At 44.3% G+C, this 144179-nt stretch overlaps 1 protein-coding gene and 1 long non-coding RNA gene across 4 annotated transcripts; both read left to right on the forward strand.

The window, feature by feature from the left end:
* The first annotated feature begins 17475 nt into the window (after positions 1-17475).
* On the forward strand, positions 17476-88690 carry LOC119465731 (uncharacterized). Its single transcript, XR_007464068.1, has 9 exons — positions 17476-17565; positions 19712-19800; positions 28443-28546; positions 35635-35728; positions 39948-40110; positions 72418-72533; positions 76488-76576; positions 83679-83763; positions 88565-88690. It is a non-coding gene; the product is annotated as an uncharacterized LOC119465731 (long non-coding RNA).
* A 9026-nt stretch (positions 88691-97716) lies between these two features.
* LOC125940895 (uncharacterized) lies at positions 97717-113772 on the forward strand. Of its 3 annotated transcripts, XM_049657550.1 has the most exons (10): positions 97717-98157; positions 98753-98843; positions 99806-99896; positions 101402-101493; positions 102459-102549; positions 103164-103255; positions 104220-104310; positions 108489-108594; positions 110759-110853; positions 113623-113772. In XM_049657550.1, the coding sequence occupies exons 1-9, from the start codon at positions 97948-97950 to the stop codon at positions 110774-110776; spliced, it is 882 nt and encodes a 293-aa protein (XP_049513507.1). In that variant the 5' UTR covers positions 97717-97947; the 3' UTR covers positions 110777-110853; positions 113623-113772. The 3 variants fall into 3 exon arrangements, 2 of the variants coding, with proteins under 2 accessions (XP_049513507.1, XP_049513508.1); XM_049657551.1 differs by lacking the exon at positions 103164-103255; XR_007464067.1 differs by lacking the exons at positions 98753-98843; positions 103164-103255 and having other exon boundaries at positions 97717-98109; positions 99849-99896.
* The last annotated feature ends 30407 nt before the right edge of the window (positions 113773-144179 follow it).

Genomic DNA, 144179 nt, shown 5'->3' on the forward strand with positions numbered 1-144179 from the left:
GCAAATAATTTCAAATTTTGAAGCCAATCTGTAACGTGGATACATAACTCTGATTGCGTAGCCTGTCCAAATTACTATGGACCCATTTTGTCTCTAATAATGAAAAACTCTGGGACTTGATATGTTCTGTGCACCTCTTGAGTACTGTTAGCACAAGGTGCAGAGGAGTTTTCACCAGGGATGCCTTCATGCTGTGGCGCCGCGAATGTGGTGGCGTGTGACGGCTGGCCCAGGCGCTGCAGGTGCAACCAGCAGCTGCATTGGTTGATTATGTTCCATAGTTCCTTTTGTTTTGCATTTCCGGAATCCCTTGTGGAATCAAAAGTCTGGACAAACATGAACTTTTGGGTGCACAAACAGTTGCTGAAACATTGCCGAATCTGGTGAGGCCCAGTTCCATCGGTTTTCATTGTGGCCTCACCAGCTGAAACGGCGTAAAGCCTGGATATGTGCGGTTCGTAGGCAGCAGCACTATGTACATTTCCGACGCTGCTGTGCTTTTGTCAAGTTGTTCTAACATAAATAAATGAGCCGTTCATTCACAGCAGCTTCGTGTTCCAAGTAATTTAGGCGTCCTTGCCTTCACAGCTGTGACAGCTCCGGAGCTTGAGCACCAAATGAGAGCATGCAAGTATATAGCTGTGAGAGGGTTCAAAATTGAGCTTGTTGGTACATTGAAACTTTTGAACTGCATTGTGCCCAAGTGTTGCCTTTCTTGTCCTGTCATGTAGGACTCTTCCAAAAGTGAATCATTATTTTGCCTTCTTCTAAGAGGCTCCGTCATTTTCTTTTGGATTATATTTTATTTCCTCGCACTCCCCAGCTGGGGCTGTGGCTGGTACACGACTTTTGGTGATTTGCATCGACAGCGAACGCCAACGCAGAAGCCTGTTTACACTGGCTGTCAATGCTGCCGGCTGTACTTGTGCACCAGTCACGACTGACGGTTCTTGTCGTGCCGAGCTGCATAAAAGAGACCATGACTGAAGATTGGGTTGGTTGCTACGACAATAAAGTCGACGAATAATCGCAAGAAAAGGAAGAATATGAACACAAAACACACCGACACATGTGCAATCAGCGAGCAGAAAGAAAAAAAATAAGACGTATGTCTCTTTTAGCAGAAATTTTTGTGCTGTTTGGGTTTGAATAAGACGTACGTCTCTTTTGTCAGGGATTTTTCTGCTGCATGGGTTCGGATGCGAGATCGTTCGATCAAATCCCGGCTGCGGCGGCTGCATTTCGATGGAGGCGAAATCCAAAAACGCCCGTGTGCTTGCGTTGTAGTGCATGTTAAAGAACGTAGTGCATGTTAAAGAAAGTGTGGTCAAAATTAATCCGGAGCCGTCCACTACGGCGTGCCTCATAATCAGAACTAGTTTTGGCACGTAAAACCCCAGAAAGAAGAAGATGGGTTCGGATGTCGGTTCTGATCTTCGTTGGGATTACCAGGCTAACGTGCACAACAAAATTACATAAATTGCTGGAATTCCACATCTTAGCTTGTCGCGGTGAACTTAGTTTGAGGGGTGCATTTGCATCGCAATTTGCACTAGTTTTCTGCTACCTGACACCATGGACAGGACCTGCCTTGTTTGTACTAGTGGCGACCTTTTTTTAGAGCGGATGCGTGAAATTGCTTTTTTGTCATTTCCTCAGACCTGGGAAAGCGCAGTGCGAAATCACTGGAAATACCATGTATATCTTCCCCCATCGTCTGCACCACATTCCATTATTGCTCTTCCTGCTGCCATTGGCGTTACGGTTCGACAGTGTGCTGCTGGGGCCCTTCGGCGGCCGCCTGGTGCTATGCCTATTCACAAGGCAACAGCAATGACGGGACTGTTGTATAGGGCACTTCACTATTTAAAAGTAGTCTGCCACCAGAGTTCCTATGAATGCGCACGATGTTTGCCTAAATGGACAAATACTATTTAGTTTCTTGTCATAGTTCATATTCTCCGTTTTAGAGTTAGATTCAAATGGTTCTTAATTTATTGAAGGTTGATAGTCTGTTAGAGTTAGTGTTCAAGTTCTGATTTAGGTATTTTGTTCAGTAATAAATATGTGGTCAGCAATGGGAGGAGACTGTTGTTGATTGGAGGGTGTCATCTGAGTGCAGTGCGTTTTTGATGTGACCTTGCAGGAGAAGCTGTCACAGGATGACTACAACTTGTCCTGCATCATGATACTTCCCCCTTACCAGCATAAAGGTTTCGGAAGACTGCTGATCGACTTTAGTGAGTATTGGCTTATTCTGTTTAGAGGTTATCTATTGTTACTTTATCCCTCAATTTATTAAGGTATGAGGACAAGTGGTAGCAAAAAAGTTTAGGAGAAAAAATGAATACAGATTACTAGTTTCTATTAAACAGCAGACATTTTGAGGCACACGACAGTCTCGTAATCTGTGTAAAAATTTTTAAATTTATTTCTTTATAAAAAAGCTGGCAGATCCCACGCCCTGTGGGAATCGATGTTATGCGAAGCAGTGTGCGGGGAGCCTACCAAGTTAACGACCACGAGAGCACCAAGACTTTGGCGACTGTTTAATAACCTACATGACACGCATATCATGACATTCATGTCATGACACCCGAGGAGTCCCTTTAGCTAGGCCGAAGAGACCTTAAGGCGAAAGCCTTAGTCATGCTGATGATTATGACTTCGACTGTTAATATTTAGCCTTTTCCTTTACTGCCGAACCCATTCCATTGGTTTTTGAGTGTTAATGTTTTTCGCCGAGTCATTGCTATTTTTGCTAAGTCATGCTCATGACTGATTTTTTCCTCATCCTTTAGTATTTCCTCGACTTCGTGCCCACGTCTGAACTCGTTCAAATGGTTTTCGAGTGCAAATTTTTTTCACTGAGTCATTGTCATTTTTTCTCAGTCATGGTCATGACTATGACATCTAAAATCATCCTTTAGTGTTTCCTTCACTTAGTACCCACGTCTGAACCCATTTCAGTGGCTTTTGAGTGTTAATGTTTCTTCGCTGAGTCATTGTCATTTTCGCTGAGTCATGCTGTTGACTATGACTTCTACCAGCACCCTTTCGTGTTTCATTCACTTAGTACCCACGTCCGAAACCATTTCAGCGTTTTTTGAGTGTTAATCTTTTTCGCAGCGTCATTGTCATGACCTGCATGAGACGCGTGTCATGACACGCATGTCATGTCAGTGCAGTTACCATAGTTTATTGAGGTATAGGAGTTCTCTCAGTTTGTAAAGAGAAAGAGTAATTTTAGTCAAGAAGAAACCGGCCAACCTAGACGCAGTAAGTTTAAAAGCAAACCAATTCAGGCTGGTGCTCACAAACAAATATACAGCTTTAGAACAGGAACCTAAAGACAACATAGAGCTAATGAATGAAACCGTAACTAGGTTGATCTCAGAAGCAGCAATTGAAGTGGGAGGTAAGGCACCAATGCAACCAGTTGGTAAGCTCTCCCAAGTAACAAAGAACCTAATGAAGAAACGGCAAAACATGGAAATGTAAACTCGAGAGGTCAGATAGAATTCGCTGAAATGTCGAAACTGATCAATAAAAAGAAAGTAAGGAATATCCGAAATAGTAACCTGGAAAAGATCGAGGAAGCTGTAAAATATGAACGCAGCATGAAATCAGTGAGAAGAAAACTTGGCATAAGACAAGGCAAGATGTATGCACGAAAAGATAAGCAGGGTACATAATATCATTAGCAATTTCGATGACATAGTAAAAGCAGCGGGAGAATTTTATACTGACCTGTACAGTGACCAGAGCAGACAAGATATATTCAATCGAAGTTGTGATGAACAGGATTTAGAGGCTTCTTCTATAACTAGCGATGACGTTAGAAGGGTCTTTCAATACATGGCCAGGGGAATATCTGCTGGAGAATATTGAATACCAGTGCATTTATTCAAAGATGGAGGAGTTATCATGCTTGAAAAGCTTGCAGCGCTTTATACGAAATGCCTCACAACTTCATGTGTACCATAAGCTAGAAGAACGTCAACAATATACTTATTAATAAGAAGGCAGACGTTAAAGAAATAAATAATTATCGACTCATTAGCTTGCTTTCAGTATTGTATAAAATATTCACCAAGATAATTTCCAGTAGAAGCAGGGTAACAATTGACTGCAGTCAACCACGAGAACAGGCTGCCTTCGGGAAGGGATATTCTACGATGGATAATATCCATGTCATCATTCAGGTAATCGAAAAATCTGCGGAGTGTACAATCAACCTCTCTATATGGCTTTCATAAATTACGAAAAGGCACTTGATTCAGTAGAGATACTAGCAGTCATAAAGGCATTGCGTAATCAAGAAGTACAGGAGGCTTACTTGAATATATTGGCGAATATCTACAAGGATTTCACAGCTACCGCGGTTTTCCAAAAGAAAAGTAGAAATTTACCTATCAAGAAAGGGGCCATGCAAGGAGACACAATTTCTCCAATGCTATTCACGGCATGCTTAGCAGAAGTATTCAAGCCTTGGAAGTATTCAAGGACTTGGAAGGCTTAGGAGTGAGGACCAATGGCGAATTTGTTAACAACCTTTTCTTTGCAGACATTGTCCTATTCGGCAACAATGGGGGCGAATTACAACAAATGATTGAGGACCTTAACGATAAAGGTGTAAGAGTAGGGTTGAAGATTATTGTGCAGAAGACAAAGATAATGTCGAATAGTCTGGCTAGGGAACAAGAATTCAGGATTGCCAGTCAGCCTCTAGAATCTGTAAAGGAGTACGTTTATCTAGGTCAATTACTGACAGGGGACCCTGATCATGAGAAGGAAACTTACAGAAGAATAAAATTGGATTGGAGTGCATACGGCAGGCATTACGAAATCCTGACTGGAAGCTTACCACTGTCGTTGAAAAGAAAAGTGTACAATCATTACATTTTACCGGTGCTAAGATATGGGGCAGAAACTTGGAGGTTAACAAAGAAGTTAGAGAACAAGTTAAGGACAGCACAAAGAGCGATGGAGCGAAGAATTTTAGGCCTAACGTTAGGAGACAGCAAGAGAGCGGTGTGGATCAGAGAACAAACAGGGGTAGCCGATATTCTAATTGACATTAAGCGGAAGAAATGGAGCTGGGCAGGCCATGTAATGTGTGTATGGATAACCGGTTGACCATTATAGTTACAGAATGGAGACCAAGAGAAGGGAAGCGCCGTCAATGACAGCATGAAACTAGGTGGGTTGGTGAAGTTAGGAAATTTGAAGGTGAAAGTTTGAATCAGCTAGCCCACGACAGAGGTAATTGGAGATCGCAGGGCGAGGCCTTCGTCCTGCAGTGGACATAAATATAGGCTGATGGTGATTTTTCACAAGCTAATATTTTTCTCTGAAGGATTATGCTAAATTTTTATCAATAATGTATCCATTCTCTGTTGCCATTACTCATCACTACGACATTCAGTTATCAGCGTTTTGCACATTCTCTTTATATTACGGTCGTGCATGCATTGTATATATTTTCTGTTAAGATAAAAGAAGATAAAGCAACAGATGCGAAGATGACGATGAAAATGTTCACAGGAAAATGAGAGGTTAGTTAGGGGAAGGGTGGTCGGATACTTATTCTGGGCGGATACTTATTCCGGGATTTTGTTGGATAAGGCCGCCGCCCTGGCTCTTTTCACGAGGGCTTGCAGGCCCTCGAGGGTTGAGCTGGAAAGGGCGGCCGCCCATCCTTCGCACATTCGCTGTTGTGTGGCGTCTAAGGCACTACTAGCCTGGGAGGCCTTTACTGGATTGTTAAATGATATAGTTTGTAAACTCTGCAAAAGACATTCTTCTGTTTTATCTAATCCCTTGGCAGGACCGGTATATTTTCGTCGCGATAAGATCAAGTGCTGTTTATGTAGAAGAAGAGAAAAGGTGGGGAGAGAAGAGGAAGTGACAATAAACCAGGATGGCTACCTTGTCATACTGACTCGAAGCAGTCGATTTAGCAGAGAACTGTGGTCCCTCTGATACAGCACTGCCCCTGTGCCATAGTGCGATGCATCTGTGGTAATTTCGAACGGCAGGCTGAAGTGAGGCACAGTTAGTACTGGGTCAGACGAGATGCGGCGCACTAGTTCTTTCACGGCGAAATTCGCCCGGCAGGAATAGACGCTGCGGTACGACGCCGATGGTTCGCTGGCATCGCATACATGGAGCGAAAAAGAGGCGGAAGCCGCCGCGCGCTCGCCACGTATCTGTCAGTGTTGCCAGACTCCATGAATACGTTTTTGGAAAACAAAATAAATAGTAAATAGGCTGTTCTTTGTATTATTTGTTGTTAATGGCTAAAAAACTTGGAAAATGTTTCAAAGAGGTGCTTACGAACAATTTCCACACATTCCAGTGAGCTGTAAGGATTTTAGCGGGCTGTCTTTGCATCGTCTGGCTACGTTGAGCGGTGGCACGGCGGGAAACGTTGCAGAAGGTCTATACAGAAGGTATTGTGGTTATCCAACAGCAACAAGTTCATTTTTTGTGTAAACTATGGTGATACATGTTTACCTCAGTTTCAATGCCTGTTTGAAAGCCTCCTTCAACAACAAGCGTTTAGTACTGCAGCCGGAGAGGTTAGAATTACCAAAATGTGGCCTAAATGGACCTGTCAGCGGCCCTCGTTCTCGCTCCCGCAGGCATGCCGTGCGCCATCTTGGCTCGCACAGGTGCTGACAGACGACTAGGCATGGTCGGCTTCTAACTATATAGACCTTTTCACAAACCAATGTTTGAGTAGCGCCATTGCCCGACACGGGCGACGTCTAGCGTCAGAACATGTTATGCCGCCATTTTGGACAGTGAGCCTTGCGAGAGCAGGCCGGCCGCACTTCGGTTGTGTGATCATCGCCGAGCATTATTTCGATTGTTTTCTTCCGCTTCACTTGTGTTGTGCCGCTTGACTTGTTACATGTTTCACGTGCTTGCGTGAGCGCTCAGTGTGGTGTGCCATGGCAACAGCAAGCCCAGCCAGCAGATGTGGTGTTTCGTCGTCGGTAACGGCGGCAGCCGCGTCTGCTTCGTCAAGACCTGTCGTGCTAATCAGCGGTATATTTCATTGTTATTGCTGGGCACATGTGACCGTATCGTCGATTGAATCTGATCACCATTACGTTTCGCGGTTGAGGATTTCCTCATTTAGCGAAATCTGGCACGTACGTAGCTGTCGGGTAATGCTTAGAACCAGTCGCCGGCAGCCGGACGACGCGTGTCAGTGGTTGGTAGATATGCGGTGGCTACTCCATACGGTGGTTACTCCATACGCTTCCGACGCCACTGAACAGCTCAATCATGTAAAATTTATTGGATCTGGTGTAGTGAAGGGTGCTTATAACTTAATGACAAAGCATAAGCATGGCGATCGAGCAGCGCGGTATCTGCAGTGATACGACGCGCGAGAGTGTTCACTGATCAGATGCCAGCGCAACTGATGCAGCCCAGGTGCTAGCTTTTATTTCTAGTATTTATTTATTTATTTTATTTATACATACTGTCAATACCAATAGGGATTATAACAGGACTTGTTATAAAGATGTATTTGTTTACCTATCTTTTGCGTTTGTTTACCTGGAATGGCTTTTCTTTCGAATGTCTGAATTTGAAACAAGCTTCGCTCACGGTGAACCTTAACGTAGATCGTGCGCGAAGTTTGTATTGAAGATATGGCGTACCGCAAGAATTGTTCGTGTGTGCTATCTCTGAAGCGAAATAAGCCAATAATATTGCAGCGTTAGGGCCATCTCTGCTCTTTCTCTTGTTTCCCTTACACCGTCTCACTGTGCTATGTCCCTAATAAAGTAATGTCGAGTCTTAACAATTGTCGAATAAATACATATGCATATGACTGGAAACCACTACTGACCGTCAGTGAAAAGCGCTAAGTGGTCAGAGAAGCGGTGACTGCACGCACGTAAGTATGTCACTTGATCGACTGTGCGAATAATTTATTTTTTTAGTTACTGTTGTTCCTGCAAGCATGATGCTATTGTACGCGTGCCCATGCGAATACCTTTTACGTTCTTATTTGCGCGGGCTCATTTAGCGCGTTTCTACGCCACGCACAGTTAGCGTATTACGGTTCCCGAACTCTAGCGCTGGAGCTAGGCCGCGCTGATGAGGTTGACACGTTAGATTTTGCACTATCTTGCTGCCCAATCACATAGACAACGCTCAAAGATGGGTGAGCTCGATGCAGCACAACACTGTTGAAGTTAATTACCTTTACAGGCAGGGCCGCGCAAGGTGCGTGTGAACGCAGAGACAATGTTTTGGATGGACACAGGGTCTGCATATATTTTCCATAGGACACGATTTTTCCAGATAGTTGCGAAGTGAATTTACCGACTAGTTCTCTCGCAGAGTGCTTCAATTCGTCTCATACCGGTGTCACACGGCCACTTTTGATAGTGATCGAGACCAATCTGGATCGGAATATTTGACCGCGATTGGCTCCCTTCCGCAGATTGAGCAAAGAAGCCAATCGCGACCAAGAAATACGACCCAGATCGGGCTCGATCACGATCAAAACTGCGCCGTGTGTCCCCCGTATTAGGCACTGGAATGAAGTGTTTGTAAGAATAACAAATGTAGCCTCTGCCACTACATACGAGAAAATATTGCATCGAAGAGCTGACAATTCTCGCAACCTATTGGGAAATGTGCCGAAAAGGGTTGAGCAAAATGCGTTAATTTACTGATATGTGTATTGGTTCACATTAGACTGAAATGCCAAGTCCTCAGGTGATGCAGGAAACCGGCGAAGTGTGAACATACCACATCGGCAGTGGTCTCGCGGAGTGCTGTGTTGTGGACACACTTACGTCCCCAAAATCGTTATTTTCCGCTGGTTGTTTGTGCACCCATAAACTGCACAGGGCTGGCCTGTAGCCTTTTAATGAGTATATATGCCATTATTTACGAGCGTAAGTCATTCGTGACAAAAATAAACGGAAACATCGAAGGAAAGCTACCACTCTGCAATGCAAGCGCAAGGCAAGCTCACAGTTCAGACCGAACAGGCAACACTGACACATACTCTCCATGCCAAACCATTGGAAGCGCCCTCGTGAAAACGTCCATAATCTGCCGTCTTGCCGTCCCTCTTTTCCCTCAAGGCACATTGAGCAGAAGGGGCGTTCGGCGGCTCCCAACGAGCGGCCGGAAGTCGGACGGAGATCGATCGTCGCGATGCCTGGTGAGCGCGCGAGGCGCTCTCGCCACTTCCGGCGGCGATTTTCGCCGGGCGTCATTTTCGCGATCGGACCGGGTCGTCGGCGGGTGGCAAATTTTTCGACGCCGAGCGTCGAGCGTCCGCCGCCAGGCGAACTTCGTCGTTTTAACACTGGTTTTCCGCTCCATGTATCCCGGCCTTGAGACCTACGCCAGGTGTTCGGCGTTTTCCTGGTCAGACCTCGAATACACAATGATGTAATCGATGTAAACATCTGGAAAAATTCCAATATATGGCTTTCAAACATTGTTCATCATCTTCTAAAACCATGCGGGTGAGTTCTTCCAGCCAAAAGGTAGTCGGTTATATTCGTGTGTGTCGAATGGCGTCACGCAAGCAGAAAACTTTTACAGCGAAGCTGTTAAGGGCTCACCTTTCGATCGTCGCGTCCGGCAACAGAAAAAAAAAAAAAAACTCATTGGCCGCATGCTGTATGTGCGAGGAAAGCGAGCGAGGGCGAGGGACGCGCGTTTTCACGGGGAGCGAATGCAAGGCGGAGACCAAACGCGACTTCCCGGTGGAAGGGGAGTGGTGGGCGAGGAGGGCATCGAGGCACCTAGACTGCACGTGGGCGTGCCCGCTAACCACCCACCATCCTGAAGTTCCGCTTCCTCCGATTTTTCGAGGCCAAAAAACTGTTCGCAACCGTTCACGCGGATGCCAGAGTGGCAAACGGCAAGGGTCCCAGGCTACTTCCCGTGGGTGGCCTTACCAGGAGGGAACGCGCATCGTTGCTTCGACTGCGCACGGGCTGTGTCTGGACGGCGGCGCGGCTGCGCGCCAAGGGACGCTCCAGCTCACCGGCCTGCGAACGTTGCGGCGACCCCGAGACACTCGACCACCTTCTCTGTGCTTGCCCAGCTCTGGCACAGGACCGCTCAAGGGTCATAACTGCCTACAGGCAACAGGGTCTACCTGCTGCGACAACCAGCGACCTCCTGTTCCCATCGCCTCCCCACCTCCGAGCTCTCCATAGCCTCTTGGAGTTTGTGGAGTCGAACGGGATCACCGCCCATTGCTAAGCGCTCGCCCCTAGCAGGCCACCGCCTTCATCACCGGCCTCCTCATGATCGGATGAAACTACCGCTCCTTCTCTTCCCTTCCTCAAATCTTTATCTCACACTTCCCCTTCCCCTGACGCTGCGCCGTGCTCCCTATTGCGCAGCAGAAATAGGCGTAATTTTCCTTAATAAACCACTATTACTACTCTCCCACTGCGGCGCATGCGCGCAGCCCTGGCATCCTCTGCTGCCGACTCTTTGGGCTCTCGCCCGCCTCTTCCCTAACAGTGTCGACACCGGCGTTTAGCCGTTCGTCGCGTAGCCAGCGTTTTGACAGCGGTTGTGTGCGGTCACACAAACAACGCGCCCAACTGTTGCCGATGGCGGCGGCGTTTTGCCCGCGTTCGCACCGACCGCGAGCGGCGTTGGTGACGTGCTTATGAAGAACATGCCAACCTTTGCCGTACACCCTATGGCGGTTTACCGTAGCGACCATAAGGCCATGGTCCCTGTGGTCACTAAATAAATGAAAACCACCGAGCCATATATATTTCTCATTCTTTAATAGTTCGAATAACCAATTTCACCACGACATCTTAATAGTCATAATTGGAAATACATAGTTCGCCCCATAGTACAGCTTCGCTGGTCTTCCATCTCCACCCCAGTGGATGGTCTGACAGTTTTTAGTCTCGTCTGTTAGTGGCACTTGCCAGAAGCCTTTGCATAGGTCCAAGCGAGAAAAAATTCTTACAGCCCCCGATTTCATAGATTATTTTGTCAATTGAATAAGTGGCATTGGAAATAGAAATAAGTCAGTCTGTTTGATGACGGGCTGTTCTCCAAGCTGTGCGCTCAGCTGGCCTCACGCTAAAGCCAGAAAAATGTCGTTTTGGCTTTAACGAACTCAAATTCCTGGGCCACGTCGGCAGTAGCGAAGGTGTCCGGCCTGACCCAGACAAAATAGACGCGGGGACAATGCTCCCCCAACCATCTGACCGGAAGGAAATGAGACGCTTCTTGGACCTGTGCGCCTATTATTGATGGTCTAGAAATGCCCCCAGTTCTCTCGCACTTTGACCGGGACGTTCGACAGCACTTCATACCGACGCGAGCAATGTAAGTCTGGGTGCCGTGCTGGTGCTGTGGGAAGACGCTTCCGAAAAAGTGATTGCCTACGCGAGCAGAACTCTTTCGCGCCCAGAAGAAAACTATTCCACTACGGAGAAGGAATGTCTTGCCGTAGTGTGGGCTGTAAATAAATTTCGTACGTATTCGTACGGTCGCTCATTTACCGTCGTCAGTGACCACCACTCTCTGTTGGCTGACTAATTTAAAAGGCCCCTGCGGTCGATTGGCGCGCTGGAGCCTCAGGCTCCAGGAGTTTGACATGACGGTCGTATTCCGGTCAGGGAGAAAGCATACCGACGCTGACTGCCTCCCTCGGTCACCAGTACAGCGTTCTCTCACCGAGGATCAGGACACGGACGCTGCATTCTTGGGAGTCGTCGATACGTGTACCATTTCCCAGCAGCAAAGCGACAACCCAGAACTGCTACCGCCGATTGATTTCTTCGAAGCCGAGGCTGTTTCGACTGTTTGGACGAAGTCTGGCGTCATTTTGTTTGAAGGACAATGTTCTCTATAATTAGAACTTTTCTTCGATGGGAAGCAGCTTGTCATGAGTAAGAGGCACACGGCCCGAGCGAAGAAAAAGAGGAAGATGCGGACGAAGCGTTCCGAACGGCACGAGACCTCGAGGCGCGTGACCCGAGGCGCGTGACCCGAGGCGTAATCGAGGTTGAAGAGACGCTGAGCGGTGATTATCGACGTGGTTCTGGGCCAGGAAGGTCGCATCGTCAGCAACGCTCTCAGTCCGTGATGCTGGCAGTCCAGGGTGTGGCCGTCGACCTCGGCGAAGTTCGAGAGAAGCTCCTTGAACTGGCTGCAGCCTCGCACGGCAGGGCCGGGCACTCCAGAGAGAATCCCCCTTCATCGGCAGACCAGCGCGTTCGAGAGTCCCCGGGGCGCCACGTCGGCACTCGCAGAAGTTGCGGCGTACCCCGGTGTTAGGCCTAACCAGGTGGGCCCAGATGCCACGTCACCGAAGAAGTTCGGAACATTGACATCTGAGTGACCGACGTCAAGGCAGCAACGGTTACGGAGTTGGCAAGAGCACCGACAATAAAGATGATCCGACAAAATTCCGGCCGGGAATCTACGTGCAGCGATGCACTCGGTAAGAACGACCCTTGCTCGTAGCGTCGCAGCTGTAGGCTAAGGTTGTCTGACTTTCTTAGATGATGTAGGAGGAATTAAGGGCATGTTTAGCAGATATTATGTCGCATATTGATTAGTATTTATTCCTTCCGTGTGTTTTAGTGTGATTGAGCTTTATTTTAAGTTTTGGGGTTTGCGCGTAATTAAAAATCTGCTTGCTGTGTTGCGATGCGTCTCCCAACCTCATCCTTCTTAACAACCGCACGCCCCTGAGAACAGTGACAAAAAAATCACCGCATATCCACGGGGTGAATGATGAGTGGGCGAAGCTCCGGAGGGAATCATCGGTAAACCGTGAATCTTCCGTGTAATTCGCCCAGTCTCGCCGCACTAAATCGAAAGATTGACTTCCACCAACGACATGCGCCATATGTGACGTCATTCCTATTTTATAACAGCGCCCTTCATTATAATTGCACCATCTCCCGCTTAAGGGGACGCTAACACAAACGCGTTAGATACGAGCAGTACTCTCTAGTAAGGGGGAGAGGCCACAGCGTCTTACGAAGCCGTTTACACATGTCGGAACGCGCACCGTGTTTGCCGACGCCATCACATGACTGCTGAGAGAGTATAACCCCCGTATTCATAAACGCTCCTCGACTTGAAGTTGACTTGCCACCGCCTTCAACGCGTTTCGAACGCGCTGCCCAAGGCGGTGGCAAGTCAAGTTACGCGGGTAAGGCGGAGAGGCCACAGCGTCTTACACCAGCTTCTTACACGGGCCGTAACGCGCTAGCACAAACGCGTTAGAAACGCGCAGTCTTTCGTTAATGTTGGGTATTTATTTTCATCGTGGTGCGTGTGTCCGTGTGCGCTTCGTGGTGTAGTGGTTAGAGCCGCGCGTTCGGAAGCGAGGGGTCCCTGGTTCGATTCCGCGCTACGTACACAACTTTCGGAATTTTTTTTTCATAAAAGTAGACTTGGCTACCTACTACTACTAGATACTACAGAGGAGGGACAGACCCACACCCTAAGGAGCTTCGCCCCTAAAACAAACGACACACCTGCTTGCTCGTAGTGCCTGCTTCACTTCGCGATAAAATTCTCACAGCGTGGCATGATGAGGCCACCTCAGGTCATCTTGGTTCCACACGAACATTGTCCCAAGTGCGGCGCAAGTATTATTGGCCGAAGCTGGCAGCCGATGTTAAACATCATGTACGCACTTGCCCTGACTGCCAAAGACGCAAAGCGCCACCCGACAAGCCAGCGGGTCTCCTACGCCATCGTAGGAGTCTCTACGGTGGCGTAACTCTACGTTCGTAACTCTACGAACCGTACAGTTATCCGGAGCGCCATTCGCCAAAATTGGCATGGATTTTCTAGGAACAGTTTCCAACTTCAACTACCGGGAACCGCTGGATTATTGTCGGCGACTGACTACCTTACCCGTTGTGCGGAGACAAAAGCTAGCCAGCAGGGAACATCAGCTAAAGTGGCTCTATTTTTTGTCGAAAACGTCGTGCTTAGGCATGGTGCCCCAGTGATCGTAATACTGATAAAGGAACCGCGTTCACAGGCCGAACATTTAGAAGCAGTTCTCAAACTTTGTGGCACAGCCCAACGGAAAACGACAGCCTATCATCACCAGACGAATGGACTAACGGAGCGTTTGAACAGGACATTCGCAGACATCCTCGGCATGTACGTCGGCGTGGACCATAATAACTTAGTAATTTTGCCTTATGTAGCCTTCGCATATAACACCGGCCAACAGGAAACGACTCGTATGACACCATTTAGCTTGGTACACGGTCGCGAAGCCACGACAACTTTGGATGCAATGCTGCCCCACGAATGCGACGACATCCATGCAGATGTTGAATAATTTGCTCAACGTGCAGAAGAAGCCAGACAGCTTGCACGTGTACACATCCGTCATCAGCAAGACCAGGACGCAATGTGGTACAATCGTCAGCACGAATTCGTCGCCTACACACCTGGCGAGAGAGGGGTTTGGATACCCATTCGGCGTAGGGGACTTACTAAAAATCTACTATGGCGATATTTTGGTCCATACACATTTATCCGACGACTGAACGACGTCAATTACGAGGTTCTGCCCGATAGTGAAACTTGTTCGTGGTGCCACAAGCACGCACCCAAAGTGGTGCATGTGGTGCGCATGAAGCTGTACTTTTCTGTTTCTCACGTTTTAGTGTCTCGTACATGCAGACGCTTAAGTTGCGCATCGGGACGATGCTTCATTTGGGAGGGAGGCTAACGCCACGTATGGACGACGACGTAACAAGACGTATCGGTGCTTGTGAAAAATATAGAGAGCAAGAAAAAGTAGCAATGACTAGCGCGCGGTATTAAAAGCCGTCCGTTCTAGCTACTGCCCCTGCTGAGAAGTGCGTTTCGTTTAAACCGTCCCTCGAGTTTCCGACGTCGCGACAATATAGAGAAATGGACAGCGGCTGAGTATAGATTCTACATCATCTGTGACGTAAATAAAGTGTGCAACTGCTATGCACACAAAATTGATTCTAGGGCAATTGTCATAGGCACAGAACAAGCCCGGAAAGGATGAAGAAAGATAAGACAGCTTGAGAAAGCCATCTGAAATACGGTCGCAGCTTGTTAACATTGCAGACAGTTGCGAAAAATACGCTTTAGGAAGCGATTGGGCAATAGTGGAATTTTTTATGCAAGGAAGACATCATCCAACATTTGCCGTTTGTTAGGCTTATGGTTTGTTATTTTATTTGCTTTTCAGTGATAACAAAATGGAAGCAACTATGCCCGAGTGGTACCCGGTATACTAAGTCGTCCTCACCTGTGTTGGCCTGTTAGAATAGTCAGCATTATGGATATATTTCTTAGTGACAACGTTGTTCTGTATCCTACTTTGCATCCAGGTTGCCTCCCCCCAACATCCAGGTGGAATTCATTGAACTTCGGCAACTACCTGGCACGCTCATGGGATTTGTTCTTGCCGTAGACGTGCCCATCAGTATGCGGGTAAGTGGCCTTTTTCTTCTTGCGCTTACCTTCCGCATAGTTCTATCAATGGACATAGTTACATTAGAAACCTTGATGTTTAATGTGTTCTGAAGCGATCATTGAGCACGCATTCCAAAGTACTCATTACCCGTTCAAGTACCAGCTCAAATACCTAGACAAGATTATTGCGACATCTTGCTTTCTGAGTACATTTGAGAATCGGGCTTGGGTAACACATCTTCTAAATAAGTGCGCACGCCTGTACCAACGATCATTGTGTATACGCTGTTATACAATTTTATATTTTTAAAGATTATGACCTTTAAGTATCAACAGGGGATTAAGGCGTGCTCATGATGTCACAGCTTCATGAAGCACTGAGAGCACAGTTTTCGATGGTCACCCGCCGGGGTGGCTCAGTCGGTCAAGGCGTTGCGCTGCTGAGCACGCGATCGCGGGATCGAATCCCGGCCGCGGCGGCCACCTTTCGATCGAGGCGAATGCAAAAGAGCCCGTGAGCTTGCGCTGTAGTGCACGTTAAAGAACCCCAGGTGGTCAAAATTATTCCGGAGCCCTCCACTACGGCGTGCCTCATAATCAGAACAGATCTTGTTCAGGACTCATGCTGAGAGCAGCCCAGATGTCTATATCGGTACGGAATATTCGAACCCAAACGAGAAAAAAAAAAATTACAGGTTGTTTTTCGCCTCCGAGGTGGGCTTGCGCTCACACCTACAGTTGTGATCAAAATTGAAAATATCTTTGAGGCCTACAGAAACCTAAGCCTGTCCTTAATTTGATGAAGTAAAAGAACGTGCGGCACAGAGCATTTGCTACAAAAGTGCGCCTAAACCTAAGAGGCTCAATGAGACACTTTTTGAGTGGTTCGAATGGCCTCCCAGAATATGTGTGAAGTCTTGCACCAAAACTAGCTCCACTATTATATCATGGATTCCCACCTGGACCTCATGCGGTTTTAGATGAAACCTAAAAGCAGGACCTAATGCAATTTTTTAGAAATTGTTCCACAACAACCGTATCAACGATAGTGTACTGTAAAACAACAACCTACCATGCTTTTGAACAAACTTGACTGAGTGTTCTGGCTCCTGTGTTTGCTTGTGCTAAAATTACATGGGGGATTTTAATGTTTATGTTAAGGGGCCATGGTACATTCAGGAAAATGACGTCGAGGCACGCAACACCACGTCCGGATCAGACCCCAAATTGAGAAATGTGCTAGTTTACATTCTTTCTGTTGGCGTTTCAATATTTCGTAATTGTATACACGATACGTGGCCACAGAATGGGCATTAGGCAGGCTCTATATGCACTCCAGGCCTAAGCTCCTTTTCTCGACATCGCGAGGCATCACATCGCGGTCGTGGTGGCCTCAATGTCGATGAGGGCGCAATGCGAAAAGCCCCGTGTGCCGTGCATTGGGTGCACGTTAAAGAACGACAGGTGGTCAAAAGTAATTCAGAGTGGACCACTACTCCGTTATACGCCTCATAATTATAGATATATAGGTCGTGGCGCGTAAAACCTCAGAATTCATTTTTTTTTCATTTCGAGATGGAGGCTTGAGAATATTACCACTGTACAGAGACTGAAAAAAATGCGTCACTGATAAAATTGTTTATGTAGCGAAGGGGGCGGGGGCAGCCGTGGCAGCTATCTTGTGTATAATACCATTGAATAAATGGGATACCATTGAAGAAATAATATATCAACGACCAGTTTAAAATAACAGACTGTTTCTTTGTCAGCCTCGTACCAAACTGAACTGAAATGAAAGATTAAACGTTTTTAAATCGAAGAGTCGCTTCGGGGGACAACGTAGGGGAAGGATTCCCAAGTATTCTTCCCACTATGGTCCAATAACGAGCACTGAAATGATGGTACACATCTTTTTTTAATCTCTCCATCAAATTTATGTACGTTATGGTGTCAATAAATAAGCAGCACTGTGGTGATTGGTTCCTATATATTTATTTTTATCCCAGTATGCAAAGCAGCGGGGATTCTGCATTCGTGTGCTGTGTGACGTCGAGCTCAACCGCTTCTCCACAGGAGCATTCGCCACATAAACTGCAGGTATGGACAAGCTCATCGTTCGTAGGCTCTACATCAGTGTGGCACATTGTTTGTAGCGGTCACAAATGCACTCACTAAAATGCTCCAGAGACGCATATTAAAATGCACCTCCTAAAACGTCAGACCGAGTACTCCAGGCTGCAAAATTGTACAAATTCATCGAGATCCCATGCTGGCGTGTCTTATGCAGCAGGGGATCCCTCGTTATCATAATCCCACGTTCTGCACCTTGAAAGAAGCGTCCTCACCGCAGAGGTCTAGGCTTATTATCAGCTGTAAAACACGTCAGGAAATAAACCTGCAAAAGGCAATTGTATTCAGACTCCCCAAGCATCCTGAAAATTTTAAAAGCACCACAGAAGCACAAAGACCCTGTAATCAATTATCTTTATTATCTGCTATATGTGATTTGTACATTTACCCAGATGCTATAATATGTTGGTGCCTGGGCACAGAAGCATCCAAGGCAACGTGGTTGCTGAATAAATTTCAAATCCCTTCGCAACTAAAGCTAGCATTATTTCATTGCAGTTCCTGCCATGAACATGAAGCCATTCTTACGAGAAAAATTAGAAACAATCGGCAATAAATCTGGGACAGTCAAATGTCATATTAGCTACATATAATTAAGCCGCCTTAGCAAATTGGCCTCTAATGAAGAAAAGACGGCGAATTGAGGTCATTTTCTGTCGACTTAGAATTGGCTGCATGTATGACCTCCTATCTGTGGCAAATGTGGCCACACACTGCCGCGTCCTGCACGTCTTGTCGGAGTGTCGTTAAGCAAATACTGACAGAGAAAAAGGATTTTCCGTCAGCCTACTGACAGCAAATCTCACTACATCCGACAATACTTCTTGGTAACGAACCGACTTTTTTTTACAGTAAGACCGTTTTGGGCTTTTTACACGATGTTGACACTTTGCAAGTCGTAAAGCAAAAGGATTCAAAACACATCCTCTCCCTGTTGGCTGCTGCTACGATATTACGTTTTTTATTGCATGTGCCTCCAAGGCCATGCGTTCAAGCGTCCAGTTACTGACACCCATACCTTGTGGCATATCATCCTCCCGTTGCATATCATTGATGTCCTTTGCACATCTCACACCTCACGAGTCATAATCATGGCGTTATTACATAGTTAGCTTATGCACATTACAGCGAATGTGTTTTGGCCTTTACACAGCCATGCTACATCTACCCTTCGAAATTGGGTTCATGCACCATTGTCAGTTCGTCACCATAGCCATGGTGACTCTGTTTGGCTGTCTTTGCACGATTAACATCAATAATCATCACCAGTGCTTTACGAATGGGGTGGCTGCTTCCGAGCTTCCCGAAATGTTGTGATCGGTTTCTGTGGTTTATAGTCCAGAAGTAATACACTCGGTACATGAGAGAGGGCGGCTAGATTTAGGACGCAGATGCGTGCAGAATATGGTCTGTCCTCGAAAAGCCTTGCAAGCTAAATTTGCTTATTGTTTAACCAACGGTGTGTTAAGGTGAATACTTTCAGTAAGTTGGGAGCCCAGCAAGCATTCGCATTCTTTTTCATCTACCAGCCCCTCAAAGAAATCCGGTCTGGAGGTTTCCAAGTAAGCGCAAATGAAAAATGAGAAGGGCTTAATTTAGGTCGGATTTCACGTGAGCACTATTTATGCGTGATTTGCGAATTTGTATCTCGTAAAAATATAAATTACCGGAGGGGGGCTGCAATAGCATGTAAGTGTTATCTGCCTTTTGTGAACCTGGCAACAGTTTTCAAATAGTGCGCCACTTGTTCAGGAAAAATCTTCATGTCTTAAACGAAGAGATGAAGAGGGAACTATGGGTAGTACATTGCGCTGTTGCTGCAGTGTCCTGTATTTTCACGCAATCTCTGATTTAGAAACACACCTCAAGGCTGTTTTCAGCTGTCTTGAGATCAATTGAGTGTCAAATTTCTCGAAAGTGGATGACAAGAATAACAGTAAACTAGTTCTTTACAGTTACACACGCATCGTACTTCTTATCCAGATTGAATATTTGTTGTATTCACTTCCGAGTGAATTTGAAAAAAAAAAGTTGAAGGTAATGTGCAATGTATTGTACAAAGTGTCTTAGGAGGATATAGCTCTCCTAATGTTGCTGAACAATTGTTTTCAAGGACCAAGCCCGACATCCACTGGAAAGTACAGCACCAGTACTGCACAGCTGGAAACTACTCGACGACCACGAAAGCCCCAGACATACTTGGTGAGAATTGGGAACATGACGCATCGTAAAGTACTATGCAGCGTTAAATAGTACCAGGAATTAGATTGTGGTTAGTGTAGCATACGTACGAATAGACGGCACGATAATGCGCAATACACAAAGAGGCACATGCACTGGCGAGCACAGGCACAGCGGATAGTGCTCCGTTTGTATGTCTGTGTTCCTTTTTTTACGAAAAGGCAGAAAGCAGCTATGCTAAAGAAGGGTTACCAACTTAGGACTCAGATTTTTCCATACGAGAGGACTTCAGTCAAAGGATGAGGGACTCGCGAAAGAACTTTGGCACAGCACAAAGGAAACCGATAAGAACAAGAATTACTCACTGAGGTACAATGAGCTCTACATAAGTGACCGCACGTACACATGGGACGAGAACAAAGAACGGGCAGATCCCACGCCCTGTGGGAATCGTGTTATGCAAAGCAGTGTGTAGGGAGGCTACCAAGTTAGCGAAATGACCATGAGAGCACCAAGACGAAGGTGGCTCTTTCATGACCTACATGGCACGCATGTCAAGACATTAATGCCACGAGTCCTCATGAGTCCCTTTAGACATACTAAGAGACCTTAAGGCGAAAGCCTTAGTCATGGTCATGACTAAGCATGACTATGACTTCGACCATCAACCTTTAGCCTTTTCCTTCACTTAGTACCACATCATAACCCATTCTATTGGTTTTTGAGTGTTAATCTTATTTTCGCTGAGTCATCATAACCCATTATATTGGTTTTTGAGTGTTAATCTTTTTTTCGCTGAGTCATTGCCATTTTTACTGAGTCATGCTCATGTCTATCCCTTTTAGCACCATCTTTTAGTGTTTCGTCAGTACCCATTTTAGTTGCTTTTGAACGTTAATCTTCTTTCTCTGAGTTATCGTTTTTGCTCAGTCATGGTCATGACTACGACTTCTACCATCATCCTTTAGTGATTCCTTCACTTAGTACCCACATCCGAACCCAATTCAGTGGTTTCTGAGTGGTAATCTTTTTCGCTGGGTCATTGTCATGACCTACATGACACGCATGTCATGACATTTATGTCATCACCAATCACTTAGTTCGTCAGATACTCCTGTCATACTATGCCAATTTGGGTACCTACAAGGTTAACAAAACGATCATGAGAGCGCCAAGACGAAGGCGGCTGTTTCATGACCTAAATGACACACATGTCATGACATTCATGCCATGACATATCATTTACGTTCGCAATATACTCTTGTCATAGTATGTCAATTTTGATACATGCCAAGTTAACGAAACGACCATGAGAGCACAAAGACCTAGGCGGCTAGATAGATAGATAGATAGATAGATAGATAGATAGATACTGCCAAAGTAGCAAATGCTTGCCATGAAATGCGTCGCATTTAAAACGAGCCAGTAGAAGGAAAAAAAAAACGCAGGCAGAATTCTTCCCGTTACTCGAAGTCAAATGCAAGCCTAGAAATAGCGTTTGAATTTACAGGCCTGAAGTAATTTTAACACAGCTGAACAGCTATCAGGCCAACCCTTAACCTCGATTGTACAGCCAACATAACTCGTTGAGTTGATGCGAAAAAAGCAGCTATGTTCCTTCATCTAACAAAGAGAATAAATGATGCTGTTGACGAAAGTTTTTAGTTTGACTGCAATAATCTTCGCTGGAACTACGTACCGTGAGATATCAAATGTTTTTCTTTCCCTCCTGGTTACTGCAGCTATGCTCTCAGCCATGACGGTGGGCGTTGAGGTGGCTTTCTGCTTCTTGTAAAGGAAAACATTGTTTGTGACCATGTAACAGAATTTTCTGTCATGAACGCTGATTTTGAGGTGCTGACATTGCGCAGTAATAAAATTGTATTTTATGTTATATACAGGCTCCCTAGCAGGGGAGTTCAGCCCATTTATTTCTATTGTTGACTGGGTTTTGGCTTGCGCTTGTATTCCACAATAAGCTGTACATATATGGGATGAGAACAAAAATGAGGAAGTATAGAAGTAAAAAAAAAAAACACAGGAAGAAGCCTTCCCGTTACTTACTTCTGGCAATCAGCAAAAAGTACTTCGCTCGTCTGATTTCAGCCTAATGGCGCATGCATTGTAAAAACAACTGTGATCAAAATTATCAAAAGAAGGATCGTGTTTGCCTAATGTAGTCATCACTGCAATAGTTAAGATTTAAAAGCTTACTCGCGATCCCGTCCCTTGGGAAGGTTGTTGTCCAGCGAAGCTGTTGAAAACCACCACCACAACTGCTGACGGGGGTATGCAATGTTTAATGCTTTAGTGTAATGTTAGTAATGCTAATTTAGAGTAAGGGTAGTAATGGTTATTTTGGCACCGCGCCGCTGCTGGTCGTATTGCCGTTTCTTTTCCCTTTGCTGCTCTACTCATTCACGCTGCTCCTAGGGAGTCCTAAATTTGCGTTGTCGATCCACAGCGGTGCTGCAACAACAATGAATTATGTTACAAGGGTGGTTCTTTTATGCGTGAAACGCTAGTGACGTCAACAGAAATCTTCAGCGGGAAACGCATGCGAGGGAGCTCTACGCGCTTCGCATTTGCTATCACGAGCGCGTTATCATCAATTATGAGTTTCAAACAAATGCTGTGCAGCATGCTGCATGCGTGATGCCAATGCACTTTTCACTTCAATCGTTGAAGCTTTCATTTTTAAACGGCGAAGGATTTTTTTTCTACTTCGACGGCGCCGCGAAAAATCCCGACCAACCAGAGGCTAAGAGCTTCGCAGTAATAACAGCCCATGTTTGTGGTACTGGTATTAGCAATCAACTCGGGTATTTACGTTTGTAGGGAATACTTGTTTTGAAACGCACAAAAATCACAGCCTAAATTTATTCAGGTAGTAAGGCCACAACGCCTTCACGTATTTCGATGCGCCATTGAAATATCGGGTGTACTAATAATAATAACGATGCTTACACGTCTTTTATGGCAGTTTTCAAAAACGATGCTGCGACGTCCACTTCCCGCTAAGAAAGCTTAGTGCAAATTCAAAGGCATGGAAGCCATGTGTCAATTGTGATTTACTATTAATGATAAAGCAGAAACACGCATATTGTGTGAAATTTGTAAGAATCAGGCAGGCCGCATTACATGGGGAATTTAAAACCTATCGTAACAAGCGCACGTCAATGCTCACCGAAGCATAGGATGATCACATGATTAACCCATTCCCGGGGAAAAACGTGCGACGATCTGACGCAACCTGGTGAAACTTAAACGCACTCCTGTACTCAAAACACCCGTCCCTGAGTTTTAAATTGCATCGAATATGGCGGCAGATAGCTTTCCGAGGCCTGTGAAACCGACACTAGATTTATTTATTTATTTATTTATTTATTTATTTATTTATTTATTTATTTATTTATTTATTTATTTATTTATTTATTTATTTATTTATTTATTTATCATACTTCCAAAGCCCCAGGGCACAACAGGAAGGAGTGGAAAATAACAAACATGTTAACAAAAGGCTTCATGAATGGCAGTCTTGAAGCTGGCGGTGTCTGTGAAGGCGGTGATGGAAGCGGGAAGGTGGTTCCGTTCTTTTCTAGTCTTCGAAACGAAAAATTCGCTGTAGGTATTAGTCCGACAGGATGGCACACCAACTTTCAGTTATGGTCTGAACGCGATGACACGTAGACGGGTGCGGGAAAAAGATCGTCTTTTAGAATCGGATTGTAATGATAGATTTTGTGGAACAATGAAAGCATCTACGGCGCAGAGTTCAGGTAGGGCAAGTGTTGCTTTCATTGATGATACGCTCGCATGCCGAGAATAATTTGATAGAATAAAACGAGCTGCGCGATTCCTGACGGATTCAATAGTTGCTGAAAGTGCACTGTTTTGGAGTCCCAGACAGAGCATGCGTAATCTAATTTAGGGCGGACAAGCGTTTGATATATATGTAGTTTTATTCACGAAGGTGATCGGGAAAAATTACTGCGTAAGTAACCCAGCATGCGGTTTGAGTTTTTAGTAACATACTCTACATGTATGCGCCAAAAAAAGATCGCAACTGGTGTGGATGCCGAGGTACTTGTAAGAGGTCACAGGATCTAGTAGGATACCGTCAAGAAAATACGCGCTGCCAGTAGTGTGGCCCCGTCTTGTTATTCGCATGCTTTTGCACTTCGTGATGTTTAGACCCATCATCCATTTATTTCACCATGAGGGCAAATGGGTGAGATCTTGGTGTTTTTGTTGATCAGATGTTTGGGCTAGTTTAACCATTTCTGTTAAGTTATGTTGTTAAGTTTGTTTATAGAGGATGCAGTCGTCGGCTAAAAGCTTTATTAACGAAAACGGGATACAGTCAGCGAGATCGTTAATGTAAATGAGAAAGAGCAAGGGTCCCTACGCAGATCCTTGTGGAACGCTGGATTAGACAGAAGAAAGCGTAGAACAGTTGTTAGCAATGACAAACTGGGTGCGGTCAGAAAAAAACGTCTTTAATTCAGTGGAATACCTTGATGTCTATGCTAAGTTTGCTTAATTTAAGAAATAAGTCGTGCGCCAGCCCATCAAAAGCTTTAGCGAAATCCAAGAATATACAATGAGCCGGTGTCATTGTGTATTAAAAGGTCATTAGTAAACGATAATAGCTGCGTTTCACAGGAAAACATTTTCCTGAAATCATGCGGGCAGTTAGTGAAGAAAGAGATGTCTTCTAGAAATTCGATTAAATGAGAATAAATAACGTGCGCAAGAAGCTTGCAAGTGATATGGACCTAATTATCAGGAAGATGTACATTACTTAACTTATGGACAGGGACCACGTTCCCCACCTTCCGATCACCGGGAATTGGGGAGCACTTGGCATAAATATTGGACAGGAAAACAGACGATCGCACTTCCGTCATTTTCAGTATTGTTGACGTAATTAAATCACAGCCACACGATAATGAAACCTTAAGATTAATAATGAGTATAGCAATGCCCACCGAATCAATGATTATGGGATCTATAGGAATAAAGTTTGGTCGCGAAAAGATGGGAAAGAAACAGGCGCGGCTTTACAGAAAAAAGAAACAAACGCATCGTTCACCCCTGAGCAGCATTGGGGAGGATGATCTCCGGTCTTGGCCCATATACTCAATTTAATATTTCTTACAGGCATTTTTCCCACAGAAATGCAGGTTGCCCGAGTAGTACCGATTTTTATACAAAGTCACAGAAACGTTCCAAGCAACTACCGCCGTATCTTCATTCTTCCCATTTTCTCTAAAGGCACAGGAAAGATCATATATTCGAGAATCGCGTCAATATTGAACAAACAAGCTTCTTAGCGACTTTCAACAGGCTTACAGAGAACACCTATCGACCGAGTCGCCGCACTTAACATAAAACAAAATTTTAATTAAAGCCTTCAACCAGAAAGAAATTCGCAAAAATATTGGACAGGAAAACTGACGAGTGAACTTCCGTCATTTTCAGTATTGTTGACGTAATTAAATCACAGCCACACGATAATGAAACCTTAAGATTAATAATGAGTTTAGCAATGCCCACAGAATCAATGATTATGGGATCTATAGGTGTTCATACTAATTTTTCAAATGCATTCAGTCTTTTCTTATCACTCTATTCTTCTCTCGAGATTGCAAAAGTATGGCGTCAGCAGCATTGCTCGTGATTTATAAAGTTCCTACCTATCGCATACGACGCAGTTATTCGACACAGGCTCCGGTATATTTTTTCCGTTACTACTAAAAGCCGGTGTTCCACAATTAGGCATGCTAGGGCCGCACTTGTTCAAGATTTTAATGTTAGTGATATTGAACAAGCCTTAAATCAAGCATATGTAATAGCGTATGCTGACAATACACTTCTCGTGGCTGAATCATCTGAACTAAGCCCAGAAAGAAGAATCAACGAAATGCTTGTAAATATAGAAACATGGACACAAGTGAATTACTTCAAAGTAAACTCTAAAAAAAAAAAAAAACCGTAGCATCACCTTAAACGTGAAGCATAGGCTGCGATAGCAAATTATTAGACAGCTTTACGAAGTAAAGAAAGCAGTTTTATCTCCTGCATAAACTTGTGTATACATTCGGTTAGCAACTAAATTAACCAAGCATGGTGTCGCGCGCACGCAGGCAGAAACATGCACACAGCTCAGTCGATGATCGCGGACTTCAGACTTGCGGTATCATAGAGATCAAACTTAAGATGTGCTGGTACTGCCGTTTCTCTGCCTGGCCTCTGAGAAAGCAGTATCAAATTTACCAGAAATAAAGGTATATTCCTACTCCTAGAGCAAATAACGGCAAGCATTCGCTATTTTACACGCTACCTAATTTGTTAAACGACGTGTAGTATTTGTTTGCATTGGCTACCTCTTTATTACCGTGGCATTTTTCACAAGATCTCTTTGAACGATTACACTAAATTTCTGTCAATATTGTTTTCACTCTCCGTTGACCTTTCCATTGAGTATTTTGTGCATTCATTTTTTTGCTGCTGCTGCTGCTGCTCTATATTACTTTTTATGAATAATTTGTATTATGTATTTCTTGTTAATATTAAGAAAGAAAAAGCAGCAGATGGGAAGACATTCCTAAGGGTCTTTTTTTCTGCTGAATATTTTTCTGCTGAATTGTTTCCTCAACTAACATTGCCAGATATTGTCAAGACTGGGGAATGAAAATAAACGTAGCCATAACTTCATCCATGGATATATCTAAAAAAAAAGGTTCCCTTAAAATTTGCGTATCATCTAATAGGATTACATGTAACCGAAGCCAATGCGGTTAAATACGTGAGTTTCACCTTTACAAACACATTAAAATGCGATGTTCACGTTAAACAGACGTGCACAAAATCATATAGACAGCTGGTATACCTTCGCAGGAAACTTGCACTGGCACCGTCCAAAGTTAGGCTAGCAAGTTATAAGGCCGTTCTAAGGCCAATCCTTGAATACGGCAGTATTATCTGAAATCCGCACCAAATCTACCTTCTTAATCAACTGGAAGGAATTCAAAATAAAGCTCTTCGGTTTGTGCATTTGCATAATTCACGTGACGTCAGCATAACCGCACAACACAACAGGGCAAACATTCATACTTTGGCGATTCATCAACGCGTTGCTGCCGTAACGTTTCTTTACTTTCTTTACCATGACAGCATTATTAAAAGCAAACACGAGTACCTCAAACCGGCATACCAGCTCTCAGCCAAAACAAGCCACGACAATAGTATCAGGCCATTCATCTCCTGCTGTAATACCTTCATGTATTCTTCATTTCCATCAGTCACAGAATCGTGGAATAAACTGCTACGCGACATTGTGTCCTCAGAATCTGTCAACGCATTTTCTGTCAATATTGAAAAATTTTTTCATCAAGTTGCGTCATTGTCGAATAAAAAAAGGGGCTGCTCAGGGAGCGTATTTCTCATGTGTATGCTGATCGCAGTAATCTTTAGTGTATGCTTTTACTGTGTATGCCGCTTGCAGTTATTATTCTGAATTCAGTGTCTAATGTGTACACTTTCCTGTTAGTCTACTGTTTAGGATTTTCTTTTTTTATTTTTTATTTCCGGTTCATTTCTTTATGGGTCTGTTAGCAATCTGTACTTTTTGTATTTTCGTTCCCATTCCTGTAAGAGCATGTCAAGGCTTACAATAATAATAATAATAATAATAATAATAATAATAATAATAATAATAATAATAATAATAATAATAATAATAATAATAATAATAATAATAATAATAATAATAATAATAATAATTTAGCACGTTCATCCTCAATAGTTCTGTATTCTGTCTTTCACTGCAATTTTAAGCAATGAAGTGTACGATGCTTAGCGTATTTTTCTTCTCGCTATTAAGTACACTGATATATGTAAAAATAATTGTTGTTTCCGGCACTGCCGTGTGCCAGCATGTAAAAAAGTCTGGACCTTTTGTTAGTCAATTCTGGATTTTAGTCCGTACCTCCCCCATGTAAAACGCAACTTGATTGGATTGATTGATGGATTTTCGGGTGAGTATGATGGCCAATATCTCCAAACTGGTGCCATTCTGGAATTTATTTCCAAATGAATACGCCTTGCAAGCTAACCGGTTACCATTCGCAAAATACAATATGTGGTGTAAAGTAACTCATTAGGATGTTAATTAGTGATACTTTGTTCATTATTTTAATATATATTTCGAGTTGTCGTGCAAGTAGTGTCCGCCTGTCTGAATAATCCAACTCAACTACTAGAATTATGCTATTTGCAATAGTCAGTTTCTAAACATTTCGTAAGATTAAAAATGATCGCTCCGTGTAGGCAACAAGGAAACACGAGGACTACTTTGCGTGCATCAGCCCTCGTAAGGAAGGTGGTGCCTGCTGCGACAGCGTTCTGTTGTCCCATTAAACGTTTTGATACGTTTGATAGTATAGATGCTTAACTGGTAAACAAACTAACAGAGTGAGCGCTAATTCGAGCTCAAGTTCCTAACCAATCCTGAAAGATACTTCTTTTTCTTTGCAGTGTATTGCCACTTATTATCTCAGTGAATTGCATCGACGGCAACAAACCAATGCGCGCTAATGGGAAGAAACAAAAACCGAGGTGTAATAAATTCGTGTGCCGTTCTTTTTTCTTATGCCCAGTGCACAAAACAGCATGGCTCCCACATTTGTGTACTGCGTGACGTCGAGCTCAACAGAGCACAGGAGAAGCTTCTACACAGAAGTATTCCCCACATAAACTGCAGGTACGAACATGGCGCATTACGCTGACTGCGCAAATTGTCGTCGCCTCCTCGACTTGTTTAGTGCTTGAGTCAAGTTGAGTTTGGTGAAGCAGAGGTTTTCCTTCAATCGTTTTGTTAAAGTGAGACCATAGAAACAAATACCATTGACGTATACTCACCCACTTGTTCGTCTTGTGTAGCACCTTTAGTTAGTAAATGTGACATTTTGACACACAACACGTAACTCTCACTCTAACGTTTAGCGGCATTGAACAGTTTCGTGCTTTAAATGTGAGTTTAGCCACTAAAGAGTTGTGAAAGTAATTTCATTTTTCCCTTCTTATATTGCTAGAGGGGGGTGCCTATTTATCGGAAGGTTTCATGTGAAGGAGAGTAGGGTGTGTCTGTTCATAGGCTAGAAAAAGTATGTTCAAACTCTTTTTCGGAAGTCCTATGCGCATGTAGCGTCGTTCTTCAAACGGAGACAATACTACTCACTTATCTGCCCTTTCACTAAATACATTGCCACCCCATACCACGTGACAGTTTGGCCTGTCTCGCCGCTGCTGCTGGAATGACAATCAATTCATTTCATTTCATTATGCCTCAAAAGCCCCAGTTGGGGTAATACATGGGGGATGGGTTTTAATTACAGTGAGAAGGTTATTCCAGTGTTGCCTTGAATTGATGTGAATCGGAGTGGAGCATGGGAGCTGTAGTTAGATGGTTCTAGTCCCATGCTGTCTTCACAAAAATTGAGTGAAGATGAGCGGTAGATTGTGGCGGGGGAGAGTAAACCACTCTGGGATGGTTTGTGCGACAGGACAAGTGGTGCACTGGTAAGATAGCTGGTACTTCGAAGGGAGCATTATAAAATTTGTGATAAAGTCATAGCCTAGATATATGACGTCGCAATTCAAGGTTGGTTAGGTGGCCACCAGCCTTAATCTCAGAAACGCTGGAATGGTAATAATACACAGAGTAAATAAAACCAGCTGCAAGATTTTGGACTGATTCGAGAATATATGATAGGTTAGATTGATGACGGTCCCAAATAGAACCTGCGTATTCTAAGTTAGGGCGAAAAATGTAAGATAAGCTATTAGTTTCACTGATGAGGAGCGAGTCTAAAGTGCAGACGAAGAAAACCCAAGGCGCGATTCGAGGAGTTAGCTATGTTAGCTACGTGGGTTGACCAGGAGAGATTGCTTGAAGATGTTACGCCAAGATATTTATAAGATTCAGTGGATGATATTGCGGAGTCAAAAATGAATATATTGTGTGGGATGCTAATATGGCCTGCGGTGGAAAGATATTATTGAAGTTTCTTTTTTACATTTAGGGACATTAACCATGTGTTACACCAGCACTCGATAAGGTTTAGGTCGTTTTGAAGGTTGTTAATATCTGTGTTGTTTCTAATGGAATGATTTAGGACGCAGTCATCTGCAAATAGACGAATGGTAGAAGAAAATTTAGGTAGGAGGTCATTAGTATAAATGAGAAAAAGTAGGGGTTGAAGTACTGTACCTTATGGCACACCAGAGGTTACGGGGGATTGGTTGGATGAGTGAGTATTAGCATAGAAAAATTGTTGCCGATTGGTGAGAAAACTGCGAATCCAATTCTATACAGGTGTACAGGTCTATTAATGTTTTGTCGACAAAGTTTTAAGAGTAGCCGTGGATCGGAATTTTGTCGAATGCTTTTTCAAATTCCAAGAAGAGAGCATCACCGGGTATTTTGTAACCCATTAGGGACCCCCGTACTTTAAAAAGTACAATACCATTTTCATTTGTAAATAATTAAAGAATAAATACACTGTGTTCCTTAGTACGCCATTTTGCTAACAACAGTCCTGCCAAGACGACTCGGTTGCAGTTTTTTTGAAAGCTTGATGATGTATTTGATTTATTCATCGCCAAACTTGGAGAAGTGCTGAACATAGCCGGTGCTGCCATACGTGCACCTTCTTTATTTTTTATCAAGCATATCATATGCTTCACGAAGCTGAGGTTTGTGTGGAAGTTTTAGAAAAGAATGATGTAAACGATGGATGCATGATGCTCCAATACAATACATATTTATAGCGTCGCAAGAAAATGAATGTAGGTGTACTTTGTAAAGTAAACTGGGTCTATGTGTACGCTAGAGGGGTGTGCCTGTTCTCGAAGCACACACGGTGACTTTTTTACCATTATTTTTGTCGACTATTTTTGAATATATTTTGCTGACTAGAAACAGTTCAGGGACCACAGCAGGTAAAAAGTATATTAAGGATTACATCAAGATTGCTATTATTCCTCCTGGTACCTTTCTTGCTGCTGAGAAGGACGACAACGCTCTTATCTTCACAGTCAATAAAATAGCGAGCCGTGTTGCATTAAATTTACATGAATAAAAAGCCATTTGATATAATATGAACATTATTTAAAACGGCAGATAATTTATGCATGATTTTATTACAAATTGGAAAATAGGTGGGAGGAAACAGAAAACAACAAAGACGATCTATATTCCTGTGCCAATTGAGATGAGTTATGCGATAAATGTAGAGCATCCCGCATTGAGGAACCAGAAGTAGATCCCATCTCTTGAAAGGTTCGAAAATTCGAACAAAAATGTGGCCGACCAAATCATATAACATGACTGAAATGCAAGAACCGACTTTTATTGGAGGAGATGCCACCAGTCTGTTGAATGTTTTCAACTACCACTCAAACAAATGAGGGTTAAATGCTTTAGTCTTGAAAACCTGCTTTCATCCTAAGATATCACGTGTAAGTCTGCGTCAATAATATTTCCATCGCGCGTGCCTCTCAAAGCAATGCCAGAGTCCTTCCCGTGAAATTATACTACACGCTTTAGTAGTAAAAACACCTCCCAGCCAACATTTCCCACTAAAATGCTCCTTTTGCTACCAGATGGTTATGAGGGCTTATTCAAAGTTTGTTTGACTCTTCGCCACTGCAAGCCTTATTGTTTTTTGAAGCTCCAAAATATAGCATATCATTTACCATTTGGTAATCTACGCGAGGTATTGCTTCCATAAAGGCCCAGCGTACCTTATAAAGTACACTATCGTAGCGTTTCAAAGAATAAAGCGGCACGCATGAAACTTTCACAATGTATTTACAGTGTGAAAATATCACCTCCCACAAGAAATCTGCAAAATGTAACGGGTAGACTTTCCTTCGTCCTTAATGGGTTAAGTAAAGGCTGGAACTAATATCGTTACAAAAAGCTTGTTGGGTGTCACAGAGACCTGCGCGAAAGCCGTGTTGACTGGAGTGAAAGAAGTTATAAGCAGTCTAAGAACCTAAAAATGTTTGAGTAGATAACATGTTGCATTAGTTTAGAACAAACACTAGTAAGTGAAATAGGGCAATACCTGCTGCACAAAAATGGGGGACGTTTTTGGGTACTGGAACAACCTTTCCCACTTCCAGTCGTCCACCGGCACCACTGCTGTTAATAGTGACTGCTGGAAAATATGGCCGACTATCACGATAGTAGTCGACTTCGTGTTTTTCAGCATTTTCGTGTTGATACCGTCCACACCGCATAAAGATGCGAGTTTTAATGAGTCGATTAGCTTTGCAATGCCGTTCGGACAAAATATGATGTCGGGCATCACGGTATGGTCGTGATAAGAAAGGGGAGATAAGTTGTCAAAAGTTGTCGACAGGTTCGGCAGTGGCCTCATGAGCGGGAATTGAACGGTTTTGTCCGTAGCACAACGCTAAGGGTTGGGAGTGATTAAGGTTAATAGTATTTCAGAATTTTAAGGATATTTTGTAACATGGCGGGCAATGCGTGTGAGAAAAAAAGTTTTTTTTTTGTTTGCGAGCCTCTTGAACTCTTTTTCTATGGCGGATGCGTCATTGGAGCATCTTGCGGTACGGAAAAGCCTTTTGTTTTTATTGTCCACTCGCTTGAATGTGACATGGAACCATGGGGATGACTTCTTTTTGATTACTATAATGTTGGGCACATGCTTAGAGAGCAGGTCTAGTATTTGGTTTTTAAATAGTAACCAGTTAGTCTCGGCTGAACGCTTTGACGAGTCAGAAAAGTAGCAGCAAATTCTTCAAGCGTAGATTTTAAAGCAGAATAATTACCCTTATCGTACAATATTATTGTTATGATTATCTTTGTGGGATGCGAAAGTTGACAGAAGATGCATGGATTACTGAATGGTCACTGAGCCCTGGTAAAAGCGTCATTTTTGGTACTCTGTGGCAATCAGAGGCCAGAATAAGATCTAGAATATTAGAATTGTCGCTATAGCGTGTAGGTTCATTTATAAGTTGCGTTAGTCGAAAAGTTAGGCATGAGTTGATGGAATCGCTGTCAATACCGTTTTTGGAGGCTGCCCATGGTAGATTAAACCAGGATATTGGACGAAAATTAATGTTGCCGAAAAGCAGTATCGGAAGATGTCGATAACATTCGGTTAGAGAACGAAGAACCTCGTGGAATTCGGGTACAAAAAGAGGGTATCTACCAGGAGGGCGATAACAAATACCAATTATCGTGGGGAGATATGAAGCATTACAGAGAACGAAAAATAATTTCTAAACACGAGACTGTGTTAATTTCGGTGCACTGAAGACTTTTATGACTACCTGTTAATATGCCTCCACCACGTTGTTTAGTGCGCTCACGTCGGAAAATATTGAAATCCGGGAAAATTTGTACTATCTCAGAGTCAGTTATAGCAGGGTTAAGCAATGTTTCAGTGATTGAGAACAGATCTGATTCTGTTGTGTTAACTAGGTTTTGAAGAGCATCTACTTAGGGAGAACGCTTCTTATGTTCGTATATAGGAACGAAAATTATTTTCTTCTCGGATTAACACGGCTGGGGCCTATGTGTTTAAAATACGAAGAACAATCTTTTCCGCGTTGTGGTCGTAACTATAGGTGTTGCTGCCAATTATGAGTTTGTCATGTCGTAGTTTAAATAATTGCTGTTGCGCCTTGCCGAATACAGTGAGATGCTTTCTTGCTTTAAGTGTGTTTGGGAGTAATCTTCCGAGATTGGATACTGGGAACCTTCATTTTATATGCATTGAATAGAACTTTCTCTTAATTTTAAAATCTGCAAATTTAACAATGATTGGTCGGTTTATGTTAGTTTTGGATTTCCCTAGCCGATGGGTTCTTTCGACATCAATTGATTCAATTGTTACGTTTAGTTTTTTACTGCAGAATTGTAGCACTGAGACTTCAGATTGACCATGTTTCATGTTCTTTTCCGAAAAACCAATGAATACTAGGTATGAACGGCGAGCTCGGTCTTCTGAGTCATGTAATATTCCTTTGATTGTTACTATATCTTTCGCGTTTTGGAGACAAAGAACTTGAATATTGTCGATTTGTTCTATTATAAACACTATCGTTTTTCAATCGTTTTCTGTTTCAGGTAGCCGTTCGTTATTCTTTTCGATAGCACTATCATTCTGGGATAGCTTGCGCTTGATGGATTTAAATTCTTGCAGCATAGAAGTAGGACTGGACTGGATTTCACTGAGTGCCGTTATGTCTCAGGATGCTTGCCTCTCGTTAGAACGGATGGTGGGACCTGGATTCAATTCTATGTCACCTGATAACGCTAGCATCTGTTTGACATGCGCACAAGGAATTGCAACTTTAAAACAACAGAGTGGGCTTGGCAACACCAGAAGCGCGGCATAACGAGTGCGTCGTGCGTATAGTCAATATTGATTAATGACCTGCAAGACGAAAAAAACGCTTAGCCTTGCACGCGGCCGCGCAACGCTTGAAGCAGCGAAGCTGGGAGATCATAGCCCAGCATTTTACGGAAGTGCGTGCGAACTTTTCATCCGATTACTCATGACGATGATAATTTCTTTTCGCGCGTCTCGGACTTACGGCCGTTACTGAGCGTTGCATAGCGCTGTTTGCAACACCGACACCGCGTTGCAATGCCGACAACGCGTTCCAGCAGACGCGCTCCGTGAATGCGTCTCTCTCTCTCTCTCATTTGCTTTGTCTTTCTCCCGAGAATAGTGCGCAAAACCTCTTCACCTCGCAGAGCACGAGCGTGCGAACGCGCTGCGGACAACGACGAAGGTGCCCGAACGCAATCACATTCTTCGCATAAATGCATGTGCTGCAAGCGTGGCTGTATAGCCTAGTGGTTACGACGCTCGGCTTGGGACCGGTGGTACGCGGTCTCGAATCCCTCCTCGGCAAGAAAGATAATTTTCTTCTTTATTTCTTCATAGTTTCTTGATACGCACCACGAACCATAAATTACGGCTGGCTTAAACAGCTTCGTTACAGGTAAGTGGCCGTGTGTTGCCAAGCCCATTGAAGGCCGCGCAGGCCTGGAGGCATATATGTATTCCGGTGACAAGGACGACGTCAGGTGGTGGCGATAGCGGATGTGTTGGCCGTGCACTGGGCATTGAGGCATCTAAGTTGAGAGTACCCGCGTTCGTAGATGCTCCCGCTGAGGGAGCGCGTCCTAGCCGTGTGTAGCGCACGATATATATATATATATATATATATATATATATATATATATATATATATATATATATATATATTCCGGCGGCAAGGACGATGCAATCCGACGGCCAGCAATCGGTTGTGGTGGTGACGGTAGCGGATGTGTTGGCTCGTGCACTGGGCATTGGGGTGGCAAAATTGAGAGTACCCGTGGTCATAGATGCGAGCCGTGTTTAGCGCGCGAAAATCCGTCTAATGGCGAGTTGCGTAACGCGCCAATAGAAATCAGTTCGCGGGAAGGAAGAGTGAATGCAGCTTAACGTAAGAGGAGCACGAAAACCATCTAATCAATTACCTTTGTTCTGAGCTACAAGCTACTTATATATTTCACCAACATGCTTTTAATTTGTTCGGTGCCTGGGCGTAGAGGCATCAAGGGCAGCGTACTTGCAGGTGAAATTTCACCATCCATAGCAACTAAAGATAACAAATGAGCCGTTTTACCGTGAATATTTTCAGTAAGTTGGGAACCCAGCAAGCATAACGCAAGAAAATTGAGAAACGAAAAAACGAGTATTAGTAAGTTGTGTTTTAGGTATTTTGATCCCTAATAAATATGTGACCTTGCAGGAGACACTATCACAGGAGGACTACAACTTGTCCTGCATCATGACATTTCCCCCTTACCAGCATAAAGGTTTCGGAAGACTGCTGATCGAGTTCAGTGAGTATTGGCTTATTCTTTTCAAGAGTTATATACGGTACCTTTATCACTCTATATATTAAGGTATGAAAGCAAGTGGTAGGAGAAAAAAATTGAAAGCAGATTACTAGTTTCTAGTAAAGAGCACACTTTTTGAGCCACACGACAGTATCGTAATCTGTGTACAAATTCTTACAAATTTATTTCTTTATAAAAAGCCGGCAGATTCCACGCCCTGTGGGAATCGATGTTATGCGAAGCAGTGTGCGGCGAGCCTACCAAGTGAACGAAACGACCATGAGAGCACCAAGACTTAGGCGGCTGTTTCATAAGCTACATGACATGCATGTCATGACATTAATGTCATGAGACCTGAGGAGTCCCTTTACCTGAGGAACCCAAGAGACCTTAACACAAAAGATTTAGTCATGCTCATAATGATGACTTCGACCATCATTATTTAGCGTTTTCCTTCACATCCGAACCCATTCCATTGGTTTTTGAGTGTTCATCTTTTTTCGCTGAGTCTTTCTCATTTTTGCTAAGCCATGCTCATGACTAAGACTTCGGCCATTAACCTTTAGCGTTTACCTACACGTAGTACTACATCCGAAGCCATTCCATTGGTCTTCGAGTGTTAATATTTCTTTGCTGAGTAAAGAATTGTCATTTTTGCTAAGTCATACTCATGACTGATTTCTACCTCATCCTTTAGTATTTCCTTGACTTAGTGCCCACGTCCGAACCCATTTCAGTGGTTTTTGAGTGTCAATATGTTTCGCTGCGTCATTGTCATGACCTACATGTCACACATGTCAGTGACAGTTTATGTCATAACCTATCACTTATGTTTGTCATACACTCCTGTCATGCTACGCCAATTTTGGTACCTACAAAGTTAACGAAACGACCATGCGAGCACCAGGACTTAGGCAGCTGCTTCATGACCTACATGACAAGCATCCTGACATTCATGTCATGATATATCATTTATGTTCGTGATATACTCTTGTCGTGGTATGCCAATTTTGGCAAATATCAAGTTAACGAAACGACCATGAGAGCCCAAAGACGTAGGCGGCTAGATAGACTAGATAGGTAATGTCAAAGTAGCAAATGTTAGCGAAGAAATGCTTCGCATTTAAAAATGAATAAATGAATTTTTCACGCCAACACTTATAACATTATATTTGCATCATCCCAACAAAATTTTTGGCACCAATATAGGTGAGCCATCGAACAGTGTATCAACTAAAACTAATCAGATCATGTGAATTCTTGGAGCACACTGATTGAATAACCAAGAAATATGCTCTTCCAATTGACATGCCTTACTAAAAAAGCGAACCGTATCAAACTTGTCACACATTTTACTTGTTGTGGTTCACTGCACCCACAACAATGTAAGAAATAGGTGTGCAAACTTTTACTAAAATATCATTATTAGGCAACAAGTTACGCTTGCTCGCGTATGGAAGAATTGCAAAAACATTGGTTTTGAGAAATTGAACAACGGTTATTTGAAATAAATGCAAACCGCACAAGACATCCAGGACAGATGAAACTCCCATATGTAGCTTGTCTCATCCTGTGTCATTTCTTGTCAGCTGTTGCTCGCGTGGCCCCTCGTCCTTTTTGCTACCTTGTTTTGCTGTTTCAGTAGAATGCCGGGTCCACCATTTTTGTGTGTTGATTGCCAGCAAACTTCCGTTTTTCTCACCTCTTCGCTCTGAACGTACCCATACTGTGGCTACCAGTACAGAAGAGAAGACAGCAGCGTGTAACAACCTCTAAACAAGACAATCTGCTGTCCCTTTGATGCACGCACAGAACCTCCACAACACAAACAATGCCTTTCAAATTTTGGGCGTCCACGTTATGAGAGTTAATGTTTGTTAAAGGTAAACCCATGCTCAAAATGCCATCGGAGCGTTATTACTTGTTTACACATAATGTGAACGGTAAATAGAAGAGAAACAGGCACTTGCAATTTTGTTTTCAGAGGCAGTGGGTTGGGTTACATTTTCTGCTATGTTTCTTGAAAAAAAAAACGGTAGAAATAAATTTTTCTGGAAGAGGATGCTCGATAAACCTGTCATTTACCTAGGTAAAAATAAAAAAATATAAAATTTTGGGAATAAAATGAGTTTTCAACTTGATTGCATTACCTTAATGGAGTGTTCACAAGTTGTTGCAGCATCCTCACAAGTTATCAGTTTTTTTAGAAGACAAGGTCATCTTAGGTGATCTCACACAGTATTGGTGTATATAAGATCTGGCTATTTTGTAACCGCTTCCAGAAAAAAAATGGTCGGTTAGGTGACTTGTAGATATTGCACAAACATGAAAATGGTATCAATGATACCTCTCAATGCCCAGAATATCAATATTCAGCAACTACGGATATAATCCAAAAGGATCATGATTAGCCCTAAACAGGGTGAAGCGTAAGTGCCTGCGTCGTGGTCGCCCTCTGCCGTTCCGTCACCAAGTGTCATATAACTTATCCGATGCACCCTGCGCCAGATGGTGCAAAGTACCTCTGTTCGATACGGAGGCGAGCTGGGTCGGAGAAGCAGGGAGACCCACCGGCTGCGCGACTGCATTGGCCAAGCCTTCTTGGGCGTGTGTTTGAAGATGCCGTAAACATCGGGGGCTAATAGGCCTTTTGCCTAGCAGTAGCGTGAAAGAGCAGCAAGAAAACGGAGTTGAGGGGCACCTTCGAGAATGTAGAAAAAGACAAGCTCAAACGAGTGTCGATGCTGAAGAATACAAGATCAGTGTGCATGGTGGTTCAAATGACTCTGTGAATAAATGTTAATGATATCCCTCTATTAGGCCTCTTTTGTACCTTCATTATTGGCTCATTTCGTATCTTATATGCTTTTTCACGTGCAAATACGTCGACCTTGTCTTGTTTGGTTGGTTTACACTTTATTTGGTTTTTAGCAGTGCACCATTACGGATAATATTGGGCACATTCTTTGAAGAGATGGCAGACAGCATGTTCACTTTTATCAAGCAAGCTAAAAATTCAGGTGGAATCTGACTGGTATCCGGGAAGAAATTGGGTTAGATGTTAGAGCTTGGTGCTAACCACGTGACAGCAACTAATTGGACACTTGCTTCGTGGCTTAAAGGTCAACTTGAACAAATTTGTTAACCACGTCAAAAGCCTTGTTTAAGACAGTGTTAATATAAAGGAGCCTCCGTGCAAAATTTCATGCTTGCAATACGGGCAAAAGGATCACGAAACGTTAGCAAAAATTTGGAGGACGCTTATGCTTCGCCTTTAAGAGTAGAATGCGATAGCGTTTGGGGACCCGTTCACATCGCAACGCGCGGCTGTAGGTCTGGTAGAAATGCCGGAAAAAAGGTTTGTGTTCCATCGTAGCAGAATTAGGTTTTCTCGTACATTCAAATTACAATCCGACGCCGATTGGTAAACAATCCGACTGCGAATCCGACGCCGAATGGTGAAGTCGTGCTTTATCATTTTCCTGACGGATTTCACTGTGAGAAATTCAATTTTTGTTGACCAAAACCTTGTACCACGTGAGCCTGCGCCGTCGGGGTTGGGGATGATTTTCTCCGCCACCCGCATCGCACGCCGTCTGCCGACGGCAGATTTTAACGCTATCGCATTAAAACAGTGCATTTTGATACTGCAAGCGGAAAAAAACTCTGCCATCACTGCTCGCCGCAAGTGACGCATGATGGAGAGCATGGTTCCTTGGCATGGCCTCTGAGATAAGGCAGGCACCCTTGGCGCGCCGAAAAATCTCGGAGGCAGTTTGCTGGGACTTACGTTACAACCACCACCAGGTTCATGCGTCGTCGGCTTATGTGCTTTTTAAAGGCTGGTAACAAGAAAACTATTCAGTTACAAGCCCTGTGGTTTTGCCTTGATTGCTTTAGTGGCATTCACTACTCATAACAAATCTGGCCAAAGTGAAATTCCGTAGCCGTTAAAGTGTGAAACCAAGGTTATTTCTGCACTGCTGTGTTAATATAATTCTTCAGCTGCTGAACAAGCGTCGTCCTTTTCTAAGCGACCTGTATCTACGTTGTTAGGACAATCGCCATTTTGTTTGGGTGTCAATCTCATTTGTTTCCTGGTGGGTATGGCTTGTGCTGCGCAGCGTTTCATTGCATTCACACTTGATTGCAGTTAGCTGATTGCATAATTTGCAGCACGTGATAGCTGTCTGAAGAGTCACTGCTTGCTGTTGCTTCACAGATTATGAGCTCTCCAAGTGTGAGGGCAAGACTGGCTCTCCTGAGAAGCCACTTTCTGACCTGGGGCTGCTGTCGTAGCGGTCCTACTGGTCTGAGACCACTCTCGAGATCCTGATTAACGGGGTCCCTACTGACAATCGGGAAAGGCCTAAGATCAGCATTAAGTAAGTCGCACGTCGCATCCATTGATTTCAGACGCTAGAAACCATGTGATTAACGCCTTGTGCTAAACAACACGGAACCACTGTGGCACAAGCGGACAGCAGATTTTCACTCGCAGCTTGTGCCAACTCTTAACATAACCACCACTCTCTCTTACTTTCTTATATATATAGTAATAACAAAAGAAGCCAACAAACAATGTCGCCAAGGAGAGCAAGGGGAAAGTTATCTGCAGTTCCTTAATAGAATTACAGAAATGATAAATAAATGGAAAATAAAATGAAGAAACGCTTTTCTTTATGTTTACCCAACTTGAGAACCTATTCAAACTGTGTGCCTGTTAAAATAAGCTCTAGTTTTTCAGAACAGAACCTAAAGGGACCCGAAACTATTTTTACGATTTCGTACAAGCGCACTGAGTTCCTTCTGATCATTAGGTGACACAGATAAGCGCTCCTCGCAAAGCATGAAATTTCTTATGAGGGTTTAAGGTTGTACACCGTTACTAGTCGCAACCGCGCTACTCCTCCGAGTTTTCAGCTGCACCACACCTAATCGTGAATGCTTTACATCTGACGTCAGTAGGGTGAGTTATAGATTAGCTATCTAGGGTGCGTCATCAATAATTCTTCAGACTTCATCGCGAGAAAATGCTGTTTGCAATAGTTGGAATGCTATTTAATTTGTTTCTATAAAAGAGCCTAGCAGAAATAGTATGCACAATGACAACTTATCACTACGCTCAAGCTCTTCTAGAACACATCAAGTGTAATCTGTTTGTGTTGCAACGTGCTCCGTGTTGATGCGAGCTGCGTGGCCAGTGTTGGTTTCGAACTTTATTTTCGAATGCAACATGCAGCGTGGTTTGCCCTTGTTGCTCTGTGGGCTGCAAATGTAATGATTGCTCATTTGTCAAGCTGCGACAGTGTCCCTCTGCAAGGCAGCAGATAAGCGGAGTGGCTGCAGTGCATCAGACTGTCGTTATCAGATCTGCACCAGGATCTACGCATTTGCTGCCGTCACTTTGCGCAGGAGGATTACTACTATGATTGAGAATTTCACGTTGGTGGCATGGAGCAGAGGTAGAACACCCGGCTTCTAATCTGAAGGTCGTAAGTTCGAATCCTCCTCCTATCCACCACAATTTCAGGCGCGGAGTGGCGCCTGACACCGGCAAGAAATCGCCGAGACTAGTACAGGTGCAACCAAATTAGGAAGACTAGTTAAGCTTCACAAAGTCACTCCCTCACCAAAAGAGGAACTGGCCTCTCTGGTGCTGTATTCGACCACTACCTCCCTTATGACTCCTGCAGTTAACGCATGGCCCTTAGTCCCCAGCGGCTGCGGAGGACCTTACAAGGCGACGGTCAGACCTGCGACGCGGCAGAGGGTGCTTAGAATCTCTGGGTCGGGACAGGCCGCCACTAGAAACTGAACCTGGCAACGTTCAACACGCGCACCCTATCGAGTGAGGCTAGCTTAGCAGGACTATTTGAAGAATTGTCAGGTATTACCTGGGATACTATTGGTCTTAGTGAGGTGAGTAGAACTGGTGAGGCTTATACGGTGCTGACTAACGGCCTACGTCCTCTGCTACAGAGGTCTTCCAGATAAGCGAGAATTCGGGGTAGGATTTCTATTGCATAAGGACATAGCGGGCAACATTGATGAATTCTACAGCATTAATGAGAGGGTATAAGTCGTAATAAATCTGAATAGGAGGTATAGAATGAAGGTAGTACAAGCCTATGCCCAAACCTCCAATCACGATGATGAAGAAATAGGACAGTTTTATGAAGATGTTGAATTAGCAATGAGAGAGGTGCAAACGCAGTATACTGTAGTCATGGGAGACTTCAATGCAAAAGTAGGGGGAAAGCAGGCTGGTGAGCAAGCAATTGGCAACTACGGCATCTGCTCTAGGAACACTAGAGGCAAGATGTTGGTAGAATTCGCGGAAAAGAATATGCTCCGTATAATGAATACTTTCTTCAGGAAGTGCACCTGGAGAAGCGCTAATGGAGAAACAAGGAATGAAATTCACCTCATACTCTCTGCCAATCCGTGCATAGTGCAGGATGTAGAAGTGTTAGGTGCGGTTAAGTGCAGTGACCTTAGCTTAGTAAGGTCTAAGATTTCTCTCAATTTGAAGAGACAGAGTAAAATTAGTCAAGAAGAAACAAGCCAACCTAGACAGGAGAAAGGGTAAAAGCAGACCAACTCAGGCAGGTGCTCGGAAACAATTATGTAGCTTTAGAACAGGAAGATGAAGACAACATAGAGGTAATGAATGAAACCGCAACTAGGCTGATCTCAGAAGCAGCAATTGAAGTGGGAGATAAGACACCAAGGCAACCAGGTAGGTAAGCTGTCCCAAGTAACAAAGGACCAAATAAAAAAACGGCAAAACGTGAAAGTGTCTAGCTCGAGAGATCAGATAGAATTCGCTGAGCTGTCGAAACTGATCAACCAGAAGAAAGTAAGGGATATTCGAAATTATACCGTGGGAAAGATTGAGGTAGCCGTAAAATATGGACGCAGCATGAAATCAGTAAGAAAGCTTGGAATAGGACATAGCAAGATGTATGCACTGAAAGATAAGCATGGTATTATCATCAGCAATTTCGATGACATAGTAAAAGCAGGGGAAGAATTCTATACTGACCTGTACAGTGCCCAAAACAGCCAAGCTGCTTTCATTCGAAATAATGACGAACCGGATACAGAGGCTCCTTTTATAACTAGCGATGAAGTTAGAAGGGCCTTGAAAGACATGACCACGGGAAAAGCTGCTGGAGAAGATGGAATGATTTAATCAAAGATGGAGGAGATATCGTGCTTGAAAAGATTGCGGCCCTTTATACGCAATGCCTCAACTTCAAGTGCTCCAGAAAGCTGGAAGAACGCCAACATTATACGCACAAATAAGAACGGAGACGTTAATGAATTGAAGAATTATAGACCCGCTTAGCTTGCTTTTGCACTGTATAAAATACTCGCCAAAATAATTTCCAATTTGACTTGACTTCACTTGACAAACACTTGACTTCAGACAACCAAGAGAACAGGCTAGCTTCAGGAAGGGATATTCTACGATGGATCATATCCATGTCATAAATCAGGTAATAGAGAAATCTGCGGGAGTACAATCGACCTCTCTATGTGGCTTTCATGGATTATAAAAGCATTTGATTCAGCAGAGATACCAGCAGTAATAGAGGCATTGCATAATCAAGGAGTACAGGAGGCATGCGTGAATATCTTAACAAATATCTACCAGGATTGCACACCAACCTTGGTTCTCCACAAGAAAAGTAGAAAGACACCTATCAAGAAAGGGGTAAGGCAAGGAGACGCAATATCTCCAATGCTATTCACTGCATGCTTAGAAGAAGTTTTCAAGCTCTTAGACTGGGAAGGCTTAGGAGTGAGGATCAACGGCGAATACCGCAGCAACCTTCGGTTTGTAGATGACATTGTCCTATCCAGCTATAACGGGGACGAGTTACAATAAATAACTGAGGACGTTAACCGAGAAAGTGTGAGAGTGAGGTTGAACATTATTATGCACAAGACAAACATAATGTTCAATAGCCTGGCAAGGAAACAAGAATTCAGAATCGCCAGTCAGCCTGTAGAGTCTCTAAAGGAGTACGTTTATCTAGGTCAACTACTCACAAGGGACCCTGATCACGAGAAAAAATTACAGAAGAATAAATTGGGTTTGTGTACACACGGGAGGCATTGCCAAATCCTGACAGGATGCTTTCCACTGTCGTTGAAAAAAAAAAGTCTGCAACCATTGCATTCTACCTCTGCTAACATATGGGGCAGGAACTCGGAAGTTAACAAAGAAGCTCGAGAAAAAGTTAAGGACCGCACAAAGAACGATGGAGCGAAAAATGTTAGGCCTAACGTTAGGAGACAGCAAGAGCGGTGTGGATCAGAGAACAAACAGGGATAGCCGATATTCTAATTGACATTAAGCGGAAGAAATGGAGCTGGGCAGGCCATGTAATGCGTAGGATGGATAACCGGTGGACCATTGGAGTTTCCGTTCTACAGAATGGATACGAAGATAAGAAAAGCGCAGTCGAGGACGACACAAAACTAGGTGGGGTAATGACGTTAAGAAATTTGGATGCGCAAGTTGGAATCAGATAGCACAAGACAGGGGTAATTAGAGATCGCAGGGCCTTCTTCCTGCAGTGGACACAAATAAGTTGATGATAAGGATATAGTTAATTGAGCGACCGAAACCCATGACCTTTATAAAGGAATTAAAGCACCCAAGTTGAACCCATGATCACTGGTGGGAGTCGAACCCAAGACCTTTGGTGGCAGAACACCAGCAATAGCAAGTAACAACGCATTCGAATGAGAATCTCAAGTAATTTAATAAATGTCTCGTGAGAGCACAGGCTTTCGTTTTCATCCTCCTTGGCGTATGCTGAAGTGACTGTCAAGTTTTTTTTCTTTCAATAATATTTAAAATGTCGAGGAGTTGTTCGCGTCAAAAACATATTTTCCGTTCCCTCGGGGTTTGTCGCAATGCGCTTATATTCTATTTGGTCTGGCTCAGGCGACATCAATTAAAGGGCACTAGAGGCGCGCTCACACTTTTCGCCGTTGGCGCCGGCGTTGTTGTGTGTTCCCTATGCACAACGCATGCGCGGCCCGAACACAAATGGTTAGAGGATCTCCAGAAACACGTAGTTCATTTGGCTTCAAAAACTAGTAAGCGAGGTGGAAGCACCGTCGAACTCAGCCACCGCGGTGGCTGAGCCAGGGCAGCTTTCTCCCTTTTCTTGCTGGCATGACCACTGTTTGCACGCACAGTATAAGAGCACTAGCGTTTTTGCTGAGCTGCTTTGTGTATGCACTGGTCTGAGCGTGATGAACAGTAAGCACCAAGTTAACGCTGTCTGATAATTCACTGGGAGCAGACGATATTCGCGGAAGTTTTCTAGGACAATGCAAGGAAAGTTACGAGGTCAAAGTGCGCTCAAGCGGCAGCGCTTCTGGAAAGATTCCCTCATAGCGTCAGCGTTTGCTTATTTATCCTGGGGAAGTGAAAACATACGCACTTTATTTACTATAGAACACACCACTGACTGTCGAAATTGATTCATTTTATGGCTTTTTCGTTCCGTGTCTGCGCAAGCGCGAAACCGTCGAACGTGGAAGCTGCGTTGATTCACCTAGCATATGTTCGAGAAACCAAAAGCGTTAGAGAAACTATAGCAACTAAAGGTAACGATACTTCCTTAGCTGTTCCTACCTGGGTCCTGAAGCCATTTTGCGCGAAAAGTAAAGAAACTATTGGCAACAAATCTGGACACTGGAACAGCTTATCAGCCGCATTTATTTGACACACGTTTGAGAAATTGGCCTCGAATGAAGAAAATGCGATAATCTGAGGTCATTTTCTGAAGACATAGGCTGTACATATGACATGCACTCTTATCTGTTGAGCAGTGACGAATTTGTGACGAATGTGGCGAGACGCTGACCGCCCTTCAAGTCTTGTTGAAGTGTCGGGAAGCAAACAATGAGAGAGAAAGGACTTTCCTTTAGCCTACTGACAGCGAATTTCCCTACATCCGACAATGCTCAGTGGCACAGAACCCTTGTTTTTACAGTAAAGCCGTTTTGGCAGTAAAGCCATTTTCACACTTTGCAAGACATAAACCGAAAACAATCCAAACACAACCTCTCACTGGGGCTGCTGTTACGATATTACGTTTTTGTAGAGCATATGCCTCCATGCCCTTGCTTTCAAGGGTCCTGCTACTGACACCCATACCTTTTAGTATATCATTCCCTGGCAGAATGTCCTTCATGTGCATTCTACATTTCGCACCTCACGGGTCATAATCATGATTTTTTTACCTATATATTTTACGCACTCTACAGCGAATGCATATACAGCCATGTAAAGCGTACCCTTCGAAACTCAGTTCATGCAGATTGACAGCTCTTCACCGTAGTTCTGGCGCCCATTGGTCATACCTGGCCCTTGCTCCGTTAATGCCAATAATCATCACAATGCTTAACAAATTAGGTCTCCGCTTCCCTGCTTCCCAAACTGTTGTGATCGGTTTCTGTGGTTTGATATCTCGAAGTAATACTGTCACTGCATGAGAGAGGGTGGCTAGATTAAGGAAGCACTTGTGTGCAAAATACGGCCATGTCTTGCAAGCTAAATTTACATATTGTTGTTAACCAACTAGCTATGCAGCGATCGCCGAGGATGCGTGGCAAGCACAGTAGTCGTGCTCCTATTGGTGGCCCTGGCGCTGGGCTATGCTGTCATTACAGCGAAACGTAAGTGCGAAATTTCAAGCTCTGTTAAACGCCATTATGAAGGGTTATCGGAAAGGTTGGTAGAGTGTGTTCTCTTGCCAAGTACTTGAACATTATCTTTGTCTTCTGCAAATAAATTTTCAAACCCATGCTTGCACTTTCCCGGTTAAGGTCTTCAATAATTTGTTCCAATTCTTCCCCAATGATGGTGAACAGTACAATGTCATCTGCAAGCCGAAGGTTGCTGGGATATTCGTCGTTGATCCTCACTATTAGCCTTCCTATTCTAATGACTTGAATACTTCTTCTAAGCATGTAGTGAATAGCGTTGGAGAGATTGTGTGTCCTTGCCTGACCCCTTTCTTGATAGGTAACTTCATATATTTCTTGTGGAGAACCAAGGTATCTGTGGAATCTTTGTAGACATTTGCCAAGATATTCACGTATGCCTCCTGTACTCATTGATCACGCAGTTACGATTACTGCCACCCATATCATCCCCTAGTTGGGTATCCTTTGTCCTTCGCGGATATCACACCTCACGTTTCATAATGATGGTGTTATTACATATATATTTTACGTATTTTACTGCATATGTTTTTAGGCTTCTATAAAGCCGTGTTACATCTACCCTTCGAAACCCAGTTCATGCACCAGTGACAGCTCGTCACCATAGTCTTGGCTCTATTAGACCAAACATAGTGCTTTCACCAATAACATCAATAATCATCACTAATACTTTACACATGGCGTCGCCACTTCTCAGCTTCCCAAACTGTTGCGATTTATTTCTGGGGTTTAATGTCCCGAATGAATACAGTCGCTGCATGAGGCAGGGCGGCTACATTAAGGACGCACATGCGTGCAGAATAAGGGCTTTCGGCGAGAAGTATTGCAAGCGTAATTGACTTATTGTTGTTAAACCGACTGGCTATGCAGGAATCGATACGATATGACTTCAAGTACAACTTATCGATTGAGACATCTGCACATGAACTGACTGATGACGCTCATACGTTCTGAGCTTACCAATTCTTGCAAGAGTATAAAGAGGGTTGGGGTTTTATGAACCCGGGCGTATATTTAAAAAGAATACGCTTTATTGATGTGCAGATGCGCTATTTACGCACGTGTGCTCATTCGGTCACCGACATACCAACAAGTAGGAGGCCCTGTGAAAAGCTTAAAATGCATTAAGCACATGCCAGTCTGCTAAATTATTCTTTCTTTTTAATGTGTAAGCATTCTTTGGTGAGTAGCCCAGCTCCGTCTCGCGAAAATGCAGGCGAAAAGCATAGTGGCTTGTATATACACAGAAACGCGCAATTCGCGCAGTTATGACATTTCATAATTATCCTAGTGTAAATGTAGGTGATTCGTAGCTTTATAAGCAATAAGGAACAATTTTCAAAAATTGATCAGAGGGAATACCAATGCGAATACATAGGGCCCCATAGAAAATGCAGAGGGAAGCTTGTAGCAGGGGTGGGCAAACTGAAATTTTGGGGCGCACCAACCTAAATTTGGACATGGGCCCGCTTGAAATTTGGGACTGAACCGGCTTGAAATTTGGTTGTGGGCCAGCAACGTGAAATTGGGGTTGGCCAACTTTAAATCGGGACGTCGCCCAAGTTGAAATTGTGAAGTGGGCCAACTTGCAATTTGTGGTGCGCCAACTTGAATATTGAGGACGGGTCAACTTGAAATTTGGGGATGGGCGAACTGGAGATCTGACGGTGGGCCAACTTGGTAACTTGGGTGGGCCAACTTGAAAACTTGGGGTGGATGAAATTAAATTTGGGGATGGGCCAATTTGAAATTTGGGGGTGGGCCAATTTAAAGTGTTGTTGGCCAAGCTCAAATTTGGTGGTATGCTTACGCACACTTAGAGAACTTCAGTGGAGATCCTGCATTTTGTATTTATAATGTACAGAAGTTTCGACGAGGTGCAAGGTTTCCCGACTTGATACAGGTATTTGGATTGATACCAGGCCATACATTTAAGCTGATATAACTATGAAATAAGTCAACTAAACATCGAGAAACACAACCAACTAGCTGTATGCTATGTGCAGTGCACCATCGCGTCAAAGTGATCGACCTACAGCTACAATACAGCCAGTACAAATTACGTGAAAGCGCGTTATATATTAGGCACAGTAATTCAAGCAATTACGCAAGAAGAATGTAACTGCTTCTAAGTTTCAGCCCTTCCTAATAACGGTGCTTCCATGGGTGTGTCATTAAAACTCAGATGCAGGCTATACAGAAGCAGAAAATCCTGTGTAAGGACGGATTCTGTCACACAGATGTGTGTCGTTGCCACACTAAACGGACGATGTGCACGCAGGTGTAAGGCAGCTTACAGGTGAAACTAAATGGAATCGGATGCTTCCAACGTAATGAGCCATTGTGGCCTTCGAAAACAAGTGACAGTACGCCTCCATGCCTTGGTTCCCAGTGCATTCAGTTTATTGTGTAATATTAAACAGACCACACATATGACGTCTGTCACAAATGTTAGTGCATGTGCTTTCACCTTCAATATGAGCTGCAACACGCGAGCCGTGGCTGCAGTGACGCTCTCGAAAAATAAGTGAAGAGGGTGTCGCCATTTCAGCAATGCGCATAACCCCTGCTTTCCGTCGTCTGCATTCTTCTCGGAGCGATAATACACTGGCCCACTCACCCCTTATCGCTCCATCGCGGATAAAAAAGGCGAAAGCTTGCACTAGGCCGCGCAAAGCTCAAGACACAGCGAAGCTGGCCGATTGATTGCGTCTCTAGGTTGTAGCTAGGCTACCTCTCTCTTTCTTTGTCTCTCTCCCTTTCTTTCTCTATTTCTCTCTCCCCTTCTTTTCTTTCATTCTCTCGCTCTCATTTTCTTTCTCTCTCCCGAAGGAAGTTGTGTTGTAATCGTCAGTGCAATGCAACCGTATTATTCCTCTAAATGCACGTTCGCAAGCGTGGGTGTATAGCGCAGTGGTTATGACGCTCGCCTTCGGACCATGGGTACCCGGGTTAGAATCCTGCCTTGCCAAGAAAGTCTATTCTGTTTCATATGTTTATTATTTCTCTCGGGCGGCGAGCGCAGATGCGCAAGGATGACGTCACGGAGCATGCGTAGAAGTGAGCAGCCGGCGGGAGCTCGGCGGAGCCGTGTCTGTGTGGCGTCGCTGGTTCCGATGGCTACGGTGCGGCAGTTTCGTGGCACACGCACAAATTACGGCTGGCTTTAACTGTGGAAGAAGCCGACGACGCTCGTGCCAATGCTGATTATAACTTCGTTGCACACGCAGAAATTACATCTGGCTTAACTCCTTCAGGCCCCAATTAATTCTTTTCATTGTAAAAAATTGGTCTTTACAATTTGAGATGTGCATAATCGTGGTAGTTGAAAAAATAAAAAAAATTGTGCTAACACTTTTCAATCAAAACTTATTAAATGATTCCAATTGGAATCAGTAGGACTTGGTGGACTTGAAATGCGTCGTTTCAAGCAATACGTGAAAAGTCTATTTTTTATGAAATTCTTAGAAGCAATTCTTTTCTTTGTTGAGGCAGAGGTGTGTGCCACACTTCTTGCACCGAATGCGGCAGTAAGAGCACATTCTTTATTTTTTATTGTTTGCGGAATGACTTCTTTTTCATCGGACGAATCAATGTCGCCTCGAGGGATCAGCACAAGCTTCGCGGCTTCTTTCTTTCTCCAATAAAACTCGCATGCACTGATTGTCGCCATCTGTTCCGAATGAAATTGCCCCCCAAAAAGTTATCTACACGGCATAAGCTCATATCAACAGCATAAAATCACAAAAAGCCGAGCAAGGCTCCACCAATAATACAGGACCCTGACGCGATAATGATTCATCAGGTAACACGCGCCCAAAACATGGCCAAGTACGGCATGGAAACGCCGTTTGAGCGCGAACAAACACGCCGTTTAGTCAGTGAGGTAACGTCAATCGAAAATGTATCGCGTGAGTAGTCGGGGCTAGAGCACTGCACGGGCCGATTTTTGCGGCCCGGGCCTGGCCAGGGCCCGTTTTTACATCGGGCGGCCCGCCCAAGCCCGATCAAAACTTTTATGGCGAGACCCGAAAATAATCTACGTTACCCGCCCGGCCCGGCCCGCCACCCCTTTACCTTAAGCCCGAGCCCGGCTCGAAACCGGCCCGAACCCGGCCCGAGACCGAAAAATAGATGTTTTTCAGAGTTGAGTAGCCCGAGAATAACTCGCAGAAAGCCCGAGCCCGGCCCCGGCCCGCGTCAAAAAACCCGAGCCCGGCCCGGGCCCGGGTCAAAAAGCACACGCCATGCCCGAGCCATGCCCGAGCCAGGCCCGAGCCCGTGAAAAAAACTGCTCTAGCCGGCCCGGCCCGGCCCGTGGGCCGGGCCGGGCCCGGGCTTTCGGGTAAGCCCGAGCCCGTGCAGTGCTCTAGTCGGGGCCACTACGTCCCAATGATTCCATTTGGAATCAAGATTCGCAAAGATCTCCGGTACCCCCAAATACTTTTTACCGAATAAATTTATTGCGAAGAGATAGCATAGCACCTAATAGTTCAAATCGAAATGTTCGAGAGAAAAATAAAATAATTGTCGTACCTCTGCATGGTGAAAAGAAGAGGGGATCTCAGCTAATGGCAGGAACAGTGCAAGCGATTCTTTTATTTTTTTCGTTCAGAGGTGACAGCACTTCCTTGAGTCTACCAGCTTGCCAGCATATGTAGAGCAAAGGACTAAATACGAGTTGTACCGTAAGAACAACCTTTTTCTTTTAACCCGGATTTGCCCACTGAGCTACAAAATTGATGATTCCATTTGGAATCACTGGGCCTTAAAGGGTTAAACGGCTTCGCCGTTAAAAGACAAGAAAGAAAAGAATCACGCAGAAACTCCTCTGGGAGTTGTCTAAGGATGTGTAAGCATGGTGCCACTTGTTATTCTCCACGAAGCCTGGTGTAATTATCACTGTTATGACTCTTATTCCGGACAGTAAAAACGAAAATGCTGTGGCGACCCGAACTGGTGTGGACGGTGGCTCAAGGTGCATTGATAACGCAAGCAAAGTACTGCAGGTGGTGGTGCCAGGTGGGCTGATGACGTTGCGAACAGTGTTCGGCCACTGCCTCCCTCATGACTCACGCAATTGACCCATGGCCCTCAGTCCCCAGTGGCTGCGGAGCACCTGACTAAGGCGGCGGTCAGACCTGCGACGCGACAGAGGTTGCTAAGAATTTGAGTCCGGACAGGCCGCAACTGGGAACTGAACCTGGAAACGTTCAACACGCGCAACCTATCGAGTGAGGCTAGCTTAGCAGGGCTATTTGAAGAATTATCAGGCATTGCGTGGGTTATTATTGGCCTTAATGAGGTTAGGAGAGCTGGTGAGGCTTATACAGTGCTGGCTAACGGCCACGTCCTCTGCTACAGAGGTCTTCTAGATGAGAGAGAATTCGGAGTAGGATTTCTAGTACATAAGGACATAGCAGGCAACATTGATGAATTCTACAGCGTTAGAGTGCAGCAGTCGTCGTAATAAAGTATAATAGAGGTACAGAATGAACGTAGTACAAGCCTACGCCCCAACCTCCTGTCACGATGCGGAAGAGATAGTTTTATGGAGATGTTGAATTAGCAATGAAAAAAGTGCAAACTCAGTATACTGTAGTCATGGGCAAAAGTGGGGAAAAAGGCTGGTGAGCAAGCAATTGGCAACTACGCCATCGATTCTAACAACGCTAGAGGGAAGATGATGGTAGAATTCGCTCAGTAGGAATAGGCTCCGAGTAATAAATACCTTCTTCAGGAAGCGTAGCAAAATGAAGGGGACCTGGAAAATCCTAATGGAGAAACAAGGAATGAAATTGATTTCATACTCTCTGCCCATCCCAGCATAGTGCCGGATGTAGAAGTGTTAGGTAGGGTAAATTGCAGTGACCATAGGTTAGTGAGGTCTAGGATTTCTCCCAGTTTGAAGAGAGAAAGAGTAAAATTAGTCATGATGAAACAGGCCAACGTAGACGCAGAAAGGATAAAAGCAGACCAATTCAAGCTGGTGCTCGCAAACAAATATGCAGCTTTAGTACAGGAAGATGGAGAAAACATAGAGGTAATGAATGAAACCGTAACTAGGCTAATGTCAGAAGCAGGAACTGAAGTTGGAGGTAAGGCACCAAGGCAACACATAGGTAAGCTCTCTCAGGTAACAAATGACCTAATGAAGAAACGGCAAAACATTCAAGTGTTTGAACTCGAGAGATCAGATAGAATTCGCTGAACTGTCAAAACTGATCAACAAGAATAAAGTAAGGGATATGTGAAATTATAACGTGGAAAAGATTAAGGAAGCAGTAAAATATGGACGCAACGTGAAATCAGTGAGAAGAAAACTTGCCATATTTGAAAGATAAGCAGGATAATATCATCAGCAGTTTCGATGGCATAGTAAAAGCAGCGGAATAATTCTATACTGATCCGTACAGTTCCAAGACCGGCAAGTTAGTTTAATTCAAAGTAGTTTGAACAGAATACAGAGGCTCCTTCCATACCTACCGATTGCCGTGCTGGAGCCTCAGGCTTCAGGAGTTAGACATGACCGTCCTATACCGGTCAGGGAGAAAGCATACCGACGCCGACTGCCTCTCTCGGTCACTAGTACAGCCTTCTCTCACGGAGGATCAGGACACGGACGCTGTATTCTTGGGAGTCGTCGATGCATTTACCATTTCCCAGCCCCAACGCGACGACCCAGAACTGCTACCGCCTATTGATTTCTTTGAAGGCCGAGGCAAAGACGTGCCTCAACTGTTTGGACGAAGTCTGGATTTATTTTGTTTGAAGGACAATGTTCTCTGTAGTTAGAACTTTTCTCCCTTGGGGAGCATGTTGTCATAAGAGGCACGCGGCGCGAGAGAAGAAAAAGAGGACGATGTGAACGAAGCGTTCCGAATGGCACGAGACCTCGAGGCGCGTGACCCGAGGCGTAATCGAGGGTGAAGAGACGCTGAGCGGCGATTATTGATGTGGTTTTGGGCCAGGAAGGTCGCATCGTCAGCAAAGCTCTGGAGACGGGAGACTTGGAGGTTCGGCTGAGTCCGTGACGCTGGCTGTCCAGGGTGTGGCCGTCGACCTCGGCGAAGTTCGAGAGAGGTTCCTTGGACTGGCTGCAGGCCCCGCACGGCAGGGCCGGGCACTCCAGAAAGGATACCCTTCATCGGCAGACCAGCGCGTTCGAGGGTCCCCAGGGCGCCACGTCGGCACTCGCAGAAATTGTGGCGTACCGCGGTGTTAGGCCTAACCAGGTGGACCAAATGCCACGTCACCGACGGAGTTTGGGACATCGACATCTGGGTTGGACAAGTTGACTGACCGACATCAAGGCAGCAACGGTTACGGAGTTGGCAAGAGCACCGACGTTGAACAAGATCCGACAAGATTCCGGCCGGGAATATACGTGCAACGATGAATTCGGTAAGAACGACCTTGCTCGTAGCACGGCCGCTGGATAAAAAAAAAAAAAAGGTGCGGCCTGCCGCGTGCATCGAAAACGGTGTGATCCGCCGCGGCGCCACACGCCGGGGTCTGTTGTCTGGCATCGGCATAGAAAATGCGTCAGGAACGCGCTTGGAACGCCGTCGCGCGTGCAAACCGAAGCGTTCCATCCTCCTCAGCTAGCGCCGTTCGGCACAGCCAAGCGGCCGACAATGCAACTACGGCCGTCACGTTCGCTCCCATAGGAGCGCGCCCGACGCGGCAGGCCGCACCTTTTTTTATCCAGCGGCCCTGCTCGCAGTGTCGCAGCAGTAGGCTAAGGTTGCCTGACGTTCGTATGGGAAACGCCTAGAGATAATGTAGGAGGAATTAACGGATATTAGTTGGTATATATATTAGTACTTATTCCTTCGGTGTGTTTCAGTCTGATTGAGCTTGATTTTAAGTTTCATGGTTTGCGTGTAATTAAAGATCTGCTTGCTGTGTTGCCATGCTTCTCCCAACCTTATCTCTCAACACCTGCACGCCCCCGAGATCAGTGACAAAAACACATGACACACCTACTTGCTCGTCGTGCCTGCTTCGCTTCGCAATGAAATTCTCACAGCCTGTTATGATGAGGCAACCTCAGGTCATCTGAGCTCCACACGAACATTGTCCCTAATGCGGCGCAAGTATTATTGCCGAAGTTGCCAGCCGATGTTAAACATCATGTACGCGCTTGTCCTGACTGCAAAAGACTCAAAGCGCCACCCGACAAGCGAGCGGGTCTCATACATCCTGTAGAGTTACCGATAGCGCCATTCGCCAAAATTGACATGAATTTTCTAGGAACCGTTTCCAAATTCAGCTACCGGGAACAGCTGGATTATTGTCGCGACTGACAACGTTACCCGTTATGCGGAGACAAAAGCTACCTAGTGGGGAACATCAGCTAAAGCGGCTCGATTTTTCGTCGAAAACGTCGTGCTTAGGCACGGTGCCCCAGTGGTCCTAATTACTGATAAAGGAACCGCGTTCACGGCCGAACATTTAGAAGCAGTTCTTAAACTAGGCGGCACAGGCCACCGGAAAACGACAGCCTATCATCCCCAGACGAATGGACAAACGGAGCGTTTGAACAAGGCACTCGCAGACATCCTCTGCATGTACGTCGGCGTGGACCATAATAATAACTGGAACGAGATTTTGCTTTATGTAGCCTTCGCTTATAACACGGCCTAACAGGAAACGACTCGTATGACACCATTCAGCTTGGTACACGGTAGCGAAGCCGCGACAACTTTGGATGCAATGCAGCAACATGAGTGCGACGACATCCATGTAAATGCTGAAGAACTTGCTCAACGTGCGGAAGAAGCCAGACAGCTTGCATTTGTACGCATCCGTCACCAGCAAGACCAGGACGCAATGCGGTACAATCGTCAGCACAAATTCCTCGCCTACACACCCGGCGAGAGAGGGTGCGTTTGGATACCCATTCATTGTAGGGGACTTACTGAAAAACTACTAAGTTGATATTGCGGTCTATACACAGTTATCCGACGACTGAACGGCGTCAATTACGAGGTTGTTCCCGATGGTGAAACTTGTTCGCGGTGCCACAAGCACCCAAAAGTGGTGCATGTGGTGCGCATGAAGCTGTACTTTTCCAAGTGACTCACGTTTTACTGTCTCGTACATGCATACGCTTAAGTTGCACATCGGGACGATGCTTCATTTGGGAGGGAGGCTAACGCCACGTACGGACGACGACGTAACAAGACATATCGGCACTTGTGAAAAATATAGAGATCAAGAAGAAGCAATGACTAGCGCGCGGTAATAAAAGCGATCCGTTCTAGTTACTGCGCCTGCTGTCAAGTTTGTTTCATTTGTCCCTCGAGTTTCCGACGTCGCGACACTATAGAGAAGTGGACGGTGGCAGAGTATAATTTCTACGTCATCATCTGTGACAGAAGTAAAAGTGTGCGACTGCTATACACACAAAAATGATTCTAGGGCAATTGTAATAGACACAGAACAAGCACGGGAATGTGAAGAAAGAAAAAAAAAAGACAGCTCGAGAAAGCCATCTGAAATACTATGGCAGACTTGTAAAAATTGCAGATAATTGCGAAAAATGCCCTTCAGGAAGCGTGTGGGCAATAGTGTATTTTTTAAGCAAGGATGACATCATCCAATATTGGCCGTTTTTTAGGCTTATGATTTGTTTTTAGTTTTTTGCTTTTCGTGATGCAAAAATAGAAGCAACTATGCTCGAGTGGTACCCGGTAGACCTCACCTGTGTTGACCCCCATTAGAATAGTCAGCATTATGGATATATTTCTTAGTAAGCGACAGCTTTGTTATCGATCGTACTTTGCATGCAGGCTGCCTTCCCCCAACATGCTTAAGCCCATCCAGGTGGAATTCATTGAACTTCGGTAACTACCTGGCACGCTCATGGGATTTGTTATTGCCGTGGATGTCTCCACCAGTATGCGGGTAAGTGTCCTTTTTCATCTTGCGCTCTTTGTTAATATTGACCTTCCGGAATGTTCCGTCAGTGGACATAACATTACATGCATTTACGTTGCATATGTTCTGAAGCGATCACTGAGCACGCATTCCAAAGTACACATTACCCGCTCAAGCAGCAGCCAAATACCTAGACAAGGAGACACGGGCTTGGGTAACACATCTTATAGACAGCCGCGCAGACCTCTACCCACCACCATTGTGCATATGCTGTGTTACAGCTTGATGAACTACTGAGAGCAGAGTTTTGGATAGTAACCTATAATTTGCTTCATTTTTGTCTAGTAACGTTAGCAATACTTTACGTCGCACGCGGGAAAAATCTGGGGAAAAATAAGTTATTCTTTCCTCAAGGACACACTCCTGCTTAATAAACACTTGAAAGAACTCTCAACGAATGGCCACCAAATATCTGAAATTTAGCGCGCAACATTCAATTTATATTCACATGATGTTGAGGGGGTTCCTCATCTCGCATCGTGCTTGGAGTCTCCACGATTTCCGAAGACGCTGAACCCACTTGAACACGGTTGGGTATGGCTTCCTTTTCGCAGCAATCCGGCCACATTTGATAAATTTCCGCACTATTATAGCACAATTTCATAGGAAATTTGATAAGGATCTTTTGTTCTGTCTTTTCGCCCGTGTTCCTGTCATACAAACGCAGGGTTGCACTAACAGAGCATGCATGGAATTCTATGTTGTCATACAGACGTCCGCCCTCTACTAGAAGTCAATCGGGTTCTTTAACGGAAAGAGCAGCGCTGCTATACCCTCTCCCACTTCCTTGCTGACTCACTTCATCAACTTTTGGGAAAGGCCTCGCATCATACAAGCAGTATAACGGCTTGAGAAGCCGTATCTGAAGGAAATATGCCCAGTCATGACCAGAGGACTCACGACGAACCACTCTGATATCTACCATAGTACCTGGAACCAAGGTACTGCAAATCATGCCTACATGCTGACTCAATCGTAATGCCCCTCTTGAATCGGGTTTTCCCGAGACACTTTGCAGTTTAAGAAGGATTTTCTTGTTTTACGCTGTTAAATTCACTTCCCTCTTCCTACTGGTGCGATGGTGCGACCTTGAAAACGTTGATTATGTATTGCACATGTTTCTCATTTCGTATAACAGTACTCCGATAAAGATATATAAAAATAGACAGTGGCAGAGTATAGTTTCCACGTCATCTTCGATATCATAGAAAGTGTGCTACTGCTAAGCACGCAAAAATGTATCTACGGCTACTGTTATAGACACAGAACAAGTACAGGAAGGTAAAGAAGAGGAAAAAAAGAGCTTGAGAAAGCCATCTGAACTAATATCACACTCTTGAATATATTGCTGACAACTGTAAAAATACCATTTAGGAATCTCGTTGGCAATAATGTAATATGTTATGCAAGGACAGCATCGTTTATTATTTGCCGTTTGTTAGGCCTATGAATCGTTTTATTGCGAGAGCAATTACATGAACACTCCAGGCACATTTCTGCCGTCGCCGTGAGGTTCCATATATACTGCAACCATTATAAAATCGTAGCCGCTCGCCGTATGCTGTATGTGCAAGTGAAAGCGAGCGAGGGAAGCCGACAGAAAACGCGCCTTCTTTCGTCGTGCGAAAGGCCTTGTTGGAATGGGAGGGAGGGAGGGGAGGTGGCGTTGTTCTCCGACAGCAACAGCGTATTCCGCGAACGCGCGCATAGGGAACCGACGATCGCGGTTCAATCTCGCGCGCGCATGGAGGAAAGCGGGGAGGCAACGCGAGAGGTCGAGGGATGGCGGCGTTTTTCTCCGGCACCAACTGCGTACTTTGCGCGACCGAACGCGCCTTATCTTGTAAGCGATCTGCATTGGGCTCGTACCTTTTTGCGTGCGGTGTTCTCGTCGCTTAGTTTGCGTAGAAGCAGCAAACAGCACGAAGGTCAGCGTTTTGACAGTGAGTGTCCACGGCCATCAATTGTGATGTGTTCATTTTTGCCTGTGGATGCTGACACATGCTTGTTAATTTAGTTAGTAAGCAAGTATCTCCAAGCTTGTACGGCTGATAAGAGTACTATTCTGACTTCGTAAAATTGCCTGCTAATTTTCTATCGAAATCGATGCGTCGCCTTTCGGAAGAAACTGTGCCTTTTTTTAGCGAAGCTTTATAGGCTCACAAGTTTCGGTGTTGGTGGTGGCGGCATTGGTGGTGTAACGCTGAAAATTGGCCCGATTCTGGCGATAGCGCAGAAATTAGAACAGCTGATCGTTCCTAGACGGCTGAGACACACGGTGCTCAAACTTGCACACGAGGGAAGCCTCGCAGGGCACCAAGGTATCACTCGGACGACTGACCGCATTCTCACTGAATTTTACTGGCCGGGAGTACAGTCCGAAACCAAGAGGTATGTTAAGTCCTCGGACTAAAAAGAGAGACAAAGAGAGCAAGAAAGAAAGAAAGAAAGGATAAAAGCTTGAGAAAAATGGAGACAAAGAAATAGGGAGAGAAAGATACATAAATAGAAAGAGAGAAAAAGAGAGGGAGAGAAAGTCACCACGAAGGTCAGAGAAAGAAACAGAGAAAGAGAGAGGAAGAAAGAAATAGAGATAGAGAAGGAAATCTAGATAAAGAGAAAGAAAGCGAGAAAGAAAGTGACCACGAATTTCAGAGAAAGAGAGAGTGAAAGTAAGAAAGAGAAATTAAGAGAGAAAGAGAAAGGCAGAGAGGAGGAGAGGGGGAGAGAAAGATAGAGTGAAAGAAATAGAGAGAAAGAAATTGTCTTGTGGGTTTAATTCCACTCAACAATGGATAAATTTGTGGTATCTTTGTTATTGTCGAGCGGCACATTTTCAGTGGCCAATCATAGTCAACCAAGTTGGCATCAGAGAAGTTTATCGAAGGCCGGCGCAGAACAAGTAGCGCATACCCAGTTCTTTAGGTAAGCGTCAAAGTTCAATTCAACAGGAGTACCTGCCCAGTCGGGGCATCTACAGTGACCCATGCCAGCTTGAAAGACGTGTGTTGAAGAGCGGCGCATATGTACACACTGTCACATACGCAGCCACCCAAGTTGGTCGCACGGTTGGTTTGGAACCCTGTGCCCTCAGCACGACAGCCTGATGAGCTACCCCATCTGGATTCCCAGAAAGGCAGGAAAATGGTTAGATACATACATACACAGGCCCGTAAGTGCGTGGAGTGCCCTAACAGTACTTAGTCCCCTGAAAGCGTGAAGTTGGCCCAAGTTGGCGCCAAGGAGGTTCCTTCAAGGAGCGGCACGCGCCCAGTGTCACATAATGTGTGTTGCCAAGTTGGCGTCGAGGAGATTCATTCAGGAGCGCCACACACCAAAACTACCAGTACCCAATTACCCTAGTTAACCCGACGGTTGGTTTCGAGCACCAGATTCCTCAGCCCAGCAGCCTGATGCTCTACCCATCTGACCATAGACTACCAAGTCACCAAAGCTGGAGGGAAAGAGGTCAGTCACGGACATACACACATACATGCACAGACACATAGAGACATACCACAAACTAGTAGATGTTCTCGAAGAATGTTAATAGCAATATCTGCGTCAATGCGTACCTGCTTTCCCCAACTGGGGTCAGTGGGACGTGACACTGCGTAAGTGCCAGTTTTCAATGAAAAACGAATCCTTTGAAATTTATCAGGCGCATGGCAGAAACGAACCTGCGGCATTTAGGACCCGCGCGAAGCGCTTACTTCAGAGTGGCACCGTTACTAGAACCAAGGTGGCCACAGGGAAATGCGAGAGAGGAACCCGGTGAAACCAGAACACTTACGTGTTGCTTTCGGTGGCCGCAATATAGTGTGTTGCTGCGTTACTTCAATTCTGCTAATCGCATTACTGTCAGCAGCCACTGCGAGAGCGTTTCTGGCGGATTTTTTTTCAATTCTGTGTATAGTCTATATGCCAATAGAAATTATGGGCATTTGAAGCAGAATTTGCACCTGCATACTATCCCGTACTCTATTGTACCCACTGTTGTCCGCGGTATTTTGGCCATTGGCAATTTGTGGGTCCGGTGGTTAGTGTGGTCCAGTCAGGCAAAGCCGCATTCCCTAAGACGGCCTTATATACCGGTCATCAAGCCGGCATGTATTCCCGAGATGCCGGATGTGCCGCTGTTTTGGGCTCCAACCTTGTTCTTCCGAAAGTTTGCTACAATTCCCAGGATACTGCACCCAATTCTCTAAATGTTTTTTCCACTACGACTTCGTGAGCAGACACATACATGAAGATGACCCTAACTATTCTTTTTTTTTCTTTTTATTTCAGAGGCCGCTGAACAGGGGAATCCTGCGAAGCGTCATTCTGCGTTCTGCTTGCTCCTTCATGTCTGCTCTCACCACAGGCAATCGTTTCCTTTGCCCTCACGGCGAATCGGTTAAAATGTAGGCTGATAACCTTTCTTTATTTATTTCAATTATATTGAGTTGTTCGCTGTCTATTTGAGAGCGCATCACTTAGGCGCTCGTTCCTTAGGTGAGTGTCCGCGTCGATGGCGGCGGCGTAACCCAGCTAACGCTCGAGCACAGCAAAGAGGAAGCAATATGCAGATACCACGCACTGTGGGAACCGATGAAAGCGAAGCTTTCTGTGCTGTTTGCTTTGATTGGCGATAATTAGCGATAATGTTGACGGCAAATATTTTATTTCCTCAACATTTAGTCCAACACGAGAGTGGTGAGTAGATGTTAAACGTTACTTTGTGTGCACCACTGCTGCTTGTCTCCGTAGTACGCAGAACACACAGGGGTAGGTGTTTGTTTGAGGCGCTGTTGTGCACCGTACTTCATAACCTCTGAGAGCGTTGAGCGTTGTCATTTCCTCACGTGGCACATCGCGTCGTGGCCGAAGTATTGAACTTTTATTGAATTATAGGGCTGTACGTGCCAAAACCGCAATCATATTATGAGGCACGCCGTAGTGGCAGACTCCGGATTAATTTCGACACCGCGGTGTTCTTTAATGTCTTCGACATGATTCAGAATAATTGAAAAGACAGGAAATTCAAGCATTAAGCGCAATAATTACCAGAAATTCGTTAAAATCACTACTATCATCAGCAAAGGCTTTGGCTCAAGGCGCGTGGTGGTGTGGCTTCACGCGCGTGGCGGTTTCCCACCAGTTGCACAGGTGTAAAAAAATAGTGGATTGCTAAACACCCGATAAACACAGGATAAAGCAAGGTAAACACAAGGAAAGACAAGGGAAACACCGGCGAATCACTGCTCCGCACATCCCCAGCTATCACGTTGAGTGGAACTGCATTACCGCCGATTTTACCTTTTGACGCTATAGTATTAAGGGCCCCGTGTCACAGAAAATCCGGCATCGGCGGGGATGTCGCCTCCTGTGGCGGAAAAAATCATCCCCAAGGACGCGGACCGTGCAGCTAGGCCCTCCACGTGGCGCAGTAATTAGCATTTACAAATTACTTCCAGTTATAGCCCACGCGGTCCGCAGGTGCCACGGCTAACATTCTTGACCTGATTCTAACTAATAATCCCGATGCTTTTTCTAAAATATTTCACCTTAATGGTCTTTCTGACCATGACATCATTACCGGGTGCATCGACCACCGTATGCTTGACAGGAAAACTACCTCCAAGGTGATCAGGTGTTATAACAGGGCTAATTTTGACCAGATGAATCTCGAATTAACCACTTTTTCTGGGCGGTTCTTAGCTGAAAGTCCTTTCCGTTCCCTTGAACAGAACTGGACGCTGTTCAAAACAACCCTCATTAACCTCATTAGAAGATTTATACCAGTTATCTCAATTAGGTGCAGTAAAAGAGTGCCTTGGTTCAATGAGCGGCTGCGAAGAGCCAATAAAAAGAAAAAGCGTTTGTATAGGCAGGCAGTTGCTAACAACCTACTAACTACATGGGAAACCTATAGAAAAAGCGACAAGGATTACCAAAGAATGCTGAAAGCCACCCGGCGCCAGTTTTACAGTGACGTCTTACCCACTATGTTATCTACCAATCCTCGAAGATTTTGGAGCGTAATTAACCCACATTCACGTCTTGATTCATCCTTAACAAATTCTAATGGTGATCAGCTGGACGATGCCCATTCTGCTCAACTCTTTAACAACGCTTTTTCGTCTGTTTTCACTCATGAAGTCATTACCTCTTCTCTAGCTCTCAGTTCACTTCATGATTATTCAATGCCCTCTATAGTCATAGGTGATCATGGTATTCTTTCTTTACTAAATAACCTTAAAGATACCACAAGCACGGACCCGCTTGGCTTTAACTACAAAATACTTAAAAATATATCTCAGAGTAGTTTTCAAGTCCTATCTGCACTTTTTTCTCAGTCTTTATCATCTGGCTCCATCCCTCATGACTGGCTAAAGTAGTGCCAATTTTCAAATCTGGCATCCGCTCTGATCCCCTAAACTATAGACCCATTTCATTGACATGCACCTTCTCAAAGCTCCTTGAACATGTCATCCACACCCAGATGAATAATTATCTTGAAGATCACATCATATTTAAATATCAGCATGGTTTTCGCAAGGAGAAGACTCTTGCGACACTCAGCTTTCTGGATTTACTAACGACTTATTTACTAAGTCGACGCTTTGTTTCTCAATTTTTCTAAGGCATTTGATAGGGTTCCCCACCATAGATTACTACTCAAGTTATCGCATCTCAATATTAACCCTCAGGTTCTAGCATGGATTAAAGACTTCCTCTCATCTCGCGTTCAGTTCACCGCTGTTAATGGTTCTAACTCTTCAATGGCTCAAGTCACATCTGTTGTACCCCAGGGGAGCGTGCTTGGTCCCCTGCTCTTTCTAATATTTATTAATGATTTACCTAACTGTGTATCTTCCAAAATTAGACTGTTTGCTGACGACTGTGTTGTGTACAGAGCCATAAGTGAAACTGACCACCAATATTTACAAACTGATCTCGATTCAATTAACACTTGGTGTTCATCGTGGCAAATGACTCTAAATCACACAAAGACAAAGCTCGTCTCCTTTACAAGAAACTCTTGCCGCATCCCAACCAAATACGCTATTAATGACGTAACAGTTGTGGCAGCTTCTACTTACAAATATTTAGGTGTTCACCTACTGTCTGACTTAACCTGGAACTATCACACTGATCTGATTCTAGCAGCTGCTAACCGTTCTCTTGGCTTATTAAAACGTAACCTTCGACATGCTCCTGCGCCTGTGCGTAAACTTGCTTATATCACCTTAATCCGACCTAAAATCGAATACGCTTCAGCCATATGGGACCCGGATCAAGCCTACATCATAGATAACATCGAATCCCTGCAAAACCGTGCTGCCCGTTTCATTTTTTCAGATTACTCACGTTTCACTAGCGTCACGGCGTTAAAAGCTCGTGCTGGTCTTGTTAACCTCTCCCATCGTCGCAAACTTGCTCGCTTAACTCTTTTCAGAAAATTTACCATCATCCGTTGCTTCATGACGATTTCTTTCAATCACCATCGGCCTTCTTTCCCCGCCGTGACCATCCTTTCAAGATCAAACGCATCATTTGCCGCACTTCATCTTTTGCGAACTCATTCATACCCAAAACCATTATTGAGTGGAACCAGCTGCCTGTTACAATCGCAACTGAAATAAACACATCGAAATTTCAAGAACTTCTAAAAAATGAATGTGATAGGTAGCTTTTCTTCTAGTTCTGTTCCGTTTACCGCAATGTTTGATTTTTCTTTTTGTGTGCGTGTATGTGCGTTCTGTTTATTATGTTGCGTTTTCTCATTATGGCTCATTGATTGTTGCTGTGCTGCCACATTTTATTCTTGTTGCCTATTCCTTCTCTAGATTGCCATACAATTTTTGTCACCCCCTATGTAATACCCTCGTTGTGAGGGCCTTTAGGGGTTTCTTGAAATAAATAAATAAAATAAAAAAATTTTTTAATCACTCGGGTGCCATTACCTCCAGGTTAAATTCAGTCAACTTAAGCACAAGTAAATCATCGGTCACAGAGTCAAAGGAAGTTAACAAAGAAGCTGAAGAACAAGTTAAGGACCGCAAAAAGAGCGATTGAACGAAAAATCTTTTGACTGACGCTAATAGACAGGAAGAGAGCAGTGTGGATCAGAGAACAAACGGGGATAGACGATATTCTAGTTGACATTAAGCGGAAGAAATGGAGCTGGGCAGGCCATGTAATGCGTAGGATGGATAACCGGTGGACCTTTAGAGTTACAGAATGGGTACCAAGAGAGGGGAAGCGCAGTCGAGGACGGCAGAAATCTAGGTGAGGTGATGGAGTTAGGAAATTTGCAGGTGGAAGTTCGAATCAGCTAGCGCAAGACAGGGGTAATTGGAGATCACAGGGAGAGGGCTTCGTCGTGCAGTGGGCATAAATATGATGATGATGATGATGATGATTACCTACATTGCCTATAGAAAAAGCGGTTATAATAGTACATATGCTAAACTGGTACCCATGCTAACGGAGTGGCTGCTATCTCGAGCTGAAGTTCCTACATTATCCTAGAATATTTTTTTCTGTTTTTTCTTCTCTGTGTCTGTTCAGATCTCAGTGAATAACATCGATTGCCACAAACCAATGTGCGCTAATGGGAAGGAACAAAAACGAAGGCGTAATAAACTTGGCGCTGTTTTTTTTTCTTACACCCTGCGCAGTGCACAAAACAGCATGGCTCCCACAATTGTGTACTGTGTGACGTCGAGCTCAACGGAGCACCGGAGAAGCTTTCACACAGAAGAATTCGCCACATAAAGTGCAGGTACGAACGTGGTGTATTACGCTGACTGCGCAAATTATCGTCGCCTCCTCGATTTGTCTTGTGCATTAGTCACCGTTCTTCTTCAAAGGGGGACAATAACACTCACTTAGTTGCCCTTTTACTACATACATTGCCGCCCCATACCACGTGACAATGCGGTCTATCTCACCCCTGCTGCTAGAATGACAATCCGTCCAATGACGAGTTGCGTAACGCGCCAATCAGGATCAGTTCGCGGGAAGGAAGAGCGACGGCAGCATTACGTTACAGAAACACAGAAAAGTCAAAAGCTTGCACTAGGCCACGCAAAGCTCAAGGCACGGCGAAGCTGTCCGATTGATTGCGTCTCTTGGTTGTCGCTAGGCTATCTCGCTCTTTCTTCATTTCCCTCGCTTTCTTTCTATCTCTTTTCTTTCTCTTTCTTTTTTTCTCTTTTTCATTCTCTATTTCTGTCTTTTATATAATTATATTTATTTATTCATTCATTTATTTAGTTCACAGATTTTCAAGGCCCGCAGGCGTTACAGAAACGAGTGGAGTGAAGAAACGAAAAATAGTGCAATAAAAAAAACGAACAAAATATAAACAAAAGGCATTCAGAACAGTGATATTAAAGTTCGTAAACTCGGTGATGAGTGCGGCTGATGCGGAAAGGCGATTCCAGTCAGTGCTTGTCCTAGGGATGAGTGAGTGACTGTAACGGTTCGTGCGGAACAATGGCACCCCGACTTTAACGCTGTGGGCAAGGCGGGACGAAATATAAGGCGGAGGGGCACGAAGGGTTTCTTTTAAAGGCGGCTCAAAAAAAAAAAGCTATGCGAAAAAGGCAGAGACGGGAACATCTATACGTGACGAAAGATCACGTAGGTGAAGAGTTGGTTTCATTGATGAGATACTTCCAAAGCGAACATTATTAGACAAGGAAATACATGCATCGCGGTTATGAAAAATTTGTATTGTAGAAACTAGTGAAGACTGAGTCGGATCCCAAATGGCTGAAGCATACTCGGAATTTCGAGCGAACTAAAGTTTTGCAAACAGTTAGGGTCAGGGTGCAAATGGCAGAGTTAAAACTACGGCGCAAGTACCCAAGCGTGCTCTAAGCGTTATTAGTAACACAGTCAATATGCGAATGCCAAGAAATGTTGTTTGATATATGAAGGCGTCACAGGAGCACCATTAATACTGTACGTGTGCATAGCAGTGTTACGCGATATTCACATAGCCTCACATTTATTTGAATTTAGTTGCATGCACCAATTAGAACACCACTCATTTACGAAGTAAAGGTCGTGCTGTTCTTGGGAATCGGAAAGATTAGTAATTTAAGGTAGAAAACAGTCATCCGCGAATACCTTTATGGAAGTAGAAAGAACGCATTTCACAAGATCGTTATTATAGACTGAAAAGAGAAGTGGACCAAGGACTGGGCCTTGGTGAACGCCTGCTGGTTCATTGGAAAACCGAGAATACAGTAATTAGCATTTACAAACTACTTTCAGTTAGAAAGAAAATTTTTATACATTCGGGTGCCATTACCTCCAGGTAAAGTTCAGTCAACTTAAGCACAAGTAAAAATCATCGGTCACAGAGTTAAAGGCTTTGGCAACAACAAAGAAAAGCGCAGTTGGTTTCCGTACCGAGATCAGAAATTGCAAAAAGATCTTTAGTAAATGATAACAACTGTGCCTCACAAGAAAAAGAACTTACGGAAACCATATTGACAGGGGTTTAAAAAGGAGTTGGATTCTAAGTAGTCAGCCAAACGCGAATATATTATCTGCTCGAGAATTTAAAATGAAGTGTGTGTTACGTGATTTGTGAACTGGAATCACTTTTCGCAGCGCACTAGTCATATGGAAGAAAAGACCGCTGCAATGACTGCGTGCAACAAACCGCTACAATTAATAGCATAAAAAATCTTGCATAAATGTTTTTTATTGTTCATTAGGCACATAGCTCCAGCCCAGTAAATGGAAAATGAATCTCTGAGCAGAAAACGTGAATTGGGTACAAGTCGTAATCTATGTGGCATCGCGGTAACGTAGGAAGAAAATACATAATTACAATACAACACACCACTCAATACAATACATTACACCACTCTTCAGGAGCAACAGGTTCATCATTGGCGCATGTAAATAGGATTTTTTTACTTGGAGTACCGTTAAGTACAGTACAGAATTTAGGAACATTCGCTTACAAGAGGAACCGAAGTGTAACAGTATAAAAATGTTGTTTTGCACTAGCGACGACTGCGTTGTACTCACTTTCAGCGAAGTTGTAAGTGGACCATGTAACGTCACTGCGTGAAGCTTTTCAGCAACGAAACAACTACTTTTTAGGAGCAAAGCTCCTTAGGCTCTCACGATGTCCGTTGTCGCCGTCGTCGTCGTAGCTCCCCGTCGCGCACGCAGCGCACACACCGACCGCGCGCAGGTGTTGCGCCGGCGCCGCGCCGCTGTCGCTACACTTCGCACTGCAGTATGGAGGAGCGCGAACGTAAGCGCAAACGTCTGTCATTGCTGCGTAAGTGTGTGTTACGTGATTTGTGAACTGGAATCACTTTCTGATTCTGATCCTACACTTCGAGAACGCGACGCGGCAGCCAAACAACAACGACGCGGCTAACCCCGAGCTACGACCACGAGAAGCAGCAGCACGCCGGCAACGGCAGCAAGACCCGAAGCGAAAGTTCGAGCAGCAGCCGTAATCGTCCAAGGAGCTTCGCTCCATCATCAGCATTCACTTCGTGAATCGGCTGCCAATTTTTTGTTTTTACTGAAGTCGTTTCAAAAAGGGATTGAACCAAGCGGACACGGTTTGCAAACGACTGTTCTTTGCGGCACGAAACGTTCGATAAGGAAAAAACAATTTAATTTTGAAAATACACAAATTTTCAACCCAACGGTGATCACAATTAGCGATGTAAGAAGCTGCGAAAATTTCCATTTCAGCAGTAATCGAAGCCAAGTCGGCTTTGCTGTTCTCCCGGATGACCCTCGTAGTTTTTTAACAGATCATCCCCTCGTTGCATATCTTTTGTCCATTCCACATCTTGCACCTTATGGGTCATAATCATGTTTTTATTACCATGATTACTTTACAGCGAATGTATATAGCCATGTTACATCTAGTCTTCGAAACTCAGTTAATGCCTCATTGACAGCTCGTCACCGTAGTTTTGGTGTCCTCTGGCCATACTAGGCCTTTGCAACAATAACGTCAATAATCTTCACTAATGCTTTACGAATAGGGCCGCCGCTTCGCAGCTTCCCAAACTGTCTTGATATGTTTAGGTGGTTATGTCTCGGAGTAATATTGTCGGCACATGAGAGAGGGTGGTTAGATTAGGGTCGCACATGCGGGCGTCTTACTTAATTCTTTCTTTATTTCGTAAGAACATGCGTGCAATATACGGCCTTTCCTCGAGACGTCTTGCAAGCTAAATTTACATATTGTTGTTAACCAACTGGCTATGCAGTGATCGGCCAGGATACATGGCGAGCACAGTAGCCGTGCTCCTTTTGGTGGCCCTGTCCACTTGAACCGGTTCAGTCGGACGGCACGTCTGCGGGCTCGAGTTCCCTGGGCTACGCAATCATCACAGCGGAACGTAAGTGCAAAACTTCAAGCTCTGGTAAACGTCATTATGCGGGGTTGACTGAGAGGTGGGTGGTGGAGGGCGGGTACATGCAAGACTTTAAATGCAATGGGGCACTTGTCAGACTTCTACACATCAACTTGTGTCACAAAAAATGAGCCCAAATGGCTGGATGAGGTTGATAGTCTCGGGCTTACCAATGCTTTCAAGAGTAAACAGTGTGTTGGACTTTATGAAGGCGGGTTTGTCTTTACAATGACGTCTTATTCCTATACAGATGCCTTATGCACGCGCACGGGCTCACGTGGCCGCCGACACGCCATTAACTAGGATGCTCCTGTGTATAGTTTCGAATAAAGCTCGCATTACTCGTGGGCTTCTCTGCTAGATTAGGCTTTTTTTAATGCGTAAGCATTCTTTGGCGAGTACCCAACCCAGCTCAGTCATGCGAAAATGAATGCGAGAGGTTTAACGCCTGGTATCTGTACACAAATCTGTAATTTTCAATGTTAAGACATTTGGTCGTTATAACGGTGTAAATGTAGATGATTGGTAGCTTTACAAACGGTAAGAAACTATTGTTATCGGAGAATCACCATAGGGATACATAGTACGCCATAGAAAATGCCGAGCCTGTGGAAACTTACAAGTTCCTCACCCTAGAAGGTAAGTACCCCCCCCCCCCCCCTCCCTTTCAACCGCTCTCCAGCAAATTTTTCATTTCGCACAACCCCAAGTTTCAAGTTCGCCTATGCCCGAAATGAATGTTCGCCCATCGCTAATAATCAGTTGGCCTACCACACATTTATGTTGGCCCTTTCCTCAATTTAAGTTGGCCCGCCCCCAAATATCAGTTGGCTCACCCAAAAATATTAGTTCGCCCACACCCCGATTTCCAGTCCTACTTACGCATACTTAGACAACTCTAGTGGAGTTTCTGCATTGTTTTTCTATTTAGAACTCCAACAAACTTTCAATGCGGTGCAAGTTTTCCCTACTCGATACTGGTACTTGGAGTGATACCATGTCATAGCCTTGGGTTCATATAACTACGTCAACTAAACGTGGAGAAACACAGCACCGTCGCCTAAAGTAATCGACCTACATCGACTACACAGCGAACTACCCAATTACACAAAGCGGGTAATATATTAAGCGCAATAATTCACACTAGCGCTAAGCACACGTTGCGGCTTCTAAGTATAGGCCATTGCGGGATCGAATCCCGGCTACGGGGGCCTCATTTCGATGGGGGCGAAATGCAAAAACACCCGTGTACTTAGATTTAGGTGCACGTTAAAGAACCCCAGGTGGTCTAAATTTCCGGAGTCCCCCACTACGGCGTGCCTCATAATCAGAACTGGTTTTGGCACGTAAAACCCCATGATTTATTTTTTAAATTTAAATAACAGAGCTTGCATGGGTGCGCCGTTAAAACTCGGATGCAGGCTCTAAAGGACAGGAAATCCTTCGTAAGGACGACACCTAACACACAGGCCTGTTTTGTTGTGACATCTTTATATATTAGTGCATCACTGATCCTTATCCCTCAATGAACGATGGGCATGCAGAAGCAAGGCAGCTGGCAGGTGAAACTGGAAATATGCTTCCAATAAATGGCCCAATGTGACCTTCAAAAACAAGTAACAGTACGTTTTAACTGCTTCGTTCGCAGTGCATTTATTGCGTAATAATAGATGCGACGTCGGTCACAAAGGTTTGTGCATGTGCTATCACGTTCAATATGAGCTGGGACACGCGAGCCGTGGCTGCAGTGAAGCTCTCGATAAATAAGTGAAAAAGGTGTCACCATTTAAACAATGAGCATACCCCCTGCTTTCCGGCGTCTGTTTTCTTCGCGGAGTGTTAATGCAATGGCCCACTGAACAGCTATCGTTCCATCGCGGAGATAGAAACTAGAAAACAGAATAGTTGCGAAGCTACCGTAGCGTGCGCTATGACAAAACAAGCTGCGATAAGCGATAAGGTCTTTAACTTGCTGCTTTGTGGGCCACTGCATTATTGCTCCGCGAAGAAAGGAAACAGCGCAAAGCACATAAGTAGCATTTCTGGAATGGCGAAACGGTCTCCACTGTTTTCTGGAACGGCGGGCATGGCTCGCGTGTTCAAATTAGGTGCAATAGTAGGCTTACATGAAACATTTCTGAAATTTTTAGGTACGCCGGTGGGGTCTCATCCCGAATACTGCCCATTGGGCGAAATTCATTTTTTCTTCACACGAGGCTGAGAGGCGTCCTGATCTCGCATCGTCCTTGGAGTTTCCACTATTTCCGAAAACGTTGCACCTACTTGAACGCCATTCTTTCGGACATCCTCTTCGTAGGAAATTTGCCACATTTGATAAATTTCCACACTATTCTTGCACAGTTGCATAGTAAACTTGACAGGCATCTTTTCCGCCTTCTCGCCCATCACTATTCCACAGAAAGGCTTGGTCGCACTGACAGTGCACGCATGCAATTTTACCTGGTCATCGAGCCGTCCACTCCGTACTAGTGGTCAGCGGGTTTCTTTAGCGGAAAGAGCGGCGCCGCTACACCCTCTCCCACTTATTGGCTGACCCACTGCATAAACGTTTGGGACAATGCTCATATATAAGTAACGTAACGGCATGACAAGGCGCATCTGCACACACAGTAATATGTCCAATCATGGCAAGAGGACACACGATGAACCTCTGCATGATGTCTACAATAGTACTTGGATCCCCTTAAGGTCCTGATCTCTGGCCTGTGTGTTGTCTCACTCGAAACCCCCTTCTTGGATTCGTTTTCCGAGTGATATTTTCCAGTTTAGTAAGGATTTTCTTATTTCTCGCTGTGTTGGACTTCAAGATGAATTAACTTTTCTGACTGGTGCGAGGGCGCGCCCTTGGCGACGTCGATCATGTCCTGTGCATGTTGCTCGTTGCGATTTACAGTACTGAGATAAATATTTCCGCGTCTGTAGTGCGGCAAAGATGATGACGTAAGAAGACATATCGGCACGTGAAAAATATAGAGAGCAAGAAGAAGAACAACATTGACTAGAGCGCGGTATTAAAAGCCGTCCGTTCTAGTTACTGCCCCTGCTGACAAGTGCGGTTCATTTGTCCCTCGAGTTTCCGACCTAGCGACAATATAGAGAACTGGACAGTGGCAGAGTATAGTTTCTACGTCATCATCTGTGACAGAAGTAAAAGTGTGCGACTGCTTTGCACACAAAAATGATTTTAGGGCAATTGTCATAGAGACAGGAGAATCACTGGCAATGTGAAGAAAGAAAAAAGACTGCTTGAGAAAGCCATCTGAAATACTATCGCACACTTGTAAAAATTGCAGACAATTGCGAAAAATACCCTTTAGAAAACCTGTGGGCAATAGTGAAATTTTTTATGCAAGGATGACATCATCCAATATTTGCCGTTTGTTAGCTTATGATATGTTTTTTTTTGTTTTTTTGCTTTTCGTGATGCAAAAATGGAAGCAACTATGCCTGAGTGGTACCCGGTGGAAGAAGTCCTCAGCTGTGTTGGCCCGTTAGAATAGTTAGCATTATGAATATATTTCTTAGTAAGTGACAACATTGTTCTACATCCTACTTTGCATCCAGGCTGCCTTCCCCCAACATGCTTAAGCCCATCCAGATGGAATTTATTGAAACTGCAGCAACCACCTGGCACGCTCATGGGATTTGTTCTTGCCGTGGATGTTTCCGGCAGTATGCGGGTAAGTGTCCTTTTTCTTCTTGCGCTCTTTGTTAAATAACCTTCCGGAATGTTCCATCAGTGGACATAATAACATTAGTAATATTTACGTTGCAGATGTTCTGAAGCGATCACTGAGCACGCATCCCAAGGTACACATTACCCGCTCAAGTAGCAGCTCAAATACCTAGACAAGGTTATTGCGACATCTTGCTTTCTGAGTACATTTCAGACACGGGCTTGGTAACACATATTATAAATAGCCGCGCAGACCTCTACCCACCACCATTGTGCATACGCTGTTATAAAATTGTATATTTTTAAACGCTATGACAGTCGGGTATCAACAGGGGATTAAGCCGTGCTCATGACGTCACAGGTTCATGAAGCACTGAGAGCACAGTTTTGCGATAGTCACGCACAATTTGCGTAATTGGTGATGGTAGCTGGGAGCCGTAGAAACGTCATATTGTTCAGGACTTACACCGAGAGCAGCGCAGATATCGATATAGGTACAGAATATTCGAACCCAACGGAGAAACAGAAAATTACAGGTTGTTTTCGCCTCCGACGTGGGCTTGCGCTCACGCCTATAGTTGTGATTAAAATTCAAAAACATCCTTGAGGCTGACAGAAAGGCTAGCCTGTCCTTTATTCGATGAAGGAAAAGAATGTGTGGCACAGAGCAATTGGTACAAAAGTGCGCCTAAACCTAAGGGGTGCTACCTAATGAGACACTTTTTGAGTGGTTCGAATGGCCTCCCAGAATATGTGTGGAGTCTTGCACGATCACTAGCTCTCCTCTTATGTCAAGGAGTCCCACCTGGACCTTATGCGCTTTCAGATGAAACCCAAAAGCAGTACTTGATGCATTTTTTTATAAATTGTTCCACAACAACCGTGTCAAGGATAGTGTACATGTAAAACAAGAACCTACCATACTTTTGAACAAACTTGGCGCTAAAACTGCATGCGAGATGTTTAATGTGCATGTTAAGGGGCAATGGTACATTTATAAAAATGACGTCAAGGCACGCAACAGCACGTTCGGATCAGATCCCAAGTTGAGAGATGTGCTAGTTTATGTTCTTGCGGTTGGCGTTTCAATCATTCGTAATTGTACACGATGCGTCGGCGCAGAATGGCCTCTGGGCAGGCTCCATATGGATTCCTGGCCTAGGCTCCTTTTCTCGAGATCGCGAGGCATCACATCGCGCTTTAACAGGGAAGAAGTTTGGGCATGTTGGTAGGTCATTGTAATTTCAACTGGGATTCATAGCGCTAAAACAACACAAGGACGAGGAAGAACGAGGAAGTTAGCGCACGTCCCGCGTTCTTCCTCGTCCTTGTGTTGTTTTAGCGCTATGAATCCCAGTTGAAATCACATCGCGGCCGTGATGGTCGCATTTCATTGGGGGCGCTATGCGGAAACATCCATGTGCCGTGCATTGGGTGCGCGTTAAGGAACGATAGGTAGTCGAAAGTAATCCAGAGTCCATCACTATGGTGGGCCTCATAATCATATCTAGGTTTTGGCGCGTAAAACCTCAGAATTAATATTTTTTTTCATCTTGAGGGGGAGGTTTCGAGAAAATTTCAACTGTACAAAGACTGGAAAAAGTGCGTCACTAGTAAAGTGTTTATATAGGGAAGGGGCAGGGCAGCCGTGGGAGGTATCTTGTGTATAGTGCCATTGAATAGATGAGATACCATAATATATATATATATATATATATATATATATATATATATAAATATATCAACTTGCAGTTGAAAGTAAGTGAATAACTGTTTCTTTGATAGCCTCGTACCAAACTGAATTGAAATGAAAGAGTTAGTTTTTAAATCAGAGTCGTTTCGGGGAACAACGTAAGGGAGAGCTTCCGAAGTATTCTTCCCCCTATCGTCCAATAACGAGCACTGAAATAACGACACACATCTTTTTTTTTACAGCGTAAGCTTTATGGGCTCATTCCAATAGCCGTTTCGGGTCGCGATCATGCCGCCGCCGGCGTCCGCCGCGTAACCGCTTTCGCCGGAAACACGAAAAAAGTTCCCGATTCCCTCCGGGATCGAACCTGCGCCCGGTGCGTGGGAGCCGGATACTCTACCACTCAGCCACGCAAGCGCTTACTAACGGGCCGCGGAAAATACCCTATAAGGCAAGCACGCAGGGGGAGACGACTCGAGTCTCCGCCAGTATAGTGGCGCCATCTAGTTAAGGTGCCTGCAAATGCAGCGCCCTTAGGCGCAGACGACGATATGTGATTCAGATGAGGGGCGCAATCAACGCGCTCCCGAGCTGGCCGAGCCTCCGCCAGTATGGTGGCGCCACCTAGTTAAGGTGCCAGCAAAGGCGGCGCGCCCGACATGTACATTGCAGCTCTAAGGCTTGATCGGGCGCATCAGACTGCTGTGCAGAGTGCATTACAAGCCGCAGATCGCCGTCGACGCCGGGCGGACAGTTCAGATCGTTATCGTCAAAACGAGGCGAACAGACTGCCACGAAGACCCTGTTGTGCATGGTGCCCAAATTGGAGCTCCAGGTGTTGTTGGAGTGTCGTTTACTAAACACTGAGAGAAAATAAGGATTTTCTCCAGCCTAATGACAGCTAGTACTTCTTGGCAAAGAACCGATTTTTTTTTACAGTAAGGCCGTTTTGCACTTTTTACACGATGTTGCCACTGTGCAAGTCATAAAGCAAAAGGATTCAAAACGCATCCTCTTACTGTTGGCTGCTGCTACGATATTACGCTTTTTATTGTATGTGCCTCCAAGGCCATGCGTTCAAGCGTCCTGTTACTGGCAACCGCACCTTGTGGTATATCGTCCTCCCATTGCATATCATTGATGTCCTTCGCACATCTCACACCTCACGTGTCATAAGCATGGATTTATTACATATTTATCTTACGCACGTTACAGCGAATGCATTTAACCCTTTACATCGCCATGTTACATCTACCCTTCGAAAGCGGGTAATGCACCATTGTCACTTCGTCACCATAGCCATGGGATTCTTTGGCTGTCCTTGCACGATTAACATCAATAATCATCACCAGTGCTTTACGAATGGGGTGGCTGCTTCCGAGCTTCCCGAACTGTTGTGATCGGTTTCTGTGGTTTAAGTCTCGAAGTAATACACTCGGTACATGAGAGAGGGCAGCTAGATATAGCACGCAGATGCGTGCAAAATACGGTCTTCCCTCGAAAAGCCTTGCGAGCTAAGTTTGCGTATTGTTGTTAACCAACGGCGTTAACCAACAGCGTTCGCAGGCGCAGACGACGATACGCGATTCAGACGAGGCGCGCACGCCTCGGGTTATTGTTGTTAACCAATAACCAGTTATTTTTGTTAACCTGGCAAGGTGAATATATTCAGTAAGTTGGGAATCCAGCAAGCATTCGCATTCTTTTTTCCAAGTAAACGCAAATGAAAAATGAAAAGGGCCTAATTTATTTCGGATTGCATGTGAGCACTATTTATGCATGAATTGTGAATATCTCGTAAAAATAATAAAATTATCGGAGGGAGGTTGCAATAGTATGTAAAGGTTATCTACCTCTCGTGAACCTGGCCAGAGTTTCCAAATAGTGCGCCTTTTTGTTCAGGTGAAAACTTCTGTTCATTTCTTAAACGCAGAGAAGAAGATGGATGGGTAGTGCATTGCGACGTTGCTGCAGTGTCCGGTGTTTTCACGCAATCTCTGTGATTTAGAAACACACCTCAAGGCTGCTTTCGGCTGTCTTGAGATCATTTGAGTGTCAAATTTATTGAAAGTGGATGACAAGAACATGAGTAAACTACTTATTTACAGTTACACACGCATCGTTACTTCTTATCCAGATTGAATATTTTTTGTATTCACTTCCGAGTGAATTAGAAAAAAAGGTTGAAGGCAATGTGCAATGTATTGTACAATGTGTCTTACGAGGATATAGCTCTCATAATATTGCTTAACAATTGTTTTCAAGGACGAAGGCGGACATCCAGTCCAAACCCGAGCACCAGTTCTGCACAGCTGGAAACTACTGGACAACCACAAAGGCTCCAGACAGACCTGGTGAGAATTGGGAACATGAAAGAACCATGCAGTGATAAATAGTTACAGGAATTAGATTGTGGTTAGTGTAGCATACGTAACAATGGACGGCACGATAATAGACACAACCCAAAAAGGCACATGCACTGACGGGAACATGGCAACAGATAGTGCTCCGTTTGTGTATGTCTGTGTTCCTTTTTTTGTGCATGAAAGGCCGAATGCAGCTATGCTAAAGAAGAGGTTAAAATTTGAGGACACTGATTTTTCCATACGAGAAGACTTCAAAGGATGAGGGGCGCAAGAAAAAACTTTGGCGCAGCGCAAAGGAAACTGAGAAGAGCAAAAGAAAGTCACTCTGAGGTCCAATGAGGTCTACATGAGTTACCGCGCGTACATATGGGACGAGAACAAAAACGAGCAGGTGGAAGTGAAAAAAGCGCAGGCAGAATTCTTGCTGTTACTCGAAGTCAAATGAAAGCCTAGAAATAGCCTTTCACTTTACATACCAGAAGTAATTCTGACACAGCTGAACAACTAGCAGCCCTACACTCGACCTTAATTCTACAGTCAACAGAACTTAAGAGTTGATGAAAAAAAAACTGCTATATTGCTTCTTTATCTGACAAACAGAGATGAAATGATGCTGTTGATAAACGTTTTTAGTTTGATTGCAATAATGCTCGCTGAAACTACGTACCATGGGGCATCAATTGTTTCTTGCGCTCCTGGTTACCGCCGCTATGCTCTCAGCCATGACGGTAAGCGTTGAGGTGGCGTTGTGCTTCTCGTGAAGGAAAACTTTGCTTGTGAACATGTAACAAAATGTTCTGTCGTACACGCAGATTTTGAGGTCCTGACAGTGCGCAGGAATAAAATTGTACTTCATGTTATATACAGACCACCTTACAGGGGATTTCACCCCATTTAATACTGTTGTTAGCCGGTTCTTGGCTTACGATTCTATTTGTTTTTATTTACTTATTTATTTACAATACCTACAGCGCCCAACGGGCATTATTGCATGGGGGAGTACAGAAAACGGGAATCAGATCAATCCGTACGTACATGCATACTACATACGTTTCCAGACGCCGCAGACACTGACAGGCCAACAACATCCTTCGGAATACAATACAACAATTGAATACAAGGGCATACGATTATACATATTAATATGCAAACTCTGCAGAACATAGAAACAGACCTCAAAAACCAAAGCGAAAAAGATCAAGCCGCACCAAACGGCTTGATGACAAAACAGTGCATCAGAAGTTAAACATTAAACGCTGTAGGTGAGTAAAGAAGGATGAGGGAGGAGCAGTAACAATATGGTCTGGTAAGTCATTCGAGTCATGAATTGTTTTCGTAAAGAAAGTATACTTAAAAATGTTCACCCTGCACCTGCATTCCCGGATTTTCATTCAGTGATCGGCTCGATGAGATACATAGTTGGTGGCTTAATGAACATGTCCTTGTCAATACCGCTTCTGCCCTGGAATGTTATACAAAAGACACAGTCTAAGATATTTCCTCCTGTTCTCAAGTGGTGGCCAACGCAGATCGTTTCGAATTGTGGTAGTGCTTTCTCGGAAGTCATAGTTTCCAGAAACGAAGCGGGCAACACGTTTCTGAACACGCTCAAGCTCATTTATGTTCTGCTTTGTGTAAGGATCCCAAGCACAACAGCCATATTCTAAAATTGGACGGACGTTAGTTAGGTATAATAATTCTTTGAGTTCAAGAGGGGCTTGCCAGAAATTCCTTCTGATAAAGTTGAGTGCACGGCTGGCTTTGGATGATAATTAAGGAACGTGTGCGTTCCATGAAAGGTCATTGCCAAACATTACTCCCAGATATTTATAATCTGAAACCTCAGTCACGCGTTCACCGCGTAGTAAATAGCTATTGATTTCGGGATTTCTTTTTTTGTGAACATGATTCTGTTGCATTACAAAAGATTAAGGGCCATTTTCCAACTCTGACAGCAGGAAAAATTATAATCAAGATCCTTTTGCAGCAGCTTCGAATCCGTTTCACAAAGGATACTGCATAGACACAGCAGTCGTCTGCGTACAAACTGATTGAACTGGACACATGTACTGGAAGATCGTTGATATAGATCAATAAGAGAAGCGGCCCTAATGCCGACCCTTGCGGGACACCTGATAACACTGATGCTTCTGATGAGTTCACTCCGTCTAACACTACGCACTGTTTTCGTTCGCTCAGATATGCCGTTATCCATGTCAGCAACTTAGTCGGTATGCTAAGGGTAGATAACTTCTGCATTAAGAAATTATGTGACACAGAATCAAAGGCTTTTCTAAAGTCTAAAAATATGCAATCTACTTGATTACCACTTTTTAGCGATTGAGCAATATCGTGAGTAAATTCTATTGTGTGTCGCATGAAAATCCACTTCTGAATCTATGTTGAGTCCTGCAGAAAAAATTATTGCTTTGAAGATGTATAATTAGGTTGGTGTAGACTATACATACTGGAAAGTTTTGCAGATTGTGCTTGTTAGTGAAATAGGCCTGTAGTTGCTGGTGTTTGCTTTATTTCCAGTTTTGTGTACGGGAACTACGCTTTCCCGCTTCCAGTCAAGGGGTAGTTCACCTTGTTCAAGTGACTTTGCGAACAACATTGTCAAATAAGGCGAGACCGATGAAGCACAGTTCTTTAAGACATGATTGGAAAGTTTGTCTGGGTCAGGGGCAGAAGCTACTTTGACATTCCGTAGCAGTAAAGTAACACCATGTTCTGTAAAGGTTATGTCATTCATTTGCGTAAAATTGGAAGACTCTGGAATTGTATCGGTTGGTTTTGAGAACACTGACTGGAAGTATGAATTAAAATTTTCTGCCTTTGATTAAGGATTTCCAACAAAGTTCATTCCATCGATTACATCCTGAATCGTGCTTTTGGCGCATTTTTTATCTTTATATATTTCCAAACTTCATTTGGATTTACGCTGACTTTTTCATAAAGGCTCTGCATGTAGAGGTATTGTGCTCTCAATGTTCCTTTAGTAACATTCTTGCTTTGTTCTTTCAACTTGGAATGAAGTATTAGGCTTGGAGACTGGCAGTACCTACGGAATAGGCGACGTCTTTTGTTTATCAAACCCCGAAGTTTCTTGCTCATCCACCGCTTATCGCTTCGGCACTTTGCCGAAATGACTCGGCTTGGAATGAACGTCTGAGTTAGCGGCAACCATTTTGCTTTAAAAACATTTCATGTGGTGTTGATATCAAGGGATGTGCAAAGCGACAGGAATTCTGGGAGAAATGCATCCAGCGCATGGGAAATGGAGCAATAGTCACCACGTTCGTAAAAGAAAACTTTATGTGGCTGAACAATGCGACGACGCGCTGCAGCAGAGGATAATTTTGCCATAACTACTTCGTGGTTACATATGCCGGGAACTGTGATAGCTGAAGACACAAGATCAAGATCGTTTGAGAAAAGTAGATCTAGAACATTTGCACTGTTCGATCCCATTCTTGTTGGCGTGTGTGTACAAACTGAAACAGGGAATGAGCATCGATGAATTCACGAAAGGCTGTACAGGAGAGATGTTGTGGTAAACTTCGGCAGCAGATCCCTCCATTGAATATTTGGAAGATTGAAATACCCTCCGAGGAGGAGATATGTGGCATCTAAGCTTAGCAAAATACTATTTATTCATTCAAATATAGGCTCGGCATTGCTCGTTCTCCAGGTGCCAATGTCTCTTGCATTGTAAAACAACTCTGATCAAATTATCACAAGAAAGATCGTGATTGCTTAATGTAATCATCACTAGAATTAGTTAGGATTTAAGTAGCTTACTCGTGATCCCGGCTCTGAGAAGATTGTCCAGCGAAGCTGTTGAAAACCACCACCACAACTGCTGCGGGTAGCATGCAATGCTACCTCTTCTTTTAGCGGCAGTACAGACGCCACGGTACCTTCTAAAGGAAATTGGAATAGGTGTTTATACTTATTTTTCAAAAGCATTTAATCTGATCTTCTTAATTAATCTGTTCTTCCTTCGAAATTACAAAAAATGTGACGTTCGCAGGCATTTGATTTTTGCTGTTAGTTCAGTTATCTTTTGTTCAAGGGCCTATCGAATAGAGTGAATTTCATTGAAAAGTTCAGACTGCTTTTGCTGGATTGTGGGTATAGTCAAAATGATGTCGAACATGTGCTTGTCTTGCGCGGGTGTAAGGGGCCCTGGGTTTTCCTCGATGTCACCGGCTAGCAACATTTTCTGAGCAAGGTACATTTCTCATGGGTGCTCCACTGCCATGCACAACATTCGATACAGACTGAAAACATGTATGGTGGGATCCGGTGCCGACTTTTTAAGTGATTTTTCGTTAACAAAGCGATATGAAAAACCAACCTGAAGAAAAAGGCGGAGTAAGCGTCCAGGTGCCATGTCGGCGCCTGATCCCGAAGTGGTTTGCCAAAAGCGAGCATTATGTAGCCCACTGCTATCCAGGGTTGTCCGGGTTGTCTATTTCGGAGCAAGCTCTACATAAGTGCCCACGCGTATATATGTACTGCTTTTGCTCTTATCCATGTCAGCAACTTAGTCGGTATGTTAAGGGCAGATAACTTCTGTATTAAAGAGATTATGTGACACAGAATCAAAGGGTTCTATAAAGTCTAAAAATATGCAATCCACTTGATTACCACTGTTTAGCGATTGAGCAATATCGTGAGTAAATTCTGTTAATTGTGTGTCGCATGAAAACCCACTTCTGAATCCATGTTGAGTCTAATATCCTAATATCGTAATATCCTAATATCTCCTTATATCCTAATATCTCCTAATATCCGACGTTCTGCACCTCGAAACAAGCGTCCTCTACGCAGAGATCTAGGCTATATTATCAGCTGTAAAACACGTCAGGAAGTTAAAGCTACAAAAGGCAATTGCATTCAGACTCCCTAAGAATCCTGAAAATTTTAAAAGCCCTACAGAAAGCAGAAAAACCCTTTAATCAATTATCGTTATTATCTGCTATGTGATACTTGTACATTTAACCAAGATGCTATAATATGTTGGTGCCTGGGCATAAAGCATCTAAGGCAGCGTCCTTGCCGATTAAATTGCAAAGCCCTTAGCAACTAAAGATAGCATTACTTCCATTTAAGTTCCTCCTCTGAACATGACGCCATTCATGAGCGAAAAATAAGAAACAATTGGCAATAAATCTGGGACACTCAAATGGTATATTAGCTACATTTAGTTAAGCTACGTAAGGAAATCGGCCTCTAATAAAAAGAGACAGCAAATTGAGGTCATTTCTGTCGACTTAGAATAGGCCGCACGTATGACCTATCTGTGGCAAATGTGGCCAGGCACTCCCCGTTCTCCACGTCTTGTTGGAGTGTCGTTTGGCAAGCTCTGAGAGAAAAAAAGGATTTTCCTTCAGCTAATGACAGCAAATACTTCTTGGCAAAGAACCGATTTTTTTACAGTAAGGCCGTTTTGGGCTTTTTACAGGATTCAAAACACATCCTCTCCCTGTTGGCTCCTGCTACGATATTACGCTTTTTTTGCATCTGCCTCCAAGACCATGCGTTCAAGCGTCCAGTTATTCACACCCATACCTTGTGGTATATCATTCTCCCGTTGCATATCATTGATGTCCTTCGCACATCTCACACCTCACGAGTCATAATCATGGCGTTATTACATATTTATCTTACGCACGTTTCAGCGAATGTGTTTAGGCCTTTACACAGCCATGTTACATCTACCCTTCAAAACTGGGTTCATGCACTATTGTCAGTTCGTCACCATTGCCATGGGACTCTTTGGCCGCCCTTGCCCGATTAACATCAATAATCATCACCGGTGCTTTACGAATGGGGTGGTTGCTTCCAAGCTTGCCGAACTGTTGTGGTTTCTGTGGTTTATAGTACCGATGTAATACAGTCGGTACATTAGAGAGGGTGGCTACATTTAGAACGCAGATGCATGCAGAAGACTGTCTTTCTTCGAAAGGTCTTGTAAGCTAAATTTGCTTTTTGTTGTTAACCAACGGTGTTTCAAGGTGAAAATTTCAGTAAGTTGGGAGTCCAGCAAGCATTCGCGTTGTTTTTCACCTACCAGCTCCTCAAATAAATCCGGTCCCGAGGTTTCCAAGTAAGCGCAACTAAAAAAATGAAAAGGGCCTAATATAGGTCGGATTGCACGTGAGCACTATTTATGCATGATTTGTGAATTCGTACCTCGTCAAAATAATAAAATTATCGGAGGGGGGCTGCAATATTCTGCCTCTTGTGAACATGGCAACAGTTTCCAAATAGTGCGCCACTTGTTCAAGTAGAACTTCCTTTCATTTCTTAAACACAGAGATGAAGATGAAACAATGGATAGTACATTGCGATGTTGCTGCAGTGTCCTGTATTTTCACGCAATCTCTGTGATTTCAAAACACACCTCAAGGCTGATTTCGGCTGTCTTGACACCAATTGATTGTAAAATTTCTCGAAAGTGGATGACCAGAATATGAATAAACTACGTCTTTACAGTTACGCATCGCACTTCTTATCCAGATTGAATATTTGCTGTATTCACTTCCGATTGAATTTAGAAAGGAACTTGAAGGCATTGTGCAATGTATTGTCACGTAGTAGTGACGCGGAAGAAAACAGTCGTAAAACTGTGAATAACGAAACGGATTCTTTATTGACGAACCTGTGCCCACAAAAGCAAGCTACACTGAAAGCACGACGATAGCGGCGAACACAGTCGGCAATCGTCGAAAAAGTCTCATCTGCGGTGAAACGCGCCGGCTTTTATGCATGAGTCATCGAATGTTCCAGATTAACCCCTGGTACCCGCAGTGTCTTCCAGAGAGTTCTAGACAATTCACGTCGGTCATACAATCAGATAACATAAGCGTCGGTGAAAACAGGCAACTTAAAGAAGCATCGATAACGTTCTAGAAACTTCCGATACAGGCGCGTCCTGCGCCGAGCGATAACGTTTAACATTTGTTAGCCGGTGGAAAGCGGCCACCGGTGAAAGATAAACATGTATACGTGTCAGTATTGTACAATGTGTCATACGAGGATATAGCTCTCCTAATATTGCTTAACAATTGTTTTCAAGGACCAAGCCTGACATCCACTGCCAACCGCAGCGTTCTGCACAGCTGGAAACTACATCGACAGCCACGAGAGCCCCAGAAAGACTGGTGAGAATTGGGAAGATGACCCGCTGTAAAGAACCATGCAGCGATAAATAGTAACGGGAATTAGATTGTGGTTACTGTAGCATACGTAGCAATGGACGGCACTATAATGCACACAACACAGAGGCACATGCACTGACGGGAACATGCACAACAGATAGTGCTCCGTTTGCATATGTCAGTGTTTTTTGTGCGTGAAAAGGCAGAAAGCAGCTATGCTAAAGAGCGGGTACAAACTTGATGACACAGATTTTTCCATACGAGAGGACTTCAGTCAAAGGATGAGGGGCGCAGGAAAAGTATCTCAAGGTACAAGATACTGTTATCGCAACAACACCGTGCGAAACTATAAATGTTGACTGAACTCCGCTTCTGAAGCTGATACTGCTGCCACTAAGCCACCTGAATAAAACCAAAGGCAGCGGCATTATTTTATCTTTCCGCCAGAGCCCTCCAGTGACGGCAGGTGATGAGGTCTGCTTGTTCCATTGGTCGAGCTGAGTCACGTGGTGGCGCTCGCACAATCTCCGCAAAAACAAGCATGGGAATGTCTGCGCGGAGCCGACCTTTTTTTTTCTTGATGTTTGTTTTTACGGACAAGGTAGAACTCCACAGCGGTATTTGCGCCATGGTGGAGAGTCTTCTCATTGACGTTCTTGTAATTGGATGACTACCCGGTAGCTGGTTGGCAAGCAGAGGAGTCACTTCCATCAATTACAAAGCACGAAGCAAAAACTGCTGACAGCACAGTGTATAAAGAGTTTTCATAGTACGCAGCCAAAGCAATCTCAATAAATGTTTTTGAAGTGAAAATATTATACTTTGAGCATGAAATTCCCATTAATAGATACTAATACACATTTCAATCAAATGAAACAAGGTTGGTCGAAGTTAAGAAATGTCGAAGCAAACATTTTTGGGCACATGCGTTTCCTGCAACATTATATAAGAAGTGGGCGAATGTATCGAGGTATTTTAAGATGAACTGCAGGTACGAACATGGCGTATTACGTTGACTGCGATAATTATCGTCACCTCCTCGATTTCTCTAACGCGTCAGTCAGGTTGACTTGGTGACATAGTTTTCTATTCAGTCATTTTGGTGAATAGGACAATAGAAACGGATACTATTCACGTACACTGGCACACTCGCACATCATGTGTAGCACCTTTAGTTTCAGAATTTTGTCCGACGTAAAGCCAAGAGCATAGGAGAGGGAACACCTAATTTGTTTTGAAGAAACGATTACGATGTGTAACAGGTAACCCCCCCCCCTCTCTGTCTCTTATGTGTAGCGGCATTTAACACACTTGTGTGTTAAGCCTCTATAGCATTTTGAAAGTAACCACTTTTTTTCTGTTCTTATTTCTCGACAGGTTGAATGTTTTTCTGTTTTATATAAAGGAGAATATGCCGTATCTGTTCATAGGCGATAAAAAGTGTGTTGAATGCATCAGTCTTATCGGTGCAGTCCTATTCAGGTTGTACCGTCCCCCCATACCACGTGGTATTGCGATCTGTCTCGCCCCTGCTACTGGAATGACAATGCGTCCAATGGCGAGAGGCGCAATGTGCCAGTCGGAATCGGATCGCGGTAGGGAAGTGCGACGGCAGGTTTACGTTACGCCTTTACGACATAGAAGGCTTTAGGCACGTTCGCGCTAGTGGGAGAAACGCACGCTGTATGCCGGAGGTGGCAGAACGCGCCATCATCGGCATGGCAACACTTGCGGGCCCCGCAAGACTGCTTGCGGGCTCCGATCGGCCGCAAGCAGTCTGCTGCAAAAGATAGCTGCGGGGCCCATTGGATCCGCGGCAGGAAAAAGATGCCGCTCGTCTGTTATCGCGGCATGCTTTCCACCGTCTGCGGCAAGCCGCTCGCGCTTTTGTCTCTAGTGTGTATAGAACTTTGGAATGAGCTGCACTTCGCTGTGGTGCGTGTGTTATCGGGTAAAGGGAATTGAAAAGTCCCCCTTTCCGGTAGGCATGACGCTTTATGAACTATAATAATAACAACGGACCTGTTTAAGGCCGACGTTGAACCGTGCCGAGCATTGATTGGCCGTCATAACCATTGCGCTATACACCATGCTTGCAGAACATCCATCTATGGGAACCATATGGTTGCATTGTACCGACGATTGTAACACAACTTGCTATGGGCGAGAGAGGAGGAAATGAGAGCGAGAGAGAAGAGCGAGAGAGGAAGAAGGAGAAAGAGAAACGGAGAGAGAAAGAGAAGCAATGTAACCTTTCTTGGCGAGGCGGGATTTCAACCCGGGTACTCACTGTCCGAAGGTGGCCGTCATAAAACCAGTGCGCTATACACCCACGCTTGCAGAGCTCCGCTGTTTCATCAGATTTAAGAAGCATGGAACTGGCTTAATTTTTTTTATTTTCATGGCTCTCGGGGCCCGAATACATTATACAATTGGACGGAAAGCATTCAATCTAGTTCGTAATGGTAGGCTCAGTATTATTCCTGGACAGTTTAGTTACGAGCAAAGTTTTTGAAACACCTTGTCGAGCACGTTTCGAAGTAACGCAGTCAGTTCTTATCAACACTCCGCAAAATATCAGTACGAAGGCACAGCAACTGCGGCTCCCAGGAATATTTCTTTGTGTATTCGGCGGTCGAAGGTGCCAAAACCACGAAACAGCAGGGTTTCTGCATTCGTGTGCTGAATGACGTCGAGCTCAACCGCTTCTCCACAGGACCATTCGCCACATAAACTGCAGGTATGGACAAGTTCCTACAGTGTGAGACATCGTTTGTAGCGGTCACAAATGCACTCACTAGAATGCTCCAGAGACGCACTAATACGCACTTCGTAAATAGAGTACTCGTGCCTGCAAAGTTGTACAAATGCATCAAGGTCCCAAGCTCGCATGTCTTATGCAGCAGTGGATCCCTCCTTTTCAAATCCGACGTTCGGCACATTGAAAGAAGCGTCCTCACCGCAGAGATCTAGGCTATATTATTAGCTGTAAAACACGTCAGAAAATTAGAGCTACAAAAGGAAATCGTATTTAGACTCCCTAAGAATCCTGAAAATTTTAAATGCCCTACAGAAACACAAAAACCATGTAATCAATTATCGTTATTATCTGCTATGTGACACTTGTACATTTAACCAAGATGCTATAATATGTCGGTGCCTGGGCATAAGGCATCCAAGGCAGCGTCCTTGCCGATTAATTTGCAAGGCCCTTAGCAACTAAAGATAGCATTACTTCCATTGCAGTTCCTCTCCCTGAACATGAAGCCATTCTTGAGCGAAAAATTAGAAACAATTGGCAATAAATCTGGGACACTCAAATGGTATATTAGGTACATTTATTTAAGCTGCGTAAGAAAATTGGGCTCAAATAATAAAAAAAAGACAGCAAATTGAAGTCATTTTCCGTCCACTTAGAATAGGCCGCACGTATGACCTCCTATCTGTGGCAAATGTGGCCAGACGCTCCCCTTCCTCCACGTCTTGTTGGAGCGTCGTTTGGCAAGCTCTGGGAGAAAAAAAGTATTTCCTTCAGCCTAATGACAGAAAATACTTCTTGGCAAAGAACCGATTTTTTTTACAGCAAGGTCGTTTTGGGCTTTTTACAGGATTCAAAAGACATCCTCTCCCTGCTGGCTGCTGCTACGATATTACACTTTTTCTTCCATGTGCCTACAAGACCATGCGTTCAAGCGTCCAGTTATTCACACCCATAGCTTGTGGTATATCATTCTCCCGTTGCATATCATTGATTTTCTTCGCACACCTCACACCTCACGAGTCATAATCATGGCGTTATTACATATTTATCTTACGCACGTTTCAGCGAATGTGTTTAGGCCTTTACACAGCCATGTTAAATCTACCCTTCAAAACTGGGTTCATGCACTATTGTCAGTTCGTCACCATTGCCATGGGACTCTTTGGCCGCCCTTGCCCGATTAGCATCAATAATCATCACCGGTACTTTACGAATGGGGTGGTTGCTTCCAAGCTTGCCGAACTGTTGTGGTTTCTGTGGTTTATAGTACCGATGTAATACAGTCGGTACATTAGAGAGGGTGGCTACATTTAGAACGCAGATGCGTGCAGAAGACTGTCTTTCTTCGAAAGGTCTTGTAAGCTAAATTTGCTTATTGTTAACCAACGGTGTTTTAAGGTGAAAATTTCAGTAAGTTGCGAATCCAGCAAGCATTCGCATTGTTTTTCACTTGCCAGCTCCTCAAGTAAATCCGGTCTCGAGGTTTCCAAGTAAGCGCAATTGAAAAATGAAAAGGGCTCAATTTAGGTCGGATTGCACGTGAGCACTATTTATGCATGATTTGTGAATTTGTATCACGTAAAAATAATAAAATTATCGGAGGGGGGCTGCATTAGTATGTAAAAGTTATCTGCCTCTTGTGAACATGGCAACAGTTTCCAAATAGTGCGCCACTTGTTCAAGTAAAACTTCCTTTCATTTCTTAAACACAGAGATGAAGGTGGCACAATGGGTAATACATTGCGATGTTTCTGCAGTGTCCTGTATTTTCTCGCAATCTCTGTGATTTGAAAACACACCATAAGGCTGATTTTGGCTGTCTTGAGACCAATTGATTGTCAAATTTCTCGAAAGTGGATGACCAGAATATGAATAAACTACTTCTTTACAGTTGCGCATCGCACTTCTTATCCAGATTGAATATTTCCTGTATTCACGTACGATTGAATTTAGAAAGGAAGTTGAAGGCATTGTGCAAGGTATTGTACAATATGTCATACGAGGATATAGTTCTCCTAATATTGCCTAACAATTGTTTTCAAGGACCAAGCCCGACATCCACTGCAAACCTGCACAGCTGGAAACTACTGGACAACCACGAAGGCTCCAGACAGACCTGGTCAGAATTGGGAACTTGACGTATCGTAAAGAACCATGTAGTGATAAATAGTAATGGGAATTAGATTGTGGTTACTGTAGCATACGTAGCAATGGACGGCACTATAATGCACACTACACAAAGAGGCACATGCACTGACGGGAACATTCACAACAGATAGTGCTCCGTTTGAATTTGTCAGTGTTCCTTTTTTTTGTGCGTGAAAAGGCAGAAAGCAGCTATGCTAAAGAGCGGGTACAAACTTGAGGACACAGATTTTTCCATAGGACAGGACTTCAGTCAAAGGATGAGGGGCGCAAGAAAAAAAAAAGTTGCAGAGGATTCTCTGAGAATTACTTAGATTATGCGAGCAAGCAAGAATTCTTTTCCTATTATTATTGATGGTCTCAAGGCGCCAATGTCATTTTGTCGCCTTTCATTATAAAGAACAAGGTTAAAAAGGTTGCGGTGTACACGTTTAGGTGTTCACTGCCAACAAAGTAAGGCGGCAACTGATTACGTGCTTTCTTTACCAACTCTTGCACGCAACTAGGAAAATCTTGTACGAGTTATTAACCATAACGATTGACATTCAATAACAAGCATCGCAAAGATGAAGTCGTGAATGCTGTATACATCCTTCAAGCAAATCAATTTTTTGCCATCATGTAAACCCATGAGCAAAAGTATACGGACCACGAGGTCGCCGAAAAAACTGAATTTATTCGTAATTAGCAAGCATAAACTGGAATTGTCGAGTACACTGAAAAGTTAGCAGTGCCAAGTTTGGACTGCACTCCTCAATTTCAGGTTGCGTTCAAAGGCCGAGAAAAAAATGGATTTTATCGCACAACCCCTGCTGCGTATACTTTTGCTCACGGGTGTACATACCTAAAGAAAATCTGATGTGTGTTAGTACAGCTCGTAACAATATTTCAACAAATTGAACGTGACCAACAAATTTGCATCCATGACTCTAATGGCGCCCACGAGTCCCACACCATAAAAATGGGCGTTCAAGAAAATTGGTGTTAAAGCGAAAGCGGTTGAGCAAAAGCGGCACAAATCATCCAAGCACTGTGTAATATGTAATAACACGTTACAGATATATTTTATTCGGTGTAACATCACTTTTGCTATACAACCTAAACTGCCTATCGAAAAAACGTTTTTAATAGTACACATGCTTAACTGGTAAACAAATGGAGGGACTGCTTATTCGAGATCAAGTTCCTAAATAATCCAAATGGATTGCCAGTTAATATCTAAGTGAATTGCATCGACGGCAACAAACCAATTTGCGCTAATTGGAAAAAACAAAAACCAAGGCGTAATAAATTTGACCGCCGTTGTTTTTTCTTATGCCCAGTGCACAAAAGAGAATGGCTCCTCCATTGTGTGCTGTGTGACGTCGAGCTCAACAGAGCACCAGGGAATCTTCTACACAGAGATATTCGCGACATAAACTGCAGGTACGAACGTGGCGTGTTACTCACACTGCGCAAATTATCGTCCCCTCCTCGATTTGTTTAGTTGATTAGTCAAGTTGACTTTTGTGACATAGTTTTCCATTCAGCACCTTTAGTTTTAAAATTTAGTCCGACGTACAGCCATGAGCCTATATGTGAAGGAACACGGAACTTGTTTTGAAGGAACAATTACTCGTGATGTGTGAAGTTGAATGCGGCATTCTTGACATAAAACAGGTAACTCTACCTCGAATGTTCCGCGGTATTGAACACTTTTGTGCTGGAAATGTGTGTTTAGCCACTGCCGCATTCTGAAAGTAATCTTTTACGCGTCGTCCCTCGGCGTCACCGAGCGAACGAGCGAAGCGAAAGATGAAAGGGCGAACGCGGTGCGGTGTGGGCGATCAAATACGGTGAAAATTAAAAGTGCGCGAGAAGGTAAGCGGAGGAGGCTTGTATTGCGAAAGCGTGAGAAGAAAGGCGCAGTGTCGTGCAAGACGGGCTTCTTCCTCTTCACAATCACTCTCTCTTTCTTTCTCTTTGCGGTGACGACTGCTACGAGAGTACGCCAGAGTAGCGTGCCGTCGTCTGTTCACCGGTGGCATATACGGCGAATGCCTCCAAGGATGTAATCTTTGGAAACAAAGCGCTGCACAAGTGGAGGTCTCTCTGCGGCGGCTGTTGTGAATCGGGCCCACGCGTCACCGACGCGTTGTCTCTCGAGATCTCCCAATTAGTGAAACAGTCGCGCCACACTTAGCCCCGTTTGCAACAAGCCGCACGACATAGATTGACCCCGACAGCCAATATATCGCGAAATAAAACTGGCATACAGCTGCGCTGAAATTTCGCATTGGGGAGTATCGTAATCGTCGGTGAATTTTTTTCTTCATTTCATCCACACCTGCACAAGAAGCACCATTCACAGTGTCGGTCAACCGAGCGATGCGATCAGCATTCTCGTCAATTTGTTGCAACATTTCTTGTCGAGAAAGAGCGTGCTATACGCATCCACGACTAATAGAGGGGCATCTGTTGCCGCCAATTATATGCTAAAATTTACACGGGTAATCATTTAGCAGGGTGGGCAAAGTACGTCAAGGGGTGCCCGAATTATAGGATTGATCCGTTAAATTACTTTATTGCACAAGCCTCGTTTTGAACAATTTTCGGCAGTTGTACTGGTCGTAATGCTACAAAGTAAAACAGTGGCCTCCTAGGCCAGGCAGATGCGTTAGCGGCGAAACAATATCAGGATAATTAGACCAATTGCCCGCTCACAAAACGAAGCATAATCCACTTTGTCAACTCTGATTTTTGTCAACTCCTAACGCCCTTCTGCAGAAAAAAATGAGCCGCTATGTGCTTGCGCTTGTTGTTCACCGTTCCCCGTAGTTTTATTGGCAGTTCTTAAAACTCGGTACACCTATGGCCCCGCCAACAAGTGGAAGCGCTAACGTTTTCGCGACTATGGTGTAGCTATCTTTTTGTGTGTGCGTGTGTTTGCGTGCCGGCGGAAGCTATTGTCTTTGCAATGTTATCATTACCCAAATGCGCACACACTGCTAGTCCGCCTGAAAGTGTTCGCGACAGATAATGCAGAGTGCAGTGCTGGCACTTGTCTCTACTAGCGTTCGTTGTAAAACAACAAATCCGCCGTCCAGGGCAACTCAATTTCTTCGTTGTACGGGCAATCTCGTGGTATAATTGTGTTAGCTGCATAGAGGCATTATAATATGCATGAGAGATGGGAAATCAGCAGAGACATATCAAATCCTTCGATTGACAGGTGTTTTCGTTTATTGTAGAGGCGTTCTACTGTATTTATTAAACACCTACAAAGGCTGTAATTAGCCTCGCAACTCTATACTTTAGCCGCATGTCGACCATAACATGCGCCTCATTCCCACCGAATGCCAGATTTAGTTCTACCCGGACACTGAGCAAAATTGCCTACACTTGCTCGATAAGGCACTCACGCACTTTCCAGAGCATTATTTCGCCATGCCCGCAAATAACCGGTCACTGTTGAAACTTAGCCCGCACCTAATTCTTTCGCAAGATGCCTTTCTTTCTCCAAGTGGAAATTCTGTAGCACGTTCAGTTATTTCAGGACATTGAAAAAAAAAACTTTTGAGCTGTTTTGACGCACAGCTGGGTTACCACCCTAATGATTCCTCAACAAGGTGGTGGTATATTGTCTTTATGGCACCCTTCTCCCACCCTGCGTCCATTATAATGAAAATTACCCAATGACAATGGCCTTACCCTTTTACTATAGTATATTTAATGTAATTAAGCGGTTAATACAATACCTGTCCCCCACAAAACATGAATTTATCAACGCGGTACAAAGCAGCCTAATATCAATATACTTTCGCTCATCATTACGCATAAAATTCGCTCATTTTCTGAGAATTAGCGAACGCTGCTACGTTTGGCTCTTTATATGTAATTTCACCACAAGTGTATCGACTCCCGGTTTCGGCGGCCGCATTTCGATGGCGGCAAAATACAAAAACGCCCGTGTGCTTGCGTTTCCGGAGCCCTCCACTACGGCGTGCCTCATAATCAGAACCGGTTGTGGCACGTAAAACCCCAGAAAGAAGACATCTGGTTCAGTAATCAGAGCACCAACAGAAAATTCGCCAGCGTTCGTGCGGAATGAAGACAGTGGTACCTTTGAAAGGCGTGGTGCGCTGCTCTGCGTGAGAGCAGTAGTACGCCACGTCCTTAAATAAAATTTGTATGGGTATAAGTAACCGTCCAGTGCACAATTTAACAACCCACGTAGATCTTCACGGGAAACAACGCAGTTTTTTTACCTTACTACCACCAATAATCCTCTTAGAAAATAAAGATCTCACTGCAGCTTCGAGCTGCGTTCGGGAAGAAACATCTTTATTTTCATAGTACCATTTGTGAGTTGAGGTACTAATAAACTGTGGCTGTATCAAACTAATATACGTTAAGATCATGAAAGGACTAAGCAGATACTTTGGCGATTCGTCCCCCTATTTTTCTTTTTTATCCCAGTATGCAAAACAGGGATTCTGCATTCGCGTGCTGTATGACGTCGAGCTTAACCGCATCTCTGCAGCATCATCCTCCACATAAACTGCAGGTATGGAATGACCGACTCCGCTTAGTGCGTAAACCTTCCTTTATGTGCGCAATCTGTTCTTTTGTGTACGCAAGCGATCTCCTATGCGAGATTAGGGGCTCCCTTCTTCAAGCAGCTGAGTAATATTTGGCTCGCATCTTCGTGCAGCTTTGTCTTCAGATCGCGAATGTTGTGTTACCGTGCCGAAAAAGCTCCGCAATGTCCCTTTATTTATTTGTTTACTTCGGATGTCATAATCTTTTAAAGGTCTTCATGTTGTGCGTGTTGTAATTACATGGTGACGTCTGCAGGCATTGCAACTTTTACGTAACCGCGGAATTTGCCGGAATGCGCGAATGTTAGTTACATTCGCTTTCTCCGAGCATACGGGTATGTTCTATTTCGATAGCACTTGTAGGGCACTAGAACCGCGTTCAGTCCTTGGCCTTTAGCCTCGGCGTTGTCGTGCGTTCAATATGGACTGCGCATGCGTGCCCAGAATGATATGGATTAAGCATAGTGTTTCCTACAATTACTTCAAGGAAATCTGATGTTGCGCTCGTTTAGCCACCAGGGGAATGATTTGTAGTACAAGGATTTATATGATCTTAGTGCTTGGCGTTTCAGACGTTCTTGTGGCTTCGTTTATTGCGCTTTATCTAGGCCTAAATTAGCAGAATTTGAAAAGGATGTTTGCTTTTTTTAATGCAGAGCGTAATTAGATTCTGCAAGAACGCACAATCACTCCGAATACGACTGATACCGCTTGTCCATGCATCTGTCGCATAATGCTTTCAATATCGGTCTTCAGTGCTTGAGCTACTGTGTTGAAATCCTGCCATCAGAAAATTATAGTAAAGTTTATTTAACTGTTTAAAACGCAATACTTTCCTACAAGCAAAGTCACGAAGCCGTCCAAAAGCCAGAAGGACGAAGTTTAGGCAAATTCATGTGCTATCCATCATTGCCATGGTGGCTGAACTGCCCTGCTTACAGGTTCCGTAGCGCCGCAATTTCCTCTAGTGATTGCCCATGTAACTCTACGGCTTAAAGCATATCCAGCGACGCGTAGTTCATTCGGCTGCAAAGACTACCAAGAGAAGTTGACGGAACGTCGAGCTCAATCACCTCTGTGGCCGAGCCAGGGCAGCTTTATTCTATCCTCTGCTGGCATGACCGCTGTTCGCATTGCACAATATAAGGACACTAGCGTTAATGCTGAGCTCCTCCGTGTACGCATTGGTCTGAACGGAATGAACACTAAGCGCCATGATAACGTTGCCTAGTAATTCACTGGGAGCAGAATACACTCGCAGAAAGCTTTCTGTGGCAATGAAGCGAAAGCTGGTGGGGGCATAGCGTGCGCAAGTGACAGTGCTTCTGAAAAGAGTTGTCGGCGGCCTCACGGTCGCACAACAGCAGCCAGACACTATCTCCTATTTTTGACTCGGTAAAATCTTACCGCGTTGTGTGCAGGAAAGGAAAGTGTTGCGAGGGTGCGCAACCGAGCCGTAGAGGCTGTACGATTAGAAAAGAAAAAGTTAGTTGTTGCTTGTGTTTCAGGGACGCACTACTCGCTTCTGACTGCTGATTTCCAGCCACGCTCGCGGCCCACACAACAGAGTCCCACATATTCATCCGCGTTTGTTGCTACTTCCCAGCTTCCCGAACTGGTGTAATCGGTTTCAGTACTTTAATGTCCCAAAGTAATGCAGTCAGTGCATGAGGGAGGGCGGTTAGATTTAGGACCCAGATGCGTGCAGAATACTGCCTTTCTTCGAGAAGTCTCGCAAGCTAAATAAGCTTATTGGTGACAACCAACGGCGTTTTAGGGAGAATATTTTCAGTAAGTTGGGAATCCAGCAAGTATTCCCATTCTTTTTCATCCGGTAGCCTCTCAAAGAAACGGGAACCGGAGGTTTTCAAGTAAGCGCAAATGAAAAATGAAAAGGCCTTAATTTAATTCGGATAATATGTGAGCACTATTTTTGCAAGATTTGTAAATTTGTATCTCGTAAAAGTAATAAAATTAGCGGAGGACTGCTGCAATAGTATGTAAAGGTTATCTGCTTCTCGTGAACATGGCAACAGTTTCCAAATAGTGCGCCACTGGAAATAAAACTCAAATTACATTGCATTTTAGGAAGAGAAGCGATGCAGCTACTTCGAAGTGTCACCATTGGATGATTAACGTGGTCAGCGCAGCCTGAGAAATAGTGTGACAAAAACCACATCCCATGGGCAGTTTAACAAAAGTATGCACGACAGGCATTTATATAGGTGACTGGTTTCCAAAAGCTATTTCAACCAGACATTTTATTTTGTAAGTCCACTCATTGCTCAAATGTCCTCTAAAATTATACATTGTTCTGGTAAAGATAGCATAATAGAAAGCAAAACAAAACTAATTTATTTTATATTTAAAATTGGGAATTCCCGCTCCAGGCGGATAGACGACGCCCCCTAACGAAAGCTACCTCTATGACTGGGAAATCTGCTATATCTCGCACTTTATTGGGCCTTAACGTGTCCGCGTCATTAATAGGTTAACGACTGAACACATCCTATTTCTGGTAAAACTGGAATATTATAGTGCTCGATGTCAAAGGAACTGTGCGAATTAGGATGAATGTTTTTGTCCATGTTTTATATAAAGGAGAATATGCCGTATCTGTTCATAGGCGATAAAAAGTATGTTGAATGCATCAGTCTTTTCGGTGAAGTCCTATTCAGGTTGTACCGTCACCCCATACCACGTGGTAATGCGATCTGTCTCGCCCCTACTATTGGAATGACAATAAATCCCTCTGCCTCCGATTCATGATGTGTGCCTGCATCTGGTAGGAAGAGTCTTGACGTGATTACTCATTCAAAATATCTTGTTTGGGTATCGATCTTGTATACGTATGTGTCTCAGTATGTGTTAGTTCAGATACATGAAAGGAAGTATCTTAAGGTGCAAGATACTGCTATCGCAACAACACCGTGGGAAAATAAAATGTTGACTGAACTCCGCTTCTCAAGCTGATTCTGCTGCCACTAAGCCACCTGATTAAAACCAAGGGCAGCGACATTTTTGTTATCTTTCGCCAGAGCCCTCCAGCGAGGGCAGGGGATGAGGTCTGCTTCTTCCTATTGGTCGAGCTGAGTCACATGGTGGCGCTCGCACAATCTCCGCAAAAACAAGCGCGGGAATGTCTGTGCAGAGCCGACCGTTCTTTCTTGGTGTTTGTTTTTACGGACAAGGTAGAAACCACAGCGGTATTTGCGCCATCGTGCAGAGGCTTCTCATTGACGTTCTTGTAATTGGATGGCTACCCTCTAGCTGGTCGGCAAGCAGAGGAGTCAATTCCATCAATTACAAAGTGCCAAGCAAAAACCGCTGACAGCGCAGCGTATAAAGAGTTTTCATGGTAAGCAGCTAAAGCAATCTCAATAAATGTTTTCGGAGTGAAAATATTATACTTTGGGCATGAATGTCAAAATATGAGATACTAACAGATTTCAATCAAATGAAACAAGGTTGGTCGAAGTTAGGAAATGTCCAAGCAAACATTTCAGTGCACATGCGTTTCCTGCTACATTATATAGACCTTTAATAAGAAATGTGCGAATGTATCGAGGTATCTTAAGATACCAGTGGAATGTATTGTATCGGGTACAATAATTGCGGTAGTGTCCTGTATCCGTATCTCAAACACTTGTTGCCGGATTACCTTGTATCTTATCATGATACAATTGCAAATAATTTTGCCCAGCCCTCCATATAGCTCTTCCTATATTGCTTAACAATTTTATCCAAGGACCAAGGCCCACATCCACTGGAACCCCCGCACAAGTCCTACAGCACAGCTGGAAACTACCTCGACAAGCACTAAAGCTCCAGACAAACCTGGTGAGAATTGGGAACATGACGCATTGTAAAGAACCGTGGAGCGATAAATAGTAACAGGAATTAAATTGCAGTTTGTGTGGCATACGCAGCAATGGACGGCACGATAATGCGCACAACACAAAGAAACGCATGCAATGACGGGCACGTGCTCTACACAGTCCTCCGTTTGTGTATAGCTGGTCTTTTTTTGCGCATCAAAATGCAAAAAGCAGCTGCGGCAATGAATGGGTACAAACTTGAGGACACAGATTTTTTTTACGAGAGGACTTATCAAGTACTGAAAAAAATTGTACTGAAAAAAATTGGCACAGCGCAAAGGAAGCAACATATTACGTGCTTTCTTGAAGACTGCGTGCACCGCACGCAACTAGGAAAAACTTCTGCGAGATATTACCCATAATCATTGACATTAAACAAGAAGTATAGAAAACACGAAGCCGTGAACGCTGTATTCATTCTTCAAGCAAATCATTATTTTCATCATGTACATAACTTGAAAGAAGCAAATATGTGTGTATACAATTCATAACAATATTTCAACAAATACATTGTGAGCGGAAATGTTTGCATCCATGACTAACATGGTGTGTACAAGTCCCACATCATGCAAAATTGCCGTTAAAATGAAAACAGTTTCGCAAAAAGTGGCACAAATCATCCAAAGGCTGCCTAGTACGTAATAACGCATTACAGATATATATTATTTGGTGTAACATAACATTGGTTATACTACCTAAATGACCAGTAGAAAAATATATCCTTTTTAATGGTATAAGTGTTAACCTGGCAATTAAACTAACGAAATGACTGCTAACTCGAGCTGAAGCTCCTACATGATCTTAAAACTTTTTTTTCTCTCCAATGTATTCTGTGCCAGTGCACCACATCGACTGCAACCATTCAATGTGCGCTAAAGGCAAGGAACAAAAACCAAGAAGTAATAAATTTGTATGCTGTTTTTTTCTTCTTATGCCCAGTGCACAAACAACATGGCTCCCCCATTGTGTGCTGTCTGACGTCGAGGTCAAGAGAGCAACTTCAACACAGCAATCATCGCCACATCAACTGCAGGTACAAAAGTGGCGTATTACGTTGACTGCGATAATTATCACCTCCTCGATATATGTAGTCCATTTATGAGGTTGACTTTGGTGACAGTTTTAAATTGAGCCATTTTAGTGAAGTAAGACAATAGATTCGGATACTATGCACGCATACTGGCAGACTCGTGCGTCTTGTGTAGCACCTTTACTTTAACAATTTTGGCTGACGTATAGTTTTGTTTTGAAGAAACAATTAAAGTGTGGGAAGATAAAGTTGGCTTTTTGACTCACAACAGGCAAACCGCTCTCTCTCTCTCATGTTTAGCGGCATTTAGGACTTTTGTGTTGTTGTTAAGGAACTAGAGAGTTTTGAAAGTATTTACTTTTTTATATTGCTTGACAGGGTGAATGAAATGAAAAGTAATATAGACCTCTAATAACAATTTGCTGAAATTTGCAACTGGAAAGTATCGTATAGAGTACAATAATTGCGGTAGTGTACTGTATCTATCTCAAATACTTGTTGCCCCAGTATCTTGTATCGTATCATGATACAATTACAAAATATCTTTGCCCAGCCCTGCATATAGCTCTTCATATATTGCTTAACAATTTTATCCAAGGGCCAAGACTCAAATCCACTGGAACACCAGCACAAGTCCTACAGTACAGCTGGAAACTACTTCGACAACCACAAAGCTCCAGACAGACCTGGTGAGAATTGGGAACATGACGCATTGTAAAGAACCGTGCAGCGATAAATAGTAACAGGAATTAGATTGTAGTTTGTGTGGCCTACGTAGCAATGGACGGCACGATAATGCACACAACACAAAAAGGCACATGCACTGACGGGCAAATGCGCAACAGATATTGCTCCGTTCGTGTATATCTGGTCTTTTTTTTAGTGCATCAAAGGCAGAAAGCAGCTGCGTCAAAGAAAGGGTACAAACTTGAGGACACAGAGTTTTCCATAGGAGAGGACATATCGGGTACATAAAAAAATGGCACAGCGCAAATGAAGCGACATATTACGTGCTTTCTTCAAGATGGCGTGTACCGCACGCAACTAGGAAAAACTTCTGCGAGATATTACGATAGTGATTGACATTAAACAAGAAGCATAGAAAACACGAAGCCGTGAACGCTGTATTCATTCTTCAAGCAAATCATTTTTTTTCATCATGTACATATCTTGAAAGAAGCAAATATGTGTGTATACAATTCATAACAATATTTCAACAAATACATTGTGAGCGGAAATGTTTGCATCTATGACTAACATGGCGCGTACAAGTCCCACATCATGAAAAATTGCCGTTAAAATGAAAACAGTTGCGCAAAAAGTGGCACAAATCATCCAAAGGCTGCCTAGTACGTAATCACGCGTTACAGATATATTTTATTCGGTGTAACACAACTTTGGTTATACTTCCTAAATGACCAGTAGAGAAATAAATCCTTTTTATTTGTATAAGTGTTTAACTGGTACCTAAACTAACGAAATGACTGCTAACTCGAGCTGAAGCTCCTACATGATCCTAAAACTTTTTTTCTCTCCAATGTATTCTGTGCCAGTGCACCACACTGCAACCATTCAATGTGAGCTAAAGGGAAGGAACAAAAACGAAGAAGTAATCAATGCGTGCGCTGCTGTTTTTTTTTCTTACGCCCAGTGCACAAACATGGCTCCCCCATTGTGTGCTGTATGACGTCGAGCTCAAGAGAGCAACTTCAACACAGCAATCATCGCCACATCAACTGCAGGTACAAAAGTGGCTAATTACGTTGGTTGCGATAATTATCGTGACCTCGATTTGAGTAATGCATTAGTGAGATTGACTTTGGTGACAGTTTTACATTCAGCCATTTTCGTGAAGTAAGACAATCGAAGCGGAGACTTATCGGGTACGTAAGAAAATTGGCATAGCGCAAAGCGACATATTACGTGCTGTATTCAAGACAGCGTGCACCGCGCGCAACCAGGAAAAACTTCTGCGAGATATTAATCATAATAATTGGCAATAAACAAGAAGGATCGAAAATATGAAGCCGTGAACGCTGTATTCATTCTTCAAGCAAATCATTTTTTTCATCATGTACAAACCCTAAATGAAGCTAATTTATGTGTATGCAATTCATAACAATATTTCAGCAAAAGCTTTGTGAGCGAAAATGTTTCCATCCAGGACAAACATGGTGCGTACAAGTCCCACATCTTGCAAAATTGCCGCTAAAACGAAAGCCGTTAAGCAAAAAGTGGCACAAATCATCCAAAGGCTGCGTAGTACGTAATTACAAATTACGGATATATTTTATTCAGTGTAACATAATTTTGGTTATACTACCTTATTGACCAGTAGAAAAATAAATCCTTTTTAATGGTATAAGTGTTTAACTGGTACCTAAATTAACTAAATGACTGCTAACTCGAGCTGAAGCTTTTATACGATCTTAAAACGTTTTTCTCTCCAATATATTCTGTGCCAGTGCACCACATCGATTGCAACCATTCATTGTGAGCTAAAAGGAAGGAACAAAAACAAAGAAGTAATCAATTTCTGTGCTGCTGTTTTTTTCTTACACCCAGTGCACAAACATGGCTCCCCCATTGTGTGCTGTATGACGTCGAGCTCAAGAGAGCAACTTCAACACAGCAATCATCGCTACATCAACTGCAGGTACAAAAGTGGCTAATTACGTTGGTTGCGATAATTATCGTCACCTCGATTTATGTAATGCATTAGTGAGATTGACTTTGGTGAGATAGTTTTAGATTCAGCCATTTTCGTGAAGTAAGACAATCGAAGTGGATACTATGCACGTATACTGGCACACTCGTGCGTCTTGTGTAGCCCCTTCAGATTATACAATTTTGGCCCACGTATAGTTTTGTTTTGAATAAACAATTTTTTGACACACAACAGGTAACCCTCTCTCTGTCTCATGTTTAGCGGCATTTAACACTTTTGTGTTGTAGTTAAGCAAGAGAGTTTTGAAAGTAATTACTTTCTTGTTTTTAAATTGCTTGACAGGGTGGATGAAATGAAAAATAATATAGACCTATGATAAGAAATTTGCGAATGTATCGATGTTTCTTAAGGTGCAACTGGAAAGAATCGTATCAGGTACAACAATTGCGGTAGTGTCCTGTATCTATTTCAAATATTTGTTGGCCCAGTATCTGGTATCGTATCATGATACAATTACAAAATATCTTTGCCCAGCCCTGCATATAGCTCTTCATATATTGCTTAACAATTTTATCCAAGTGCCAAGACTCAAATCCACTGGAACACCAGCACAAGTCCTACAGTACAGCTGGAAACTACTTCGACGACCACTAAAACTCCAGACAAACCTGGTGAGAATTGGGAACATGACGCATTGTAAAGAACCGTGGAGCGATAAATAGTAACAGGAATTAAATTGCAGTTTGTGTGGCCTACGCAGCAATGGACGGCACGATAATTCGCACAACACCAAGAGGCGCATGCACTGACGGGCACATGCTCTACACATAGTCCTCCGTGTGTGTATATCTGTTCTTTTTTTGTGCATCAAAAGGCAGAAAGCAGCTATGTCAAAGAACGGGTACAAACTTGAGGACACACATTTTTACACAGGAGAGGACTTAGCGGGTACATAGAAAAAAGGGCACAGTGCAAATGAAGCGACATATTACGTGCTTTCTTCAAGACGGCATGCACCGCGCGCAAGTAGGAAAAACTTCTGCTAGAGTTTAGCCTTAATGATTGACATTAAGCAAGAAGCACAGAAACATGAAGCCGTGAACGCTGTATTCATTCTTCAAGCAAATCATTTTTTTATCATGTACATATCTTAAAAGAAGCTAATATGTTTGTATACAATTCATAACAATATTTCAACAAATACATTGTGAGCGAATATGTTTGCATCCATGACTAACATGGCGCGTACGCGTCCCACATCATGGAAAATTGCTGTTAAAACAAAAACAGTTGCGCAAAAAGTGGCACAAATCATCCAAAGGCTACGTAGTACGTAATAATTCATTACACATATATTTTATTCGGTGTAACATCATTTTGGTTATACTACCTAAATGACCAGTAGAAAAATAAATCCTTCTTTAATGCTAATTAGTGTTTTACTGGTACCTAAACTAACGAAGTGACTGCTAACTCGAGCTGAAGCAACTACATGCTCCTAAACTGTTTTTCTCTCCAATGTGTTCTGTGCCAGTGCACCACATCGACTGCAACCATTCAATGTGAGCTAAAGGGAAGGAACAAAAACCAAGAAGTAATCAATTTGTGTGCTGCTGTTCTTTTTTCTTACACCCAGTGCACAAACGTGGCTCCCCCATTGTGTGCTGTATGACGTCGAGCTCAAGAGAGCAACTTCAACACAGCAATCATCGCCACATCAACTGCAGGTACAAAAGTGGCTAATTACGTTGGTTGCGATAATTATCGTCACCTCGATTTATGTAATGCATTAGTGAGATTGACTTTGGTGACATAGTTTTACATTCAGCCATTTTCGTGAAGTAAGACAATCGAAGCGGATACTACGCACGTATACTGGCACACTCGTACGTCTTGTGTAGCACCTTTGGTTCATAAATTAGCCGACGCATAGTTTTGTTTTGAAGAAACAATTAAGGTGTGTGAAGATAATGGGGACTTTTTGACACACAGCAGGTAACCCTCTCTCTGTCTCATGTTTAGCGGCATTTAACACTTTTGTGTTGTAGTTAAGCAACTAGAGAGTTTTGAAAGTACTTTTTTTTCTTTTTATATTGCTTGACAGGGTGAATAAAATGAAAAATAAGATATACCTATAATAAGAAATTTGCGAATGTATCGATGTTTCTTAAGGTGCAACCGGAAAGTATCGTATCGGGTACAATAATTGCGGTAGTGTCCTGTATGTATCTCAAATACTTGTTGCCCCAGTATCTTGTATCGTATCATGATACAATTACAAAATAGATTTGCCCAGCCCTGCACATAGCTCTTCATATATTGCTTAACAATTTTATCCAAGGGCCTCGACTCAAATCCACTGGAACACCAGCACAAGTCCTACAGCACAGCTGGAAACTACTTCGACGACCACTAAAACTCCAGACAAACCTGGTGAGAATTGGGAACATGACGCATTGTAAAGAACCGTGCAGCGATAAATAGTAACAGGAATTAAATTGAAGTTTGTGTGGCATACGTAGCAATGGACGGCACGAGAATGCGCACAACACCAAGAGGCGCATGCACTGACGGGCACATGCTCTACACATAGTCCTCCGTTTGTGTATATCTGTTCTTTTTTTGTGCATCAAAAGGCAGAAAGCCGCTATGTCAAAGAACGGGTACAAACTTGAGGCCACAGGTATTTCCATAGGAGAGGACTTATCGGGTACGTAAAAAAATTGGCACAGCGCTAAGGAAGCGACATATTACGTGCTTTATTCAAGACAGCGTGCACCGCGCGCAACCAGGAAAAACTTCTGCGAGATATTAATCATAATAATTGACATTAAACAAGAAGGATCGAAAATATGAAGCCGTGAACGCTGTATTCATTCTTCAAGCAGATAATTTTTTTCATCATGTACAAACCCTAAAAGAAGGTAAATATATGTGTATGCAATTCATAACAATATTTCAACAAATACATTGTCAGCGAAAATATTTGCATCCATGACTAACATGGCGCGTACACGTCCCACATAATGCAAAATTACCGTTAAAACGAAAAAAGTTGCGCAAAAAGTGGCACAAATCATCCAAAGGCTGCGTAGTACGTAATAATTCATTACACATATATTTTATTCGGTGTAACATCATTTTGGTTATACTACCTAAATGACCAGTAGAAAAATAAATCCTTCTTTAATGCTAATTAGTGTTTTACTGGTACCTAAACTAACGAAGTGACTTGCTAACTCGAGCTGAAGCAACTACATGCTCCTAAACTTTTTTTCTTCCCAATTCTGTGCCAGTGCACCACATCGACTTCAACCATTCAATTTCAGCTAAAGGGAAGGAACAAAAACCAAGAAGTAATCAATTTGTGTGCTGTTCTTTTTTTTCTTACACCCAGTGCACAAACATGGCTCCCCCATTGTGTGCTGTATGACGTCGAGCTCAAGAGAGCAACTTCAACACAGCAATCATCGCCACATCAACTGCAGGTACAAAAGTGGCTAATTACGTTGGTTGCGATAATTATCGTCACCTCCTCGATTTATCTGCTGCATTAGTGAGGTTGACTTTGGTGACATAGTTTTAGATTGAGCCATTTTCGTGAAGTAAGACCAATAGAAACGGATACTATTCACTTATACTGGCACACTCGTACGTGTTGTGTAGCACCTTGAGTTTCAGAATTTTGTCCGACGTTTAGCCATTGGCATAGGAGAGGGAACACCGAATTTGTTTTGAAGAAACAATTAAGATGTGTAACGTAAATGGGACTTCTTGACAAACAAAAGGTTACCCTCTCTCTCTCTCTTCCTCATGTTTTGCGGCATTTAACACTTTTGTGTTGTAGTTAAGCCACTATGGCATTTTGAAAGTAATTACTTTTTTTTATTTTCACATTTCTCGACAGGATGAATGTTTTTATTTATGTTTTATATAAAGGAGAACATGCCGTATCTGTTCATAAGCGATAAAAAGTATGTTGAATGCATCAGTCTTTTCGGTGAAGTCCTATTCAGGTTGTACCATCCCGCCATACCACGTGGTAATGCGATCTGTCTCGCCCCTGCTACTGGAATGACAATGCGTCCAATGGCGAGAGGCGCAATGTGCCAGTCGGAATCGGATCGCGGTAGGGAAGTGCGACGGCAGCTTTACGTTACGCTTTTACGACATACAAGCGTTTAGGCACATTCACACTAGCGGGAAAAACGTGTGCGGCATCCGCAGGTGGCAGTACGCGCCATCATCGGCATGGCAACACTTGCGGGCGTCTTCGCCGCCGCGGCAAGCAGGTGATTCGCATTGAGCATGATTCACTGCGGCTGGGATCACCGATGCTGAGAGAAGGGGTTATATTTCCCGGCAGCGTTTGCCCTCGCGAATGAATCGGCCGCTCCTCACCGGCCGCCCCGATCGGCGGCAAGCGATCTGCCGCGAGAGATAGCTCCAGGATCCATTCGCTCCGCGGCAGTAAAAAGATGCCACTCGTCTGTTTTCGCGGCATGCTTTCTACCGCCTGCGGCAAGCCGCCTCGCGTTTTCGCCCCTAGTGTGGATAAACGTTTACACGGCTGCTGCACTTCGCTGTGATGCGTTTGTTATCGGATAAATTGAATGCTAAAATTGCGTGATCCTTTTCGATGGGCATGACCTTTCATGAAGTTCTTATTAACAGCGGAGTTATTGAAGGCCGTGGTTGAGCCATTATGAGCGTTGATCAGTAGTGAAAGCAGAGCGTAGGAGGGCAGAGAGAAAGAAAGAAAGAAATAAATACAACGAAATGAACTTTCTTGGCGAGGCGGGATTCGAGCGTGGGTAACCACGGTCCGAAGGCGGCCGTCATAACCACTGAGCTATGCACCCACGCTTGCAGAACATCCATTTATCGGAACCATAAGGTTGCAGAGTACCGGCGATTATAACACAACCTGATACGTGCACAACCTGATACGCGCAGGTTGTGTTATTCACGGGAAAGAGGAAATGAGAGCGAAAAAGAGAAAGGAGAAAGAGAAACGAAAAGAGACAGAAAGAGAAGCAATATAACCTTTCTTGGCGAGGCGGGATTTGAGCCCGGGTACTAACTGTCCGAAGGTGAGCGTCGTACCCACTGCGCTATGCCCCCCTTTTTTATTTATTGTCTGCGCTATGCCCCCACGCTTGCAGAGCTCCGCTATTTCATCAGATTTGGCAAGCGTAGAACTGGCTTAGTTTTTAAATTTTCATGGCTCTAGGGGCCCGAAGACATTATATAATCGGACGGAAACATTCAATCTACTTCGTAATCGTAGGGCCAGTATTATTCCTGGATAGTTTAGTTACGAGCAAAGTATATGGGACAACTTGTCGAACGCATTGAGTAGTCACGCAATGAGTTTTTATCAACAGTCCGCAAAATATCGTTACGAAGGCACAACAACTGCAGCTCCCAGGAATATTTTTTTTTGATTCTGCGGTCTAAGGTGCCAAAACCACGAACTCATTGGGAGGCACGCCGCAGCGAGATACTCCCGATTAATTTGACCACTTAGCATTCTTCAACGTGCATCTCAATCTAAGCACACAAGCGTTTATACATTTCGCCCTCATGCAATAATGGCTGCGTGGCGAAGTCGAGCACGCTACCTCGAGCTTCCCAGCACAACGCCATAGCATAGGGGCTACCGCCGCGGATTAGAAGGTCATTCCTGAAACGTGTTGGCAAGTGGGCAACTATCAATTCGACTAAAGAATCTATATCTCAATGTATGACTTGTTCAACAATTTTACATGGTGTGCTTGCAAGGAATATAGGCCGGTATTTAAGATTGCCATGAGCGTAACCAGACTTGATCTTGAGAACCACCTTTCTTGCTTTCCCGTCAAACGGCGGAATGGAACCCAACAAAGACTACGCGAAAATGACTGCCCGAAATATAGTCGAATAAGCCGTCGCACTTTTTAAAAACATTTATTTCATCCACTCGCCATGGTGGCATAGTTGCTAACCCGAGGGAGCGGGATCAAATCCCGGCAGCGGCACCCGGCAGCGGCAGCCGCATTTCGATGGAGGCGAAATGCCGAAACACCCATGTACCATGCACTGAGTGTACGTTAAAGAACCCCAGGGGGCTAAAATGTTTCCCGCGTTCCCCGCTACTGCGTGCCTCATAATTATGTCGAGGTTTCTGCACGTAAAAGCGACAGAAAAAATGTTTCAGTACGCAGCTCGTAGGCGCCCACTCTGCGTTGAGAGTCGGAGCGTATCAGCGTCCCTCGGCGTAACCGAACGAACGAGCAGAGCTAAGGATGAAACAGCGAACGCGGAGTACAGCGGGGGATGAAATACGGCGAGAGCGAAGAGAGCGCGAGAAATAAAGTGAAGGTAGAAGGTGTGGCAAAAGCGTGAGAAAAAAAGCGTAGTGCCACGCAAGACGGGCTGCTTCCTCTTCACAATCTCTCTCTCTCTGCGGCAGCGACCGCTACGAGATGGCGCCATAGTAGCGCGCCATCATCTATTAACCGATGGCATGCGGCGAGCGCGTCCAACGATATCATAAATGTCCAACAATATCAGCGGAGGTCTGTCTGCGGTGGCTGCTGTGAATCGCGCCAACGCGTTGCCCACGCGCTGCCTCTCGCGATCTCCCGATTAGAGAGCCAGTCGAGCCGTTTGCAACGTGCCGCACGAGACGGATTGTCCGCGCCAGCCAATATATCACGAAATAAAACACGCATAGAGCTGCACGCAAATTTACTATTAGGGAGTATGATAATCGTCCGTGAATTTTTTGTTCAGTTCATCCACACCTGCACAAGAAGCAACACTCAGAGTCTATCAACCGAGTGATGCCATCATCATTCCCATCAGTATGTTGCAGCATTCGCATGCACGACTAAATAGAGGAACATCTGTTGCCACCAATAATTTACTAAAATTTACGCGGGTTCTCATTTAGCAGAGTGGGTAAGGTACGACACGGGGTGCCCGAATTATAGCATATTTGTCTTTCCGTTGCGCCCTTATTCATAAGTTAAATAGCTTTGTCTTTAAGAAGGCGCTAGCCTCATGAATTAAGGAACAATGCGTGTATTCGGAATCTTCACAAATGGTATTTACGAGATAATGTCATGATACGGCAGGAGCACAAACATGAAGCAGTGTGTTGGTCTAATTTTTTGTAAGAATATATCGAATGGCTTTCTCTTTTTTCTCTATCATAATGAAATACGAAATTAAAAAAGATGTTATCTGTAAAATAATTTCATCAATGTGTTTAAATTTGTTGCTTAAATTCAATTGCATCAACAAAAGTTGACATGGCTTCCGCAGGTGACAGGCAAGAACTGTCGCGTAAACTGAAATCTGTAGCACGGAATTCGAGGCACGTCGTTTATTCGTTCGCACGTGTATAATAGAACACTAGGTTATTATACGGCAGAAAACATTTTTGTTACGCTACTATAACGTGAATGTTCAACTGATAATTTTAATTATTAGTACATCTTCACCTGCTACAGAAACTATTGGCGCAACCGTTGTCTCGAGCGACTTTTAAGACCAATTATCAAAATTTCAAGGACTTCAGTGACAATGAGATCTCAAAGGCGCCTGCAACAAACTTCTGTTTTCGCGGCAACATCCTGGCTATAATAATTACGAGTGTCATCCTTCCTTCTACCTTCAGGTGTCTAGACATCAAGACTTCGAGGACTGCGTACTCGTTGACGCCGAACTCAAATGAGGAGTATACAAGAGCATCTACGCAGGGGAATTCGTCACACAAACTGAAGGTACGGGCATAACGTATGTAGGCAGTCGCAGTTCGAGCTGTGCTTTTAAGTAAATTTGCTACCGCCTGCTTTCTACATACCGCTTTATTATCCGCTCCATAAAAAAAAAATTTCAGGACTAATGAGCTGCCTATACCATACGTGATCCTTGGAGATATATATGCTCACAGCTCTCTTTGGCGGTACTCTCGCTTAGAAACGAGGAGATATTTAATTATTTTGCTTTTTTTTTCACTGGGTCCTGCCTGCTAAATAAGAAGGAACTAGCCTTTTGCCATACTGCTTACAAGACAGACTCTTCCATAGATTTCAGCATAGCATCTACAACGGTAATTCGCGTACTTCCAAAGGAATGTTATTAAAGGGGCCCTGACCCACTTCTTATCGAAAGAAAGGTATTTGAAGTGAAAATAGCGTAATTCTTTGCTGCAACAAGTACGTTACGTTACGTTTTTACGACATAACAGAAGCAGAGGAGGTTGGAATCCCAGTGGCAGTAAATGAGTGCACGGAGCGAAAAGCTCCCTTGACAATAATTACGGACTCACAGACCGCATGTAGAAATTACTGAAGGGGTAGAATAGGTGAGAAGGCATACCAAATTCTGACCACAGGTTAAACAGACCCGCCAATTGAATACGCCCACAATATAATCTGAGCCGCAGGGCATGGGGATATCACAGCTAACCTATTTGCGGACGAAACGGCTTGAGGCTTCACAAATAACCGAGCATGCAGCGATGGACACTGCAGTAGAGGTGCCAAAACCCATAGATCGTAATTACGCTACATTTCTGAATCATTGCATGGCGAATAGAAGGTATACACCACCACATAAGAATCTTTCAGCAATGGAGTCTGCAGCGCTACACAGTCTCCAGGCAAATATACCTACTTACACACGCTATATGTATTTTACCCCACCACATACAGAGATATATGCCCGTGGTGTGGGACCACACCAACTTTGTTCCACATCAAGTGGGAGTCTACATCACACAATGAAGAACATCACAACATAACAATACCTAAGGAAAAAATTGGAGGACGCTTAAGCTTCGACTTTAAGAGCAGAACGCGATAGCGTTATCGGGACCTGTTAGCATCGCATCGTTCGCATACGACAAGTAGGCCTCATTCACCCCAACACTGAGCGTGGGAAAGCCAGACCAAGCTTACACCTATCCCCTTAAAGTCAGCGTCACTTTTAAATTGAATTACATGCTGGAAAGACGTTTTTCCAGGGACACCATAAGTCCTACTATAAGGGACACTATATGAAGGCCCTAGAACTTTCTTTCATTTTTCATTTTTTCATTTGTCGCGACGCGTGCAGGTCTGGTATAGAAATGCTGGAAAAAGGGTTTGTGTTTGAGTTTCCTCGCAGCAGAATTAGGTTTTCTCGTACATTTAAATTACAATCCGACGCCGATTGGTAAACAATCTGACGGCGAATCCGACGCCGAATTGTACCATTTTCCTGACAGATTTCACTGTGAGAAATTCAATTTTTGCTTACGAAAACCTGCACCACGTGGAGGGCCTGCGTGGTCGATGTGGTTGGATGATTTTCTCCGCCACGCGAGCACACGCCGGTTGCCGACGCCCGATTTTTTGCGACAAGGGGCCCTAAACGCTATCGCATTAAAATGGGAGCCACTGCTGTCCACCCCGGCCCTTGAAGACCAGCTTAGGCAGGTCCAAAAAAGGGCAGAGAGAATGGCAAGGGCCAGCGGGGCCCTGGACCAGGGACGCCGACCATTTGCGCCGCCATACCTTCGGGGGCAACACAATTTCTATGTGTACAAATAAGGTTTATTCTCTTTCACACACACACACGCGCGCACACGCACACGCACACACACACACATACATACATACATACATACATACATACATACATACATACATACATACATACATACATACATGCATACACACAGTGCAGGCGATTTTTTTAATTTCTTGAGTAATTCTGGCTCAATCAAACTTCTAGCTTCATTTATGGCTTTATTTAGACTCTCTGGAGCTTGCAATAAAACAGAAAATTATGGTTGACGCGAGTGCCTGTTTGAAAGATCGGAGTCAGGCACTTAACAAGCGCCGAGTATAGATGCTGCTATTGCATAAAATAAAATACTAACATTTATTTTCTTTTTTACAGCACACATCTACGTACTAGCAGAAGTTGTAATCTGCGTTACAAAGGTGTACTTCATACGCAAGGTCGCAGCTTCCCTTTGAGGATGCATTTGGAGGGTAAGTTTTTGTTCTGTCGTTTAGTTTATCGTAAGCGCTAATGGTAAAGTAAAATGAAAATTTGCATGATGGTGGGCGATGCACTTAAGCTTAATGTTCACGTGCGTTTTTTTGTCCAAATGTTTTGAGCAGTTTTTGTAAATAAGTACCAAATTTCGGCTAGAACTTTACGTTTCGATATACCTTTGCTCAGTAATGAATAACAGGGTAACTACTACAATTGGTACCGGAAAAACCGGAATATAGGTCGAACTTTTTTTCAAAAAAGCATTGCGAAAAGTCGACCCTCGTCTTATATACCGGACATTGGCGGAAAAACTACGGAAGTCTTGCAACAATGAGCCGATGAAGTAAACAGCCGCCTTCGCCATCGCATTTAGGCTGCTTTTTCACATTTTGTTTCAAAATGAGTGGAAGCCGTCAAATTCACCGTCGCCTTCAAGAAAAAGGCGATGTAATGTAATGGCTTCAACTGAGAGACATGCACAACGTCAGTGGGGACACGTGGGTCCACAGGTGGGATCTCGTAGTTAACATCTCTAAGCTGACGCAATATACGTGCTAGCGACATAGCCAGTGTTCCCTTTCCCCCGCTCTGCTCTGTCGAGGCGCGTTCGTAACGTGGCATCGCAGCCAATGGCATCGCAGCCAATGGCAAAGTGAGTTTAGGTGCCGTTTCGCTGGTGTACCAACGACCTACGCCGGCTTTTTCACGCAATAGGCCATTTGACGCTTTCGCAGCAAAAATGTAATGTCTTAGCCTTCCGCCAAAGCAATGCTCAATGGTAAAGCCGAGCTTCTTTTGCCTAATCCTCCACCCCCCTCAGGCCTCTCCCGCAGTTGGGTAGATCGGTGCCTTGCGGACGCTGTAGAATTTTGTTAAGCGATGCAGTATTACTAAGGGCGACCTCTGTTCGAAGCAAACCAAATATCACGACATAATAGCCTCCCCATTCGCGAATACACCTATGGTACATAATCCCTGTTTAACTGGTTTTTATTGACTACTGCTATGCTACGAACGTGAAAAACATTTATTCAAATTTAAAGCACGTTTAGATGCCACGTACGGGGAAGGAGTAGCCATCTCTTTATGTAAAAACTGCATTTCATTTTCTAAACGCAGATGTAACTACGTGTAGGATATTGCCATTTTGCTGCTGAATCCTGGACTTTCACGCAATCTCAAAGAATTCGAAGCACGCTTCAAGGCTGCTTCCCGGAGTCTGTGACCACAGACAGGTTTAGATCAATTTAGTTTCAACTTTCTCGAAAGCGGATGAGAAGAATATGAGTAACCTACTTCTGTACAATTGCAGGTTCACATGACTTCATATCGAGATTGAATATTTTGAGTAATCGCTTTCGAGTGAATTGTGACAAAGAAGCATTAAGGTGCAATAAATTGTACAAGGGGTTTAGGAGGATATATATGATTTTAATGCACCCTTAGGGACCCTAAAGGCGCACAAGCTTCTTCGTGTTCAGTGGGCACTTCATGGTCACTTGGCAGTGAGGCGTTAAGTCTCCTCACGAACAGGCGTCTGCTATGACCCTAACTGTTGTGCTCTTGTACCGTTCAGTTCGGGCTTTCGGGCTGAAAGTTGCTGAAATTTCTACCACTGTAGGAGCATTAACTATTAGCACACCTGGCAACGGGTATGATACCCCTTAGGTCTGACTAATCGGGTAGTCTGCATGATTCGTTGTGCGTTTTCTACCTCTTGTGTTTTATTGCTTTTTCTCAATATATGCTTCTCTGCTGAAAGCATTCCCGAAGGCAGTTTCATTCAAAGGAACTTGCATTTTGTATCTCGTCTACTATTCAGAAATTTCGGATACATTCTTTAAAAACCCTCTAGGCCGATACCCGCAGCCCTCTCAGACCCTCATATATATATAAATATATGACCGACGACTGAAATATGCTCAAAACTACAAGATATACTCTGTAATTGTCGAATAGTAGTAAAGGTAGGTGGGAAAGTACCGTCAATGTACTGGATTACTTTCGCAGTTACTTATTCACTGATTAATTTATCAGTTACTTTCGTGGGGGTGTAATTAGCAGCGGTAATGCATTACATATTTACAGAAGTAATTGCAATCGGTTGCTCCTTTTCTGTGATGTCCAGGAATTAGACATTGCCCCTTCGAAATGCGCTGAACTTACCGCAATACGCCAGCGTTACTCAATGGGCAACATAAAAAACACACATTTCTAAATAATGGCCGAGTTTCAACAAGTTTCAATTAGCAATGTCGATAAGGTACTTGCTTCTGATAACATATGCATTCGTGGCACGTTGCTGCTTTAAAGCACTGTTTTGCTTATGCAGAGTAGCACATTCGTTTGCACAGATTCGTTGCCTATACCCACCAGACTTGTACGCGTTCATACCCACGAATTTTGGGCAGTGTCCCTTCGGCAATCTGTCGCAGGTGATTTTTTTAGAATTAATAAAACCTTTGTGGAAACACCCGGCATGTTATAGGCTTCCTAAAGAAAAAAGGGAAACCCGACCGGTTTCCTTTCTAGCTTCATTCTACAATACGGGTGGACATCAATTTATTTTTCTTTCATGAACTTTTCTTGACCTTGCAGGCTTCCGCTATGCTGATTTGCTATTATAGGCGTTTGTAGCTCGCAACTTATTTGTTTTCAAGCAGTTTGTGTTCACAATGCGAACGCTATATTTAAAAATCAAATAGAAAATCACCACGCGTGACTTTATCCGTGTGTTCACGCCTTGATTGGATTCCGCGCAGGGGCGTCATATGGAACACGGAAATCGCATGAAGACGGCTCGTGGAGTGACTTCTGGAGCGGACTATTCGCCCGTGGCATTTTCAGTTCCTGTATGTTATAAAAAGATAGAAAAGAAAATTACACCGGAACCTCTTTCTGTCGTTATTAAATGCTTGTTTCGGACTGGCGTTTTTGGTTCTTACTTTTTTTTTGTTCGCGTTAACTTAGACGATATGCGTAATTCCGCAAACTGGCTTTCGCACGCACCTCACCCAGGTGGCTCACCTATGGCTAGTGACCACTCTTGAGGATAAGGAATGCATTCTCAAACGTTGCATGGCGATCAGGAATGCAGGACAGTAGGAATGACAGCGCCATTCCACAGTCGCGCTGTTCATTTCCTTTCTTGCTTGTCATCATTTAGTAGGAATGCGGCAGGCGTCGACTAGAATCTAAAAGAAGAAAAGAAGTCAGTGATGATTTAGCAGTGAATGCGAGGGAAGTAAGTTAGTATTATTACGGTGCACCTCCTTGCCCTCCCGGATCCATGATTTAAACCACGTTCACCACATTGCAAAGTAGTGTTATCCATATTGGAGAGATTGTAACTGTGCTAGAAACAGGGACATAGGAGGACGAAAAAGACACCACGTCCCTGTTTGTAGCGCAGTTAAAATCTTTCAAATATGAACTTTGACCAACTATAGCCCAACTTGGTGCACTATTTCCGTGTATCTGTCGTTTCTCTAATTCAAATAAGAACTGCAGATAATTCCCCCTGTGTTGTCCTTGGTGTCGTTGTTGGCTTCTTATGACATGGCTAATCAAAATCGGGCCCCTCGGTTTCCTTTCTTCTTGTTATACTATATAAATATAATGATCATCATCAGCTTTATTATGTCCACTGCAGGACGCCAATCGATCGCCAATTGCCCCTGCCTTGTGCAAGCTGATACGAACTTTCGCCTCCATATTTTCAAACTTCATATACGCACTCTTGTTAAAGGCCGGACCCGAAATAAAAGAACGAAATACATGGACGTTCCCGTTACTTTTGTACTTCAATGCATAAAAGAGCATTTTCTTAAAAATAGCAACTGGAACGGCAGTGCATTTTTCTCGCAAGATTGATGGCGCATATCTCCAAACTACTACTCATCGCATAGAGATCTTCACAGATGGAGAGGTTGACCCAATATGCAAGAACTTCGATAAAAATTCCGTGGCAAACCATCCTCTGGGAATGCGAGGGCCTTCGCCCACCCAGAGAGCTTCTGCCAGCTCCCTCAGGACCGACATGGGAGACCCTAATACGATCACCCGAAGAAAAACTACGAAACGCAATCATTGCCTGGGCGGAAGAGGTCGCCGCAGACAAGATGTCATCTGCTAAGTCCCGAAATTTCTCGTGAATAAAGTAGTTTCCTCCTCCTCCGAACTGGTGTCATTCTGTAAATTCATTCCAAGTGGATACGCCTTGCAAACTCACCGGCTACAATTCGTAAATTGCAATATGTGCGGTACAGTAATTATTTCAAAAGGTAATGGTGGATTTTTAAATTAGTTGAATAGGTCTCTCTGAACAGGTCCAGCTCAAGGACTAGAATTGTTATCTGCAGCAGGCTATTTATTAACAATTCCATAAAACTGAAATTTATCGCCCTGCATATTCCTGACCAAGGAATGTACAACCTATATCTTGTATTCGTGAACAAAGCAAAGACCGATCTAACGGAGGTCCTCCGTCGTGCCCACCGTAAAGCCAGCTTGGAGATTATCCAGTCTGACGCTAAGACATGCCGCTTATCCAGCGCACTCAACGGCATTGAGGATGACGTCGTTCGTGGTGTCGAGGACGCCTATTTCCCGAACAACCTGTATGTAAAAAACACCTTAATAAATGTTTACCACCACAAACTATACGACGAGAGCAGCGTCTACGGCAGATCAGACGAGGATGCCGCTTGTGGAATTGACTAGCAAGGATTTGTAGTCGAGCTTGTGGTAGATAAAGGCGTGTCACGTGTAAATATTGGACTACGCCACAAAAGTAGAAAAGTGTATATATATATATATATATATATATATATATATATATATATATATATATATATATACCTTTGTTGTGCTATCTCATTGAGTTCGATATCTAGGAGCCGACCTATATTCGTGTTGGGCCTATATTCGAGTATCTACAGTAGCATAATCATCATTGCCGTGTTGTCATGGCTGTTGTTCATGGCCCTCATTTTTCTGTGCTAGTAATCTGCCTTACAGTGAAGGTGACGCAAATAGAGATTTGCAGGAATACTTTACGAGACTAAATTAATTTAGTGTTTCTCCTTAATCTACCTTTAAGGTTTTACTTTCAGTAACCGAAGACGATACTTGTAACTCATGATTTCATGTTTGTTTTTTTCGCCTAAGTTACTGGAGTTATCACGTTCTGGCTCTCGCGGTAGGCACGACGACCGCGGACTGTTTCTTTCCGCATCGGCACTGCTTTCAGAACTGACTGCCTTAGTAGCTAGGACACTTCGATTATACGGTAGCGCTTTCGGCGAAATCGAAAGGGACATTTATACAAGGAGCACTGGTGTCAGCTTTCCCGAAAACAATATTTACTACTGCAGGGAAATTTTCGCAAGTTGGCCGAGGATACTGTTGCGAAATGGGGCTGCTAGCGAAAGGATGAATAAGCAAGGTCTTGACGAGGCAGTCTACATGAGTATTTTAAGCGTTTCTGTAATATTTACTGCGAGCCCGCAAGTATAAACGGGCGAGTGAGTATTCACCGGCGCTTTCTCTTTGACGTTTCTCTGATGCGCAGGCGTAGCATCATTTTTCTCTCAACTAATCAGTCAAGAACCGTATTCAGTCACTTGAGTGTTTTTATATAGTTCAACACTGAGCATCATTATTCACCTTGGCATTTACATATCTGTGTCCGCTTGTGAGCCACCTAGGCAGCGCGATTTACGCCATACATTCACAGCAAGCCTTCCTTTATGCCCTTGAACAATCGTATTTTTACATCCTTTATTTTGCATGTTTTCCGATCCGGGTGAATGTATTGGTGTGAACGTGATGTACAGGGTGTCCCAACTATCATACACTAAGATTTAAAGACATGTAAATGCCGCGTAGCTGGACCTAACCAAGGTAATGTTGTTTGTCGTCGCTTGGAGGTACTCAGATTATTTTTTGCAATCGGCCTAAATACATAATTGGTCCTAATTATCTATAAAGTGCTCCAATATTATACTTAGATGAAAAGAGTGTCAATGAGAAAAAAGTAGAGCAACATGAAATACTCCCGATACAGCTTTCTGCTGCTCAATACGTGCTACATAAAAGTGTTCGTCGGAGCGTCAAAGAAGCCCGCGAATGCACGCAAAGTTGCCGCGCGACTCACCGCTCGAGGCACGCTCCAAGACGTGCTTAGGTTGTAGGTTATCCGATGGCAGATTTGGCTGGTCGCTTTCGAGCGCTATAGAACGCTCTCGCGGTATGGTTTACATTCGGCTGGTCGAAATGGAGCGCTCGGTGCCCATCCGCCTGGTTAACTCGGAGCGCCGCACTCCAGCTCAGAGCGCTCGGAGGCGCTCTCGACCTGGGAATGCGATCGAGATCCTAAAGAAACTCCACCTGGCTACACCGATTGCTCTGGGAGCAGCCAGCGCATCAGGTTGGGACAAGCCTTTGTCTGTGGCTCCGACATCTCGAGGGGTCTCCACATCGCTGTGAAGGAAGTGCTATAGAAAGGCTTTCAACTTTTACATGATTCGTTTGTATGTCACTCAGCTATACTGTAAACTGCAAGAAAGTATTCAGTATTTCATATATCTAGGTATTAGCCAAGTCGTAAAAAACTTCGAAGGGAACTATCCAGTCGTGCTGTCAGTAAAGCGATGGCATCGAAGTGTAAAGCTGCTATTTCCTTGTGTGTGATTCCAGCATGAGTGGCAGTGATGACAATGGTGGCGGTGGGAGGACGACAACGGAGGTGACGGTTGAATGATGACTACAGAGATGGTGAAGGCGTGATAAAGACGGTGAGACGACGGCGGAATTGACGGCGATAGATTGACCACTACGGAATGGAGATAACAGAATGACGACGTTGAAATTACGATGACGGCGCCGCGACGTAGACAACGATAGCAAGATGTTTTTTATTCTTTTTTTTTGCTTCTTTAAATTTTTCGCCACCCGGCTCCCATGCTGCTGTAGGGTTTGAATTCGGATGCGTAGGTTATGTATATTTTACGAACCGCGCATAACCGGCGACAACGCACAAAGAAAAAATACGAGGACGTCTATTTTGCGTGTTATTTGCGGTTATGCGCTGTTCGTAAAATATCCCATGCTGCATCGGCTTTACCGGCGTCAATGTTCGCGCTACCCGTTCGACTAACGCGCGGGTCGAGAGGACGCATCTCGACAGATCGGTGCCGCAACCCACCGCCCCGTTTGAAAGGGGACTCTCATAGCGTCCGTCCGTCCGTCCGTCCGTCCGTCCGCCCATCCATCCGTCCGCCCATCCATCCCATCCATCCATCCATCCATCCATCCATCCATCCATCCATCCATCCATCCATCCATCCATCCGTCCGTCCGTCCGTCCGTCCGTCCGTCCGTCCGTCCGTCACGTCATTCCGCGGTGCTCCGAGGCAAGGTACCCCAAGGACAAAAACCGGGGGAAAGTTGGCAATGCAAACTTTCGCTTCAAAACATTGATTGTGGGAGCAAAGCGAAGAAATCGCACAAAGGGCAAGCTGACGGCAAACAATGAAACAAGAAAACTCTTGACGCAGTCTTCCGTTTATATTGCCTCTGATATCCGTCCCTGGTGCACATCATCTATGCTCCGCTTTGAATAATAAACGGATACTTCACCATTAACAACGAGCACTTACACAGTAATAATACGTTACCTCACAGTGGCCAAGTGCTTTTGTTTTGTCACTGTTACTTCATCCAAAAGAAGAAAAAAATGAAAGCCGTGTCAACCAAAGTTATCGCGAAAGAAGACAAGGTCGACGTACATATGTGTAATGAAACTGGGGCATTAACGATGATGCTTACATGTATATTTTTGCATTACTTGCACTATTTTCTTTGCCTAATTGTCAGGCCCTAAATTTTTTCGCGGGCCATTTTTTTCTTTTATTCATATCGAGTTACAGCGAGCTGTTTATGGCTACTGTTCCGTGCATTTTGGTGTTCGTCAACAAGAACTATCGTCATCAGCAATGGCTCGAGCGTCGTCGTCTTCTTCCACAGCTGGCTCGTTGGCGCATCTCGACCCAACTACAGTGTACTAGAAGGACACTGTAACCCTACACCCTGTTACAGTGTTCTAGGACACTACAACCCAACTGCGCGAACGTTCTCGTGCTACTGGTCACGCGTTCGTCGTCGTCGTCTTCTTCCACAGCTGGCTCCGTTGCCGCTCATCATTACACCCGAGAATTGCACTTCTCTTCTGTCGTCGTAATGGGGAGGTTGTGTTAAAAATTATTTATGGGGGTATGAGCCATTGCTCAAGAGGGTATGAACCATTCATTGTCTTACATGACGGAAAGCATTCAATAACTTCGCTGTAAACGGATGGCGCCATCGTGAACGTCAAGGTCTGCAATACACATTACAGCTTGCACAAATCCTAAGGTCTCACCGCGCAGTATGGTCACTGGATAAGGTGCGGATTACAGATGGGTATTAAAGTGGATTCAGACCTCAAAGTGAGGACGGTGAAGGGGAGAAATAAGTCGTCGCGATGAGCAAGCATGTCAGATGGCGTATACGCCACAGTTGAGTCTGGCACGGCAGCACACGACAAGGTCGCAAGCACCGACGTCTCCGAAGGTAGATCATCATCAACGAAGACTCTGCGAACACCGAGGTCAGCGCCGACCGATGGTGAATCATATATTGGCGAAAGCGCCACTTGCGCGCGAGAACAAGCGATTATGGTCCTTCGACGTGACAGGGAGTCCCACCCGAGGATGAGATCATGAGAACAGGGGGGCAACCCAAAAAACTCTATGATGTACAAAACGTCTTGGATGATTACATATTGGTGCCTACAGCTGTAGGGTGAATGCGTTGCGCGCTAGCAGTGCTGAGTGCCATGCCAGATAGAGAGGTCGTGACTTTTTTCAGCTTGCGGCAGATGCATAAGCGGCGGTCCCTGTATCGACAAGCGCTTGTGCGGATGTTGCCTCAACATGGACGTCAGTGACATTCTGCGGTGAAAACTGAGGGCTTAAAAAGTTGAATGGGCTTGAAGTTCTTGCTTCCGGAACTGCGCTTATCAGTTTCCCTCGGCAGTAGGCGGCCGAACGCATATGTAAAAGCGACCGTCGATGCGGAGGAGAAGAGCGACTGTCTGAACGGCAGTCGCGATCGAAGGATCGCGGCGGTGAGTCAGCGGCATCTCTGAAGCGTATCTGTGCGGTGTGTTGCGGCGTGTAGGGAAACTGGGCCGGTATTTTGTAGCGGGATCGAATCCCGGCCGCGGCGGCCGCATTTCGATGGAGGCGAAATTGAAAAACGCCCGTCTGCTTGCGTTGTAGAGCACGTTAACGAACCCCAGGTGGTCAAAATTAATACGGAGCCCTCCACTACGGCGTGCCTCATAATCAGAACTGGTTTTGGCGCGTAAAACACCAGAAAGAAGATTTTGTAGCGATGCATTTCTGGTGCTAATGCCTTTTCGCGCTTATCGCGCTTTGTCAGTGGTCAGAGCGGCGGTCCGCTCGCGTTATCAACGGGATCAGCCGGCCGTGAGCGGTGGATGATAAGATTAGTATAGAATGAGTCATGAGGCATCGCTACAAAACACCGGCCCTGGACGAAAGCGCCATGGTTCCAGGACGTGTTGCGACGACAAAAGCGCACAACGTGACCAGCAATGCCACAGGCGAAGCAAATAGGCCTGTTGTCTGGCGTGCGCGACGTGTCGGCTTGATAAAGAAGCTGGGGTTAAAGTCCCTATATAAGAAAGTACCGCCATCCTTTGATAAACGCCGCTTCTCTCTCTCCTGTATCTCCGATTGGACGATGATAGAGCGCGCTTTTCACTTCTTTATATTTTCTTTTTTTCCGCCTCAGAGCCATGTTGAAAGTCCTCTGCGCAGCCGCAGTCGCCGGCGGCGGCGGCGGCGGCGGCGCGCGCCCGGCCTGAAAGCTTCAACGTGGACTTTCTAGGTGCGCCACCGTCGACTTGGCTTTCGCAAGCAAAAAGTAAAGAAAAAAAAGCAAGCGCTTTAGGAGAGGAGGCGGCGGCGGAAAGAGTAGATGGCGGTACTTTTCTTATATAGGGACTTTAGCTGGGTGACTGACGTGGAACGGGAGAGCAAGGGGAACCCGTTGCTTTGGTAGGGGACGGGATATGACGTTAGGGGTGGCCTTGAGATCGCGGCAGCGAAGTTTAGCGGCGGAGGAGTGACGCACTATGGGCAGTCGGCCTAGGAGAGCGGTGGCGCCACAGGAGCTGGCGGGCGAAGGGGGTGAAGGGCGTCAGATATTTGGGCACCGATGGCTTGCTTCGCGGCCGGAGTCAGTGTTGAGGCAGGCTGCTGTTGACGATGATGATCATTTGCCAAGGTTGATGATGAGTTGCAAAGGAGCCCAAGCACTGGTGCTCCCCATTTCCTGCTGACTCGCCTGCGAAGACTACGCAAAAATAGCAGAACGCTCCTTGAAGGTTCTCTGAATAAAGAAACCATGGCTAACGATCTACCCAGTGAGGTTGGAATTTCAGGTTTGTTTTTCTTTGTGGCTGGATAATCATAATTATCCGGAGGGGTCCAGGGATGAAGGAGCAGCCTCTCCACCCTCTCTGGATCAAGTACATGTTTAGTCTAATTGAGAAAAAAAACCAGTCAAACGTATTTGCACTAGTCGAACCGAGGGTAGGCGAACCAAAATGTGTTAAGTGCCACGCCACTCTGCTTGGGTATTGCTCCATGGAGAAGGCGTCACTTCGCACGGCGCTGACTGTAGAGAAAAGGTAACTTGGAGCTGCATGGCAGCCGCCATAATTTCCCGGTAGTGCTTGCCGTACTTTAGGGCCTGCTGCGATTTATTCTAGGGTGATACACTATAAAGTTGCGCATTTTCCTGAGTCACTACAGAAGTTCCGACTCGCTTGGCTTTTCGGATGTGCAGAAAAAGAGGCAGTTTTGTCCATTGATGGAGGTAGCTCTGTTCCTCCGCCTGTTTCATCCATTCGGACTTTCTTGAAGTGCGGACTCACTCCCGAGGAGCAAAGCGCCTACGAAGTGCAACGTCGAGCATGCGCTTGGTGTTTTTTGCACCAGCTACATCGGTGGTGTTCGCCGCCCGCCGGCGACTATTCGGTTGCATTCTCATCTCTGTTCCTGCCATCGCTCTTCGTCGGCGCGTTGCTCCTCGGGAGTCTGGACTATACGCGAGAGAGAGAGAGAGAAACGTTTATTCTTTAACAGTGTCCCGAGCGAGGCCCGGTATCACCCTGAGGTGGGAAGGTTCCTTAGTCCAGGAACCCTCTGGCTTCGGCTGCCCTCTTGGCCCTGGCGACGAGTTGTCGTTGGTCTTCCAGGTCCCCGAGGGCGAGCTTGGCCTCCCACGTTTCGAATAGGTGGTCTTCGTTTGCTTGTGGTGCTCGCTTAGCGTCCATTTCCGGCTGCATTTCGCTATCTTCATGCCACGGGCATTCCAAGAGCAAGTGTGCCAGGGTGTCGGGAACGTTTCAGAGTGGGCAGAGGTGGCTGTGGAGCGCGGGTAGAGGCGGTGCATTATATTTCCGTGAGTGTAAGTATTACTTTGTAGGCGTCTGAGGACCACGCTTTCTTCTTTGCCGAGGTTTGGGTGCGGTGGAGGGTGCACGCGGCGCTCGAGCCTGTAGTGTTGCAATATCGCCGCTTGAGGAAACGAAGAAAACACACACGGACTATACGCGAAAATCACGGAGTTAGCGTCATATAATAAGAGAATGTGGGTGCAAGTTTAGTTTGCGTGCTCGAAAGCGAGAAAATGAACGCGCAGGGAATCTACCCCGACACCCTGTCCTGCTCCGCGCTTGTATTGCGCTTAAAACTATAAAATAACCTTAGACTCCACGTTTTACTACAACATTCCATTTATTTTGTCGAGACTCCACCAGCGTCGGCTTCACTGCCGCCAGTTTATTTTTTAATTTTTTTATGTTATCGGTTTTTGTTTTCTATCTTATATGTAAGGCAAGGAAAAGTCGCCTTCGTTATTTTCTCCCCTCATGCCACCCGACAGGTTTCCTTTTCTTTTTGCTTAAGCATGCCACCGATACGGACAGAGCTCCGTGCTTTTGCTATCGACAGGCTGGAAAACTCGAACCACTCGTGTGGCCTGCGTAGCGCTACACACGGCTTGGGAACCCTTGGCGCATCTTTTCACCGTGTTCCTTTGCATCCGCGCATCCCCGGCGCCAGCAATTATCCTTTGAGGGCGTGTTTTCGCTGTCATGTGGAATTGCTTGAAATGCCTTCCTCTGGTCACAATCACGGCTATCCTGCAATGTTTGCTTAGGCTTGTTTTTTTTCTATTGTAGTACTCGGGGAACGGGAATGCATGACATGTGTCGGTGTGTCATTTTCACGCAAATGACTGCAGACAGCTCGCCGCTGCCATTGAAAGAGACGCACGCGTTTTTCACTGGGACTGGAAGCAAACATGCTCGGTCCGCACAGGCGGAGAGCTTCTCGAGTGCCAATGGGCCGGGAAAGCATCGGTCCTTAATAAAGGAGCCTCCGCGGGGTGAAAGACGAAAAAGGAAAATGAGACGCGAAGGAACGGGATGGTGAGGTGCCAGGCTGTGCAAAACAGGCGGGAAAGGCATCGCTGAGGTCGTCTTTAAAATCGAAGGCTTGAGGAAACGAAGAAGAGGGAAGTAATATGAGGAACGTTGCATCGTGTGAAAAATTGTGGCAACTGGTGATTGCTGTGAAGGCGCGTAAACATTTTAGTAGCACATAAATGTACGATAGAATTTCGAAGGTGATGTCAGGACCCCCTTATCCTGTTTACTGCCATAGTAAACAGCTTGGCCGAGTTGCAACCGAGAGAACGCACGTACAATTACATATGCGGTTTTCTATCCAACCGTACGGTCGAACTCTCGGTGGGCATTCTAGTCTCCAAACCGATCGAACTCGGAGATCGCGGCACTCCTCAAGGAGCAGTTTTATCACCTTTCTTATTTAATCTCGCAATGAAGTCGGTACCATCCAAACTCGACACGATACCCGGCCTGCGACACACTCTCTATGTCGACGACATTACGCTCTGGACGACCACGGGATCCGACGGACAAGTCGAAGAGACCCTGCAGAAGGCAGCCGACACAGTCGTCCAGCATGTGACTGACGCGGGTTTAGAGTGCTCGCAGAGCAAATCGGAGATACTAATACTGTGACCCCCAGACCGGCGCAGAATAAAAACCCCACTACCCAACATAACGTGTACATCAACAACACTGCAATATCTCACGTGGATTATATGAGGATCCTGGGCCTTTTTGTACAAAAGAATCGCCACAACAACTTCACCATTGATCGTCTCACCATAGCAGTGAATCAGACGGTCCATTTAATCACCCGAGTGAGGGCACGCAAGCAAGGTATGAAGGAGGAGGAGCTACTCTAAATCATCCACTCCTTTGTCATCTCAAGGCTCACCTACGCCCTTCCTTACCTACATCTACTCCAAACTGAAAAAGCAAAACTGGACCGCCTCATTCGCAAAGTGTACAAATCTGCGCTGGGGCTCATCCGTACCACCCCTACCGAGCACCTCCTAAGCCTGGGGTTGCACAATACCGTGGAATAACTTCTAGAAGCACACCGCATGGCGCACATTCACCGACTACAGGGAAGCAAGACAGAACAGCTGGATCTGGCCGCATCGGGCACAGTGTCTCCAACGCACAACGATCCTGCCACCGTTCCCCCCAACATCAGAAAGAGGTTCATCATCAAGCCACTGCCAGAGAACATGCTGGCAGGTCATCACGGCGGCAGACGAAAAGTGAGAGCTCAAGCCCTGCACAAAACCCACGGGTCCAACTCCGAAGCAGCATACGTTGACGCTGCTCAATATTCCTTGCCCCATAACACGTACGCAATTACCGTAATTAGCCTCCCCAATATAACCAACAACAATAACAACAACCAATTTACTCCCCGAGCAACACCAATACGGACGGGCTGTTCTGTGCGTGCCTTCAACTCGGCGGAGGCAGAAGAGGCGGCCATTGCCCTCGCTGCAGCAGCCGGATTTACAACTATAATCAGCGACTCAAAGACCGCCATATCCAACTTTGCACGTGGAATCGTGGCCCCAGCCACGCTACGACTACTGCATCCCCTACTCTCCCCTAAACAACAAGAGAGTGAAGAAGAACCCACCCCAATTGAATTGATATGGGTCCCGGCTCCCGCAGGGAACCTGGGGAACGAGGCGGCCCACCAGTGTGCTCGAGGATTCGTCAGCCGAGCGGTGGGTCCAGTCTCTGACCCAGGGGACCTGGTAAGCGAGCCACTGACCACATACTACGAAATTGCCCAATACTACCGCCTCGCAAGACGGACAAAACCCCCACCTCATCCCAAGCTCACCAAGGGACAAGAAGTCACCTGGCGCCGACTCCAAACGCACTCCTTTCCCAGACCACAAATATACGCACACTTTTACCCTGACTTGACAGACCCACACTGCTCATTATGTGGGTCCATAGCCTCCTTAAATAATATTCTCTGGGACTGCACAGATGATCTCCCCCCACCAGATCTCCTGGCTGCTCACTCGCCTGAAGCGTGGGAAGCGATACTCATGAACCCAAACCTGGAGGTTCAACTTCGGGCCATGAAAAGAGCTTAGGAGGTGGCTGTAAGGCACCACCTGGTAGCCACCCCTCACTAAGCAAATTAAAATAAAGTTGCTTCCTCCTCCTCCTCCTCCTCCTCACAGTTACAACTCTGTGTGCGTTTCGTTGCTTTATACATGGTGTCAGAAGTATAGCTCATCGGCCAAATTTGAATAGCTTGCCGCCTCCTGGATGCATGGTGCTATCTCAAAAGGCTACGCAGAACTGGAAGCGCCCGGATTATATTACCAACCAACCGCGCTGCTGACGTCCTCTGTCCTACGCTGTAAAAAAAAACACTCATTGAAAAAAAATTATGTCGTGATTTGTTTTGGACTTGCAGATTTTCTGTCATTTTACATAGACTGTTCTGTATTAGGTACAGAAAATTTCTTAACTACACAGCATTTGTACATGTTATTTTTGTTCGCAGCAGCATATCAGTTTTCAGTTGTCTCTAATTTTACAGAGCTTTTCCGTTTTGAAAATTAAATTAAATTATGGGGTTTTCCCTTCCAAAACCACGATCTGATTACGAGGCGCGCCGTAGTGGGGGACTCCGGAAATTTGGACCACCTGGGGTTTTTTAACGTGCACCTAAGTCTAAGTACACGGGTTTTTTGTTTTGAGTAACAGGGAAGTAATGTAAAATCGAAATATATGTACAGCGAGAACAAAAAAATCTCACACAACAGAAATCATGACTTTGCCGTTTTTTTTCTATATCTCACATGCCAGTCAACTCTGGCACACATATCCTTTGTCGGAAACGCTTTGAATCAAATGCATCATGGGAGTGAAACACAAACAAATTAATTTAAATGCAATAAAAATCTCAAAAGCAGTGGTGTGTTCTGTCATCTTCGATCCTTTCCTTCGATCGCTTCCTCTGGTTCACGGTGGAAATCATCCTAAAGAAAAAAAGAGGCTCCTGTTTAGCGTCGTGGAAGTATCGAAATATAGTTAGATTCATTGTTGCTACATATGCATCCACTTGCTGCTCCTTAAAAATCCATTACACCCATGTCCACTAAAACTACCTTCACTTAAATGAAAATTCTATACGCATGATGCAAATAAAATATTCCCACATAAGTATGACAGAAAATTTCAGCCTTGTGAAGGCAAGAGCAAGCAATTTATGGCCGTTTAGACATAGGAACCATACGACACACAAAGAAAGGGGAGCGCGATGTACAAGAAATATGCTCTAAAAGAGTTGACTATTGGGCTAGTTGGTGTTTAGACATATGCGCATATGACATGCGCCTGTGTTCGTCTGGTCTTTTCTTGTGTTGTGTGTGTTGCGCTTTTAACAATGGCCATTATTCCATGGGGCGAAATGTATACACGCTTGGGTGCTTAGATTTAGACTCACGCCGAAGAAACCTAAGTGGTCAGAATTAACCGGGAGTCTCGTACAACGGCGTGCGTTTCAAGGAGTTCGTGGTTTTGGCACCTTAAACCCCAGAATATAAAAAAGAAATTCGTGCGAGCCACAGTTGCTTTGCCATCCTGATGATATTTGCGGAGTGTTGACACTAAGTTATTGCGTGACTTCGCAGTATGTTCGGGATGGTGTCACCTAATTTGCTCGCAACTAAACTGGCCTGGTATAATACTGGACCTAACATTAAGGACCTAACTGAATGCCTTCCGTCCCATTCGATTGTGTCTTTTGGCACTAAGAGGCACGAAAACCAATAAACAGAATTTAAAAGGGCCATGCAGATTGAAAAGGTCGACGTAAAACGTATACATTCAATTTAGCTGATTACACACACAGATTACACAGAACTGGACTTGTCTTCTTCGAGAAGTGGACTTGTCTTCTTCAAGAAGACAAGTCCACTTGTCGAAACGTTGGCTCCTGCTCTCACCTTGTTCTCGCTTTACTCATCGTCTTCAATTTCCATCTCCCGCATTCTCCGTGTTTTCCATAAACTAAAGGTGCTACACAAGACATACGAGTGTGCGTGTTTATGTCAATAGTATCTGTTTATATTGTGTTACTTCAACAAAATGACTGAATGGAAAACTATCCAACCAAAGTCAACTTGATTAATCAAGTAAACAAATCGAGAGGCGCAGATAACTTCCGCAGCCCGCGTGATACCCACTGTTCGTACCTGCAGTTTATGTGGCGAATACCTCTGTGTAGAAGATTCCCTGGTGCTCCGTTGAGCTCGACGTCACACAGCACACAATGAGGCAGCCGTGCTGTTTGTGCACTGGGCGTAAGAAAAAATCAACGGCACACAAATTTATTACGCCTCGGGTTTTGTTTCTTCCAATTAGCGCACATTGGTTTGTTACAGTCGATGTAATTCACCGAGCTATCAACTGGCAATACATTTGAAAAAAATGATTTAGGATTATGTAGGAACTTGAGCTTGAATTAGCAGTCACTCCGTTAGTTTGTTTACCAGGTAAGCATCTATATTAAAGACGTTTTTTTTTTGACAGGCAGTTTAGGTAGTTTAACAAAAGTGATGTTACATCTAATAAAATATATCTGTATTTTGTTATTACATATTAAGCAGTGCTTGGATGATTTGTGACGCTTTTTGTTAACCCTTGTCGCTTTAACACCAAATTTTATGGTGCGGGACCTGTGGGCACCATGTTAGTCATGGATGCAAACACGGTTGGTCACGATCTATTTGTTGAAATATTGTTACGAGCTGTATTAACACACAAGCTTAATTTTAGGTATGTGCAGTCTGTTTCACACTTAGGGGAAATCTCGGAGCGCATTGCATCGCGATGCGGCGAGCGCTGAAGTCGGGTGCCGGAAGTAACTCGCGCAGGCGCAGACGGTCGAGGCGTGTTATCTTGAACCGCGGCGACGATGCGGCAGCGCGTGCCGGCCGCATCGTCGAGAAGCTTGCTACTGTCATGGGCCGTTCATCGTTACTGCGGGCACTAAGACGATAATGTCAACTAAGCGTTGTGCGCACATTTTTGTGTCTCCTTCTTGTCGCTGCTTATTATGGTAGCACACACAGTGAAGAAATAGGTGCGCACGCACTCAGTATCTCGGCCTTTCGAAAGAACAAACGAAGCGTGCTGTCAAAAAAACTGTGTAGAACCCCATTTTTGCCAATGAAGGCTCAGAGGTTGGTGTCGCACAACATTTAGCTCACATTATCAGCTCAGTGCCCGCAGTAACGATGAACTGCCCTTGACAGTAGCACGCTTCTCGACGATGCGGCCAGCGCGCGCCGCCGTAGCAGTCGACGGGGTTCAAGATAACGGGGTTCAAGATAAAATTGATTTGCTTGAAGAATGAATACTGCGTTCACGGCTTCATCTTTGCGAGGCTTCTCGTTGAATGCCAATCGTTATAGGTATTATCTCGTAGAAGATTTTCCTGGCTGCGCGCATGCGTTGTTAACGGAAGCAGGCAATCAGTCGCCGCCTTGCTTTGTTGGCGGTGATGACCTAAACGTGTACCCGCAACCATTTTAACATTCTTTTTTATAATGGAAGCCGACAAAATTACATTGGCGCCTTAAAAAATTAAATTGAGACCATCAATAATAAGAAAAGGAATTCTTGCTCGCATGGTCTAAGTAATTCTTAGAGCATCACCTGCGAAGCAGTAACGAAAAAATACCGAACAATACGTGTTGTTACAGATTCAAGAGCAGAGAAGATCGAAGGAAGCAGCCTGTCTTGCGCGACACTACGCCCTTCTCCCGCTTTCGCCATACCATCCTCCTCCGCTTTCCTCCTCGCGCACTCTGAGCTTTCATCATCATCATCATCAGCCTATATTTATGTCCACTGCAGGACGAAGGCCTCTCCCTGCGATCTCCAATTACCCCTGTCTTGCGCTAGCGTATTCCAACTTGCGCCTGCAAATTTCCTAACCTCATCATCCCACCTGACTTTCTGCCGTCCTCGACTGCGCTTCCCTTCTCTTGGTATCCATTCTGTAACCCTAATGGTCCACCGGTTATCCATCCTACGCATTACATGGCCTGCCCAGCTCCATTTCTTCCGCTTAATGTCAACTAGAATATCGTCTACCCCCGTTTGTTCTCTGATCCACACCGCTCTCTTCCTATCTCTTAACGTTACTCCTAAGATTTTTCGTTCCATTGCTCTTTGTGCGGTCCTTAACTTGTTCTCGATATTCTTTGTTAACCTCCAAGTTTCTGCCCCGTATGTTAGCACCGGTAGAATGCAATGATTGTACTCTGAGCTTTAGCCGGCAGTAAAAAACAGCACCGTTTCTGTACGTCTACATTAACATAGGCGACTGACAGAGGTCATTAATGAGTGACTTGCCGATGTGAATGTCGCCTAAGCGAAATGTGACGCAAGGAGTGTACGCATGGTCGCAGAATCGCGTCCTTTATTTTTACACATGGGGTGTACAATTGACCCTATGAGCGCAGCCATCATGATCGTGAAGCAGGTTACAGAAGTTGACATCTGCCATTTGGTATGTGCTCGTCACCGACAACGGTTAACAATAAAGCCTCATCTCCCATTTGTAAGATCACTGAATTATCCATAAATTACATACATGGAGAGGACCGAGAAAAGCAAATGCATGGCCAGTTTGACGAGGCCATCGAATCCTGCTACCTTCGGAGGAGCAAATGTTTCTCTAAAAACAAAGTAGTCGGAAAGAAATTGTCGTGGCCGCCCTAGCTGTATCCTGTCTTAGGAAACGTCGCGAGCTACATTCGCCGAACTTCTGCTTTGATTTTTGGTTCATAGCAGATCGTAAGTTAATATTCCTAGGCTCAGTTCCTCCCAGGATGTTAGCTCTCTTAAACTATACGCGAGCAGTGTTCAATATAAACTCCGGCCTTCAAGACGTTTACTGGGACAACAGCAGGCTGTCGCAACAGGCGCCGCCTTCCTCACGACGGCTGATGCACGCAACGTAATCCTCATGCATTTCATTGTTGCCTACACGGTGTGATCATTTTTCACGTTATGAAATGTTTAAAAACTGTCTGCTTGAAATAGCATAATTCTAGTTGCTGAGTCGGATTATTCAGGGAGGCCGACATTATTTGCAGGAAAAATCAAAATATATATTAAACTAATTATCCAAATATCACTAATAACGTCTTAATGAGTTACTTCACGCCACATATTGTAACTTACGAATGGTAACCGTTTGTTTGCAAGGCGTATTCATTTGGAATTGAATTTCAGAATGACACCAGTTTAGAGATGCTGGCCGTCAAACTCGCCTTAAAATGAATCAATTCATAAATAAATAAATAAATCAATAATTCAAGTCTACTTTGCTTTTAGAGGAGTAATATGGACTAAAGGTTAGAATGGATTGACAAAAGGTCTAGATTCCATTTTACATGATGGCACACGACAGTGCAGGAGAGAGAGACAGAGAGAAACAACTTTTATTTAAAACGGCAAGTGTAAGAGGAGGAAACAACAATTATTTTCACATATAGCAGTGTACTCAACAGATAATAAATTTATGGTAATTATCATGTACTTATTTCCTGTAAATTGCAGTGAAAGACGGAATACAGAACTGTTGAGGAGGATCGTGAAAAATTCTGCAGAAAAAATGGGCCTCTAGGGTTGTCTTCACATCTGATGCTTTATATTTCTCCATCTTGACAAAAAATACCATAATATGAACCATGCACAACCGTGACATACGGCAGCCGCAGCAGCAAAAAAAGCAAGAAATAAAAAAAGAGAGAATGTGCAAAAAATTTGTATAAACACCTGTTTATAGGTGGTAAAAAGATTCATTTCTGGCTAAAGGCTTTAATTATAAATTCGTTTTGTGTTAAATGTGCAGGCTCGGTCGATAGGTGTTCTCTGAGAGCCTATTGAAAGTCGCTAAGGAGCTTACGTTTGTAAAAATTGAAGCGATTCTCGAATGAATTATCTTTTCTATGTCTTTAGAGAAAATGGGAATAAGGAAGACACGGTGGGAGTTTCTTGGAGTGTTCCTGTTGCCCTGTTTAGAAATCAGTACTACTCGAGCAACCGGCATTTCTACGGGGAAAATACCTGCAGGGAAAATTAGATTGAGAATATGGATTGAGAACCAGTCTTTATCATCAGGCGAGCTGCCTGTGGATTGGAAAATTGCCAAGGTAGTTCCTCTATTTAAATCTGGTGACAGACACTCACCCCGTAATTATCGTCCAATTTCACTAACTTGCATATGCTGCAAATTTCTTGAACACATTATAGCTTTTCATATCTACGATCACCTTGAATCAAATAACTTTATTTTCCCTAAACAACATGGCTTCAGAAAAGGCTATTCATGCCGATCAAACCGATTGCCTCTTCCTCGATTTCGCTAAGGCGTTCGATACTGTACCTCATTGCCGTTTAATCTCCAAGTTGTCTGCCCTTTGTATAGATTCTTTAACACTGCCTTGGCTTCGTAACTTCTTGTCTTCACGTCAGCAATTTACAGTGGTCAATAACATTTCGTCTAACCTTTGCGACGTCACGTCCTGTGTCCCCCAAGGCAGTGTGCTAGGTCCATTACTTTTTTTAATATACATCAACGACTTGCCCGCTAGCCTTTCATCCTCCGTTAGGTTGTTGGCTGACGACTGCGTCATCTACCGCAATATTAAAAGTTTCGACGATCATTATAACCTGCAAAATGACCTTGACCTAACCAATAGATGGTGCGTAACTTGGCAGATGTCCCTTAACGCCTCAAAATGTAAGTTAATTTCGTTTAGTAGAAAGCGCACTAACTCGGTATTTCACTATTCCATTGATGATACCATAATTTCGGCTACCCCATCGTACAAATATCTCGGCGTTCACCTTTCATCGGATTTATCCCGGACAACGCATATAGCAGCTGTCTCATCGAAAGCTTCTCAATCTCTCGGCTATCTGCGCAGAAACTTGCGCAACGCTCCTTATGATGTACGTAAGTTAGCATACCTTACTTATGTTCGCCCACAATTAGAATACGCTTCATCCACATGGTCACCATATCAAGATTATCTAATCCGTATGTTGGAAGGTGTTCAAAATAGGGCAGCCAGATTCATATCTGGCAACTACGACTATCATTCAAGTGTTACCCGAATAAGGCAAGACCTTACATTTCAGTCATTGGAAGATCGCCGTGTCATCGCTCTTTTATGTCTTTTTCACAGGTACATTTATAGTAATACATTTCACTGCTTGCCGCTTCATGCACCTATGCGCAAATCTCTACGCATTCACAATGCACTTAGTTTTGCACGCATTCATGGTCTAACGAAGGCATTTAACTCATCACCATTACCTCGAGCTATTGCACATTGGAATAGTCTTCCGGATCACATTGCATCCATCTCTAATCACGAACCATTCCGTGATAACTTGAATTCGTGGCGTATTAATATTGTATAAAGATGTTGTACTTTGTTTGCTTTTTTGTAATATTTGTATTGTTGCCTTTTTTTTTCGTCTGTATCTTTGTTTTTTATTTATTTCTTTGTAGCTTTTTTTAACTTGTAATTACTGTTGCCCCCCTTCCTCAATGCCCTTCAATGGGCCTGTAAGGTATTTTGAATAAAAAAAATAATAAATAAGACCGGAGTTCATATCTTAGCGTGGGTTTCACAGGCTAGATTTGAAGTGCACGCACATGTTTACATATTTTTTTTACAGAACTAAAAGAACAATCAACTTCCGCGCAGCTAGAAGGGGAAGAAATGTAGCGAGTCTCTGATGTCTGTATTCGTTAAGAACTGGTCAGTGACATAGCAGCTGTCACATGCATTATTTTACTAATTTCACTGCTGAATGAAAAGCTGTTGAAGGACGTCGCAGATGCTTCCCCGGAAAGCTATTTGCCGCCATATTCGATGCAATGTACAACTCAAGGACCGCTGTTTGAGTACATGAGTGCTTTTATGTTTCACCAGGTTGCGTCAGATCGTTCCACGTTTTGCCCCGGGAATCGGTTAATAAGGCGAGAATTCTACGCTTCTGTGAGCATTGACGTGCGCTTGTTACGATAGGTTTTGAATTGCCCAAGTAATACCTGGTTGTTACAAATTTCACATATTGTGCGTGTTTGTGCTTTATCATTATTAGTAAATTATAACTGACACATGGATGCTGCGCCTTTGAATGTACACGGAGCTTTCTTAGGGGTAAGTGGGCGTCGTATCATTTTTAGGAATCCTATAAAAGACGTGTAAGCATCGTCATTATTGTTGGAGGCACTCACTACTCCAAACAATTTAGTTTATGGCGCATCGAAATAAGTGAAGGCGTTGTGGACTTACTATACCTGAATAAATTTGAACTGTGATTTTTGTGCGTTTCAAGACAAGTATTCGTCATAAACATAAATATACCGATATGATCGCTCATACTACAACCACAAAGATGGCTGTTATTACATCGATGCTGTTAGCCCCTACTTGGTAGCATAGCGGCTTTATGCCTTTCGATGCACAAAAAAGGCACATAGATATACACAGAGCACTATGTATTGTGCATGTGCCCGACAGTGCATGTGCCTCTCTGTGTTGTATGCATTATCGTGGCGTCTATTTCTACGTATGCTGTACTAACCACAATCTAATTCCTGTTACTATGTTTCACTGGATGATTCTTTACGATGCGTCATGTTGCCAATTCTCACCAAGTATGTCTGGGGCTTTCGTAGTCGTCGTAGTAGTTTCCAGCTGTGCTGCAGGACTTGGATGTCGGCCTTCATCCTTGAATAGAAATGTTAATCAATATTAGGAGAGCTGTATGTAGGGCTGGCCAGAGATACTTTGCAACTATATCATCATACGATACAAGATACTCGAGCCACAAGTATTTGAGATACAGATACAAGACCCCAATGTAAATATTGTACCCGATACGATACTTACCATTTGTATCTTAAGATACTTCGATACACTTCCAAATTTCTCTCTCTGTATATATATATATATATATATATATATATAATGTAGGAGCAAGCGTATATGTACGCAAATGTTTGCTTAAAGATTTTTAACTCCGAACGACCTTGTTTCATTTAAGAGAAATGCCTCTTAGGACCTCATAATGTTCGTCTTTCCCGCTCAAAGTATAATATTTTCCTTCCGAAAAAGATCATTGGGGTTGCTTTAGCTGCGTAACATGAAAGCTTTTGTACGCTGCCCTATCACTAGTTTTTTGCTTGTCGCTTTTATATATGAGGAGTCGCTGCTCTCCTTTCCGACCAGCTGGAGGGTAGACATCTAATTACAAGAACGTCCATAAGAATCCTCTGCACGACGGCGCAAATAGCGCTGAGGAGGTTCGCCTTATCCGTAAAAATTAGGAGGGAGAGAGAGAAGTCTAATAACCCGAAATGCTGAGAGGTCGGCATGAGGTTTATTTCTCTAGCCAGCTACTCTGCGTTGGGTGAAACGGAAGACGGAAAGAGGGAGAAAGAGGCGCATGACGGGTGACGATGAGCAGTATAGGAGGATATGTAAAACTTATGGCAAGCAATTTGATATACTCAAAGCCTACAGTCCAGGCACGTACTTTTTAAAAAGTCAAGTAACGCCCGGATGGCCTTAAAACTAGATTGAGCGTCTGGCCAAGGGCCTAAAGTAACGTCCTGCGACAACGGTGGGCTGTCGAGACGCGTAAGGTCGTTGCTAAACATTTGCCGCTCTTCCACGTACTTTGGGCAGTCACAAAGCACACGACCCATAGTCTCATTCGCATTTCAGAACTCACAGTCTGGAGACTCGGTAAAGAAAACAAAACACAAAAAACAAAATAAAGAAATGAGAAAGTCGGCTGCGCGCAGACGTTCGCGCGCTCGTTTTTGTCGAGACAGTACTTGTGGTCTACCGAGAACAGCGCAAGACGTTACCTGCCATGGTTGTACCTGGAAGGAAGCCGTCACTACTTGGACGTGACTGCCTTGTAGAACTGGGGATCGACTGGAAGTGCGTATTCACGGTATAGACAGTAGGAATGGTGGAGGCGCTGCTACGCAAGTATAGCGACATTTTTTCTACGGAGTTTTCTGCAAGGCTAGACTGGTTCCCTTTTCCCTGCGGACAGCAGTCGAAGAAGAAATTCGACAGCTCGAACGGAACGGGGTTCTGGTTCCCGTGGCACAAAGCGACTGGTCTACTCCAGTGGTCGTCGTCCCTAAGGCAGACAAGGTGAGGCTGTGTGGAGACTTTAAAATTACCTTAAATCCTTGCAGAATGACCAAGTATTATTCATTACCCTTAGTAGAAGACATCTTTGCAGTAATTGCGGGAGGCAAGGTCGTCACTGTCTCAGACCTGACCACTGCGTACCAACAAATATAAGTGCACCCTGACTCTCAAAAGGTGTTCACGCTTAACACGCCCATCGGCTTATTTCAGTACCTCCGCATGCTATACGGAATTTCTGGTGCCCCAGCCATATTCCAGTCGGTGATGGATCAAGTATTAAAGGCGTGAAGGGCGTTGTCTGCTATCTCAATGATGTCCTCATCACTAGAGCGCCCAAAAGGGAATGCTTCGAACGCGTTGAAGCCGTCCTTACTCGGTTTCGGGAGCACGGCGTTCGGCTCAAGCAAGAGAAATGTAAGTTCTTTAAAGAATCTGTCGCCTATCTGGGCATATTATTAGTGCAAGTGGAATTAAGCAGTGCACGGAAAAGCTTGAAGCTCTTAGGAATGTGCCAGCTCCAAAGAATTAATCGGAACTAAGAGCGTACCTTGGCATGCTATCTTTTTACTCTAAGTTCATCCCCAACATATCCAGACAGCTGAAACCACTATATTAATTACTTAAGGGAACTCGGCAGTGGCAGTGACCCAAAGACGCTGAAGAGTGCTTGCAGAGGAGCAAGCGTTGGTTGACAAGTGACAGTGTCCTAACTTTCTACAATCCGGACATGTCAATAGGCCTTGTAGCAGACGGGTCTGCATACGGAGTGGGGGCGGTGCTCTTCCATGAAATCGAAGGAAATGAAAAACCGATAGCATACGCTTCGCGAACACTAAGTAAAGCAGAGACTGGGTACTCCCAAATAGAAAAAGAAGCGCTTGCCGTGGTGTTCGCTTTCAAACGATTTCATGAATATATTTATGGACGAGAGTTCACTATATAGAAGAGCTATGAATTGGGCTAGTTGGTGTGCATTCGTTTTTTCTTGCGCTAAGTATAGTAGGACGCCACAGGGATTGAACAGACACTGAAATGAAGCGGACACGAAGTGACACACGGGAGCGCAATTTACTACCAACTGGTTTATTGTCAGATCATTATACAGTATTTAAAGCACACAGCGCCATATTGCGACTGCGTGAACTATGATTACAGCAGAATCACTCCGACCAATACCCAGTACTTGGGTGGACAAATGGGTTGTCCACCCCAGTACTGGCTCAGCTATTTGGAAAGATTTCACCATCTGAGAAGACTTCAAGGCGCCTGTGCAAGATTCTTCGAGCAGAAACGTGGAGGCAAATACGTTTCTTCAGGCACCACATCGTCGCCATCTGTGAATCAACGCTGGATCCTCTGCATACAAGAACGATGACAAGGTATTTATACGATCTAGCTGAAGAAAGAGCGGAAGCGATGTGGAAATCATGTTTCATAGCTCTACCCAGGAAAGAGAAAAAATGTAGTACGGCCGAGGAAAATAGTGTGATTAACCTCACAAAGCAAGATCTTCCTCGGCAAGTCCTGCAGGTTCTACAGAAAGGACCGAAATATGCAGTGCAACCGAAAGTGACACCAACAGAGTACTTAGGCATGGTGCGAAGCGTCGCGGACAGGGCCCCAGAGCAAGAAAAGGTCGCGTGTATAAAGGAAGCGGTAAAAGCAGGAGAAAAGAAGGACTTTCGTCACCAAAGAACGATCGGCACCAGAAAGGTCGTAACGTTCTTGAAAAACGAAAACCTCAAGCTCCTACTCTCGGACAAAACAAGTGCCTTCGTAGTACTGAATGCCGAAGACTACAAAACCTTAGGAATGCAAGCTATCTTGAAAAACTTCAAGAAGTGCAATGTAAAAAGCAAGAAAATAGGGCAGCTAAAGAAAAAGACAGAGAAAGAATGTCATGACATGGGACTCGCCAAACTAGCAAAGAACCTCAAAGAATGCAAGACATTGACTCTCCGGCCATTCCTCTCGGTCAAGACCCATAAGGAGGGCCACCCGTTCAGAACAATAGTTGAAGATAAAGGAAGCTGGCAACGGGCCCTCGCTAACTACCTAAAAAGCTGTCTCTCTGCTCTACCGGTCGACGACCCGTTCAAAATAAATAACTCGCAGCAAGTCCCCGATTTCCTGGAAAAGTCCCCGCCAATACAGTGTTTTTCAATCGATGTCACAGAAGTGTACTACAACATACCGAAGGATAATGCAGTGAAGACAGTCGAAGATTGCGTCGACTTATATGGTTGGGCAAAATTTCAAGACGTTTGCAAATGTTCTGTGGACAATTTTTTATACCTCCTGAGAACGTACCTAAATTCCGCGTTTATCGAATATGAAGGGGAAATTTTCGCCCTGAAAGAAGGAATCGCCATAGGGTCGTGCTTAGCCCCTGTGTTGTCAGATTTATATCTTGTGGCTGGTAACAGATGACTGACAGAAACGCTCAAGGACACTAGTGTATTACGTTGTTTCAGATATGTTGATGATTATCTTGTATGCACCGAATACAGCAGACTTTGTGCAACGACTGTCAAGAGTGTGTTAAACATGTTCCAAGAGGCACACAGCGGCCTCTCTTTCACGCACGAACTACCAAAAGACTCGAGAATACAGTTTCTGGACCTTAAAATAAGCCTAACACAAAGTCACACATGTTGGTCATATAAAACGAGAGGGGAAAACAAATCTTGCGCTACGACTCGAGCCATTCAAAGGTTATAAAAAGAGGAGTAGCTAAATCGGCTATCGAACAGGCAGTTAAGAAGTCCTGCATTCACGCAGTCGCAGATAGCCTTAGCACACAGATTAACAGACTAAAGAAAAGTGGATACCCCGACAACATGATAGTGCAGGTTGGAGAGCAAATGATTACGCAAATCACCCGGCCGAAAATACGAGACAGGATTAACAAGGACAAACATAAGCGAGCTGTAGTTGTCCCTTACGTTCACAACCTCTCACACCGCCTAAAGAAGGTGGCAGAAAGGCACGACGTAAAAGTGCTCTTCTCATCACCGATCAAGTTAAGAGGGCTTTGCAAGAAAGTGAACTCAGAGAATAAAAAAGCGCAAGGACCATGTAACGTAACACACGCACAAAAATTCGTAACCTGTGAAAATAACGTCGTGTACAAGATCCCTCTAAAATGCGGTAAGGTTTACGTGGGCCAGACGGGACGCTGTCTGAACGAAAGGCTCAGAGAACATCGGTACGCATGCGAACAAGTAGCAGCATCCAGCAATCTCGCCATGCATCGTAGAACGTGCAAATGCACAGCTCACTTTGACAAGACGACAGTTGTCGCTAAAGGAAAAGACAAAATAACTAGGGAAATACGAGAGGCTTTAGAAAGAGAAGAAGAAAAAGACAACTGCGTGAGCACGCCTTCAATCATACTAACAAAAGCCGAAATAACCTACGCAAAGAATGCATACACACACAGAATGCACTGTTAGAATCATAACAACCAGAAACGTGCGTACGTGGTCTGAGTGATTCTGCTGTAATCATAGTTCACGCAGTCGCAATATGGCGCTGTGTGCTTTGAATACTGTATAATGATCTGACAATACACCAGTTGGTATTGCGCTCCCTTGTGTCACTTCGTGTCCGCTTCATTTCAGTGTCTGTTCAATCACTGTGGCGTCCTACTATACTTAGCGCAAGAAAAAATGAAAGAGTTCACTATATGCTCTGATCACCTGCCAATAAATGGCTTACTCGGACACAACAAACCCATTCCAGCACTAACCATCAGCTGCCCGAATGCAGCGCTGGAGGCTGCTGCTTGCGGCCTACCGTTACAAATGGGTATACAGGAAAGGGAAGGCTCTCGCTAATGCAGACGCATTATCGCGGCTTCCGCTAATGAACGAAGCTGACGTCAGTGACTACGTGCATTTTTTCTCGGCAACAGACGAACTGCCGTTATTAGCTGAAGATATTCGAAAAGCAACAAAGAAGGACCCAGTCCTATCGAAGGTCCACTTCTTCACATTAAATGGACGGCCAGCAAAAGTTGCCGATGAAGATTGAACATCGTACATTACTAGACGCCATGAACTATCGTTGGATCGAGACTGCGTGACCTGGGGCAATCACGTAATTGTGCCATGTGCGCGTGTTACGCCAGTTTTTAAATTGCTGCACGAAGGACATCCATGCGCGACAAGAATGAAAATGCTTGCGAGGAGCCATGTATGGTGGCCCCAGCAAACTTCGGACATAAACGACACTGTCCAGAGCTGTCTAGTCTGTCAATTTGCGCAAAACACGCCATCCCAGGTAGACTTAACGCCTTGGGCCCGTTGAAGCAAGCGATGGAAAAGAGTGCACTTGGACTTCGCTTTTGCAAACTCATGCTGGTTACTAGTCCTGTTAGATGCCTATTCCAAATGGGCAGAAGTTGTGTGCGTGAAAACAACTACAGCTGGAGCACCTGTGCAAGAGCTGCGAAGAATATTTGCCAATTTCGGTCTACCGGAAATGGTCGTCACAGACAATGGACCGCAGTTAACGCCTGCTCAGTTCTCCACATTCCTTGCCTCCAATGGCATATGCCACCTCACTTCTCCGCCTTGTCACCTGGCTTCAAATGGGGCGGCGGAAAGACGTGTGCAAACCATCAAAAAAGCCTACTAAATCAAATCGGAGAACATAAGAAGCATGGAAAGTCTATGCAGCATTGCATCGATCAGTTTTTATCCTCTAACCCATAGAGTTACATGCAATTACGAGAGGGAACTGGGGCAGTCCAGCAAGCATGAGAATCAATAAATGGGTATATAGGATAGAAAATGCTCTGGCTAATGCAGACGAATCATCGCGGCTTCCTTTTGCAATGATATTGATGATAAATTGATGATACTATCATCAGCATCGATGGAGGAGGAGGAGGAGGAATAAACTTTTATTGTGGTGGTTCCACAATAAGAGTTTATTCCTCCTCCTCCTCCTCCTCCTCCTCCATCGATGCCCATAATAGTATCTTGAAACGAACCACAAATTACGGCTGCCTTAAACAGCTTCGCTGTTAAAGACAACTGCATCACTCACGAAATTAACCTCCTGAGAAAATGTTAGGAATTTTCGAGTCATATGCAGGAGAGGGCTGACACGCGTGGGTCATTTACCAGTTGGGTGAAATTGCTAAGCCCTCGTTCTTGGTCTACTTGAAGGTGGTATATGTCGCATTTCCACTGTATCGTAAAAGCGCAACGCAAAGCTACCGTCGGACTTCCTTCCCGCGAACTGATTCTGAATGGCGCTTTGCACAACTCGCCTTTGGACGCATTGTCATTCCAGCAGCACAAGCGATACAGACAGCATTCTCACGTGGTATGGGGCGGCAAGGGCAACCCAGGGAGTGTTATTGTCCTCTTTTGAGGAGGAATGACGGTGCATGTGCATAAGATTTACCAAAAATAATTTCAACACGCTTTTTCACGCCTAAGAACAGATATACCCTACTCTCCTCTGTATGAAACATTCTGAATAACATTCTAGCAATATGAGAAGGAAAAATAAAATTACTTTCATAAAGTGCAGTGCCTAAACCCCCATTTCCAGCACATAAGTGCTCAATGCCGCTAAATTTTAGAGAGAGAGTTACCTTTTCTGTCAAAATGTCACATTTACCTTAGCACATCTTAATTGTTTCGTCAATACAAGTGCGGCGTTGCGTCGGATAGAATTCTAAAACTAAAGGTGCTACCCAAGACGTAAGGGTGTGCGAGTATACGTCAGTAGCATTTGTTTCTATTGTCTTACTTCACCAAAATGATTGAAAGGAAAACTGTCACCAAACGCTATCTGACTAATGCACAAGACAAATCGAGGAGGCGACGATAATTTGCTCAGTCAGCGTAATACGCCACGGTCGTACCTGCGATGTGGCGATGATTTCTGTGTTGAAGTTGCTCTGTTGAGCTCGACGTCAGACAGCACACAATGGGAGAGCCATGGTGTTTTGTGCACTGGGCAAAAGAAAAAAAAACAATAATCATCATCACCATCAGCCTATATTTATATCCACTGCAGGATGAAGGCCACTCCCCTGTGATATCCAATTACCCCTGTCTTGCTCTATCTGATTCCAACTTGCGCCTGCAAATTTCCTCACTTCATCACCCCATCTAGTTTTCTGCCGTGCTGGACTGCGCTTCCCTCCTCTTGCTATCCCTTCTGTAACTCTAATGGTTCTCCGATTATTCATTTTACGCGTTACATGGCCTGCCAACCTCAATTTTGTCCGCTTAATGTAATTTAGAATATCGGCTATCCCCGTTTGTTCTCTGATCCACACCGCTCTCTTCCTGTTTCTTAACATTAGGCCTAATATTTTTCGTTCCATTGCTCTTTGTGGGGTCCTTAACTTGTTTTCGAGCTTCTTTGTTAGCCTCCAAGTTTCTGCCCTATATGTTAGCACCGGTAGAATGCAATGATTGTACAATTTTCTTTTCAACGACAGTAGTAAGCTCCCAGTCAGGATTTGGCAATGCCTGCCGTATGCACTCCAACCCAATTTTATTGTTCGGTATTTTCTTTCTGATGATCAAGGTTTCCTGTGAGTAATTCACCTAAATAAACGTACCTCTTGACAGACTCTAGAGGCTGACTGGCATTCCTGAGTTCTGTTCCCTTGCCAGGCTATTGAACATTATGTTTGTCTTCTGGATATTAATCTTCAAACCCAATCTTACACTTTCTCGGTTAAGGTCCAGAATTATTCCACAGACCTCGGAACGCTGTTTGCAGCCATATTGGATGCAATTTACAACTCAGTGGCGGGTTTTTGAGTAGAGCAGTGCGTTTAAGTTTTAGCTGGTTCCGTCAGATTGTTGCACGTTTTCCCCCTGGAATGGATTATTTAGGTAAACATCCTATGCTTCTGTGAGCATTCATATGCGCTTGTTACGATAGGTTTTAAATTCCCCAAGTAATGCGGGCTGCCTGCTGCTTACAAATTTCACACATTGTGCGTGTTTCTGCTTTATCATTAATAGTAAATCATAACTGACACATGGATGCCACGCCTTTAATTTGCACTAAGCTTTTTTAGCGGGAAGTGAGCGTCGTAGAATTTTTTCAAGAATCCCACAAAATACGTGTAAGAATAGTTATTATTATTCGAGGCACTCGCTATTCCTACAAGTTTGGATTATGGCGCACCAAAATGAGTGAAGGCATTGTGGCCTTACTACCTGAATAAATTTGGACTGTGATTTCTGCGCGTTTCAAGACAAGTAGTCGTCAGAACCATAAATATCCCGAGAAGATTGCTAATACCAGTACTATAAACATGGGCTGTTGTTACAGCTAGGCTGTTGGCCTGTAGTTTCGTCAGGATTTTTCGCGGCCTGCCGAAACAGAAAAAATATACTTCAGTGTTTAAAAATGAAAGCTTTAACAATTGAAGCGAAAAGTGCATTGGCATCAGGCTTACAATATGCAGCACAGCATTGGCTTCAATAAAAAGCAAAACAACCATCTGAAACTCATAATTGATGATAAGGCTCTCGTGATAGCAAATGCGAAGCACTCCCCGCATACGTTTCCCGCTTAAGATTTCTGTTGACGTCACTAGCGTTTCACGCATAAAAGAACCACCCTTGCAACATATTTCATTGTTGTTGCAGCACCGCTCTGGATAGGCAAGGCAAATTAAGGACTCCCGAGGAGCAGCGTGAATGAGTAGAGCAGCAAAGGGAAAAAAACGGCAATACGACCAGCAGCGCCACGGTGCCAAAATAATCATTACTACCCTTACTCTAAATTAGCTTTACTAACATTACACTAAAGTAATAAACATTGCATGACACCTTCAGCAATTGTGGTGGTGGTTTTCAACAGCTTCGTTGGACAACAACGTTCCCAGCGACGGGATCACGTGTAAGCTTTTTATATCTTAACAAATTTTAGTAATGACTACATTAAGCAATCACGATCCTTCTTGGGACAATTTGATCAGAGTTGTTTTACAATGCAAGCGTCATTGGCTGAAATCACAGTGCGAAGTACTTTTTGCTGATTGCGAGAAGTAAGTAACGGGAAGGCCTTCTTCCTGCGTTTTAACACGAAAGTGTTTTATTCCGGGGTCCACCAAGACTTCACTGACGTATTTCCGTCACGGAAATACGTCATAGAACATAATACAAAGAAAGAAACCAGAAGAAAAAGTTCCACAAACATGCAAAATTTGGGAATCGAACCCACGACCTCTCGGTCCGCGACGATAGATCGCCGAGCGTTTAACCCATTGCGCCACAAACGCATTCGCAGAGAGCTACACAGACGCGCCTTATATATCTAACACTCCTCCGTGTACCCGCGCTCTTGCTCGGGGCGGTGCCGCCGCCTATGAGCAGAAAAGAGAAGTACTGCATTATGACACTAAAGCCCGGGATACATGGAGCGAACTTTCTCGACGAACTTCACGCGTCAAGTAACGACGCGGCGACACGACGCAGGATGTTTGCTGTGTTGCAATACATGCGGCGAACGCCGCCGCGCGTTGGCCGCCGTGTTGGCGGCGGTCCCGGCC

The sequence above is a fragment of the Dermacentor silvarum genome, chromosome 10 (assembly GCF_013339745.2).
Source record: "Dermacentor silvarum isolate Dsil-2018 chromosome 10, BIME_Dsil_1.4, whole genome shotgun sequence".
NCBI lineage: Eukaryota > Metazoa > Arthropoda > Arachnida > Ixodida > Ixodidae > Dermacentor > Dermacentor silvarum.

Excerpts from the sequence above, each read along its gene's own strand:
- LOC125940895 (XM_049657550.1), top strand. The coding sequence starts at position 97,948 with ATGTATTCTGTGCCAGTGCACCACATCGACTGCAACCATTCAATGTGC. Across the intron at positions 98,844-99,805 it reads CAAAGCTCCAGACAGACCTG|TGCACAAACATGGCTCCCCC; the intron begins GTGAGAATTGGG and ends TCTTACGCCCAG. Across the intron at positions 103,256-104,219 it reads TAAAACTCCAGACAAACCTG|TGCACAAACATGGCTCCCCC; the intron begins GTGAGAATTGGG and ends TCTTACACCCAG.